This window comes from Nesoenas mayeri (assembly GCF_963082525.1).
Source record: "Nesoenas mayeri genome assembly, chromosome: 14".
Classification (NCBI taxonomy): Eukaryota; Metazoa; Chordata; class Aves; order Columbiformes; family Columbidae; genus Nesoenas; species Nesoenas mayeri.
In genome coordinates, this window is record NC_137556.1 from 19,185,247 (window position 1) to 19,327,492 (window position 142,246).

The 142,246-nt window shown below is 46.2% G+C and overlaps 2 protein-coding genes across 5 annotated transcripts; both read left to right on the forward strand.

The window, feature by feature from the left end:
* The first annotated feature begins 2,841 nt into the window (after nucleotides 1–2,841).
* Nucleotides 2,842–29,806, forward strand: ETF1 (eukaryotic translation termination factor 1). The gene is made up of 11 exons (XM_080353106.1): nucleotides 2,842–2,913; nucleotides 3,004–3,151; nucleotides 18,993–19,168; nucleotides 19,956–20,095; nucleotides 23,152–23,290; nucleotides 24,195–24,385; nucleotides 24,915–25,044; nucleotides 25,805–25,960; nucleotides 26,835–26,899; nucleotides 27,836–27,983; nucleotides 29,357–29,806. The coding sequence occupies exons 2-11, from the start codon at nucleotides 3,066–3,068 to the stop codon at nucleotides 29,437–29,439; spliced, it is 1,314 nt and encodes a 437-aa protein (XP_080209232.1). The 5' UTR covers nucleotides 2,842–2,913; nucleotides 3,004–3,065; the 3' UTR covers nucleotides 29,440–29,806.
* A 10,070-nt stretch (nucleotides 29,807–39,876) lies between these two features.
* Nucleotides 39,877–109,743, forward strand: FBXW11 (F-box and WD repeat domain containing 11). Of its 4 annotated transcripts, XM_080352978.1 has the most exons (14): nucleotides 39,877–39,953; nucleotides 48,260–48,339; nucleotides 78,497–78,559; nucleotides 79,602–79,827; nucleotides 87,452–87,638; nucleotides 89,127–89,217; nucleotides 98,915–99,052; nucleotides 99,304–99,422; nucleotides 100,061–100,310; nucleotides 101,315–101,433; nucleotides 102,406–102,516; nucleotides 103,487–103,565; nucleotides 104,592–104,780; nucleotides 107,358–109,743. In XM_080352978.1, exons 3-13 carry the CDS (start codon nucleotides 78,509–78,511, stop codon nucleotides 104,751–104,753), a joined length of 1,533 nt encoding a protein of 510 aa, XP_080209104.1. In that variant the 5' UTR covers nucleotides 39,877–39,953; nucleotides 48,260–48,339; nucleotides 78,497–78,508; the 3' UTR covers nucleotides 104,754–104,780; nucleotides 107,358–109,743. The 4 variants fall into 4 exon arrangements, with proteins under 4 accessions (XP_080209104.1, XP_080209106.1, XP_080209103.1 ...); XM_080352977.1 differs by lacking the exon at nucleotides 48,260–48,339 and having other exon boundaries at nucleotides 39,883–39,953; XM_080352979.1 differs by lacking the exons at nucleotides 39,877–39,953; nucleotides 48,260–48,339 and adding an exon at nucleotides 40,027–40,079.
* Nucleotides 109,744–142,246: the final 32,503 nt, after the last annotated feature.

Sequence of the window (142,246 nt, forward strand, 5' to 3'; positions counted from 1 at the left end):
ACAGCCCCCAGGCTCCTGAATCATTGATCGGGGCTGGCCTTTATTTCTTGAATGAATTATTTTCCCTGTCGCTGTTTAAAGCCATCTTTCATATATGTTCTTTATTTTTTAATGCGCTGTTCTTAGCTCCTCCTTTATAAGCTAAATTATTAAACCGGGGAGGGAGAAGTGAAATCAGGTGATGTGTGTCACACTGAGAACAGTTTTGTGCTGGGAAAAACTGCCAGGAAGGTGGGAGGTACAGAAACTGGGCTGTTAACTCATGTCCTGAGGAGTTTAACTGCTGCGGTCCCGCTGTGGGGAAGGTGTCGTCAGTGTGGGGTGAAAGGGGGTTTGGGCTTTGCTGCCTGCTGTCATTTTCCATGTGGACTGATACTCGGGAGCCTGTAGCCCCAGAAGTGCTGCAGCTCTGAAATAACTGGTAGTTTAGAAAAATTATGCACGTGTTCTTTGAGGAGAAAAGGCGATGGAGCGATGTTTGTGCTTCCACCCGTGTGCATCCTCTGCGGGTGGGAGCAGCTCTGCACAAGGCACCCCAGGGCTTTGCAGGTCCGACTGCCCTAAAATAACAGCAAAACCAACAAATTGCAGCGGCACAGCTCCTGCCTGACTCGAACAGCGGAGGGACGGCTGAGATTTCAGTGGAGTGCAGGGTATCTGCACGTGGCTGCGGTGGAGCTGCGAGGCTCTCTGGGCTCGGGACAGCCGCAGGGTGCTGATTTTGGGGTGCACACCCAGTGAGGACGGGGACCCACTGGTTGCCTGTATGGGTGGGAGATGCTCGGAAAATAAGAGGGAGTGTCTCCCCATTCTCCACAAGACAGCAGCTGCCAGTGTGCTGTGAAGGCATGAGTGTCACAGCAAAGCGGGTGCGTCGGGCTGCGATTCGGTAACCAGGTGCTTTTTGGCATAGAATTGCTGGATTGAAGAGTGGGATCACCAGGGAAGCGTGGGGCAAGGTGTTGTCCGCCTGTCCATCTGCCTGTTGTATCAGGCACCGAAACCTCCATCTCAGCAGATCATCTCCTAAAGCCAGGCATAATCCTCCTGTTTTGAGGAGGATTATAAAAGGGCTGTGTGGGACAGGATACACATGGGAAAAAGTATCTGTAAGGGTTGAAATTGATACTTGCTCAGTCCCAGAAGAGAAACAGGACTCTACATCCAATCAGGTAGTTCTGAAATTCACAGCATCTCCCTGCTGTGACCCTGTGGATAGCAAAACCCAGCTCCAGCTGAGTCCCAGCCCAGTCTCTGCTCAGGTGCCGGTGCTGCCCAGCTCTGCCCACGGCAGCTCCCGCAGGGCTCCGGTGCTGCCTTACCCGGGGGCAGAGGATCCTGCAGTGGGCCCGGGCTATGGCAGCGCTGCGGTCCTGGGAGCAAGACACGCCACAGCATGGGGGCCAGGCTGTCCTAGGTGGGACAGGGAGGTGACCAGGCTGATGGTGTGTTCCAGGGTGACAAGTTGAGGATGGAGAGACACCACAGCCACGAACCCCCCAGCATCCAGCTGTTGGTGGCTTTTTGGGAGCTCCAGGACAGTGGCACCTCCAGTGGAGCAGCAGGGAGCAGCCTCTCTTCTACTGCTGAATAGAACAATTAGTTGACTTCAGGATCATTTTGTCATGGCGTTTCCAGCCGGTCCCAGTGCGGGTTATCTTCCCCACGCAGGACAGGGCTGCAGGGGCACAGCTGCCACCTCCACCTCCGCCCGGCTCTCTGGGCAGTTTCCTCGGCGTCTCCCAAATCTCAGGCCGGTCTTACTGCCCTTCTCTGGCCATTCACTATTTCTCTGCCACCTTCGCAGCAGCAGCCTGAGCTCACGGCCAGACCTTGGTGGGCATCGCGTGTTGCTTCTGCCCTCTGCCACCCCGTCACCGATAGGGATGGAGAAAGGTGACGTTTCCACGGAAAGGAGAAATGTGACTGCCCTGTGGCTCCATAAAATACCACACCAACAAACGTGGCGGATGAACCATCCCTGGAGACACCCCAGGCCAGGCTGGACGGGGCTCTGAGCACCCTGAGCTGGTGCAGATGTCCCTGCCATGGCAGGGGGGCACTGGGGAGCTTTGAACCCAACCCAAACTGTTCTGTGATTCCATGATGAAGGCCCCAGGACAGCCTGGCCCCCATGCTGTGGCGTGTCTTGCTCCCAGGACCGCAGCGCTGCCATGGCCCGGGCCCACTGCGGGATCCTCTGCCCCCGGTAAGGCAGCACCGGAGCCCTGCGGGAGCTGCCGTGGGCAGAGCTGGGCAGCACCGGCACCTGAAGTCCCCATCTCCTGGGCTTCCTCTGGGCTGTGACAGCCCAGGAGGACCAGGTGTTTCTGAACATGGGCTGTGGGCTCCGGCCGTGTCCCCGGGCAGGGACGCGAACCCCCATCTGCGGGGGACACGGCCCCCAAAACAGCAACATCGGGCGTTGCTTTGGGCCGGGGGGGGGAACACGAGTGGGCCGCCGGGTGGCCGGGGGCACAGGGGTGACAGACGGCAGCCGCAGGGCCCGGGCCGGGGAGCCGCACACGGGCCGCGCCCCCAGCCACGCCGCTCCCGCCGCGGGCCCTTTAAGGCCGCCCGGGCTCGGCCGCGCCGCTCTCGCGAGAGCCGCCGTTGCGCCGCGCCCCGCCCCGCCGGTAGGGCTGCGGACTACACGCCCCACAGTGCCCCGCGCGGGGAAGCGACCAATCGCGGCGCGGGTGTGGGGCGGGGCGCGGGGGCCGCCGGCCTATGGCGTGGCGCCCCGCTCCCGCGCGGGTGGGGTGGAGCCCCGCCTCGGGCTCCCGGAAGTGATGTCACAGGCCCCATGTGAGCCGATTGCAACACATGCAGCGCGGAGAGGGGGAGCGCGAGCAGCCGGTGTCCGACGTCAGCGCCGCCGCGAGCCGCGCGCCGGGGGGAGCCGCGCCTGAGGTGAGACCGGCCGGGCCGGGCCGCGTGGAGCCGCGTGTGGCGGGTCTAACCGGGTCTAACCGCTGTGTCTGTGCCGCCCGCCCGCCGCAGGCCGCCGCAGCCGCCGCCGCCGCAGCAGGAGGAGGAGGAGGAGGAGGAGGAGGAGGGAGAAGATGGCGGACGATCCCAGCGCTGCCGACCGCAACGTGGAGATCTGGAAGATCAAGAAGCTCATCAAGAGCCTGGAGGCGGCCCGCGGGTGAGCGCCGGGGCCTCGGCGGCGGGCGGGGGGCGGCGGCGGGGGCGGCCGGGCCGGGAGCGCCCGAGGGGTCCCGGCCGGGCCGGGAGCGGAGCGGGGAGCGGAGCGAGGGGCTGCGGAGCGGCCGGCCCGGCCCTGGGCCCGCCGGTGTCCGGCCGAGGCGCAGCCCCGGCCCCGCGGCCCCTTCCCGCTGCGCTTTTGTCTCGCCGCGTGGTGAAGCGGCCGGGCCCCCGCGGCCGCTCCGGGGCTCGCGGAGAAAGGCGGGTTCGGGACCCGGCTCGTTGGGCCGAGTGGCCTCGGGGCCGCCGCGGCGGAGGGGAAGCGCAGCCGGGAACGGGCAGCGCTGCCGCCGGGCTCCCGCCGCCCCGGCCCGTCCGCTGCTCCCCCGGAGCGGCTCAGTCCCTGCGGGGGCGGCACAGGTGTCCTGTCCCGGGCGGAGCGGAGGGGACGCGGTCCCCACTCCCTGTGCAGCTCCACGTCGCGTCCGGCCTGGCCGGGTCCCCGTGCCCGTGCCAGCTGGCACTGAAGCGGCGGATTCCAGCTGCACCAGCGGCTCCTCTGGCCCCTCCCGAGGCACCGCGGACTCGGGCAGGGAGCAGGGTGAGCACGGGGAGCAGGGGCCAAGGCACTGGTTACTTTATTACTTTTCTTATTGATACTTACTTGATCTCTCTCACCCTTTCACCTTCCAGTGAAAGCGCTTGGCTCCATTTCCCCAAAAACCAGCTGTGCTGAAGTTGGGATAGTGTTAAATTTAAAGTCTTTATTCCCCCCTATGTCATCCTTGCACTCTGATTTCTTTTCTACTACCAGAAGTAAAATTGCTGGGTGTTGTTACAGCCCACCCCATGGCAGAGGTGACGTGGTGCCCGTTTCTGCGGGTAGCTCAGCAGTGGCACGTTGTGTGGGTCAGAAAACCACTTGGTCTTGAGTTATTGTAAGAGCTATAGGTACCAGAGCAAAGAAAGCGTGTCTTGGTATTTGCATTGTAATGCAATAAAATAAAAATGAAAGGGGACTCCTTAGCCACCCTCATGCCTCCAGTTTCCACAGGCTCCTCTGAATGGGTGTCCCCCTGGCTGGGGCACTGGTGGCACCGTCCTGTGACCACCCCGAAGGTACCTTTGGACAGCTTGTGTCAGCTGAGGTGCTGTTTTGTCTTTCCCTTAGTGCTGGTGTTTGTTCTTGTGTGTCAAGTAGGTCGGGGAATCACTAAGCTGAAAACTAACCCAGGCAGGAGGAAAGGGGGGGAGGATGCAAGTCACAGGTCTCCCTATATTTTTTTAGTCAGATTTATAGTGTATCTGTGTAAAGGATGGGGGTGTGGGCAAAGGGAGTGGGAGGGCAGGGCTTTCCTTCCCCGTCAGAGTGGACTTTGCCCACACTGGTCACTCAGCTGTGCCTTTGTGTGGTGTTGACAGCAGGCAGGGATCGTGGGGAGGGCCCAGCAAGCAGGGAAGCGTGTAAACGACTTCTGCCATGCAGCTGAAAGGGCTTGGGGAGCTACAGGCATCCGCTGCAACTTGTGAAAGCAGCTATCGCTCCCTGTAACAGCACTGAGGAAGGCTGGGAGGTGTTTTGGAAGTGCACCATTACCATCTTGGCTGTCCCTGATTCAAAATGTGGTACATAAGCATGTCTACCTTTAGCGGCAGCTCTCGTGCTGTTTGGAATAGATGAATGTTGGGCAGAAACTGGTTTTGTTTGAAACTGGTATTGGAGAGCTCCTGGGAGAGGTGAGGCCAAAGGGCTAGTGTGGGAGTTGAACAGTTTCTTGGGGCCACAGCCCAGGTGTCTTCCCTCTCCGCAATTACTAATCCCTGGCACATCTCTTCTTCATCGTAAAGATACCACAAGCAGTACAAAATGCATGTAGGAGGTTTAGATGATCCCTGTGCATCCAGCATATCTCTTAGATGTCATGATACTGCTGTTCCTTACTTTAACATCTGTGCTAGCTGCTAACCTGCCACCTGACGAAGGCCGCTGATGCCAGCAATTCTTCCCTAAGCAAGGTTATGCAGGTTATCTGTAAATGCGTGTTGTGCTTTTACCGAGTCTAGCTAAAATTATCCTGGTCTGTTTGGGTCTAGTAAGGGGAAGAGATGCTGCAAGTTTTGCCAGCAGAAGCGTTGGGCTCCCTGGCACAAGAGGTGTGAGGCAGCGGAACAGGCTTTTCCGGCCTTCAGGAGCGTCGCTTCCTCTTCCTGCCAAGTAGGAGGACCTGTTCTGGGGTGGATTAGGGGGCAAAGCTTTCAAATGTGGCTGGCCAGGGACTCCTCGGTGTCTCCACCTTCCCTTACTCATGTCCTCCTAATAGTGACCCAGCAGCCGTGTCCCAATTTCATGTGCTGGTTGTTCCTGCGGTGGATCAAAGGGATGGGAAATGGAGGAAGCTGGAGCTTGATGTTCAATTCACACGTGGCAGCTGGGGCACCTCTCTTGTTATCCGGCTATTTTGGTAAAATTTCAGTGAAGTCTGCAGAATTTTATCAAAATGTTAAGTGAGTATGAGAGCAGAATAAATGCTTTTAAGGTGTGTGAGACAGATGAGGTAAGTGGCAGTATTTGGTCAGAAAACCGAGGGGGAAGATGAGAGCTTCAGCTTTACCAGCAGCTGATCAGCCAGAGCAGGGGTGTCAAACTCATGGTCACAGGGGGCCACATCAGTCTCGCATTTGAGTTCAAAGGGCCGAATGTCATTTTAGGAATGTATAAATGTAGGAGCTGTTAGATTTATACAGTCCTAAAATGACATTTGGCCCTTTGAAGGTAACGGCGAGCCTGATGTGGCCCCTGGTGATGATGAGTTTGACACCCCTGAGCTAGAAGCCGGTGTGAGGGTACAACCGCTTCTCGAACTTTAAGGAAACGTCATAGTAAGAATATGCTGTGTTGTTTTTCCAGTCCTGCTTAGGAAAGCCGGCTTTCTCACAGGTGTCTGGATAGCAAGAACCTGGAATATCAAAGCAATGACAAACCATTTTCAAAACCATCAAACGCACCGCAAACCCCTTTCTCTGCTGGCAGGGAGTAGAAGGAGCTTTTCTCTGTATCTTGCTTCCTAAACCAGAAGTGTCTGTTATCTCCTCCTAGTTCTTCCAAAGCTGAGTTGCAAACTGTCTGATATTGGACAAAGTTAATGAGTTGATCTTCCTGATTTGATGTGAAGGGGAGGGGGAGTAGCTAGTATCTGTGGAGTATGTACAAGTAATAGCAAATGGGGTCTGAGTTCTGCACTACAAGCAATTAACCTTTCTAGCCAAAAGAAGATGAGGGTAAAAAGCTGGTGATGAGCAAGTTAAGCCCTTGTGAGAAATCCCACCTTGTCAGTCATCTCTGGTAGTTTGGAGTGCTCAGACTTTTCATCGAGCATCTCTGCTTCTCCCCTACAGGGGGATTCTGCTTTCAGTCCACAGTTTTTGACAAAATCAGATTTGGTGACAGACTTTGCCCCCCAGAAGCTGCAGCTGTCTTTGCACATGGATGTTGCAGCAGCTCAAGCAGAAGCTGTATTTACCTCTATGTTTTTCTCTTATCCTCTCTCTCAGGGCTGTTCTGCTGTTGCTTCATGCAGTTTTCCAGTGTCAGTGTTCAACTGACAATCGCTCTTTGTTCCTTTGGTCTTTGCAGTTCTGAATAGCTAGCAGGGCTATGGTCACTGTTTTTTCTGCTAATCTAAGCTGTAAATACTTGGCAAAATCAAGTATCAGCAACAACCACCAGTCTCCTTGTGGGCTTAGACCTGAGATGTCACATCTGAATCATGTTTGGAAAACTTGTCAGAGTTTGAAACCTGGGCTTTCATCCTGCGAATGGCTCTGCTCAGGAATGATTTACTAACACCTCTGCTGAGCAGCTGGATTTTCTGACCCCGAGTGAGAGCGCAGCAGGTGCTGCTGCAGGGTGTGGTGCTGCATTATGTATCAGGAACCTGCTCCCTTGAGACATCTCTCCTGCCTTGAACTTGCTGTCTTCAGAGCAGTAGCCTGTATGGGTTATTTTACTGAAAGAGGCGGCAAAGAGAATGTCTTTGAAGGCTGTGTCTGCAGGCATAACTAAGATTGACAAACAGTGTGTCAGAGAAAATTTTTCCAAATTAAGTATTTTAGAAGTAGGGGGGAAACAAGGCATGTGCAATCTTCTGAGCAAATACAGAAACTACATCTGCTTGTAATGGGAAGAAATGTATCAAGGCAGGAGAATGGAGAAATGGCAAGAGAAGGGGAAGTCTTGATGTCTCCAGAGCCATGGGAAAGCCAAGCAATGTGGCTTCCTGCTAGGGTTTGGATTCTGCCAGGATTAAGGGAGTGGAGCATCTCCCGTGTGAGGAAAGGCTGAGGGAGCTGAGTCTCTTTAGCTTGGAGAAGAGGAGACTGAGGGGTGACCCCATTAATGTTTACAGATATATAAAGGGGGAGTGTCAGGAGGATGGAGCCAGGCTCTTCTGGTGACATCCAGTGACAGGACAAGGGGCAATGGGTACAAACTGGAACACAGGAGGTTCCACTTAAATGTGAGAAGAAACTTGTTTGGGGTGAGGGTGGCAGAGCCTGGCCCAGGCTGCCCAGGGGGTTGTGGAGTCTCCTTCTGTGCAGACATTCCAACCCGCCTGGACACCTTCCTGTGTAACCTCATCTGGGTGTTCCTGCTCCCTGGGGAGATTGCGCTGGATGAGCTTTCCAGGGCCCTTCCAACCCCTGGCATTCTGGATTCTGTGAGGATGAGACTTCAATCTGCTATATGGGGGAAATCAAATGTGAGGCACATCAAAAGTCACTGGGAAGGACAGAGGCCTGAAACTCTGTGGGAATTCCTGCAAAGTGAAACACATACTAGTTCTGCTTAAGTATGGAGAAGCTGACCTGTTGCTTAGACATAAATAATTTACCCAGCTTGTGTTGCAGAAAGCATTGTTTGCAGCTGGGTTCTCCTGCAGTTCATCTGGAGGCTTCCTGGTCCTGATGGAAGGGCACAACTTTGGAATTAGCCTCAGGCTGTTCCTGCTTCCCAGCCTTATGCTACAGGGACTGAAGCTGATTGTGAGAAGGTGGGTTGGCTGTGCATCTCCACACCTTGTTCTGGGCTGTTCTGGGATGAAGCTGCTTTGATGACCAGGCAAGCTGGCGAGGCTGAGACCTGTTTGGACAACCTGGTGGTTCTAGAGAACAAGGTAGTCTTGACCTGCTCTGCTGTTAGTGTCGTGGGCCTTTCCAAAAGTGACCTGGAAGACACCTTCTCATGAGTTAACGCTGCAGCAGCGCTTGCTGCTGGGATGCATTTAAGGAGTAACGGGGCTTAGTCACAAAGAGAAGTCCTGTGTGGGTTTGCCTTGTTCCTCAGTTCTTTGGAGCAGAGTGCTGGGGTTATATTGTGCTGCACCGGTGAGGTGTATCTCCCTTCTGAATTAGTGCAAATCCTCAGTCGTTCCTGGGAGCACCTGCAGCACTCGGCTGTACATGACTTGTTCTGCTGGTAGCAGGTGCTGTGCAGCTTCTTGGAACTGTGCTGTAATAACTGTTGAATGTGTTAGAATAGTTGATTCTCAACTCCGGTGTGAATTCCTCTACTGCACCACATACACATAAAGATACTGCATACCATGTATAGTGTGTAACCATACCGTCAGGTCTAGGCAAGTACCAGTATAACTGTGTCATCTCTAAGTGATGTCATATGCCAGGAGGAGGGTTTGCTGTGGTCTGTCATCGCTGCGACTGGCTTCTGGCAACGCTGCTAGACATATGTGGGTTTAGGGGCTCCCTCCCTGCTCCTGGGCAGGCAGATCTCTTTCTCTGCCTTCTTTATTGGGATCTGCTTGTTGTGTCTATGCCTTGGGTCCAGGGAACAGTTTAACTGTTGATACAGCATCTGTTTCTGCAGAGCTGAAGCTTTCACCTTAGGATGTGGAGTGTGATGGAGACCGTGAACTGGGCTGGGATGAGCTGGTCAGTCTGGGAAGGGCAGTGGTGTTACAAGGTACTGCTTGGCTTTCCAACTTGTGCTGTGTTAATTAGGTTTCAGGGCTGATATGTCATGCTAGCACCAGTCTTGGGATAGTCTTGAGGAAGTCTCCACAGCAAGCTGATGTCTCCAGTGGACCTGCCTTTGCTAAAAGCCTTTTGCTCCTGCTGGAGCCTGGGCTGGACCATCCTTGGTGTAAATGGCTGTCTTGTGCTCTGTGGGGAGCATGAGAGGCGTGAGTGGGGCAAGGATGGGAAGAGTAGCATCTGTGGGATGGCACCTGGAATTTATCTTTACTGACAATGACTTTTCTCCTTTGGCTTTATGATACATCATTGAAGGGTGGAGTGCTTCCTCAAAGTAATGCTTTCTCAGCCTGCTTGTCTTAAAGGTAGTTTCTAAAGGAGTCATGTTTCTGTTGTGGAGGTAAAGGGTATGATATTAATACTGCCTTTTGCTTCTAGTAGTATGAGGAGAAGGAGATGTTTGCAGAGAGGCTGGAATAGAAATAGTCCAGAGCAGAAGTGATACCTGAGGGCTTGGTGGCAGATAATCATGTAGGATGTGTTGCAGCTCCTCACGCTGTTCCTCTGTTCTGTTGGAGTCTGTTCCAGCTGCCGGGCTGCACAAGCTGAGTGTGGATTTCCCGTGAGCAGGGCTGTTCAGAGCTCTCAGGACTAAGGCAGTGTCTCTTCAGAGCTTGCGTGTCGGTGGTGTTGAGGGCGGCTGCACTCTGTGCTGGGCAGAAGGCAACTAGAACCAGGGAGAAGGTCCAGAGGGTTGGTGACTCTCTGCTGGTTGCCTGTGTCTAATTGTTGTAAAACATTTCCTGGGCTTTCTCATCTGCCTGCTCTACCTGTTCCTTTTGAATTATAGCAACAATTAGGAAGCACTGTTTTGAGAGCACACGGTAGCGAGCAGCAGAAATGACCTGATCTGGTTACGTGTCAGACGAGAACTCCAGTACGTGTTTTATAGCCTTTGGTAGTTCAGCAGCCTGATACCCTCTTTTACAACAGTGTGAATCATTAGTGAACAGTGTGATTCATGCACAAGATCATCATTCACATAGAGCTAATGAATGAGACCCTGACTGCCGAAGACAAATGACATGGCAGAAGATGGGAATGAGCACCTGAAAAGAGAACAGGCTTTTTTGGCTTTTTGGCAACTGCATTTTTTTTTTCCTCCCCTGTTAACTCTCTATTCCCATGTAGTTCTGAGGCATTAACATCTTAACAAGCAAATCTGGATTTGTTGCTTTAGTCCCTCGGTGTACATCTTGTACCCAACTGGCCCATTAGCATAATGCAACAAGTCTTGTAAACTTGGAGCATTAATAATTGGAGAGGGAGGAGGGAGAGCAGGGGAGCTGTGGCAAAACTGAGCCTCCCAGTGAGTCACAAATGTCTGAAGTGCAGAAATGTCTGTTCCATTTACCAGTAATTGGACATCCGGGCTTTCTGCATGAGATCAGATGCAGCCAATAAGGCCTATTCAAAACATGACTATGCAATTATGTTTTGTCATGTGTTGCCTTTGATCCAAGGATTTCAGCGTGGCATTGATTCACCTTCCCTGTGGGGTGGGCAGGATCCACTTGTGCTGCTTCCATCCATACAGGATGAAGTTGGGATCTGCTTCCGGAGCTGCAGAACCCATTTGGGATCTGGGCGCTGGCGGTTGCCTGAGCAGCAGCTGCAGTGTCAGAGCGGCTCCCGTTGGGAACAAGAGGAAGGTTGGAGCATGGACCTGCCAACGTTGACCCCTGGGCAGGTAGTGCATGGTGAACCAGCAGGTAGGGGCTCGCTGTTACCTGTGCATCCTTTGGACATGTGATACCTAGCCAAATTCCCCACGATGTGGAGAAGTAGACGTCTGTGACCTGATTCTTCTTTCTCCTCCTTGCCATCCCTGGGGAGCGGTGCCTGCAGAGCTCAGGAGGCAGGTCCTGGCTGTGGGCCAGTGCTGCTGGGGGGACGTGCTACCTTGCCTGACCCCTGGGGACATGCGAGCCGGCTGCTGCCTCCCTACTGCCCGAGCAGGGGCTGCGCTGGGCGCGCCTCTCCTTGCCAGGGTGGGTTCTGCCTTGGCACTTTGCTCCCAAACTTGCTTGGCATCTGGGGGCTTTTCCTCTTCAGGAAGGTCAGTGGGTTAGGGTGAGAGGAATGAATACCTTTTCAGGGCAGACTTAATGTCCACGTTCGAGTTGTTTCTGGTTACAGGGAGTGCTTTTAGTAGATCATCTTCCTGTAATGCTGGCAGATGAGAGAGAAGATTCCTGTGTGGGGCTCAGAACTACAGCACTGGAGCCTGGCTCTGTGTGAGCCGTGGTGGCAATAGCTGCATGGCCTCATGCTGTGCAGCTAAGTGATTTTCTTTTGTCCTGGGTAGAGGTGGCATTCAAAGACCGATGGAGGAATTAGCTATCTCAGGGGAGTGGAACTCACTTTCTCCAATTAGTGCTTATGCTGAAAAGTACTCTTGAGGAAAGAATGACTTGGTCTTGTGGCTCTGCAGTCCCCTTCACATCCAGCCTGGCCCCATCTTGCACTTTGTCTGTGCTGATGAGGTGGCGCTGGATCCAGAGAGGTCACCTCTGCCTTACTTTTGCTTGGGAACTGCTCTCCTCCACATCTTCATGCCCTTCTCTGGATGACTAGCAAGCCCTTGAGGAACAACTTGTGTTGATATCACCTCTTACTAGATCATCTAGAGTTCTGGTGTATGCTGTGGTTAAATGCAGAACACCTCTGAGGTGGCAGTTGTGAGGCTCTTGCTGAAGAGATGCTGTAAAAAGTACTGCCAACAGCATGGCTTTCAGCTCAGCTTCACATTAAACTTCAAAGGAGCTGATGGTAGTCCCATTGTCAGCTGATGGGTGCTGTGTGCTCTGTCTGGATATCTGCTGCACTCATCTCCTGCATGAGCTGTGCTCTGAGCCAAGCACCTGAACAGAGAGTGGGATTTCATCTGTTTCTGATGGAAACATCACAAAAAGCTGTTGCTTCTAGAGCAGCAACTGGATTGAGGCATGCTGGCTGTGTTTGTTGCAAAGCATTCAACTCGTGTTCTCTTTGGGTAAGATGACGTTGCTTCTGTAGCACTGGAGGGATCCTAGACTCTTAAGATTGCTCTTTCCTAGCAGACTGACAGGATTTCCAGGAAAAATTATGTAGCTTTTGCATCTGTTGTCGTCTCTCTAGATTTGCCGTCTCAAGTGGACTTGAGCCACTTCCTATGATGAAGGCTTTGTCTTATTAAAAGACATTAAGTCTTTAAAGGGCACAGCTATGAGCTGTTTATGTGCTTCAGAGACATAATTCTTAAGTTGTAAGAGCATATGCGTAGAACTTCCCTATGGCAAGGTCAGCGCCACCGCGTACAGGGCTTATATGAGCAAGGAGTGTCTAATGACCGATGTTTCATAAAAGAATCCAAACCAGCAATTTTGCACTTGTCTATACTAGAGGACACTTTTTATGGCATTTCATTCAACATCTCTGCTCAGATACAGGACCAAAAGACCCTCAAGTACTCCTTACTTACATCACTGCTTGTGTGGACTGTGCTTTCAATTCAGGCCTTCGCTCAAGTATCTTGAGCCCAGAGCGCTCTGTAGGTGTTTGTTCAGAAGTGCTCTTGTCTTGGACCTGTGGTGTGTACCTGGCAAAGTTCTGCCTTGGATTACTTGGATATTGCTGGCATTGTACCTGGCTGTGGAGGTGTCAGTGATGGAGCTGGTCTAGCCATAGTATAACTGGAGCGGCTTTGGCTGTCCGGGCACCTTGTGCTCCTCGGTGCATGCGATGCCTGCCTAGTAATCCACGGTACTCTTAAATGGAGACCAACAGATGTTACCTGGGGCAGGTAGAGTGGCTTGAAGCATCGTGTGGCAACGGTTATTTCATAGAAAGCTTCCCAGCTGTGGTGTGTGGTTAAGATCAGATGATCTGAGAGCTGTTTGCTCCAGTCTCTGGCAGTCGCACAGAAGCCTCGTGCTGCCCTTGGTTCCTGGGGAAAGCAAGCTGCTCACACAGCAAGTGCCCTGTGAAAATCAGCTCATTTTGAGTCACAAGGACTGACCTTCTTTGCCTCTGTATCTGCACGTTACACAGCGTGCTATTAGTGTAAAATGTTTCATTGTGGAACAATTACAGCCCAGCTGCCGTTTGTTAGGTCTCCTCTGATACCACAGGATGGGCCAGTAGCTGGTATTAATATAGCACATCTGTTAAATGAATGTTCTCCCTTGCCAGTGCATATCTCAGATTCCAGGAGACAGGTTGAGTGCCTGTTCCTCCTCAGACTCTGGTTGGGACGGCTCGTCTGCCACATCGAGGGACGGCTACAGTTGGTGGTTGCTGCGTTTGGTACTGTGGCCATGCAGATAGCTGTTTTACTGACAGAACGCTATGTATAGTGGTGGGAATCTTTTAGAAAACCACTAGACCAGTTTCTAGTTTCAGCTGGAAGTTGAAGGTCTAAGGATCTGCTCAGCTGTTCCTTCTAACAGGTGGAAGACTAGAAACTGAATCCATATAGGTGAAGATGGTCACCCAGCTGTAATGAAACCCATCCATGGGGTACACTCAGCAGCTTCTTCCGAACACGATGCACTGCTTGCTTTGTGTGCTTGCCTTCTCTTGTGGTGGCTTCTGCTGAATCATGAGTTGCCTACACGGTGGGCACCGCTCCTGGTACCAAACACGGTGTGGGACTCGGGATGCAGCCGGTGTGAGTGTCTGCTGTGGGATCCCTGATGGGTCTCGGTCTGTGGTACCATGGCTGGCAGGTGACACCTCTCAGGCAGTGCTGGCAAAAGGAGCTGTGTTGAGGCCGTAGTACCTGCTCGCAGGAATATTGGTGAAACTTTTCCCCGCAGCTTTTTGGGGCGAGGTTAGCGATGATTCAGCGCTGCACATGCTGCCGCTTGCTGTGACAACTTGTTAACATTTGCTCCTGTGTCTGTCTGTGACTGGGAAAGCTCTTTACTTTGTGGTACGCTTGTCAGACATTCAAACTGTAGTAACATTGAAGTTTTAGTAGCAGAACAGGCTGTCCTGTCCACAAACCTCAATTTCCTAATGAACTTGCTGTCTCGAAAGAGCAAATCATGGTTGTTTTTCCTTCCCCCTTTCCCACAAACAGCTCTCTGCCAGGTTGTAGGCGCGAAGTTGGAGCGCACCCACAGTGATTCAGAACGAAAGTCGTAATCCTGGTCATCTTCTGTCCTGCAGATACCTAATGCTGGTGCCTTCCAGGCCACACTAAATTGGAGCTAATTGCCAATTACTGGCAGGGCTGGCACAGTGTGAGCAGTAACCATAGTAGTCAGACAGTGAAGTGCTTTGGCCTTTCCAGAGGTTGGCACTTAATTGCTCCCTTCTTTCTTTGTAGTTGTGGACAGGTGCCCTCAAAGTTTTTAATGGTTCTCTCCTCTCCAGTTCCTTGTGCGGTGGCACATGTTGTGCTGTCTTGTGGTCTGGGATGCCGGGTTCTTACAAATCAAACCTCCCAGAGCGTTTTGGTTCTTGATGTGTGTACTTGCATCACAGTGGCAGCTCTTTGGCTGCTGTGCAGACACTCCTGAGCCCAGAATAGGGACAGCAACTGTCTCTAGCTGCTTAAAACTCCCTGGCTCAGTTCAGTCTGAAAGCATTAGCTTCCAGCTAATCTAGTATAATTTGTCTCGAGTGCACTAAAAGCAGGAGGGGGAAACTCTTAGCAATGCTGCATCTTGAAACTGGGATCCTGCTGAGCAGAATATAATCTGGAGTGTTCCAGGTCCATCTTCGTGCAGGAGCGCTGGGGATGGTGCAGGCAAGAACCAGCTCGTTGCCTGTTTGATCCCGAGCTGCCAGGGTGAGCAGTGCCTGGATTGATTACTTAATTGTTCACTGTAACAGTTCTCTAATGGAGTTCTGTCTGGCAGTGTGCTCTCTGGGCTGGAGGATTTGGGGTTGGCAACGGCCTGCCAGGCAGCTAATGTCCCATGTGCTTCACACATGGCAGAGCCTGTAGGGTTTACATAGAATAGAATAGTTTCAGTTGGAAGAGACCCTCAGGATCATTGAGTCCAGCCATAACCTAACTCTGGCACTAACCCATGTCCCTGAGAACCTCGTCTAAACGCCTTTTAAACCCCTCCAGGGATGGTGACTCCAGCACTGCCCTGGGCAGCCTGTTCCAATGCCCCACAGCCCTTTGGGGAAGAAATTGTTCCCACATCCAACCTCAACCTCCCCTGGCGCAACTTGAGGCCGTTTCCTCTCCTCCTGGCGCTTGTTCCTGGGGAGCAGAGCCTGACACCCCCTGGCTCCAAACTCCTTTCAGGCAGTTCAGAGATCAGAAGGTCTCCCCTCAGCTCCTGTTCTCCAGCTGAACCCCCAGGTCCCTCAGCCGCTCCATCACACTTGTGCTCCAGCCCCTCGCCAGCTCCGTTCCCTCCTCTGCGCACTCTTTAGTATTTCAATGTTCTTATGATGAGGGGCCCAAAACTGACTCCAGGATTCAAGGTTTGGCGTCACCAGTGCTAAGCACAGTGGCACAATCACTTCTCTAGTCCTGTTGGCCACACCATTCCTGACACAAGCCAGGATGCTGGTGGCCGTTTTGGCCACATGGGCACATGCTGGCTCATGTTCAGCTGCACCAACACCCCCGGATCCTTTTCCAGCCGCTCTTCCCCAGTTCATGGGGTTGTTGTGACCCAAGTGCAGGACCCGGCACTTGGCCTTGTTGAGCCTCAGACAATTGGCCTCAGCCCCTCAGCCCATCCATCCAGCTGGTCCAGATCCCTCTGTACGGCCTTCCCACCCTCCAGCAGATCAACACTCCACCCAACTGGGTGTCATCTGCAGGCTTACTAAGGGTGCGCTCGATCGCCTCATCTAGATCATTGATGAAGAGATTAAACAGAACTGGCCCCCAGTACTGAGCCCCGGGGACACCACTGGTGATGGGCTGCCAACTGGGTTTGTCTCCATTCACCACAACTCTTTGGGCCCTGCCATCCAGCCAGTTCTTTACCCATCGCAGATACACCGTCCAGACCATGAGCTGCAGCTTCTCCGGGAGATGCTGCGGCATACGGTGTCAAAGGGAGGTTGTACCAGCAGATTTCCCAGGTGTCATTACCAAAGTAAAAGTGCTCTAGAACCCAGCACACAGCTCATCTAGCAGCTGCGCGGGAGAAAGAGCCATGGGATTTTGCAGAAATACCTGTCATGTTCAGGCACAGCAACTGCAGAGACGGGTAGGAAACCTGGAGACTGTATTGCTATGCAGAGTAACTTATTTTTTTTTTTTTCTAAGTGTGTTTGAACTGCAGTTTTCTTGGAAACTCTTTACTCCATTTTGCCTCCTTGAGGTGAATTTAATGTACAGGTACAAGCTTGCTTTGAGAGGTGAAAACTGCCCTTCTGTGGTAGGATCTCAGTGGTGCGTGTGGGTCTGTGCCCACCCCGGTCACCTGTGTGCAGATGTGCTGCTGCTCCCGTGCAAGCTGCTCACCCGCAGTTTTACTGGGTTCTGTAGGAACTGGTTAGTGCCTGGAATAGCTTTGGCTGAGTAAATAGTGGCATGAGCACCTCAAACCTGAGAAATGCACTTGATGTTGGTAATAGAAGGTACTTTTGGATATAAATCCAGGCTGGAATTTGCTGAAGGGTTGAACCAAGTAGAGTGCTGTGTTAAACTAGTTTGAGACTTAAATGAGGGAGAATGCATCACCTAAGAGACCCTTTCCATTTATTTGTTTGCAGTTATAAGTCACGAGGGCTTATGAAGTCAGGTATATTACCTGAGGTTAGGGTGCTTTGGGAAGGATGTGGACACATGTGACTCTGTCTCATAGATAAGACATGGTGTGTAATATAAATAATCACGGGTCACGGTGGCCCCTTCCAGGTGCAGGTCTGGTGTGACCCAGCCGCTCAGGGCACGCAGGTTCTGCTAGTGCAGCAAGGCCAAGGGCTGGGGTCTGGGGGCCAGTTTGCACTTGAAAACTGATGGTGGCTTCACAAGTGCTTTTCACTGAAGAATCAGTCTTGGGAGGGTGCACCCAGTCTTCCTCTTTGCTATTCTCACCTGCTACCCCACATCTGTCCTCAAAACAGGAGAAGTTGAAGTCTCGTTGTAGCAGGAGAGCCAGGAAGTGTCCAAGGGGCGGAACTCCCACCTCGCACCCCCGCATCGGGATGCCCTTAGTTTGTTCAGCAAGTCAGGTGTGATTTGCAGAGCTTTCTGATCTCTGGGAAGGCTGAGAATCTCTTCTTTCGGAGGAAGAAACAAACCACGTGAGCTTGCCTCGAGAGCGCTGCTTTCAGAAAAGTGGGAAGAGTTGCTGTCATGCTGATCAGCCTGTTCCTCAAAGGATCCTGCTGGGAACGGTGGGCTGTTAGATCTCCCCCAGGGCTCGTGCCGTTCGCCGGGGTAGCCGACTGCTTTAATTGAGTGGTATATGGAGTATTCTTGGCTGGCATGACCTGCGAGTCTGATCGCTGTCAGCATGGCTCAGGGCTCCTGCGAGTAATGCCTGCAAATGTCTCTTTGTGACTTTCTTGATTAGTGTGTAGGGGGATCTTGGATATTAAACCCAATTAGTTGTCTTCAAGGTCAGGGACTTGTTTGACCCACCGCCACCCGTTTCAACTTGGCCTGAATTGAAGATCTTTGCAAGAGCGCTGTACAGCTTCTGTAAAGAGGCTAATGAAGTGATGCTTTTTAAAGCACTTCCCTGCTGGCTCTGTAGCCTAAACACTTCAGGCAGGACACTAGAGCATGACAATCTGAAACAGCAGCAGGCAGGTACTGCCTGAGTCTTCTCCTACTGTAAGAAGTGTAAAAGAGCAAAATCCACCCCTTTTTTTTTTTTATGGCTGAAAACCACTTTCTTGGTTCTGTGACTCATAACCCTGAGTAGAGCTTCTTTCACAGAGCTGAGCTGGTTTGTCCTTGCAAGGACTAGAGGACATGATGAGGCATTTGATTTTTATGCCCATACTCTGATGTGAAGTATGAGGTCTCGGTTCAATTTGAAATGCTGCAGAAGCAGTACTTGAAGTCTGGGATGCTTCAATGGCAAATAGGAGGTACCTGCTGGAAAGCAGATGGAAACTTCCCTGATTTTCATTTTGGCTTTGGGTGGATTTGAACCATGAGGCTGCTCTGTAGGATCCACCCCAAAGCTGTAGGAAAAATGAATATCAGACTTACTTTTTTTCATTGAATTTAAGCCAGTTCTGTGATTTGCGGGGTCTTATCTCCTGTTCCATGCCTGGGGCTGGCACTTCTGAGCTAGCAGTCCTGGACTTAAGCCTGCTTTATTTAAAGCAACTGCTGGAGCTGGTGAGCTTCTCTATAAAACAAAGTACTGGCGAGAGGGTAGAAAAGACCAACTACTACAAAAGGATCCTTCCAGTTCCGTTTTCTGTCTTAATCTGAGGAGAACCAAGTGTTAAAACAGCACTTGGGCTGCGTAGTGCTCAGCTGCCTGGGAACAAATGGAACGGGTTTACAAATGTCCTTGAAGTATGTGACCGCATTGTTTTAAAAGATTTCTGCTGGGAACTCCATACATGCCTTTAGCTTGCAGCTCTTAGCCTGTGTGTGTCTTCTTTTTTCCAGACGAGTATCCCAGGTTAAACAAGCAGCTTTTGGAATACCTTAACACTTTGTTACGGAGTCAAATATTCTGAAGAGACCATTTTGTTACCTTTTTTCTCAACTATTGTCCAGCAGAAGGGGAATAACAGTGGAGTATCTTTGGGGGGAGGGAGGAGACACAGCGGTGCATGTGGAATACGGTATGAATACACTTGTTGCTTTGGCTGGTGGCTGCTCACAACCCCTTTTTCTTTTTTTCCTTTCTCAGCAATGGTACCAGCATGATATCGTTGATCATTCCCCCCAAAGACCAGATTTCACGAGTGGCAAAAATGTTAGCAGATGAGTTTGGCACCGCCTCCAACATTAAGTCTCGAGTGAATCGCCTTTCAGTACTGGGAGCCATTACATCTGTACAGCAAAGACTGAAACTCTATAACAAAGGTAACTTGTAGCTTGTATGGATGCTGGCAAACTTCCCTTACTTGGAAGCAGCCTTAAGTTCCTGCATTATGCAGTTTTCTGCTAATCAAATCTGTTGGCCTGTACTGCTGTTTTGCACTGATGTTCCAGGTATGTTGCCCGTGGATGAACGACTTCAGGGTCAGAGTTTGGGACTAGAATAGTGGGATGATCCTTGTCTTTAATAAATGGGCTCATGGTCCTGTCCTTAGCAGTGCGGGCTATTCTAGACCAGGCCAGCCTGAAGAGCTGTTCCACAAGAGTTCATTTGCATTAAACTAGTGGGTTTCCATCAAGCAGAAACTTCTGTATGCCTTATGCATGCCACTGTGCAGCTACCGTCATTTCCGGAGGAAACAGACCCATACCATCTAAAATGATACTACAAATTAGTCTTTACATTGGCAAGTGGCTGTTGAAGAACCAGGAAAACTATGGGGATGTTCAGCCTTTTTCTGGATTCTATGAGCTTACAGGCTCATGGGTTTAACAGACAGGTACATGTCCTCGCAGCTTTTTTAAAGTATTTCCATCAGTGTTACCTTTAGCTTCCTGCTCTAGGCTGTTCAGTATCAATTCACCACATTTGTGTGTTTTCCATTGTGGAGATCTGGGAGGGAATGAGGTGGGGGAAATGGAAAGTGAAAAAAACCACTTGGGAACTTCATTTTCATCTCTGCCTTAAGTCTCATGGCCTTGTTGTTGGTTTTTGATGGGTACAGTTTGCAATATTTGTTAGTGATCTCAAATCGCATTGTGTCCTTTACAGTACCTCCAAATGGTCTGGTTGTTTACTGTGGAACAATTGTGACAGAAGAAGGAAAAGAGAAGAAAGTCAACATTGACTTTGAACCTTTCAAACCAATCAATACGTCGTTGTATTTGTGTGACAACAAATTCCACACAGAGGTGAGAAATCCCCTATTGCCTGCTGGTCCAACTCAGATTGCTTTGCTAGGCTCGCTGAAACAATCCTTGATGTACTTGAGTCCACAGCCTAGAACAGCAGCTTCAATGAAGACATCCTGCTGGTGAAGCTGCTGGTGGCTGGCTGGTATTCAGAAATGTGTGATATTTGGGAAAGGACCAGAGATACAGTCCAGCTCCTGCTCCAGCTGAGTTTATGGCCCAGCTAGCAGCTGTTGAGTTTGCGTATCCCACAGGCATGAGCTTTTTGCTGTAACTGGAGGCAGGTGTGTTTTTTTCTTAACCTTAGAGGCTCATAGATCTTATTCCAAGCCAGGCCTTCAAGTAATGCCAGGATAATATTAGTGCTGCCAGTCTTGATATCGGATGCATTAACAGAGAGCCTTGATGGAGAGCTGGCATGTGTCTAATCTGTCTGGAGTAAAGTAGAATTATTTTTATCCCACATCTACTTATCTTAGTTAAATGAATGGTTTGAGGCATATTTAAATTAATGTGGATTACACTAGTCCTGACTGCATGAAGTCAGTTTATTGCCTCTGTTTTGGTTCTGTTGGCAGTTGCAGAAGTTCCAATGGTTGCAGCAGATGACTGACTGCCTTTCACATCCGTGATGTCCAACATGATAAATGTGTGGACTGAGACTAAATTGCCTGTCACCAAACCCCTATGATGTGGGCTTGACAGGCCCTTCAGTGATGTAGTTCTGCTTGTTTCCTTGGGTTTTGGAGAGCACAATTGGGTTTCAAAGGGTATGAGTACAGAAGGGAAAGGTGTGCTTGTTGCACAGGTGAGGTACACCCCTATTATTGTCTCCCCACCAAGAATGAAATCCCAGTACATCTTTGACCTACCAGGAATAGCAAAACTGCACACAGGTACAGCTCTTGAGTTCTGCTGAGCCTGCACATCCACAGGCAACTGAAAGCAAGAGGTAAATACGAGAATTCAGGAGAGAGACAGAGGTGCAAAGCCAGGGGAGATATGTGTCCCTGCCGTTGTTGGCAGCGAGTTGCCTTTTGCGCTATTAGGAAAGGGATTAATTTGGTCTTGGCTGCAGGTGCCGCTTCAGGGCACTGATCCAATGCACAAGGAGTAGCTGCTGCCCGGTGGGCTGTCCCGGGAGGCAGCTGTAAATACACCCCTGCTGGTGCGTAGCGCTGCTCAGCGAGAGAACAGCAGTAACTGGAGAGGAATTTGTGCTAATTGCAACTACTGCCCATGCGATTGCTGCCAGCACCTTCCTCCACGGGCTGTTTGCTCTCCTGTGTCTTTTGAGTATGTGATTATTTGACTTGGTATTATCTACACTGCAGAATCAAATCCAGCTGTAAAAGCCGGCTATATGCTGTCCTGAGCTGTGAGGTGATGTTAGCTCTGAAGCCCTGGTCTGTCTCATTTGGTTGTAGCGCTGTGTTTAACCCAGTGATTGCCCCGAACACGCAGCTACAACTCAACAGATGGAGCACCTGGCTCGCTACATCAGGAAATGTCCTGTGGAAGTGAGGACACGTCAAGGAATAGAAAAGGGATCTGATCTTCAGCTTTAGGCTGAAGCTGCAAAGAGGAGACTCAGCCCAGGCTGAAGGAACAGAATAAAAGCAATAGTCCCTTTTATGTGCTTGGTAGGACAAAGAGTGGAATTACTGACGTAGAATAATGAAGGAGAATCATTGGATACTTTGTGAAAATAAGAGGGAATCAACAACATCACAGGTGTAGTCATCTGCTGCCTGGCAAGGGTGTCTGATAAGATTTCTCCTAGATATTTTATTGCCTATGTGAAACTGAAGTGACTTCCCAAGAGAGAAATGAACCCTGATGTGTCTGAAGGGTAGGATTTACAATGACTGATTCTGATACCTTGGCTGGAGCATTCATTCCAGTCACACGATTTGCTTGGCTCTGTCCCAGTTACGTAGATTGCAATGTCATATGCCACTTCCTCCTCTCATTCATCCCACCGCTGAGGAATTAATACAGAATATTTATTTTGGCCAGTAGATTCCATTAAACCTTAGTGTCTGTTTCTTTTAAGTTTGAATGCTGTAGACTTGGTTGTGTGGATTTTGGACAAAGATGACTGATGGTTTTTATTCTTTCCATTCAGTCCAATAATCAAGCTGGCAGGCGTGCAGGCTGTTAAAGGTCCTGTGCTGTAAACCAACACCATCGCTCTTTCAGTATTAAAATAGTGGCTTAAAACAATCTGGAATTTGACAAGTTCTTCATCCCACACCACCAGAACCAGGGCTGGATGGGAGATGGCACAAAAGTAACTCAAAAATCTCAACACCAAGCAGTGCTTTAGTTGTTAGTCAACTTATATGAGGATGCGTTTAGCTGCTTTCTTTAAAGGGAAGAAAATTGAAGGATAACTTCATTTTCCTGAAGATGTTATGGCTGTCTTCTCTATGGCAGATTATGCACAAGACAATTATTGCTGCTGTTACTTAATCCTGCTTTGTAAGGCTGAGTTTGTCATAGCCACTGTGGATTTCGTCATCCTACCTCTAGGACTTTTTGAAGAGAGCAGGCGCAGTAAAACCAGTATTTGTGGTAGCTGGCAAGTAGAAAACTGGTCTGTATTGGTTCTCTGTAGTATAAAACTGCCTGATTGTGAACCGAGTTCTGCTCTCCTGGCTGGAATACCGGGAAAATTACTCCTCCAGTTTTGCCAGCCAGAGGTGATGCAGCCTCACAGAGGTGTGATCTGTTTCACTTAATACTTTCCAGAGCTGGTCTTTAGGGTTTTGCTCTTACACCTGCCTGGGACGTCATCTGATGATCTGTGGAAATAGTTATCAAGCTTAAACATCAGTTTTCCTTCTGCTCTTGGTGGCGTTGTGTGAGACAGTAAGCAGGGGTCATCACAATTCCGGAATCTGCTGCTCTTCCTCTAGTTTATTTGTGAAAAAGCAGCAATGACCACCTATGGAACTGAGATTTATTGAGCTGTATTGTTTCTGGTAGCCTTTCTGGACTAGAATCCTTAATAAACTGGTGCTTGCTGCTGACACCACGGTTTTCTGTTCCAGGCTCTCACAGCACTGCTTTCCGACGACAGCAAGTTTGGCTTTATCGTAATAGATGGTAGCGGTGCACTCTTTGGAACCCTTCAAGGAAACACGAGAGAAGTCCTGCACAAATTCACTGTGGATCTTCCAAAGAAGCATGGTAACGCACTGGGCTCTCTCTAGGCTGTTTGCAGCAGAATATCGCAGGGTGGGATGTGAGGGCAGAAGCAGGGAACGTGGCCTGTAGGTGTTTAGCTCTACTCAGTTCTTTGCTCCCTTGAAATCTGACAGCAAAGCCTCTAGTCTGAGCCTTCTGTCAAAATTAATGAATCACTCTAATCCGCTGTTGATCTTCTTAAAGTGACGCTTTTCATTTCGTGGTGGATTTGACCCTTTACTTGGTTTTGGGACAGTCATAACTAAATATTACTAGCACAAGTAGTAACACCACTTGGTAGTGTCTTCAAAGTTTGCATCTGATAGTGCTGCATGCAAACCACAGTGAGAAGCAGGAAGCACAGAAGCCTAATAGAACAAGCAAAATTATAGTTCCATTATACAATGCTGTACTGTAGTGAGCTACTGATGAATTGAGCAAATTATCTGTTAGCTACTCCTGGTTTACTGCCCTTCTCTGGAGATTAGGGTGGGACAAAATGAAATAGAAACAAGTTTCTGCAGCAGAGGCTGCTGGGAGGCATCTCATCAGGAGAAGAGTATGTGAGGTAGTGTAACGAAGGAAAAGCTTTTAATGAAGGCATAGGACACAGCAAATGTGCACAGGTGTTCAGAATTTCTATAGAGAGCTGAGAATCTATATGAAAAGAAAATAAACCAATCCAAACATATTTCCCTCTGTGGGATATGTGGAGAAAAATCTCTTGCTGTGAATGAAGCCTCTTTATTTGCTGGCTGTTTCAATGAGTGCCCCTGGCTCTGCTGGTGGCAAATTGCAGCTGCCCTTGGCTTCAGCGATCCAGGGCCCAGTTGGGACAGTGTACTAATAACCTGCCTGAAATGAAATGGCTTCCAAATTGCTACCTCGCATCTGTTCTCTCCTAAAGGTAGAGGAGGCCAGTCTGCCTTACGTTTTGCTCGTTTGAGAATGGAGAAACGACACAACTACGTAAGGAAGGTAGCAGAGACGGCTGTGCAACTGTTCATTTCTGGTGACAAGGTGAACGTGGCTGGTCTCGTTTTAGCTGGATCAGCTGACTTCAAAACTGAATTAAGTCAATCTGACATGTTTGATCAGGTGAGTGGCCTTTTCTGAGCAAAGCCCAAACGTTTAAGCCGGCAGTAGTGACATGGTGATATTCGTAGTAGTTCTGGTATATGATGCATCTCGGGAGGAATGTAACTTTAGTGTCTTAAGTGAATTGATCAAAACTAAGCTCATACACCCTAGAGAGATCTCCCTTTCTTAATACTTCCTACAATTAGGTAAGATCTCCTTTTCCTAATAACAGTGCTAGTGAGAAATCTGTCCTCCTGGGCTTGGAACTGGCATTCACATTCTTTGTGTTTCCCAAATCTAAAGTAGAAGCTTTATTGGAATTAAACTCCACTAAACCTAATCCTGTGTCCCTCTTGCCTGAAAACTGTGCTTCAAATTGAGCACTCAGAGGTGCCTCTGACTCAGAACCTCTGCTTGCAAGTGAAGCAAAAATAGATTAATGCTGTGACTCTTACTAAATACTGAATTCTTGTGGCATTAGGAAGTTGTCTTGTGGCAGTTGTGTGTAATAGACTCTTTCTCGTGTCCTCCTTTTTTTCTCTTTTAGCGGTTGCAATCCAAAGTGCTCAAACTAGTTGACATTTCATATGGAGGAGAAAATGGATTCAATCAAGCAATTGAGTTGTCAACTGAGGTTCTCTCCAATGTGAAATTCATTCAAGAGAAGAAACTAATAGGTATGTGGCTACATGCTCGGCCTTCTGAGCCAAATGTGCTTGACTGAATATGCAGGTTTTGCTTCAGACCTCCTGGTGATGCCTTGTGTGCTGCCTCAGGCCCACTGGGTGTCCTGAGCTGGGCACAGCACCACTCGTAGTGACTCTTTCTGCTACCTGGACACCCTGTCAAATGCTGCAGGATTTAATGAGACTTCAAGACATGAGGGGGTTTTTATGTGTGTGGTTTTTCTTTTTACGCACTGAACTTGTCAGATCTTCTCTTTGTTTTCAGAGATTGCCTTATTTTCGGGCCTTCTGGTGACATTTGGGTGGGAGGGGAAAAAAATCTCATTGTTTGCGTCTTCAGAAGGATGAGAGTTACGGTTTATTTAGGCTTAAGATGGCAGTAGAAATGATCCTTGGACTCTCAGCAGACACATTGCTAATTTGAAACCCCAAGAGCACAATAGTGGCAGTAGCTATTTTGCACAGAAGAGTGGAGTTCAGTAGTGCCCGCTGGTGGATTAGTCCAGCTAATTGTTCAATAGCGAAGGTAAGCCTTTCAAGGGAGTGAGATTCCTGACAGGACAGTGTTTGATGGAGTTGACTTTCTGCTGCTGAATATCCTAAGCTTTGACGTGTTATCACATCCCTTGCTTCCTTCAGCAGCACTGCAGTCGTGTTTTCCAGTTTCTTGCATTCAAATCAGACTTGTTTAAAAATCCATGTGGCGTGATCAGTGTTTGTGACAATCTCGCTCTTTGTATCCTTGCTGCAGGACGATACTTCGATGAAATCAGTCAGGACACGGGGAAGTACTGTTTTGGCGTTGAAGATACACTAAAAGCTTTGGAAATGGGAGCAGTAGAGATACTGATAGTCTATGAAAATCTGGATATAATGAGATACGTTCTGCACTGCCAAGGCACAGAGGGTAGGTAGCGCTCCTGTGAGATCGAAAGGTCCGTGAGGGTTTGACATGAGTCATCACACTTGGGTAGATGATGCTGGAGGAACACCAGAGGTAGAACCACAGATGGTTTCTGTTGAAGGGCCTTCCCAGCTCCCCCAGTGCCCCCCCTGCCATGGCAGGGACATCTTCACCAGCTCAGGTTGCTCAGAGCCCCGTCCAGCCTGGCCTGAGGTGTCTCCAGGGATGGTTCATCCACCACCTCTCTGGCCAACCTGGGCCAGGCTCTCACCACCCTCAGGGGCAACAATTTCTTCCTCATGTCCAGCCTGAATCTCCCTCCTTTAGTTTAAAACCTTCACCCCTTGTCCTGTCATAACACACCCTTCTAAAAAGTCTGTCTCCATCCTTCTTACAGGCTCCTTTTAAGTACTCATGTAAATCTTTAAGGGCTTGATCAAGGGAATGACTTATAAGCAGCTGCTCTGGGGGAAAAAATCTGAGACTAGCAAGCTTCTCCTGGCGAGAAAGGATCGCAGTGCTGGGCCGGCAGTTTGCACTGGCATGAATCCTCCATCCCGTGGGTTAAGGATAAATGTGGTACTAATGCACTACAGAGCGGAGACTGGCCTGACCCTGTGGCCAGAAACACAATTCTTACTGACTACAAACCAACCGTGTGCCCGCAGCAGGACCTCTGCCCGCTTTGGTGTTGGCACTACAGTTATTCTCCGCTGGTTGTGCCCTGTTGAGTTTCCCACAGAGCTTCAGCTAGAAAGAGCGGCAGCGTCAGTGTCCAGACCCTCCGTGGTGCCGTCGCTGGCTGCTGTCTGTCTCGCTGTCTTTAACCTGGAGTCTTACCTGACCTGATGTGTTGTTTTTTCCTCTCCATTCTCAGAGGAGAAGATCCTGTATTTGACACCAGAGCAAGAGAAGGATAAATCCCACTTCACAGACAAAGAGGTATTTCAGCTTTGGGGCTTCTAGATTTATTCTGAGCGTACTGGTGCAGCACTCTGGATATCTGAGCTTAGTTTGTTTTGAGCACGGTGACCTTCCTGGCACTCAGATGAGACTTCAGACTGTGGTTCTTCCTGTTCACCTTCAGTGTAGCTCCTGGATTCTAGACTTGCCTTTCTTCAATCCTTCCTGCTGCCAGTTCCCAGGCTTTGTGTAAATGCGTTGTTGACAGGCAATACGGGGTGTTCGACCACACCAAACCATCCACTAGAAGAGTTTGGCAGCCACCATGCCGGTGAAGGTCCCAAACCGTTATTCCTGGCTTATTTATTGTGCACTGATTTGATCGGAACAGAACAACTAGAAATGATGGCATGGATTTAAGTGCAAGGCAGTGTTTGCTTCTACATGTCCTTGAAATGTGGATCTGTCATTTGCTAACTGGGAGTTTCTTACCTGTACAGGTCAGAAAACCCTGACGGGGCTATGTTATATTACTTCGCAGAGTAAACTGGGCAAACGAGTCAGTCCCTCACAAAAAGAGCGGTTGTCTGTCCTGTATTAGGTTGCCAAGGGTGGCCGTTCCCAGCTGCTTTCCCTCCTGGTGGGGTAATTGCTGATTCCTTGGGTGCGTGGAAGTTTTACGGTGTTATCTGCAGTGATGTAGGGTTTCTATGCCGATAATCACTCAACCTTCTACTTACAAAACTATGCTTTTTGCCTCTGTATTTACCTAGATGAGTATTTCATAGAGTAAACAGTGCCTGGTTAAATAAGTGGCGCTGGACTTTGCGGGGTATAAAGCAAATACAAAGAAATTGTGAAAACTGCGAGTGTTGCATGAGGTGACAGTTGTGCAGAAGAATAAACAAGGCGTTTTCTCTCCCACTTCTCCACTAACTTCTCTTTTCTTTATTTTTCCCTCAAATGTCCACGTAGACTGGCCAGGAACACGAGCTGATAGAAAGCATGCCCCTTCTGGAGTGGTTTGCGAACAACTACAAGAAATTTGGAGCAACGTTGGAAATTGTTACAGACAAATCACAGGAAGGATCTCAATTTGTGAAAGGATTTGGAGGAATTGGAGGTAAACTGCAAGGGAAAAATGCGTTTTGTCTTTTTTTAATGTTTGATTTGATAATCTGGGGCCAATACAAGGGGAAAGCTTAACAGGTTAACCTTACTCCTACCAGTTTAAGAAACTCATGTTCATCAGGGATCTGCAGGCGAGTTTGCTCCACATTCAGCAAGATGCTGTGCGAGTGGGGCAGCTGTCACTGTGGGCTGTGTTCCTCAGATCCCTGCGTCCTTCAGTGTGCTCGGACTGTCCTCCTTTCCAGCTCCTGGGTATCGGAAGGGCCGTGAACAGCTGCTCTGTGTCTCTGCACCGTTGCTGTTTGCGGCAGAGCGCGCCCTGCTGTGTACCAGAGCGGGAGGACAAACACCAGCCCTATTTCTGAAGCAGCTGGATGTCTGTTATTCATCTCTCACAACTTCCCTGTGCTTTGCTCCCTGGTCTTCCACTTCTTTTCCAAATAAAAATATTTTTAGGCCAAGTCAATGGAGAAACGAAGCTTCTGACATCCTTCTCTTGAGCTTGCTGGCCAGTTTTAGCTGTCTGGTGGGGGTGCAGATAGCACGTGTGCTTCAGGCTGATAAAATCATGAGTAGGGTAGAGCAAAACTGCCTGCTGTGCACCTTGTTCTCCCCAGACCCGGATCCCAGGACAAGGCTGTTGCTTATTTTCTGATTAGCCAGCTGTTACCACTTACCTGTGCTTAGGTTGATGGATGTAAAATACAGGTGAGTGTCTTGTAAAGAGGGATTTTTAGGGGCCAGAGAACACCAGGCAGAAGGAAACAAACTTGAATTGTTTGGCTGCATAAAGAGCAACAGGTTTCCGAGTTCTCAGGGTTTGTAATTCCAGGAGTCCCTCCTGCCCTGGTGGATCCAGACTCTTTGCATGGTGGGTTTCACTAGGGGCTTGAAGGGAGAATGCCCTTCGCCTCAGTACATGTTTCCAGGCATAAAGGCTTCCTAGAAACCCAGGTGGGAAGGACAGCAGCCACTAAATCCTGCTTTTACCCCATTGTAAAAGTCACCTCAGTGCCAGCCGCCTTCTGAATTTAATGGCTAGGCCCTCAGCTGGGCAGTTGTACTGGGACAAGTGGTCTGGTACTGGTATTCTCTTGGAGCGTGAGTCCCCTAGAACAGGCTCAGCTTTTCCGGGAGAAAGCTGGTCTGTACCGGATCGGTAGGTGTTTCTTCCTTCAGGCAATAAATGGAACACGGATGTGGCATTTTAGCTCATCTGCTGTCAGTCATCGGTTTGAGCCTAATTTGCAACACAAGTGCCAAGCCAGCTTCTGAAAATTAAATTTACGTGCAGACAGGGCTCAGCAAACTGCTTAAAATGCTCTTTAAAATCCTGAAGGAGCTAAAACGTGTTGTTTTTCGCAGGTATCTTGCGGTACCGAGTGGACTTCCAGGGAATGGAATACCAAGGAGGAGACGATGAATTTTTTGACCTCGATGACTACTAGGTAGTCGACCTGGGTCCGGCAAAACGTGCCTCGCCCCTCCAGCATCCAACCCAAGGAGCAAACTCATAGTGGAAAACACAACAGATCCCTGCCTTAGAATTGGAACATTTCCAGAACTTGATCCACAAGCATTGGATTGAAAAAAGCAAAACCCTACACTTTGGTTTGTCATAGTGTCAGTACAGCAGCAAACTACTAAGTTCCTGTATGCCACTTTGGACTAATTTAAAAAGAATCCCAGTTTTTACTTTTACTCAATGGTGAAATTGGTTGCTCTTGTATTTTATGAAAATGATTTTTTTAACCTTCATGATACATTAACTGCTGTAAACCTCTTCCTTCAAAAATTAATAGAAGTAAGATCCTACTGGCTCGTTTCTTTATACTTGATTGGAGAAATCAGTTGCTGCACTTTGCAGCACCGTGACCCATTTACATGGCATTCTCAGCTTAGACTGCAGAAGAAGCAATGGAATGAGATTGGAGCCATTCATTTTCTTGAAAGGAATGAGAAGGCACTTACCTGGAGTGCTGGCTTATAACGTGTGGCTTGCAAATTGAGAGGGTTTGGGGAGGCTTACCAGCCAAACGTGCTTTAATCTATTTGCAGAAGCACCGCTCGTGCAAACTAGGAAATGCACTTCATTGATTGCAATGAAAATGCTGCTGAACTGGGCTTAATTTGGATTGGAGCAGTGCAGCCTTCAGGATATTTTTTTTTTCCAGTCTTGACAAAAATAAACATGATTTAAGTGAAGTAAGGTACACTTTGCTTGGTTTTGTTCCTCAGTAAGCTTTTCTTTTTTTGCTTTAGGACTGCATGAGGTTTCCTTGATTATGTGAATTTGAACCCACAGTTCTTTAATGGAAGCGGGCATTTTACAGGGATAATTAGTCAGCGGAGCCTTTGACTGAAACCTTAGTGCTGGAGCATTTGGAGTAGTTGATAGGAAGCTGTTGAACGTTCGCACAGCCCCTGGTTCGCCCGTGTCCCAGCACTAGGCCAGTCTCTCCTGGAAATCTGATGCTGAGCTCCAACGCGCCCTTCACGGGTTAACACCTCAGCGTTCGAGACAAGCTTTTTGTCCCACCTGCTATATAGAATGCACTTCAACCGGCTAGGAGCGAAGGGTTTTTGAGTGTCGCGCAGGCAGAGGGTGCAGTGACGGCTGGCACGCGGTAACGCACCAGTCTCGCTGGTTTTGGGGCTCTGGGCGCTGCCGCGGTCGCTCCGGCGCGTTCCGCAGCATCTGTTCCACGCTGCCCACCTGCCTATTGTCCCCATAATCCCATCTCATTGAACAGAGTGGGGAGAGCTTGTCTTCAACCTTCTGCCACGTTGTGGGTTTTTTCTGAGGTCCAAAATTCCTTGTGAGCAATAGAATCCTGGCGGAGCACCCGGCGATGCCTTTGGAATCTCACGGGAGGTGTCGCTGGGTCTGCCGCACATTTGCACGAACCCATGGGGAGCACATTAGCGGTATGTTCTGGATTTTGCCATTGTAAATGGGTCTGACGTGACATGATAAGACCAGAAAAATTGGATGTAAATTTACTTTTTTTTTTTTTTGAATATACTGCTTGTCGTTTCACATACATTAGGGTATGCAGCTCCTTTTTGTAGTTTTTATTTTTACTATTTAAGTTTGGAAATGATGCCAAATTTTTGTATTTCTTTAATCAATGTGTTCTCTTCAGTGATATATATTGCATTATATATTGATGTGTATATCAATATATACTGATATGTATTACACTTACACATACAAACACATTAAACGGGGGTGAAAATTCCTAGCCTTCGCATACTATATAGCCTCTGCAGAGAGATCCCAAGCAGTGATATCTTGGTGTTGTGATGTACAGAAATGGAGAAGAGTATTAAACCATATTTAAGAATATAGTATGGACTCCTGATTTGTTTTCTTCAGTCCAGGAAGCACCCGCTTTGCTCTCAGCTTCAGGTCAGCACCTGAGCTTTGAGGTGAATGTTTCATAGTTGGGCTTTGTGAACGTCTTATTTCTTCATCGTACTGAGTTGTTCTTTTAAGCTGCAGCAGAAATCTCACTTCAGGAGGGGGGAAAAACCCACCACTGACCCGAGTTCCAAGCAAGTTGCGCTGGGAGTGTTACCTGAGGTTCTCTTGGGAAGAACTGAGGCAGCTGAAAAACGCCCTGCAGGTACACTAATAATAATAACAACAATAGTACTGCACTCATGGAACACCTGGGTGTGTTTTTTCTTTCTAAGAAGCCTTTGCTCACCTGCGTTGGTGTGGGACAAATCTGCATCAGAAGTATTGATAATACTTGAATTATTAATAATACTTGTATTAACAGTACTTGCTGTGTGAGGCGGTGCCTCTGGTCCCTCCTGTGTTCGAGCTGCACGCACCAGTGACTTCCCCAGAGAACCCAGCTGGGAGGGCCACGGGTGCAAGACGTGATGAGCACGGGGAATTTCATGGGATGTTTTAATCACCTGCCAGCTGCAGCAGAGCATCCACCGGCGCACAGCAGCATCGGGGCTGTGGAGCTGTTTGCCTGTTGCAGGCTCAGAAAAACCTCAGATTTTGTACTCACTGCCTTACTCTCTTTGATTCGCAGTTGTATTGGACAGGAGAGCACCACTCACGGTCCTCGGGTCTCCGGATAATGGAGCTTTCAAATATGAGATGTTTCTGCTGGGACAGAAATAAAAATGATGCACAAAACCACTTTGCTGCATGTTTCTCATGCTATGACCTTGCTGCAGAAAACCCGTCCCCAGTCAGCTCGTGGTGCAGATAACAGCACCAAGCTGAGATCAGCACAATATATTAACAAAAAATAATCCCATCAGTTGGTACGTGTGCCAGGAGCAGCTCTTGCTCACAGAAACCCACCCATGTACTCTCAGCAGCTGCCCGAACCAGGCACCTAGATGTACAGAATTAAAACCCATTTCCCAGTTGCCCCTTTCCTGGCAGCAACAGCAAACCTGGTTTCTGCGTTTCAGTTTTGCGTTCCAAGGGACAGCGAGAGCAGCGAAGCACGAGGGAGGGCCGAGAACTGTCCTGCTCGGTGTCGCAAATGCTGCGCACCAGACGCGCCGGGCAGCTGCTGCTTCCTCCCATCCTCACCACCGCGGCTGCTTCCCCTTTGCGTTTTGGTGAGAAAACCCTCGTGTGTTTGGGGGGATTGTCTCATCCATGAAGATGCTGATTTACAGTCTTCTTTTTTGCCTCAGGTGTTGCAGAGCCCGCGGGGACGGGTCGAGTGGGCCCTTGCAGCCCCAATCCGGAGACCTGACCACACGATCGACGCGACACGGAGCTCGGGAGGGAGCTCGGTGGGGCCGCGTCCGCGCGCCGTCAGACACGAGCCGTTGGTAACTGGAGCCGGGCAGGACGGCTCGCCACGCGCCTGCTCCACCGCGGGCTCTTCAATAACCATCTCCCCAGAAGGGATCCCATCTTCGTTAGCCGGAATCACGAGGATGAACACGGGGTCATTTCCAGTCTGTCACGTGGAGCTGCTCCTGTGCACCGCTGAGGTTTAAAGTGCTTCCTGGGGGTCCCGTCCCTGCGCTGTTTCACCCTTGAACTTGGCGGCGGTGGGATGTAGCGGATCATCAGCTGCCGCTTGCTGTCTCAATGCATGTCTTTTCTTGTGCCAAAGGGCTGGAGCTCTTCTAAATGCTTCAACTGCGTGTGTCTTCCGCCCTCGATAATACCCACTGAGTTTTTATTTTATGTGCAGTAGGTCCATATGGCTCTTACTGCATTCCCTGGTTCGCTTTAAATTTGGTGCTATGTGCTCAGATATTCCGATAATGGTCTTTTGAGACGCTACTTTTTGTATAGCTGTAATTAAAGACAGAATTTGCCCTTTCTAACATGTTATTTCAGGAGCTGGAGCCCGGCCTGCGCAGGCTACAAATGCCATTGTCCTGGGACGCCCAGAGGCAGCTCTGGAATTTCACTCGGTTATTTTTAGCCGGTGGTGAAAAAATTGCTCTTTCAACGCTTTTAAGCCTTTGTCGATGCTTAAATAAATCAAAGGGTGAATCCTGCCTTCTCCCTAACAAGCGGGACGAGAAGGTGACCTTAAGCTGCTAGTGAAGCGGTGATGTGTGGGTGGGGAAGGGGCTGTGAGGGGCTGGGCCATGGCTGGTGATGCTGGGGCGGCTCTGGGCTCCTTGCTTTTCCCCCTGCATCCCTTTCAGGGTGGGTCTCCCCAGTTCTCTCTGCCTCCCCAGGTCTCCCCCTCTGCTGCAGCAGCTCCAGCTGTGCGGGTCTGCTCTCCACAGAGCCCGGGGGGTGCCCACCGTGGATGTGGCAACTCACAGAACCACAGAGTGTCAGGGGTTGAAGGGCCCTGGAAAGCTCATCCAGTGCAATCCCCCCATGGAGCAGGAACACCCAGATGAGGTTACACAGGAAGGTGTCCAGGCGGGTTGGAATGTCTGCACAGAAGGAGACTCCACAACCCCCTGGGCAGCCTGGGCCAGGCTCTGCCACCCTCACCCCAAACAAGTTTCTTCTCATATTCAAGTGGAACCTCCTGTGTTCCAGTTTGCACCCATTGCCCCTTGTCCTGTCCCTGGTTGTCACCAGAAGAGCCTGGCTCCATCCTCCTGACACTGCCCCTTTCCATATTGATCCCCAGGAATGAGTTCCCCCTCAGTGTCCTCTTGTCCAGCTCCAGAGCCCCAGCTCCCTCAGCCTTTCCTCACACGGGAGATGCTCCACTCCCTGCAGCATCTTGGTGGCTGCGCTGGACTCTCTGCAGCAGTTCCCTGTCCTGCTGGAACTGAGGGGCCACAGCTGGACACAAGATTCCAGGTGTGGTCTCCCCAGGGCAGAGCAGAGGGGAACTCTCCAAAAGCCAGACCAGGAGCTCCTGAGGATGATGCTGTGTGTCCGTATGGGTGGGCAAACATCAAGCTGTCATGTGTTGGCCTGTTCCCTTCAACCGCAACCACCCCCACAGCTGAGAGGCAACACCACCCTCTGACCCACAGCTTCTGTTTAATGCCAGGGCAGTAGTTCCTCCTGCATAGCACGTGGCTCCCAAATTGCTCCTCTCGGCTGGGATCTGGGAGGTGCTCAGGGAAACCAGATCTGTTGAGAGGCCTGGAAACATGCATGATTACCTTAGACAAAAAGCATTTTACTAAACAAATGTCATCCTACAGGTCACCAACTGAACGCTGCCGCCAGGGCGGAGGGGAGTGATGCTGCACTTGGACCATTTGGCCAGGATAGACCCAAACCCACCTACGCCAGCCCCATGCAGCCATTCCCCTGAGCACATCTGGATATTGGAATGTAGTATGAGCTTTGAAATGCTGCTCCTGAAATTTGGAGCCCCTGCAAACCGGCTGCCCAGGGGTCCATGCTCTGCAGCTCTTCCCACTGCCATTGTCACCCTTTGCTCTGCAGGACATCGCATCCCTGCAGTTTGGTGGACACCCATGGATTGAAACCACTTGGATCAGAGAACAAGAAGGGAAAATTTACTTAGAGATCATCTCTGTTTAAAGAAGGGGGTTTTATGTCTAAATATTGTTTTGCAAGGTTCGCTCAGTGCTTTACTTACACAGCGGTCTTTTGGAGTTGTCTGCAGGGCCCACCACAGGGCAGGCGATGGGGACGGGCAGAGGGACCATCTCCTGTTCCTGGAGACAGTTTTCGGTAAGAAGCAGCTCCATTTCTCCACACCCCACGAGGATGGCCCAAGGGAGCTCCCACTGAGTCAGCGCCTGCGGAACGGGGCAGGTAACCATGCAGACGGGGCAAGTAACCATGTGGAATGGGGCAGGTAACCATGCGGAACGGGGAGGTAACCAGGCAACGGGGTGGATTTTGCACTTTGCATCTGAGATAACGCGCCGGGACCTTCCCGTGTCGGGTGGAGCCGGCGGTGCCAGAAGCTGAGGTTGCCACCTTCGCTCAGTGCCAAGAACCTGTTTCTGCAGGGCGGGGAGGGCAGGACGGTGCTTTAAACCCAATTCACGGTGGCGGGCGGCTGTGGCCACCTTGCCCACCTCTGTGATGGGGTTTCTGCCATCACCGCCTGGGTTTTGTCATATCGACATGTCCTGTCCCTTCCCTGCCACTCTGCCTTCCCCCACACGGACTTCCAGATTCCACTTAACCTTATTTTATTATGCCGGGATGGATTTTGGTTGCATCTGCGGCTGAATGAACTGGAACTGTCCCCTGTGAGCATCCCGGAGGTGACCAGGTCTGGTGGTTCCCGAGCGCAGAGCGGGGGATGGGGCCTGTCCCGCGGACCTGCTTCTGCCCCGGCAGGGGCTCGGGGGATGCTGCAGGACTTGGGGTGCGGGATCCATCCTGGAGAATCCCTCTGAATCTGCTCACGTTTTTCAGCTCTTTAGAGAAAATAAACCATCAAACCTAGTGTCACCCCCGTTTGGCTGCGAAGTGTTTGTTTGAAGGAAGAATAATCTCCTTCAGACCCTAGTGCAGTCATCCCTGCACTAACAAGAATGTTTATTTATATCTTAATCCTGCCAGCTGGAAGTTCAATAATTATTCTTCCACTAGGAGCATTTGAAATGTATCTGCTCTTTTCTCACGCTATAACTCCTTACTGGCTGTTGAGTAACCTCTGATCCCCATCCAAACAGCCAAATAAACCATCGTAAGAGCCTAAGACGAAGGTTTTAGTGAGTAGATGTTGTTAGGCTGGGGCTTTGGAGAAGGCATCCCAAGTTTGGGAACTGAATACGCAGGGAGCTGGGGGAGTCTGAGCCGGCAGCTCCACAGCAAACCCAGAGACTGGCTCGTTGTGCCACCGCCTGGCTCTTCTTCTTTCCTAGAAACAGCTTTATTCACAGAATCCCAGAACGTCAGGGGTTGAAAGGGCCCTGGAAAGCTCATCCAGTGCAATCCCCCCATGGAGCAGGAACACCCAGATGAGGTTACACAGGAAGGTGTCCAGGCGGGTTGGAATGTCTGCACAGAAGGAGACTCCACAACCCCCTGGGCAGCCTGGGCCAGGCTCTGCCACCCTCACCCCAAACAAGTTTCTTCTCATATTTCAGTGGAACCTCTTGTGTTCCAGTTTGCACCTACTGCCCCTTGTCCTGTCACTGGTTGTCACCAGAAGAGCCTGGCTCCATCCTCCTGACACTGCCCCTTTCCATATTGATCCCCAGGAATGAGTCCCCCCTCAGTGTCCTCTTGTCCAGCTCCAGAGCCCCAGCTCCCTCAGCCTTTCCTCACACGGGAGATGCTCCACTCCCTGCAGCATCTTGGTGGCTGCGCTGGACTCTCTCCAGCAGTTCCCTGTCCTGCTGGAACTGAGGGGCCACAGCTGGACACAAGATTCCAGGTGTGGTCTCCCCAGGGCAGAACAGAGGGGCAGGAGAACCTCTCTGACCTACTGACCACCCCCTTCTAACCCACCCCAGGTACCATTGGCTTCCTGGCCACAAGGGCCCAGTGCTGGCTCATGGTCACCCTGCTGTCCCCAGGACCCCCAGGTCCCTTTCCCCAGGTCCCTTTTGTGCAATTCAAAGCAGGTGACAGGAAGTCCTGTCCCACCTGGCAGCTCACGCTGCAGTGTCAAAGTTTCACCTGCTTCTGTGACGTCCGTCATTGCGATGCTTTAACCATTCACGCCGAGAATAAGACCACAGATTTACTCTTTCTTCAAATAAACAGAGGAATTGTTGCCCTTTTTTCTCTTTTGCATTTATATTTTTCTCTTTTCCTTTGTCCTGGGCACCTCTTTCTATAGTCAGAAAGCTCACCTGCCGGTACCACTGTGCTCTGGAAAGCACCATGTAAACTGTGTTCTGGGTCGTGATGTGAGTCTGGGAAGGATGCGGCCCCGCTGTTGGCCTGGCTGCCCAGCTCTGGCAGAAAAAGCCCCCAGATGTTTTTTCACGTGGAAATAGAGCATCTGGTGTGTGAATTTGGGTCTGTAGTCTTGGTTAGAGGGACTTTGAGGCAGTGGCGTTTGGTGTTCGTTTTGTCCAGAAGAATCTACATGGGGCAGCTTTGGGGGCACAGCCAAGTTTCACCCCCAGACCCTGCGTAGCAGCAGTTGTTTGATGAGGAGAGACTCGCTGCTCTTGGCTCACCTTTCTAAATTCTATCAAAATAATTTAAACCTCATGGTAAGTTTTTTTTTTTAGCATTTTAAATGAAAAACCTACATTTCTGCTGACCTGTCCTGTAAAGAAGGTATGTTGTCAATAAGAAAGGATTCTGCACCATCTCCATTTGCTCATATTCTGTTTCTCAACTGTTTGGCAGAGGTTTTAACAGGTAACGGAAAAAAGTGCTTAGGCTGAAGCTGCCGAGTCCATTTGATCAGGAGCGCGTCGCTGTTGCTGCTGCGCTGTTACACCAGGTTGCTGCCCACGACGTTTTTGCTTCCAGTTCCCGATGCCCACGAGGCGCTTGGTCCCTGCTGTGTCACCAGGTCCCAGCCCGTGTGTCCTTGGTCACCCAGAGCAGCTGAGCTCACGGCGCTGCTGATCTGTGACCCCACCTGGCGCTGGCTCCAGTGGCCTTTCCGTGCTTAATAGGGGCCACTAAGAAAGATGGGGACAGACTTTTATCAGGGCCTTTTGTGGTAGGACAAGGGGTGATGGTTTTAAACTAAAGGAGGGAGATTCAGGCCAAACGTGAGGAAGAAACTGTTGCTCCTGAGGGTGGTGAGAGCCTGGCCCAGGTACCCAGAGAGGTGGTGGATGAACCATCCCTGGAGACATCCCAGGCCAGGCTGGACGGGGCTCTGAGCACCCTGAGCTGGTGAAGATGTCCCTGCTCATGGCAGGGGGGGCACTGGGGGAGCTGGGAAGGTCCCTTCCAACACAAACTATTTTGATTTCCTCTGGCGAGGCCCATCTGTTTGTTTTCCAAGTGCTGTCAGTCGGCATTTGGTAAATAATCCCGTTTCAGCACATCCGCGATGGGTCGGATCTCCCCAGCAGCTGGAGTAGCAAAGCGATGGAGAAACAGGTTCTCTGCTTAAAGCACAGACATGATCCCCTGAGCGAGCGAGGCCGGTCCTGAGGCACATGACTGGGCAGAGTGGGATTTATTAAACAGAACTATTAAATAAACAGTACAACATGTGATTCCGCATCTCATAATGCTTTCCTCATTAAGCACAGTTTACAACAAGTGGTATTTTTCAAGGGGTCCGTTTTCATTCCTAGGAGAAAACTTGCACCACTTAAGTCTCATTGTTCTTAAAATCTAATGAGTTTCTGTGTAATCACTGTTCTATGAGGGAAAAGGTAAAACCAAAACCCCATTTGTGCTTCGGTAAACAAGTAGAGCTGCAGCCTGCAGTCCCCACATGCCGCCGGTCCCGGCAGTGCCGCAGTGCCGGGGCTCACTCCGGGACAGCTCTTGTTTCCCAGGGTACTGGCAGGTGCTTCAGCTTCTCTTGAGTCTTAAACCATCCGGGAGAAACCGGGTCAGAGGTGCTGTGACCTGGCAGCAAATGGCGACCAGCGCAAAGTGGTGTTCTTCATGAAAACGCTGCTCTTCACGAGCCCTGACAGAATCGCTGCTGTGACAGTGACAACGGTCCCAGGGTGTCCCTGACTTTGTAACTCATTTTGGGTGGTTCTCCTTCCTCCCCAAAGGTTTCTGAAGAGAACACCGGTGTCCCCAGGTGCGGCACAGTCAGGGGACAATTTTCTGCGCGGATGAGCTCAAAGGATTTCGGAGCCGCTTCCCGGCAGGTGCCGCGGGCGGCCCCGGGACAGGCTGGTTCGCGCTCCCCTCCTTGCGCTGGGCGCTAAAGCAGGAACACGCCATTAAAGCAGCTCCTGGTTCGGCATCAGCGCGGCAAACCGGCTCAGGTAAAACGAACGTACCGCTCGCCGAGCTGCCGAACGCCCCAGCCCGCGGGGCCGGGCGGGTCCCAGCGGCGCCTCCCGCTCCCGCCCCGCTGCTTCCCCCCCACAACCCGGGGGCCGAGCGGCCGCTCCGCGCAGTGTGTTCGGTTCTGCAGCCCGCGGATCGGCCCGGGACCGCGGCGAGGGAGCCCGTCCCGCGGCGCCGCTCCCGCCAGCGACGGGCACCCGGAGACACCGGGCCCCGCTGCGGCTGCTGCTGCTGAGGCCGGAGCCGCAGCGCCCTACGGGCACCGCCGGGCTGCGCGGGACCCGCTGTCCCCGCCGCTGGGCCCGGTGCAGACGGCAGTGCCGCCCCGCCGCGGCGGCACGTGACCCCGCGGGGCACACCGGGAGCGGCCCGCAGCCAATGGCGACGCGGGGCCGCGGGGGCCGCCGGGAGTTGTAGTCCGTGACCGGCGGCCGCCGCGGCGGAAGGTGCCTCTCCGCTCCTCTTCCGGGCGCTTTGACGCTGCGGAGGACGCAACGTGCGTGCGTCGGCGCATGCGTGCGTGAGTGCGGCGCGGGGGGCGGGCGCGCGGCGGGGCCTGGCGGGCGCGGGGCGCGGGGGCGGGCGGGGCGCGGAGCGGCCGCCGCGATGGAGCCGGACTCGGTGATCGAGGACAAGACCATCGAGCTGATGGTGAGTTCCCCCCGCCGCCCGCGCTGCCCCTCCCCGCCGCCCCCCCTCCGCCTCCCTCCGCTCGCCGCCAGGCCCCGCCGCCGCGCCCGGGCCTCCGGGGTCCGGCCCCGCCGTCCCACCGCGAAGGTGACTCCGGTTGGGCCGCTCGCGGCCCTTGCCCAGGCCCGGCGGGGCCCCCGGCCCGGCCCGCTGCGCTCCGCTGCTCCCCCGCGGCTGCCGGTCGGTACTCCCGGCGCAGGCCGGGGCGCGGGGAGCGCCTCAATTTAATTTAAAAAAATCACATAAAATGAACGGAACCTCCCCGGAAGGCAGAGCCGGCCCGGCGGGCGCGGAAGAACGGCCCCGGTGCGCAGGTGATGCGGACACGCTGCAAAAACCGAAACCGAAGTGGCCCCGGGACGCACCGGCCGTGCGGGGCTCGGGCCCCCGGGCTGCGGCGCCGCGTTCCCGGCGGGGCCTCCCCGGAGCCCCCGCGCCCGGCCCGGCCGCGCTCGCGAGGGGCTGGCGGGGCCCGGGGGGCGGGTTTAAACGGCCAGCGGGAGGATTCGGGGCCCTGCGGCCGCCGGGTCCCGCGGGTCGGTGCGGGGGCCGCGTCCCGTCAGCCCGGGCAGCGGCGCTCCGGCTAACACGGGGTTCTTAACTAGGCCTAATTGGGGTATTTGTTATAGCCCCTAATTAACACGTACGCCGCTAAATTCTGGTTAGTGGAGAGGCGGCCGGATGGAAGTGAAAGTTGTTGGTTTTTGTTAATACAAGCAAATGTTGGGTATCAGTAGGCAAATATTAGGGAGCCCCAATTTTACAGCCTTTAAGGGTGAACAAAATGGTTAGGAGTGCAGGTAGAGTGATAATAACTAAATATCTTATGATTTATTTGTCATAAGCGTAATTTGCTTTCATATACCAAATTTCCTGTGATCCTGCAGCACTGGGTGGTCAAATGCACACAGTTGTTTGTAAGGCACTCTGAAGGTGAGCTGGGTTCAGTGGAGACATTAAATGGCTTTTTTTAGCCGGTAAAGTTATTGATAAATGACCTGGTATGGAAAAATATGACCTTTTTTTGAGTGCTGTCTGCTCTCAAGAAGAAGAAATTAAAAAAAAAAAAAAAAACCACGAAAAAGTGATGGGGAGAACCCAGAAACCCATTGTGATGCTTTCTGTATTTGCTTCTGACTGTATTTGCTTCTGATTGCTGAGGCCAGGAGCTCCAAAGCTGTTCTTAGCAAACCTCCTTTTCCCAAGCCCTATCGATTCCGTGATCTTGCAGTTCTGCCATCAGAAGCGTTTCCGCGTTAGGGGACTGCGGCACGGAGGAGAGAGGCTGGGGCCGGCGATGTGGGGGCTCCTCACAGCACCAGTGCCTTCCATAAGCAATGACAGCCACATTTCCCACGTGTAAAGTGAGTTTTAGTGGCTTTTTGCCCTCCCTGGGCTGGAGGGTTACTAATGCTCCTCAGCCTGGGGTTACGGGAGGTGCTTCAATAGTGTTTGAGGCTGGAAGGTACATTTGCCCCACTCAACTTTCTTGCTTGTCTCTTGGTAAATGCTCTCCCGTTTTAGAAGTCTCTTTTGTTTGGGGCTAAGTTGCTGGCAGGCAGAAGAGAATGTCACTTTTGCTGATGACTGTTGTACCTTCTGTTTACAGTGGGACCTGGGAAATGTGCTAATTGATGCAAATATCGATGTGGTTATTAAGATTTCTATTACGTAGTAGGAGGTTTAAGAAACACATTTCTCTCTTTCACAAGAAATGAATAAACATAAACATTTAATAAGATGAATGATTAATTCAGTAGTTTCCAATAGAAGATGGTACTCTGTAAAATGTAGTCAACGGTTGAATTTAATTTCAACCTTAGTGAAAATTTGCATAGGAGCACTTGTGTTTGAGTGTAAATGTTTCACAAAAATCATTGAAAGTCCTTCCCAAATGAAGATGTGGCTTGCAGGTGTTGCCTTCTTGTGTGTTGTAGAAGATAAGATTCTGTGGAAGATTTGTTTAAATACAGGAAGCAGAAGCTGTAATGACAGAGATTCAGTCTTATTTACAAACTCTTGCATCAGTTGTTGATGGCTGGTGACAAACATCCCCAAAACAGGGGTCATCTCAGCCTTAGTGGGATGCTTTTCTTCTTTAGAATGTTACTGTTTACTAAAAGCAGGATGGTTTATACAAAAGATGGGTTTTGGTGCACTTTGGGTTCTCCATCCCTTCCCTCCACTGCCAAGGATGAATATGTAGTAAATACAGGAGTGAGTATATGGTGCAAAAGTTCTGAGGAGCAGATACAATATAATTCTGAGTGGCTGATAAACAAGAGATAATGTGGCAACATGTTAATTGCACAGAAGTTTCAGAACATGATGTTCTAGCCCTCAACTGTGCCTTCACTGGATACATCATTTGCATTTATTTAAAGAAAAATCAGTCACGGAAATAATACCAGTCTATTTTTAAAGCTGGAATCTAATAGAAATACGATTTCAGAGTGACAACTTCCATTTGCCCTATGAAGTTGTAGCGAGTGTGCTGGAGTCACTGTATTGTTTAGGACAGCTGAAGGTTTTTCCCGTCTCGTTCTAGTTTTGTAAGTCATGTCACCGGGCCGTTGTGACGGTGCTGAGTGATGCATTCAGTGCTGCCGATTCACGGCTCTCCCGTGGCGGGTGCCCACAGCTGCAGCTCCAGGTTCAGGCTCTGACGGGGTTGGGTTTAGTTCAGATCCCTCTGTTCTTAGGCTGTCTCAGTTCAACGCTTTGTGTGAGTGGGCAAACACTTAGAAAATGAGGAGTAGGGAGGTAATCCGGAACAGATGGAGGGCCAGCCAAAGCCATTGAAAGGGCTCTTTTTCCCCCTGGTTTTGATTTTCTCTGTGAAATTAGATAACTATAACCTTTTTGCTCTTTGAAAGAATCGAACGGTTTTCTTAAGGTGAAGTACCATCAGCAATGCTTTATGGAACAGGGTTTTTTTACCTACAGATTCCGAGTTGTGTATAAAGTAATCTGTATTGTTCAGTTGTATCAAAGCTGTTATACGCATTTGGTCTTAAATACCTGCTAAAAGCCTCGTGTTTTTCATTTTTTTCAGAAAGCTTCATTGAACCATAGTTTTGTTTTACCAGCAGACTTTCAAAGTAGGGTGTAATTAGCTTCTTTGTATTAAAGTGGTTGTAAAAGAATACGTAAGTATGGCAAATCCTTTTGTTTTTAATACAAGTTAGAAAGTTATGCATTTACGGGCTGAACTGTGTGCAGAATGAGATGTGGATAGTATTTAAAAAAAAGCTGTTGCTCTCAAGCTCCTCTACCCACCAGACACCAATGGGACGTGGTTACTGAAGCGGGAATCCAGCTGCGTGTAAATTCTCTCAGTTGCTGAGCTTATGATCATCGTTCTTCTCCCGATGCCCGTGGTGCGCATGCTGTTCTCCAAACGCAGATCCCGCTGCTGCCGAGCTGGCAGTTTAAATTCAATATAATGCTGCTCCGCGGCACTAGCATGAAAGGGTTGTGGAAAGACCATGCCTAGGAATAAAACTGTTATTATTTGTATCTTAAAAGTTATATATATGGAAAATATTCTTCCTAGTACACTACTTTTACTGTTTAGAATGTGTCTCTCAAAAGTGTCCAGTGTTTAAGTGCCTCCGTAAATAATCAATTAAAAACTACAACTGAATATCTTACCAAAAGTCTTTCAGTTTCTCCTGCTGGAACTTTGATGTGAGCGCAAGGTCTTCGAGTTCCAGAGGTACTGGTGTGGCCGTGCGGTATTTCCCTGCGGGTGGCAGCTCCTGTTCTCCCTGCCAGCGGTCCTGGGATTACTGACACTGCGCCCCAAACTAGTTACAGCTTTACAGTGGAAAATAAACCTTAGCATTCTGTTTGGAAGCTAAACTACAGCTGCTGTATGTATCTCAGTGGGGCTGTAACGTTCTGGCTTTTTTCTTTCCTGGCTCCATCGTTGCAAGCCAAGCAGGCGGTTACATTTTTGTGCGTGTTTTTCCATGTGTTCTTAGAGGAATCCTTCAAAGGGTTTGGTTTTGTAGCAACAGAGATACAGACGGACTAGGCATCCATCATCTTTGCATCTGGAACAAAGGAGGTGCTGTTCTAGCTCAGATGTGACTGGTCCTTAATCACAGGCTGGAAGTAGATGGAGAGTTAGTAAGATGTTTGTAAGCCTGTCTGTAAACTAGTTGTGCTTTCTTTAGTACGATTACAATCTATTTGCTTTGCAGTTATCTTTTTTTAATCTCCAGTAGCTACATTAGAGTTGAGAGCTGTGTGTCAGACATGTAAGAGCGTGGTGGATGGAGTGCTGGGTGGCTTTGTACCCAGGGAAAAAGGGAAAGGGCAGAGCAGCTGGGAAGGTGCAGCAGAGCCTGCGGGCAGGGGATGTCCAAGCCACCGTCACACTGCAGAGAGCTCCTGGAAGAGGAAGGGCACAAATATAAAGAGAATAGATTGCTGTGACTTTGGCAGCGGTGCAGTAAATGGGAAGGAAGAGCTTAAGAAAATGAATTAGAGCCAGGCAGCTGAGTTCAGAGCCAGCAGAGTGATGATGAAATGAGGGAAGTGGACAAAGAAGGGCTGAAAAGCTGGATCTTCTGGGAAGGGTTGGGTGAAACAATAGCCCGAGCAGGGAAATGGAGCGGCGAAGGGAAGGAGGAGAATACAAAGATGCGGAACAGAGGTTACAAAGAAAAAAGTTACCTGAAGTTTGTGGTGGTTACGGGAGCAGACAGGGGTTTACACAGGTGATGGAAAACTGTAGATGCTCCATTTGTAGGGCAAATTCTGAAATCAAGTTGCGTTTAGTTCTTAATAGCGGAAGCTTACAGCTGCTTGGGGAGACTAAATGTTAGTGTTTCATCACAGGCGTTTTAAGTCTCATTTGAGATTTAGAAACATTTTTTTTGCCTCACAATGCAGTTCAATTTTCTAACACTACTAAATTTCCCAACCTTTGCAACAACGCTGAGCAAATGAGACCCAGCAGAGAGCGCTCCCTTGCAGCCCGAAACACGTGTGCGGGTTCCTGCTTGCGGCAGCACCGCCGGCCAGTCCTGAGGGCGACGAGTCGCCTGCGAGCTCAGGTTTGAGGCCAGGAGGTCCCGGATCGTGGTCAGGTGTGGCTGTGGAAGGAGATCCCGTGTCCAGGGCACGCTGGGCTGCGCACCAGCTGCTCTCGCTGAAGTGCTATTGGGTTGCTCCTTTCAAAGCTGTAAAGCACATATGTGCCGTTCCTGCATTTTGGACCACGCTGACTGTATCCTTTAGGCAGAGTTGTTGAATGCTGCTAAAAATTTGTGTCACCCACAAGCTTTGCAGCAGCATCTCTGCAAAACAAACCACCGTGTTGCAAGTTTAACCCTTAGAGAGACTTGGGAGCATTCCCCGAAGGATGGATGTGCCTTTTAATTTCACATGTGTTTTCTAAAACACTTTCATTACTTGTTTAATTGACTTGATGTGTGTCTTTCGATGTGTTACGTTTTATTGCTGCGGAGTTCAGAGATCACATTGCTTTGGCATTTCCAGAGTCGCGTTCCTACGCTGCCGTGAGTGCCTGTGCAGCAGCGGGCGAGGGGAGATGCTGATGGGTTTCAGATGAAATGAATGTTGCAGCAAATGTGCCAACGCGGGAAGGATGATGTCTGGGAGAGAATAAGAGCCCATGGTTATACAAGGGCTGCTCTGCGACAAGTAATACTTTGTTGGAACGGAGAAAATAAAATCAAGGGAAATGAGAATATTTACTGAGTTGTTTAATGCTGATTAATAACAATACTTATGTTCCAGCTTTTTTCTCTGGCGATGTCTTCTTTATACTAATGCCACTGTCTATGTTGTTATATAATCTGATTTCTCCATTTGATTTTCATGCTGTTGGTAGTACTTAATTATTCACAGAAAATTCACTTCTCTTCTGGAAAATCCCTTCCTTTCCCACTTCATGGATGTATCCATGAGCTCAGTGGTGTGACATCTGACAGCCTGCTCTGTTTTCCTGTCCCATTTCCACACATTTCCCAATGCGAGTAGTGCACGACCAAGACCAGATAATGCAAAAATAATGCAATGCCATTTCTGTTTTAACAACAAAAAAGCGCTGACTCTTTTTGGAAACTTAATTTGCTTCTTGCGCAGGCTGAATTAACAATGGGAATGTTTGAAGGCATGTTGTTTCTTCATTGCTTTGTTAATTCAGGTTCTCTCAGGAGTTGCATCCCTGTACTTCTGCCCCAGGAATTGAACGTTTTTATTGAGGATTGGAGAGCTCAGCTTCCCTTGCCCATTTTTTGTGTGAATACAGGCAGAAATTTGTAAGTTGTGCGTAAGTACGCGCTTGATAGGAATAGGGACTCATGTGCTTTCTGGCTAAACTGGTAAAAAAGGCTTTTGGGGTCAACTTTTCATTGTGGCAAAGCTACAAAATATTCTGCTCATTGACCTAGAGGAGAAACACAACTATGTATTCAGTGTTACAAGTTGTGGGGCTGCATTCTGAGTTTCATGCTGTCGATGAGTTCTTGGATATGAAGTTTTGATACCAAAGAAGCTGGGGTAAGTCGCACTGTTCGCCTTTTTGTGAGGCACGTTTGTGTTTCAGGATGGCTTGCACAACGGTGCTGTATTCAGATCTCCCATCCTTTAAAGATTTCAGTCCAAAATACATACAGCTCTTGGAAGATCTCTGCTAACAGTCTGTCTGCACAACTTCAGTGACAATTACAGCTTGCATTTGATAGACAATCTTTTAGGCAATTCTATTCAGACAGTGAAGGACTAACCAGGGAAACTTGATATTCAGGCTGTCTCCATCACGCCAGGACTTCTGCAGACAAAAATCAGACGGGTTCTGTAACACCGGCAAATACTTCTAAGGAAAGCCTCTCCCTCCAACACCCCGCTGGCTCTGTTGGAACTTAGCAAATCAGAACATTTATGTAATGTTGATAGCTGGCTTCTTCCTGAGCTATATTGTACTCTTGAAATTCTGAGTCATATGCCTTGACATCTTAGCACTTTACTTGGCAGCCTTAAAAATCCCAGATTGGACATGGTATCGGGCTTGCAGTGCTGCTCTGTCCTTGAAATGTTGCCCTATAGCCGACTCTTGCGTTACCAGGAAAGCAGAACGTCGCCCCACCATGAAGATGCTCCTTTCTCCGGGCACTCAGGGACACGACTGTACTCATGGAGATGGTTCCATGGCAGAGCTGTGAGCAGCAGCAGCTTCTCCCACCCTTCCCCAGGCTGCTGCTGTTTGGGGCTGTGGGGCCCATTGTGGAGGCTGGAGAAGGTTTGGTGGGCTCTGCTGGGGGCTGGGCACAGGGAAGGGTGACACCGCGGGGCCTGTTCTTCTGGTGTCGTTGCAGCCTTACCATCTGAAAAACGGCGCTGTTGCTCCTTGCTGCTGTTAGGGAAAATTATTTTGCAGGCCGTATCTCAGACTGGTTGAAGATCTGACTGGAAGGTGCCCAGGCTGGTCTGTCTAGGACATATTTTCTGTTACACACATAGCAGGGACTTTCTGCAGACTCCACCTTCTCTTAGGTGTTACTGTTAAAGCTGCTTTCAATTAGTCATTTATATTCTAGGTGTACTGGATAAAGGCCTCTTATCATCTTGCTCAGTAAGAGGTGACTGTTTCTTGCCTCAGAAGCAGCATTAGCATGCCTTACTCCCTTCTAGTTCTAGATTGCTTTCCAGAGACACAGTAATACTGCAAATCTACTGAAATCCAGTGTTGTCGTTCAGATCGTAAGTATCTTGAAGACCCCGTCTTTGTGCTGCAGATACAAAAGGCAATTCAGAACATTTGGAGTCTGGAAACAGGGACATAATCCTTGCAATAAAATGCTTTCGAGCATGTAATGGCAGATTAGGAGAACTATATTGGTCTGTTTAGAAAACCTGCGTGTTACTGTTCTGGCAGTTCATGGCTTGTGAGGCATAAGCTGGTGGCCGAAGCTGTAGCATTTGCTTCATTATTTGCACTGTAGTTGCTTCTCATCTTCCTTCATCTTTGCAGAGCAAGCTGCAGCCCCAAAACACTTGGTGTGCATTGGGTGATTCAGGGCAGGGGAAAGAGCAATTTCTTGTCCATAAATCTGTTTCTTTGTCTTAGATCCACCAATCCGATGACCCCACTAACGTAGCCGTTCCCGGCCTGGTAAGGTGCCTTGGCTGCCTTGTCTCTCTAACAGCATTAGGAGTACGTAATTGGGATTTCGTTCAAGAAAGAAGTAGGTACCCCAAGCTGAAGATGATTGGCTGCTCTCTTTTAACAGAAAAGTCTGAGAAGGAAAACCCATTCGAATCCCCTTTCATTCTGGATTGGTGGATCTGAAGCCCAGAAACAAAGTTTCAGGTAAGAAGTCACCCTGTACTATATCTTGCTGCTTCTGCTTAGATGAGTTTGTCCGCAAAGTCAGTATCTTGCTTTGTCTGCTTAATGTCCCCGAAGCATTAGAACACAGCGAGAGACCTGCTGAGCTTAGGGTAAGAAGGGGCATATTCAGTAAATGCACATGCAGTTTATTAGGAAATTGCAGATCTACTGTGAAAAACGGACCTGGGAACGTAAGGTAGACTTGCTTTCTGCAGAGCTGGGAAGCAGGTATGAGGGCATCAAGCAAACAGTTTCCAAATCCTGCTTCTGGAAGGAGAAAGCAGGTTTACCAGTAATTTGGAACTTCTCGGTCAAGTTCAGGAAAGTGGCAGCTGTCTGCTCTGAGTCTCATCAGAAATTTAGAGAACTTGTCTAGTTGTTTGTAGTATAAATTTCACTAGCTTCATCCTGCTGAAATGCTTTGTGAAATCCTGTCGTGGGCAGCACTTCGAGTCAGCCTTTTAAATCCTTCCTGAGATTTAACGTAAATCTCTGGTTCTGGTTGTTCTCAAAGCTGAGCCGGCTGCAAAGCACGGGTTTTAAGAGGAGCTTCAAAGTTGTAGCAGGTTTTCAGAGGAGAGGAGTCTGGTTGTATTTTGAGTCACATTCATCTGAGATTTTGGAATGACTGTGAAAGGCTACACAACGTGTTATCTTAAAGACAGGTGCATTAGGAAGGAAAGCCGGGACTATGGCTGATAGGGAAATAAAGTTATGTGAGTTAAATATCTGGTGTGGACAGGTGACCTGCACCTCTCCCAGTGTCCAGCTTTGTTGTAACTTAGTGCTTTAATGAACTTGGCAACTTATTTCTAAAGTTAGTACAAAGCAGTATGCCTCAATTCCTCCTGACATTAATAGCAATAACACTGAGCCGCTTGAGTGTTCCCTTTTGTAGATAGCTACTAAAGCCAATATTAAGGCCTCAATATTTAATCTACTGTAGAAGAAACTCTTGTAGGTGCTGTTGGTCTCATGTTTTAGCTCTGTGTTTTGCTGATGTGGTATTTTGTGCAAAAATTATACTTTAATTTAATGGATGAATGCAGATGTAATGAATTATTTGTGCACAGGGTACTGTTGTTTCCTGGTTTGATTTTTTGAGTACTTGAATTTTATTTGCTTAGGGTGGAAGTGTCTTGGCCATGCTTTATAGTATAATTCTTTAAAAAAGGCTGAGGGCAAACCGAAGGGAAATACTCATTAATCTTAGTCTTACTGGTTTCTTGCAGTCTCATCTAATATCAGATTAAATCTGTCCCGCTTGCTTTGGAGTTAACACTGCAAAGTAACGTCTTCCCATGGAATATTTGCTGTTCAGGGTGTGCCTGTTTCTAAAATGAGAGACTAGGGAGGCAGAAGCAAACTTGGTGTCTTTGATGATGAAAACTGAAAAGAGGAAATAATTTAAAATACACCGAGGGGAGGGGGAAGAGGAAGCATGAGTGTGTACTGCTGCTGATTGAGATCCCTGATGTTATGATATTTAATATCACTTGACTTTTAAAAACGTGAAACAGTCCTATCAAAGTCAGTAGTAAAGCTGAGTTGAACTTGAGTGCAAGTTTATATGGGTCAGAGCTTTAGTTCTTGCCCAGGTTTTGAATTTCAAAAAGTACAATGTAAGTCAGCTATGAAAGGCCATGTAAATATTCCTCTGCAGTGAAGCGAGCATTTTATTACGCACCGAGCCCAGACTTCATGTGCATTTGTCCCTGTCAAGTTCAACTGCACACTGCCTTGTCTAGATTAGATTTTTAGATGGGCTTAATATTATTTTTTAGATTGTTAGGCCTCGTCCTTAAAAACTTAGTGCAGAAAGAGTGTAAGACAACTTTAACATCCTAGACAAGTTTCAGCCACGTTTTTCTAAGCATTTAACTTATTCACTCAAAATTTCTACTGTTTGAATGTCCAGTGTTAGGTCCCTTGTCTGAGTTTCTCTCTTTGCCCCAGTTCTGGTTTATTCTGAGCGGGTGTGCTGCAGTCTGTAGGTGTCTGGAACGCCTCTGGTCCTGCTATGTAACAGCACAGAGAAACCATTTTTCTTTTGAAAAACGTAGGATATTTTAATGCAGAAAGGGATATCACACTTCTGGAGTTTTGAAACTGTGGACATTGGGATGTATGTACATGAAGAAATCAAGCGCTAAGCTAAATCCTGTGTATTTTGGAAAATTTACATTATTTCATTAACCATTCAGAGTGACTTACATAAATGTCTCAGGATTTTCTTTCTATTTTTCTGTGTCTTACTGAAAACGAGATACTGCATCTCATGAGTCTTATCCTGATGAATTAATTATAATGGAGTAATGTTGTTGTTATATTCAAAGAAAGCATCTAATCTTTTCTCCACTGAACCCATATTCCTTTTGTAGCATTCGTTTTGTCGTAGCAAGCGCGTACTTTGATCTCCAGGAGCAGAGTGGGACCGCCTTGTCGATCACCCTTCTGTGAATTCAGTGTCCTATCTAGAAGAACGCTGTGGTAATGAGGAGAATTTCTCTGATAAACTGTTTTCCCTTTCTCTTGCTTTAAATGCCCTGATTCCTCACTTAGTGTTTTTCCCCAAATGCAAGGAGCTCACGTGCAGAACTCAAATGGCCTTTGGAAGGTTGGCAGCATTGAGTGATTTTTATTTTGAATGGCAATCATTTAGCTAAACAGATTTTTCTGACGGGAAATTGCTTACCTATTTTCTTAGAATGATTCAATAACAATAAAGGAATAATCAAAAACATTTCACAAGTTAAAATGAATTTGGATACCTTTTTTTGAGAAATTCACTTTTGCATTTGTAGTTTGTCGAAGGACAAATATGCAAGAGTAAATTATACCCAAGGCAAGTTTCTTGACCTGAGAAAGCAGCTGTTTCTAAATCGAAGCAGAACACTTGAATGCTTATGTAGAACTCCATGGATTTTGGAGATACGTTGTACAAGTGGTACTCAAACTGCCTTCCAAAGCAGGCACTCGGACTGGCCGTGAGGTTGCATTTCGACCATGGGAAAGGTAGTGGTGTGATGGCACCGATTGCAGCAAACTGCGTGGAGCATGTGAACACATGGCACCTCTCAAGGGACAGCGTGGGTTTGAGATGAAAAGAGGAGGAGCACAAAGTACTACTGTTGGTCTCACGTAAATTGTGACTTTGTTTTCGAACGCCTCAGCAAAGACACTCAACGTGGTGCCAAAACGTGCGGTGTAGTGAATGCGTTACGGTACCAAGTCAGGCTGTCACTTGTGGAACACGTGGATTTGTATTACCTGCATGCCCCACGCTTCATTTCCAATTAAATATTCACATTGAAGAGTGTAATTTGCCTTTTTCACTTTTCCATCTCTTGCAAATACCCAGCCTCCTTGTCTTGATAGCTAGTTGGTCCAGCACTGCTCTGCTTGTCACTAGTTTGAATGAGTCACTTCAGGTCAAACATCAGGTAAGGTCGGGATGATGCCCCTGCGAGCAAAAGGTTTGAGCCGTTGGCACCCCTTCCCTGCCGAGTGTAAAATAATACTGAAGGCCTTTGAACACTGTTACTGTTTTCTGTTTCTTTCTGTCGCATTGTGTTTAATGCTGTTTCTTGAGAAATTTAAGATCTGAGGTAGATGTTAAATTTGAGTTGGGAGCATCAGTTGTTGTACTGTCCTTAGGTCTAAGCTCGCTTTTCAAAATACCCCTTTTTGCAGCATTAAATCTGAGCTATGGGGGGATGAGCCTGTCGCTCCCACCATAGAAAGGGATTTTACTGACTGCAGTTAGTTTCCCCAGGAATTTACCAGTATTGAGTGCTAATGGAAACAAAGTATCAGTTCTGTTGACCCAGGCCTGAATCACAGCAAACTAAACTAGGTGTTAGATTACCAATGTTGAATAGTGTTCAAGTTTCTTACAGCTAAAAACACAAAGAGAATTCCGAATGAAGGTTGAAGTTTTTTGGCCGTGCCTTGTGCGCCAAACTGTATCTCTGGACCCACCTTCCCCAGGAGCTGGTTCTTTGGTGTAAGAAAGTTGGCAAAAGCATTTCAGACTTCAGCATTTGGAAACCTGAATGATTCGTTAGGTTCTAACATTCAATTTTGTTTTGTAATAAACTGCATAAGAAAAAAATTGCGGGAGGAGTTAATGAATATAATTAGTGGAATGCTCCTTAATGAAATGGAGTAAATTAGCTCCTTCATTTGTTTTACCGTATTTTTCTTTGAAATTCCAAACTGCTTCCCCTCACCAGTCTTTTCATGGGCTGTGTTTAGAAAGTGATTTTCAAAAGCAAGGATATTTTTGCCTTAAGAACAGAGTTTCCCAAACTGTAAACACACCAATAAATTTTGATCCCTTAAATTAATCTTATATGAAAAAAACACTGCGGTAAAAAATTCCAAGTTTTATTAGTACTTTCTAAAACCTCCAGCAGTGAGGTTTGGTTATAGAAATGCTGTCATTGCAATTAGGACAGTGCAATATTTCCATATGGCAAAGGTATGTTAGTTCCATCAGGAACACGGGGGATAATCCCTATTTATTTCTTGAGCAATTTAGTGGGCTTTGTAGGTTTTTTGTTTGACGTGTTGTTTTGGGTTTGTTTGAAGGAGTAAGAAAGTGTGATTTCTGTTTGGATGTAACTCTTCATTTCAAATGCACTGAAATGAAAGGTTTCTGGACATTTTCTAGTGCTTTAACAAAACAGCACCTATAAGAAGTACAAGGTGAATACTAATTTTTGGATTGTTCAGGTGCTGAGGGTTTTTTTAATTAACAATATGCTGCCTCTATCCCAAAAGTTATCAGGTACATTGTAAGAACGCCCCTGCTTGCTTTAACATAAGAAGTTCTTAGCACCTGAGCTTTGTAGACACTGAAGCATATTTCTGTTGTACTGATCCTGCTGACAATTTCTAGTTTTGAACGCAAATGCCAGCATATGCATAGTTTTCTTCAATTTGAGATTTAAGATTGAAACCGGAACGTTGCAAGTGATTCCTGAGGGTGGGGCAGCAAAGCAGCAAAGCCCTAAGCTGGAGTTCCTGTTACACAAAAATTAAATCTTGAATCCACTATTATGCTTTTCTTTCTGACAGTTCCTATGTGAGCAGGGTTAAGAAATAACAAGGCAGTGAAGCACACAAATATTTGCACATTCCTGATGAAGTAGAATGCAGTATTTAATTTGTAATATTGTGCGATATCTTTGCTACAGCTAAGTGATTTTTTTAAGTATTTTTGTTCAGGGTTTTGTAATACTGTGGAAAGTTTTTTATATGGCTTAAACTGGGCATGGAAATGACCTCTGTGTCTAATGTATTTTGAATTGAATTAAGAAGTAGTCATCAAGTTACCCGTATTTCTCTTAAGTTTTAATATTCGGCTTAGTTGGCTAGAGTAATTCCTAAAATAAAACACACTCTAACAACCTAAACCAGTGATTTTTTTGCTTGTAATTTGTGGACTCAATCTACACATTACACACAGTTTTGTAGATCTTACCTGAAAATCTTGGAGAAATCAGTTGTGTTTCTCGATCAATGGCTTTTACTAAGCGATGTGAGCAGAACTGAAATTTGTACTGGGCCTGTATGTTTAAAAATGCAAACATTTGTTTGGGCTTTAATAAATAGCTGCAGCAATGCACTGAATGTTGATGGTTTGGTGTTGCAGCAACACCAGATATTGTGCCAAATGGGATTAAATAGTGTACCAGATTAGAAAGGAAGTTTCTTGAATGATATATGCTTGTTTTGAAGGAAGGCTGTAAACTGTCTATATAAGGTCTGGATTTTCTATATCCTCATCAGTGGGTTTGAACAGTATATCCCATCTTTCTTTAAAAATATATATTTTGTTTTTTTGATGTCTTATTGAAATTAAGGAAGTTTCCCCAATGTCACTGGTTGACAATTCTGGGAACTAAATTTCAAGTATTTGTATGAGGGCATGTCAAAGTAAATTATTGCAATGTAATTAAAGACACACTGGATTAATTACTTGATAGCTAAATCAAAAATCACATTTCTCTAAACTTTAAATAAGAAATGTTTAACAGAAAACCAATTTATTTTGATATTGAAAGAATAACACAATGTAGCATGAATGTGTTGATTTTCACCTCTCTACGTGAGGTAAATGTGCCCCTGGCTGGGCCTGCGACCTTCCCGCCCAGGACAGGACACAGAATCCCCTGTGGTTTGGTGCTGGTTCGTTTCTGATTTTGTTCTAATTTCTCTCCTCAGCACAGAAATGAAAATATTAGGCTTTCTTTTCTTTAATTTTTAAGATCTAAAATGAAAAGAATAAAGTTTTTAACCTCTTAGGTTGCTCTGGGCTTCCTCCCCTCATTGCTGGCCCAGTCACCGCTTTCTCTGAGTCTTCACCTCCACTTTCAACTTTAAGCTTCATGGGATTTTTTCTTTTAAAGATTCAGTGTTTGTTAGAACTAAACAGGCAGCCTGTGTGAAAACTATTGAAAGCGCAGTCTGTGCCAAGTCCCCGAGCTGGGTTTGTGCGCTGCTCGATAGTAAGGAATGGAGTCCTTCCCCAACTTTATCTGATGCTTGTGGAGCGTGTGTGCTGTTCTGTCCTTAAAAGGAACTGTGAAATAATATCATGGAGCTAGAAAAGGTTTGGGGAGTCTGTCTGCATCAAATTTCTTCAGGAAAGGAACAAAAAAGATTCCTTAATAGTTCCTGACTGCTCGTGTCAGCGATGTGGAGCCTGCTGGTCAAGCTGGGTTCTTTCTGGCTTGGCTGGTGGTACAATTAATAAATGTAGTTAGGGTATAATTTAGCTTCAGCTGATCGTACAGAGATTTTTCCCCAGTAACCCATTTAATCGGATACCACATGTCTGGACTAAGCAGAACTTGGTCTTGCAATTCGAACTGAGCAAGGCATTGTTCCTCCCTAAAAAAATACATTGTTTTGGTTGTGTCAGTGTCTCAGTATACAGACTGTAATTTGAGAAGTTAATGTCGACTTGGCTGTCAAAATAAATCAGCACAAGCGATTTGAGAAAGTGGAGGCAGTGATGGAAAGCTCCCGCAGTTGTGTTCCCCACCGGTAACTGCAAAGGTGTTAATAAAAATACCCCTCTGGCGCTGATCCCTGGCCGGTGGTTTCGGGGTGAGGCCCCATCCCCCGGGCAGAACCTCTGCAGGGCATCGCTGAGCGACGCACCCACCCCAGCAACTACTGGTAGTAAGATAAAGTGTTCACCTGAGCCCTGAAGCCAAGCAGCTGCAGACGAGGAAAATCAGTTCGTTATAGGACAGAGGGACGGCTTATTTTCTGAAAAGGATCTTCAGTCGTTATTTTACCCTTGGCCACTAACCTTGTGCTTAATGTAGTGATAACATAGATCCGTACCCACGTTAACGTACTAATGAGTTGCCTGCCTTGAGTGATTTGTTGTGGCATCTAACTGCTTCTTCTCTTCCTTCCTTTTTGTCACCCTGCAGTGTTCTGTGCCCAGGTCTTTGTGGCTAGGCTGCTCCAACCTGGTAGAGAGCATGTGCGCACTGAGATGCCTGCAGAGCATGCCCAGTGTCAGATGTCTCCAGGTGCCTTTCTTCTTTCTTGTTGTAAATGTTATGCTGTTGAACATTGTGTTAAAACTCTCCGGACTCTGTTTAATCCAACTGTTAAGTCTGCTAAATGTTTGTTGTGCATCCTTTTGCTGAAATCTTCTACTGAGCTGCATTGTCGAGTGCAGCCGAGGGGTTCTGTACAGCAGGCTCTTGTGGGCGGGGGGGGTCCGCTTTTGTGTTTTATTGCCTGTTTACTGACCTTGTGATATAAGTAGCATAGTTGTGCATGTTGCCTGCTACGTTTTGCTTTCTCATTTAATTTACAAAAAAATAACATAATGAGCTTTGCCATTTCTCTTAACTTGCAATGAACTGACTAGCCTGTTAATAATTGTGTGATTTCATTTAGAAAGGATGAGCTTTTTATTTCCTACTAAGCGTGATCTTGGTTATAGCCTTACATTACAGTCCTTGCGCATGTTTGAATGGAGAACAGTGAGCATGGAGTCCTGGAGCTCTTTGGGTTACTCTGTTAACATAGCTGTGCAGACCAGGGGCTGGGGTCACTGCACAGGAGGCCACTGAGTCTCAGGTTCTCTGTTGTTTTTCTTCTAGTAACTGTTGAAGCTGAATCTGCGTAATTTATAGATGGGGGAATTGCTGCTGTTTCTTCACTGGTTTGGGAGGGATTGAAAATGATAAAAGGGGAGATTTTGATACCAGTTAACAATCTTGAACTCCCAGGATACTGACCTTGGAAAGAAAACGCAGAACACATAGTAACTGTGTGGCACTTGCTGAAGTGTTTCTGAATGTAACCTTCATACCAGAACATACCTTATTTAATATTAGCATCTCTTATAACATAATAGCATCACTCATTGGTTCAGTCTTTCACGTGTACAAATCAAATACTTAAATGGCTTTTGCGAATGAAAACTTGAACAAATTGAGTTTTGTTTGAGTTCAGGCACTAGGTAACGTGAATGTCTTGCCTTAGAGAGTCGAACCTCTCCTCTTGCCTGCAAAGTGTGGCCACGGGAGTTACAGCTAATTTCAGTTTTAGAACTAAAATCCCTTCAAAATACAGACATGCGGGGGTGATGGTTTCAAGGTTTGTTGCTGAACCCTCGGGCTGGAATCCGCAGCCGCTTGGCTGTTGTTGTGGCTGCAGACCTGGCGTTGCGATCCTGCGCTTTCACGCAGCTTGAGAAGTATTTCGGGGTAGGAGCAGCTTTGCTGTTAGTAACTGGTGTTTAAATGGTTGGTGTAGAGCTTGGTTCATGGGCTACAAGGCGTGGGGAGGGTTGGCTGCTCGATACACCGGCAACAAATTGCAAAAAGACTCATCAGGCCGGGGGACCTTTCCCAACTTCAGGTCCCCGCTGCGTGTCCACAGATCCCGGGAACTGCAAGGGCTGCTTGATGATCACTCTGAGAACTTTAGAACTGCCCCAGGTTTCTTAGAAAGCAGCTCTTTGGAAATTTCTCTTCAGTTAGCACATGGTGGCAAATGAACTGGGGTATCTGTTTGGTTTGCTCAACTGAACTGTTTATTAAAACAATATTACAAATAGAAAAGAATCTATATATTCAGTTGAAATAATAGTAAATCTATTTATTATGAAAACTGTTCTCTCTGTGTTACAGTACGTATCGATAGGTACATAGTAGTTAACTATAAGTTGAACAGGCTGGGCGGTAGCTTAATTGATGCAGAATACATTGTGCTACAAACTTCTGTTGATGGTATTGATTACAGGATAAAATACAAAGCAGTTCTTGAATGCACTACTTGATGCATGAGATTTTTGGAAACCTGTTATCACCCAGATGTGGTGACATATCTAATTAAAAGCCATAGCTAATCGCAGAATCACAGAATGGACTGGGTTGGAAAAGACCTCAATGATCATCAAGTCCAACCCTTGGTCCAACTCCAGTCCATTGACTAGATCATGGCACTAAGTGCCATGTCCAATCTCAGTTAATTAATTAATGCAGCTGTTATGTCAGGATGTGTCACTTTGAAAACTCTCTCAAACCTGTGTTGTTTTCAGGAGTTGTTACAGATCTGTTAGATTTAATGAGAACCACATTTGAAGAACCAGTTAATTTGTGTGGGCTTTTTGCTCTGTTTGCCTATAGGAATTTAGCAATCCCAGAACATTTTAAACTGCATGATAGTCACAGCTGGCAGGACTAACGACTGTCAGTCATAAAGCACATCACTGCAAGGACAACCACGCTGATTAAGGTGGTGGGATTTTTGTTTTCTTAACTCTGATTTTTGTAGAACTGCAAGCAGGAGTTACATTTTTTGAATCTCTCAGAGGTATCTGTGGGAGATTATTATATTTTTTTAAGAAAAAGCTTCTCCTTTTGGGCCTGTGACTCAGTGATGCCCAAAGGGAACTTAGAAGTGAAAGTGGCACCAGCTGCTTGTCCCCTTTTAAAAATTGTTTATACCGTGACTTGCCCTTTGTTGTTTCCTGAGCTATAAGCCCACGTGTACAGATGGGCAGGGCATATATACCAGGAGATCTTTGTTCTGTAGCGCACATTCCATTAGCATAATGATGATGATTAGGAAGTTTAAGAAGGGAAATACAGAAGCCCTTCAGTGATTTACAGAAATTATCTGGGAGTTTTATCTGTTATCTGTGTTGTACAGATAATTAGTGAATGGACCAGGAAGATGTGAAACAAAAAACAACCCCAGTCTTAAATCAAGAGCTTTGTAGAGTTTCTTTAGAAAGCTCTTATTCAGTCTTAGTGCTTTTTCAGCCATTTAGGCTGCAAGAGTAGCCTACCACCAGTCTAAAAGAAGCAAGCAGAGGTTAGGTTTAGCCTTCCCATGACGTTGTTAGCAATGATAAAGCATAACTAGGCTCTTCTGAAGTGAAGCTGGAGCACAAAGCAAATCCCCCTGATGCCGGGGGAGCGTCCAGTCCTGCGCCCCGCACCGGGTGCTGTGTTCCCTGCGTTTCCTCACGCGGTGCAATACCCTCCTGGTTCCTGTAGCTTACTGGAGAGAGGTTGGATTTGTGTGTTCTGTGAGCTGTTAGTGAATGGAGAAGGGAGATAGATGATTTATTAGAAAAATATCTGTTCAGGTTTGTAGCCCTTGAAGTTTGTTCTCATCTATTCTGATTTTCAGCGTAATTAATATTATTTGGAAAGAAAGTCCTTGACACTTATTACTTGGTATTATTGTATTGAAAAGCATATATTAAATACTAGTTTGTAATACTTGAAGCTGGTTTAGATTCTGAGGCTTTATTTTTAACTACTTAATTATTCTTAATGTTTTTGTACCAAGGAGCTTACCATTATGAGCGCACTTGGATTCAAATAGCTACTGTTTTCATCTTCTTTGACATGGATTTGACTGCAAGAGCAAAAGTTAGTCTCTTAATTAGGTGTTGAGGGAAACTGGCTCTACTACCAGTTGTGTAATGGAACCATATTGATCCATCACCTTCCGCAGCTTCATCCTCGTGAAGCGCTGCTGTGGTTTGGAGCGTGTTTTGTCCCACTGAATTGGGCAGTAGCTCCAGCGGGGCCGTCGCGCACAGAGGAGTGTCCGGGCTCTTGGTTCTGTCTGGAGGCGTCTCCCAGCGAACTGAACACTCATCATTGGGGAACGGAAGATAAGCACTCAAACAGCGCTTGGAGTTATTGCGTAATGTCGGCTGTGATGAAATAAGGCTTGGGGAGTAAATTATTAGATGGATGGAATTAAATTGACCTGGTAAACAAATACTACATGACCAACTTGTTTACTTGTATTCAGTTACACTTTTCCGTGACTTTTTTTTAGAAGGATCATTGTATCTCTCTTTGAAAGCTATGCTTAGTTTTTTCTTGCTTATTTAGACCCCCTCCCCATACCATGTTCGATTTTTTTTTTTTTTTTTTTTCCTATACCTTTCCACTTATTGTCCTTAATATTTTCAGGTTACTTTTATGTAGTGTCCTGCTCTTCCCTTGATGTTCACACATGGGGATGCAGCTTGGAAGCTCTAACAGAGCACTCAGTTGCTACCGGAACAATAAACTCGCTTCCAGTGTGAGGAGTTTAGATTGAATATTAGGAAAAAATTCTTCACGGAGAGGGTTTTTGGGCAGTGGAACAGGCTGTGGTGGAGTCACCGTCCCTGGAGGGGGTTAAAAATCATATAGACGAGATTCTCAGGGATGCGGTTTAGTGCTGGAGTTGTGTTATGGTGGGGCTCCATGATCCTGAGGGCCTCTTCCAATAGAAATGATTCTGTGATTCTGGGTCACCTTGTTCCTCCTGAGGCCAGATCTGACAGCTCCTGAAGTGCCTGTGTGGGACCTGAAGTCCCCCAGCTCCTCGAGCCGGTTCTGCGGTGTCCGTCCCCGTCGCTGCTGCACGGCAGGACCAGCTCTGCCCAGGTTCTGTTCTTGCACGTGTCCCACTGATGGACGAGCAGCAGGAAGGTGCCATTGGCTTAGTTCTTGCCAGTCTCATTCCTGCTTATATATTAAGACAGGAGTGTATTTTATATTCCCTAACTGGAACCTGTCTTCACAAAAGCATGATCTTAAAAGCCTTTTGAATGGACCGATTGATAATTTATTACTGTTCAGAAGAACTTGCTGTTTGTCAGTGGCAAGTGGAGTTCTGGAGCGTTAGGGTTTTAGTATTTTTTCCTTACAACAGCATTCCCTGCACGGGAAATGGTTTGTTAGCAAGAAGGGATCTCAGTGTCAGCACAGCTGAGCTGGGACAGAAGGACATTCAGCTTGCTATTTATTGTTAGGATACATTTTAGGCTTAACTTGCTTAAGCTTCTATTTGTTACTCTTTACTAATTTTGAGCTTCTGTTGGTTGATGTTTCTATTCAGATATCAGAAGAAAGTACAACAACAGAAAGTATAGTTGGAAAAAATTGTATTTGAAAACAAAGAATTGTGATTTATTGACACGGAAACTTCATCATCCTTTTTTCACGGTACAAACTCAGACACGGACACGATGCAGCGTACTTAAAATGACAATGAATGCAGTCAATGCATTCTGCTAAAACCTTTTCCTGCGGTGCATGAAATCGCAAATCAGAAAGTGATGAATAGTCTGCCGCTGTGTAGTCTGCATCCTTCGGAAAACGTTATTCTGTGCAGCTGTTAGAATGAGTTGTCACAGCCAGACAACTGCTTTGCTTCTTCTGCTAGGTTTGCAGTCATTTACAAATACTTCTTTGACATGTTTTCTGGTATTTTGCCTCAAAACAGTGCAAGTGTTACCATTTCTTTTTGGAAACAGTCCAACAGGTCCATTAGAAAGAAGTGCATATTTGATTCCTTTTCTTTAAAGAAACAGAATGTCTCTCCAATATCTGTGCTTGTCCCTCTATTTTAAATAGACTTCTTTCTGAGACAGAAAGCTTTAAAACTAAGCGTGGTATTACAGAAGCAGTTAAGATGTCCGTGCACTAGGCCTGGGGCCATTTTGTTCAGTGACATGGCCTGAATTCCCCAGTTTGCAGGGTAAAAATCTCCCGCTTCTGTGTTAATCAGCAGCAGTGCTTCCCAGTATTGTTCATTCTTCTGGCCTAAGCTGGAGTCTCCTCTCAAAATTAATAGCAGTTTGGGTTTTGTTTTCAGCAGTTTCTCATAGTGTCTTTTTTTTTTTTCAGTTCTCGGTATGTTTGTGTTGCAGACTCTGAGGGCCGATGCGAGGATGCCATGAGGATGGAGCCAGGCTCTTCTTGGTGGCAAACAATGATAGGACAAGGGGTAATGGGATCAAGCTGGAACACAAGAGGTTCCACTTAAATTTGAGAAAAAACTTCTCAGTAAGGGTGACAGAGCCTGGCCCAGCCTGCCCAGGGAGGTTGTGGAGTCTCCTTCTCTGGAGACATTCAAAACCCGCCTGGACATGTTCCTGTGCGACCTCATCTGGGTGTTCCTGCTCCAGCAGGGGGATTGGACTAGATGATCTTTTGAGGTCCCTTCCAATCCCAAATATACTGTGATACTGTGACAGCTCAGTTTGGTATTAGTTGCATATATTGCTATATTCCCAGCATTTTGCAAAGGGTAACATTGCGTTTTACCCCTCCTTTTTAAGTTTCTTCTTGTGCTCCAGTCCCAGCACCTTGTTTGTCTCCAGCAGAGCACAGCCCAGTGTCCCAGTGCATTTCTGGTCCTGGAGTGCCCCGGGCTGGGGCTGCGGGTCCCCCGGTGCCTGCTGCTTGGTGCTGAGCTCCCCGATGTGGCAGCCCTGCCTCCGTGCTTGGCCTGTACCCAGACTGGATAACGAAATGTAAAGTGCAGGGATTGTTGTTTTCCTAAGCGTGATTTATTGTCTGAGGGAAAGTGGCATGATAAGCACTTTTTTCAGTCATCCTTTGTGTATCTGAGTGCTTTCAGTTTTATGACTTTAATTATTAACTAAGCCTGTTCTTACTTATGGGCAGGAACAGAGACCTTCTCTTTATTGGGTCAATTCATACTGTTTATTTTTAAGTAGGAGAGAGTGGTTGCTTACCGATTACTTTAAACTTTGCCAGTGAGATAGTACTGAGCTGCAAACCAGAGCTCTTCTCTGCAATTTCCTTCGCTGAGGAGCAGAACTGCATTCCCTGATGTAGGAAACAATTATTTTGAAAATATAATAGGCCCAGGCAGGATCTCTCAGCAAAGCATATTTTAATAATGATTTTTGCAAGACTAGGTGTTCTACCTAAAGGTCAGCACACATAATAGGGCAAAAAGCCCCTGCTCCTATCTCCCTAAAATCCCGGCCGCAGTTTCCCTCCCCGCTTCCCCATTGGTTGGTACTGCAGGGTTTACAGACCACCCGACGCATACAATGCCCTTCCCCTTATCAATCTATTTAAGATATGGATTCCTGGCACTTTGGCTACACTTCCCCCTAAATTAACTTGTAAATACAGGCATCAGTATGTATACAGGTATCAGTATATATTCCGGGAAGAGACTGTGTTTTACATTAAGGATCCACAGTCCGATGTCTCGCTTCCTTCCCCCTGCTGGGCTCAGGCACCAGCTCCTCAGTGATGTAAAAACAACCGTTCTTCGTTAAACGTTCCTCACACCTGACGTCAGGAGACTGTCAAATGAAGTCAGTCTCTGTGAGTTGTGGTTCCTGTCCGTCAGTCCCTTCTGGATGGCGCTGACCCTCTTAATAAATACAAGTGCTTTCTTTTGTTTTTACCTTTGTTTTCAGCAGTTTTTAGAGAGCACTAAGCTGCATACATTTCATCCCCAAGCTGCAAACTTGCTCCAGCAGTGGCGTGACCCCTTTTAGGAACCTGCTTCTCTTTCCAAGCAGCTTCTCAAGTGATTTCACCTGCAGCTGTTAGTCAGTGGGCAATTCTTTCACATTTTCTTCTTTAGAAGTTGACAGTATTAAAAAGTTGCAAATTCACTTAATAATCTTTATGATAGAGGTTGGGAGGAAGTGGTGATGTGACTCCCTCTTTCACTAAACTGCTGTCAGCTGCAGAAGGGACTTCCAAATGTAGGAAAAGTAACATGAGCTTAGAGATCCGCTCCTTGTTCCTCTGGGTCACTTGCTTGCCTGCCTTTTACTCGTGTTTCTCTCTTGTACAATTTAGAGATCACAATCTGTCATCTCTGACTGGGAAGGATATGTCCCTGAGGAGTCAAGTACATTTTTTGGTGATGGATTCATCTATCAACACAAGATGCTAGTCCTTGCCTCAGTAAATCCAGAGCTGTTCTTTGTAGCTGCTACAGATAAGCATCATTTCAAATATAAATTTATGTCCCTCAAAAAAGTTAATGCATTAATACCACGCTTAATGTATGTCACAAGTGGTGGGCAGGAGGTGTTGTTCCTGGTGCCTCTTGCAACGCATCCGCAGGTGACTGTGTCTCTGATGGGAGCGGTGTTGTCAGCTACACCTTTGTGTTGGTGCTTTCTCAGCCTCCTTTGAAAAAGAGGGGATTTTTTTGCTGTCTGATCCTGTTTGGGTGCAAAGAAATTTGCGAAGTAATGTGCCCTGCTGTCTGCCTGCCCTCCAGTAGTGCCGCGTTGCGCTGGGACGGAACGGCGGCTTTCTTGGGAGAGGAGAAGGAAAGGCAAGACAGCCTGGGCCAGGTGGAGTTCCTATACTCCTCTTCCTTGCACCTGTTTCCCCAGGAGGAATTTTCAAGGAAAGAGAAAAATCAAATCAAATATTTCCCACTAAGGTTGAAATGCGTGCGTGCAGTGTCCTCACCCAGCACCGGCGGGCTTCTTACCAGCAACGTCTCAGGCAGCAGGATCAGATGCTTTGCTTGTGGGGTATTAAGCAGCAGCCTTGATACTGGTCTTAATAACGATTTTGCCAATATTAATAGTTCCACCCTGAGTCACCATCTGAGTTCCTGGGGTGCTGAGCAGCCTGGGTTTCCCTGGGCCCTCCTGTATTTTCATTGCATGAATTATTCTGTAGGACTTCAAGGCTGTGACATGTGAGTCTTCATGTAAGTGGTTTGATTTGCATGATCCTTTGAAATGGTGATGGAATGCAAATGAATCAGAGGCGTTGTCGGAGTCAAGGGTAGGACAGCTGGCTGCAAACCCGCCGCAGGACTGAGCATGCGCTGCCGACTCGCGTCTGTTGAGTGCGGGAGAAGGGGCACAGCAGCAAAAAAAGGAACTGCAACCGACACCTTTTACTACTTTGCATGATAAGAAGGGAAAGTGTAGAGTCTTACATCTGGGCAGGAACAACCCCAGGTTCCAGTATAAGTTGGGGAATGAACTATTAGAGGGCAGCATAGGGGAAAGGGACCTGGAGTTTCTGGGGACAGCAGGGTGACCATGAGCCAGCACTGGGCCCTTGTGGCCAGGAAGGCCAGTGGTATCTGGGGTGGGTTAGAAGGGGGTGGTCAGTAGGTCAGAGAGGTTCTCCTGCCCCTCTGCTCTGCCCTGGGGAGACCACACCTGGAATCTTGTGTCCAGCTGTGGCCCCTCAGTTCCAGCAGGACAGGGAACTGCTGGAGAGAGTCCAGCGCAGCCACCAAGATGCTGCAGGGAGTGGAGCATCTCCCGTGTGAGGAAAGGCTGAGGGAGCTGGGGCTCTGGAGCTGGACAAGAGGACACTGAGGGGGGACTCATTGCTGGGGATCAATATGGAAAGGGGCAGTGTCAGGAGGATGGAGCCAGGCTCTTCTGGTGACAACCAGTGATAGGACAAGGGGCAATGGGTGCAAACTGGAACACAGGAGGTTCCACTTGAATATGAGAAGAAACTTGTTGGGGGTGAGGGTGGCAGAGCCTGGCCCAGGCTGCCCAGGGGGTTGTGGAGTCTCCTTCTGTGCAGACATTCCAACCCGCCTGGACACCTTCCTGTGTAACCTCATCTGGGTGTTCCTGCTCCATGGGGGGATTGCACTGGATGAGCTTTCCAGGGCCCTTCAACCCCTGACATTCTGGGATTCTGTGATATTTCTATGGCAAAATAGTCCTGTTTGCAAAGCCCCGCCACACAGAGGTGTTGCTTCTTGTGGTGCTTTGGTCAGGTGGATTTTGTGGATACTTCAGAAGTTTGAGTTGACTTTGTTCCCCTTAGAGAAATAATTTAGGTCGTGTTCATCCCAAGTCTTTCGTGTTGTGAGGATCGAGTTCTGGTTGGTGGCATCGCGCTGGTGTTTGCAGCAGCTCTCAGCTCTTCAACTCTTTAATTCTTACTTGTTTTTTGCATTTACCATGTTTGCACACAATTTTTGATGCAGTTATGAAGCCAGACTTTAGGGATGATCCAGTCTACACTTCTAACCTGTTGTGGTTTGTGCCTTTTTAATTTTCCTTCCTCTATTCTAATTATATATTATTTTGAATAAATAAGCGGCTAAATATTCACTATAAGTTGTATGAATGAAACATCTTTTGGCACTTCTGTGGATGCTTCAGCTGTTTTCCCATGAGCGTTGTAACTGATAAATGTTGAATGTCATTGTACTAAATGGATTAGGGCTGTCAAGAGTTTAAATTTGAGAGAAAATAAAAAAAAAGAAAGGAAATTTTAAAAAATTCCTAATGAATGATAGTGGACTTAAAAATTACTAACGAGTGAAAGTTCTCGGAGTTATTCCGTAGCTAGTAATTAAATGCCCTGCTTGAAAAAATCACTTAAACAAGGATCAAGTGAAGATATCTTTGAAGTTGTATATACGATTGCAGAATTTGAACGTACAATTTGCAAATCATGGTACTTTTGTCTGCTCTTGAAGATACTTGAACTAGAGAATTTATTCAAGGCGTATAATAGCGCAGAAATATTTGTTGCGCTGTTACAAGGACCCAAGTGTAATTCTGGACACTTAGCACAGGTTGTTAGAGCAGAAGTCATCTGCAAGTCTCAAGCTTTGATGTACAGACGTGTTTTGGGAAAAATGATAAGAGTTAGGCCAAATGCCTTTGAATTTGTGACCCGAATGTTAGAAATGCAGCATGCCAGGGGTTGGCATCATTCTGCTCTAGAGACTTTTCTGTCATCCTACAGGACGTATGAAGTTCTTTCTGAGCCCTCAGTGCAGCTTGTCGGGGACGTTTACGCCGCTACAAGACGTTTCCTGTAATGTCAAGTAAGCCACTGATGTGATAGAGATTAAAACTAATCTGGCAGAAAGAGGAACCTGAGGCGTTGGTGACTGTTCGTTCTCAAATCCTGTTCTGTAGAGTCTGGTCGTGATGCACTTTTTGTATTAATCAACTGTATCTTGGAGTTCTAGGGGCAGCATTTAGACATCCGTCATATAAATAATGTGAAATCTAGATTACGCTGTTGCACATTGATTGAACACCTGGGTGAGGTCAGCACTGGAATGCAGTGTCCGACTGGCCCCAGGCAAGGCTGGATGGCTATTGGAAAAACTGATTTGGGTGTATTTTACATCTTGCGCTACCAAAGGCTTTTTCTTGAGCCAGAGTTAGTCTGTTTGGAGATAAGGTTTGCTCTGGGTTTTTGGTTTCTTGGATATCAGCAATTACAAAACCACACTGAAATTGTGTATAAGCAAAAGAGCGTGTTCCAGACAATTAAAGAGTGATAGTTACGATGGATTGATACAGCCTCATGAGTTGCCCGATCTGGAATACATTGCCACACGTCTTTGGAGGAAAAACTCGGCTCAGAACAGCATGAGATTCTTTCTTGGAGTAGCTGGCTGGTTTTAGGGTTGTTTTGTTGAATATTTCATTGTGGTGGCTTCTTTTTCTCTATTTCTTTTGTGTGCAAATGCCTTCTGTTTTGCCAAAGACAAATAACTGAGGGTTACTGCAATTTTATTATTTCAGACTCCTCAGTGTGTTTTGAGTAACCTTTTAATAACTTTTACAGAAAAGTTTGTATAGAAGCCTCTTCAAAATGTGATTAAAAGTTTTGCTGATCCTTGGGGAAGAGCAAAAACCAAAGAAAGAGAATAAATTGTGATGTAGTTCTGGTGGCCAGGGAAAGCAAGGGGGGATTGAGGAAGAAGAACCAGAATCTGCTCTTAGAAAAAGGAAAGAAAATGCATGTCCATGGTTTCTCTTGCTACTGTTCTGTTTCATTGTTTTAGTTGAGGGTTAAAGGTTTGCAAATCTTTTTTGGATCTTAGGGCAAGAAGAAGGTAATAAGCAACAGTGCATGTGTTAAGTGGTAGTAGATATGAAAAACAAATTGATTGAGTTTGGAAGAAATGGCTTAATGATGTGGATCTTCACCGGGCTGCAGTGTCTGTGCTTGTGATGCTCGTTAATGTCCCGTACTTCATCCAGCTTCACGTTGAACAATCTGAGAATAACCCTCGGAGTAATTTAACTTTGCACCGAGCAGCCAAGTTGCAATTGTAGTTAATCTTAACATAGCCTAATTTATTTTTGATTAATCCAGTGTCAGCTAATTACCAGCTTAGCCTGAAATTTTCTTCTGGGATGTTACTTATCCTACCTTTAATCTGAAATACTGCAAACGGGCCTATTAATTGTGTAGGAGAGAATGTTCTGCTCTGGAAGGAAGGAAAGTTACTATAATTGTTAGGCAGTATTTTCCTCTGAAGTTTATTTGTGATTTTTTTGTTAATATGGGAAATAAAAACTAAAGAGGCTCTTTACAAAGTATTGAGACAGTTTCTCAGGTAGTATATACTGCTTAAAGTTTCCATTATACCAAAGAAGCTTGACATATCCAATCCTCCTAACTGCCCAGCAAAATCCAGTTATTTCGGGTGGCTTTTGGTATAATTGTAGGTGCAAATGCTCTGATAGGGCGAGTGCCCGTGATGCAGTGGAAGCTCTGAACATTTGCTGCATTTAATGCAGTAGTTTCAGTGAATTCACTGTGCAGGTAACACAATTTGAAGTTCCCCCTGAGTCCTAAATGTGCGGAGGAAACACTATTTTACTTTGCGATGCATTAAGATTAGAAGTGCAAATAGGTTCTACCTAAAGAATTTTATTTGGAAAATTAATTAGATGAACCATTAGCACTATTAGTGCAAAACCAGTAATAGTAAGTGTCGCTGAGAACTTGTGGTAACTTCTCTTAATTAAAAACCCAACCAAACCAAAAAACACCACAACAGTATCTTGTTCCTGGTGTCTCTTTACCTTTCTACAGCCAGTCTGTCATAGCCATATTTCTGATGTATTTTACTGTTAAAATGATGGTTTGCGAGCGGAAGGGATTTCTCTTTTGGGGTGTTCATACTCTAGAGTTGTGAAAGGTAATTAGAGATGTTTTAGTGATCCCAGTGATGAGTCCAATAACTGCTTTAATATCCTATGAAGTGTTGAGATTTTTCCACTATGAGCAAGAATATGACTTGTGAACGTACCGTACACATCCCCAATCTGCCAAGGAAGGCTGAAGGGCCTTATAGAAAGGCATGAACTGAGACCACTGAGGAAAAAGCACCACTAGAGACTGAATTAAACCAGCGCTGGGCTGGCAAAGGGCTGCTTAGACAACCAACCTCGGTAAAGCTCGGGTGAGGCGTCGTGGCGGGACTTGTGCCTGCTCGTCGACAACCTCCCGTTTGTTAATTATTGTTATTATAGCTATTGATTGCATTTTTTTTTAAATCCCAGCTTGAGCAAGGAGACATTGTGGAAAGCAGCGAGGCTCAACACAGCCCCCAGACCTTGCCTGTCTCCATTGAAAACTGCATTTGCCATTTTCTTTTAGTAGGCTGATTCTGCACAAAATTCGTACTTTCTGTTTTGAGGGGCAAGTGTAGAGAAAGTGATGCGATATAGATATACGTGGGGCTTGGCGTATTTATATTCAGCAAAATATTTTGCATGATGTGCAAGTTTTGCAAGTCGTGGTTCGGTGCAGGGATGAGTCAGCTGCTTGTACAATTCCACAATTCAGGGCTTGTTGTCCTTGTAAATACAACATGTGAATCTCGGCTGGATGCAGCGGGTTGTGGTGACTGACCCTGTACTCCAGACACACAGAAATGCTGTTAAATGAGAGTGCGGGTGTGTTTGAAACAATTCCACATGGAACACGTGAGCCGTGATCCCACGGTACCTGTTGAGGTAGACCTGCCTCAAAGAATCACAGAATCCCAGCATGTGAGGGGTTGGAAGGGCCCTGGAAGTATCTGCAAAATCCACCTGTCCAAAGCACCACAAGAAGCAACACCTCTGCGTGGCGGGGCTTTGCAAACAGGACTATTTTGCCATAGAAATATCACAGAATCCCAGAATGTGAGGGGTTGAAGGGCCCTGGAAAGCTCATCCAGTGCAATCCCCCCATGGAGCAGGAACACCCAGATGAGGTTACACAGGAAGGTGTCCAGGCGGGTTGGAATGTCTGCACAGAAGGAGACTCCACAACCCCCTGGGCAGCCCCGGCCAGGCTCTGCCACCCTCACCCCCAACAAGTTTCTTCTCATATTCAAGTGGAACCTCCTGTGTTCCAGTTTGCACCCATTGCCCCTTGTCCTATCACTGGTTGTCACCAGAAGAGCCTGGCTCCATTCTCCTGACACTGCCCCTTTCCATATTGATCCCCAGGAATGAGTCCCCCCTCAGTGTCCTCTTGTCCAGCTCCAGAGCCCCAGCTCCCTCAGCCTTTCTTCACACGGGAGATGCTCCACTCCCTGCAGCATCTTGGTGGCTGCGCTGGACTCTCTCCAGCAGTTCCCTGTCCTGCTGGAACTGAGGGGCCACAGCTGGACGCAAGATTCCAGGTGTGGTCTCCCCAGGGCAGAGCAGAGGGGCAGGAGAACCTCTCTGACCTACTGACCACCCCCTTCTAACCCACCCCAGATACCACTGGCCTTCCTGGCCACAAGGGCCCAGTGCTGGCTCATGGTCACCCTGCTGTCCCCAGGACCCCCAGGTCCCTTTCCCCTGCGCTGCTGTCTAATAGGTCATTCCCCAACTCACACTGGAACCTGGGGTTGTTCCTGCCCAGATTCAAGACTCTACACTTTCCCTTGTTCTATTTCATTACATTTTTCCCTGCCCAGCTCTCCATCCTGTCCAGGTCTCTGATGGCAGCACAGCTTCCAGTGTCACTACTGCTCCCAGCTTGGTGTCACCAGGAAACTTGCTGACAGTCGCTCTATTCCCTCTTCCAAATCTTTGATGAATATATTGATGAAGAAGTAGTAATTTTATTTAAAAAAATGTATTTCTTTAGAGCTTATTTATGAACATAAATATACAAAATAAAGCACCCCAAACCGTGGATGACTTGAACTGGCTGGCGGATCCAAAGCATCCTCCCGGTCTCATTTTAGAAACTACACCTCCTGCTGAAAGCGCTGAATGTCTTGGGATTGCAGTCATTGGATTTTATTTTTCTAGTGATGTCTGTTTGCTGAATGGAAATCCAGGTGTGCTTGAAAATAGCTGGGAACTTGGACAAAAGCAGCACATGTTTTTGCGGTGCAGTCAGAGCCTGTTTGGCAGAGCTGGATCAGGACAGTAATTCTGAACTGCTGGTCGTTTTTGTGTGTGACTTAATTTCAAAAACATGTTGGGTAGTTTAGTCCTCAGTGGACACAGGCCACACTGGACTGACTTCTGAGATTAACTTCACATTAATCCAGACATAATGATTATTGAGAGATATACAGTTACGTGTTTACAGAAGAGCAGCAAATTAGTTTTGTAATGAGGTTAAGGTGAAGACTGATACTTAGAAACAGTTAAAACACTCTACTAATTGCCAACCATCATAGCATTAGTGATTAAACAAGCTACATTGTGTTTAGTAGCTGCTTGTAGTCTTTTAACCTGCAAAAATTAACTGTTCTGGAATGTTTAGGTGAAGAATGAGTTGAGATTTTCTTTCTCTGAGCAGGCGACTATTGGGTTTTGGGGGTTTATTGATAAGTAGGTCCTGGAGAGGGGTCCAGCGGGGTGTGTAGGAGCATCAGCTATCTCTTGGAAACATCCCATCTACAGCTTGTGGTCAAATGGCGATGGTTGTTTTAGTGACTTTAAACACAAACTGGGAACTGCCGGCGCTGAATGCAGCCTCTCTGCCTGCAGACTTTCCTGTGGTTAGTCAGGAGCCAAATAAAAACGACATTTTAGGTATGAGAGTGTATTTTTTTCTAATTTTGCCTTCAGCTGTTGAATCTTGGGAGACTCTTTTTGTGTTTCAAGTGTATTTTTGTTTGAACTTCCAGCAATAACTCCACTAAAATAAAACCTGGCAGCTGGGAGAACAGCTAGCTAGGTAAGAAATGAAGCACATTGAGCTTAATTTGAGCCGATCCCTAGCGATTGCATAAATAGTTTAATTTGAGCTGAAACAAGCAGTTACTGGTACAGGTGTCAAATATAGACATGTCCATGGTCAGCAGAGTTACCGCTGAAGCTGGAATCGTGGAATATCTCGGGTTGGAAGGGACCCAGAAGGTTCAAGTCCAGCTCTGTTCCTTGCAGGACTAATTAAAACTGAGTCAAGTTTAGCTCGATGAGCCTTAGAGCTCTGTTTTCATAGTGCTGTTTAGTGACTGTGGGCAGTGGATCGAGTTTATCTGCCATTTTCAGAAACTCTTTGTTTGGAAAATGATTTGGCTCTGGGCTGCATTTCCTACTTTCCTCAAGTGATTTTATTTAGTAAGGGTAGGACTGATTCACTCACTAAATTACAGAAAGAATATATTTCATCTTTTTACATCATTAATGGAGAAATATTGCAAGGGGCTGTTTTCTATAGGCAACTGGAGTGAGGCTGAGCCGTAGCTGGAGGTGCGTTGCTGCTGTCATCTCTGTGAACCAAACACCCACACTGCCTGGATCGGGATAACTTTACCTGCCTTTTTGTTCCTACTCCTTTGATACGGGAATCTTTGATGTCGTTCCTCCATACAGAGCCTATGGTGGTGCTTCTGACGAATTTGTTTTGAAGTGCTAAATCTTTGCAGTGCTTAGGACAAGCAAACTTTGTCTGTGACTGCCTATTTCTGACCGGGCATTTGGAAGCACTGTAGGATTTTTGCATTTCTTTGCAGCCTGGTGTGTACAGATTTGGAGGGATGTGATAAGGAAGGGATTTGGCCCTTGCTGTGGGAAGATTTGATTCACGTCTTGTGCAGTTTTAGTGGTTCTCCAGCTCCATTGAGTGTTTGTGCTAGCAGTTAAAAGAAGAAAATCCCTCCTGTCCCTGATCAAGTATCAAGATGGTGTTAATGAACACCTGGTTTAGCGAACAGTAACCATGCCCTCCTGAGGAGAGGCCTGCATTCATTTTGAAACGCTTTAAGGCATTTGGGGCTTTCTGGCTGTATTCCGAGCAGGGAGCCATGAGGGACACGTGCTGAAGATGGCTCCGCTGCTGTGGTCCAGCTGTCCCATGGGACGCTGGATTCCTCCTCTGCTCAACGTGTCATTAATACCTTGGGCAGTCCTTGCTGGCAAAGCCGGTTTCGGGAGGCAGTTGGAGCATACAGAGCTCGAGCTATGTTTGACTTCACGATATCCAAGTATGTATTAGTTATTTTGTATTGTTTCCTTCAACTTCTCTAAAGGCAGATGTAGATGTGGTTTGCTAAAGATCAGAGCCTGTTTAGCTGAACTCTTTTGATTAGTTTTGCTTATTTTGTAATTTCAACTGAAATTTCCTGGTATTTTTTCCAGTGAGTGGGAATTTTCTCAGAAATTATGTTTTTAAGCCCCAGCTTGGTGTTTGATGCTGATCAGCAGTACTGGTGTAGTCTCAAGGGCAGTGGGAAATAGAAGTTCCTTTTCTATCACTTCCCCTTCCATTATAGCTGGAAATATAATAATTGAAGATGGTTTTGTTTTTTTGAGATAGCACAGCTCTTGTCTAATTGTGTCCATCCTGTGTGTGCTGCGGGTCCATTCTTGGGTAAGGAATCCCTGCTGAGGGAGCCTGGCGGAGGAGGCGGCCTGCCTGCCTCGCAGGGACTGCGCTGCTCCTGGTGTGGCTTGTCCCAGTTCCCAGGGTTGCTGCTGTCACCTCCGTAATTGCTCCCTCGATACGGGAGCTCAAAGTGGGTTAAAGAACAAAGCCGCGTGCGCTGATCCTCCTCAGCGGCAATTAAGGGACTGCAGGCACTCCCGAGTGCTGAAGCGCTGTGCAGACCCAAGCCTATAGCTAAGAAAAATAGGGTAGAAATCTGGTTAGCCCTACAGATTTGGTAGATTTCTGCTAGAAAAGATGCAGCTTTTTTTATATATCTTGTGAGATGAGCCTTGCGGACTGATTGTTGTTCATCTACTGAAAAACTCTGGTGCTTTTGCACCTGATGTCGTAGGACCATACGCATGTGGAACTATTAGGCTTGAGACTCCAGTTTTAGTTGCTATCATGTAGCTAAAGATCTTAATTGAAACTGTGATTGATGAAATTTTATGATACCTAGAAAGTTTTTGCCTTTGGGGATCATTCGTGGTTGTTTTTATTTTGGAAGATTTAATAATCTCCAAAGGAAATGAGCTTTGTGTAGTGATGCTTGTCAGTACCTCTTTCTGCCCAAGCAACTTTTGAACCTGTTTGCCATGTTCTTCTGCATTTAATAGAAATCCCAAAGACGTGAGGTATTGTGGAGAGAAGGACTAAAGCAAGCTGGAGGTTACTGCAGAACTGGCTGTGGAATATGGGATGCAAATCTTCAGGAAACAAGTTTTTAAATTCTACAGCTTATTAGTGAAAATAAGGACAGGCTTTTCTCAGTGCAACTTTATTCAGTTGGGTTATAACAAGTATAAGGCAAGGGAAACCAGCTCTGCTCAGCCCCATCATTATCACTTTGCTGCCATTCCCAGTAGGGGTGGAAAACGCTTATTCCAGGCTGGCTAATTAAGGAACGACAGCTGCTTGGAAATAGCATTCTACTTTTGCAAGAGCTCTGAGCAACTTAACAAGAATTTCTGGAAAAAAAATGAACTTATCAACAGGATCAGTTCCACTGTGAGAATCTGCCAGGCTGTTGTGGGGGTAAAAATCACACCTGTTCTCCCACAGTCTGCAGGTGCAGGTCAGTCGTGTTGCGGGGAAGTGGATGAGAGATCATTGCATCAAGGCTTGATGCTGTTTGGCAGCTGAGCTGCGGAGAAATGGAGTTAAATCAGTGATAAATCCACTTTAAAGCTACTGTTGAGAGCGGTGGAGGCAGGCGGGATGGGAGCTTTCTGCAGAGGGCGGCTGGGGAAATATTAATAACAAGGTCTGGGCTGAGCAGAGGGAAGAGCTGGACGTGTAGATGTCTATCGTCCTGCTTGCACAAGAGCTGGGGCAAGGGCTGATGACACCAGCTGCGAGGAATTTTGAAACTCTTCTTCTGCTGAGTGCTGTGGGTGTACAGGACAGGTGAGAGTTGTCTGATTGCTTCTTCCAGACGACAGCGCAGGATCCGCCCGGTCATCTTTTAGTCTTCAGTTCGTAGGCGAAGTGATTTAGAGACGCATCGGAGTCTTGAGTTAGGATGTATGTGAGATGTGGAATGACCCCCCAAATTAAGTGTTTAACATAGAAGTAGAGTGAATTTATTAGGAAGATAAAACAAGGGAAACAAGCTATATATTTGGGAGCAGAAAGGGTCAGAATGAAGGATTAAAACTATCAAGCTCTCATATATACTCAGGAAAAACAGAGTGAGTTTAGCATGTGGAAGGAGAGGAAACATAATAAATGCTGTAGTAGGTATGTTAAATTAATGCATATACCCACTTCTGTTAAATACATAAATAGTGTTAAATTTCCAGCCTGAAACTCAGCCCATGTAATCTGCCCTCACGTTCATGGTCCCAGAGACACTTGTCAGCAGTAGAACTGCCTGTGCCAGGTGACTCGCTGCTGGATCCAACACTGTCACCTCCACCACTGCTGGGCTCAGGAGGGACAAACGGAGAGGACCCGGGGACACAGTGGGGATAGCGCATCTCCCCACAGTCCGGTACCCTGTCTGCTTTACCTGGACAGCAACAGGCACACTGCAGAATGGAGGACAAACACCTGCTCTGCAGGCAGTAGCCTTGTGTGGAAGTCTGATCATTTTGGTGTTGTGTCCTCGCATGCTGTGCGTTACAGTGCTGCCCTGCTATAGGTTTATTATCTATTCCTAGAGTGAAAAGATGTAACGTTTAGGAGACAGCTCTTAGCCAACCTCCCCAGCCTGTGTGATCACTGAGATGTTTCCCAGTAAAGGAGCAGAAGAAAGCAATGGCAGAGCCTGACCGCGAGCTGCTGAAGGGAAGTTAGTTTGGGGCTAAATTGATACCATGTGAGTTTTCTGCTGAATATCACAGAATCCCAGAATGTGAGGGGTTGAAGGGCCCTGGTAAGCTCATCCAGTGCAATCCCCCCATGGAGCAGGAACACCCAGATGAGGTTACACAGGAAGGTGTCCAGGCGGGTTGGAATGTCTGCACAGAAGGAGACTCCACAACCTCCCTGGGCAGCCTGGGCCAGGCTCTGCCACCCTCACCCCAACAAGTTTCTTCTCATCTTTCAGTGGAACCTCCTGTGTTCCAGTTTGCACCCATTGCCCCTTGTCCTGTCCCTGGTTGTCACCAGAAGAGCCTGGCTCCATCCTCCTGACACTGCCCCTTTCCATATTGATCCCCAGCAATGAGTCCCCCCTCAGTGTCCTCTTGTCCAGCTCCAGAGCCCCAGCTCCCTCAGCCTTTCCTCACACGGGAGATGCTCCACTCCCTTCAGCATCTTGGTGGCTCTAATATGCTGACCTCACACTGAATGAGAATTTCTGTTCCTTGCTCTAGCACACAGGATCCGTGCATATATTTGTCTTCGAGCTGCAAAAGGGGATGAGATATTCCTTACTCATTTAAGCACATACTAGTTGAAAACACCGTTACTCATTACAGTGATTATATGTTGTTATTTCTACACATTCAAATTTCAGATAAAACAAGAAAACCCCTGTGTAATTCTGTGGAGTTATGTTTGCTGGTGTGGGGCAGTTGGGTACCAGTTTGTGAGGGACCGGAGCATCGGTCACGGATCATTTGCACACGGGTGACAGTGCTGGTTCTGAACAGTGTGTGCTTCTCAACAGCTGCAGTGGCCCTCACCAGACTAGCGTGTGGAAAGCGTGGTTTGCTTTTCCAGCGTTACTGTCCTATGACATCCAGAAACACTAAAATAAACTTACCTGTGGAGGAACACAAAACTGTTACTGCCTTTGTCCATTTTCGGACTCACCACCAGCCACCTCCTGGGCTTGTGTTTGTCATGTGTGTCATAACCAGATAGACTTGAGTTTTTCCATCACCTGGTGGGCATAGGTTTTATAATGTCATCTTTTGTCTGTGTGATCTATGGGTGGTGGTTTGGCTTTTTTTTATACCTAACTGCAGGGAAGAAGAGGGTTCCAGGTAAACTTCAGACAGAGCAGTGTAGGCCGGCAGGGAGGAAGGCTGACCTGTAGGCGTAATATCCTTAATTTTTCGGGTTTTCTGGTTTTAGTGCAGTACATTCCTGATGCAGGAAAGAGGAGAAGATGAAGTGATGAATGCTTTGAGATGGAATTGTGTTTTAAATGGGGGTGGATGTAGCTATTAAGGGGTTAATTCGTAATACGAGATGACAGGAGTAAAGGAATTACGTGACTTATTCCATTGTGTGTTTTACTTGAGTGTCTTGCTCCTCTTTCTGCTGAGGCAGCCGGGGGAGGGGGAGCGGGCTGAAATAGGTACAGATCATATTTTAAGACATTGAGTTTTTTGTGTCAGGCCTGTGCCAGTCAGCACATGTCTCCTGGACACTGTGATGGGCAGGACAGGGGTGCTGGGAGGCCGAGGGAGTGGGAATTGCCATGAGGTCGATACCGGTGAGCAGGGGGCAATCGATGGGAGCCGTGGTCCGGACAGCAAAAGGGAGCAGATAATGAAAACTAGCGTGGTCAGCAGGCCAAGGGCAGTGATCCTTCCCCTGTGCTCTGCACTGGGGAGGCCACACCTGGAGTGTTGTGTTCAGTTCTGGGCCCCTCAGCTCAGGAAAGAGATTGAAGTGCTGGAGGGTCCAGAGAAGAGAAACAAGACTGGGGAAGGGACTTGAACACAGGCCCTATGGGGAGAGGCTGAGGGAGCTGGGCTTGTTTAGTCTGGAGAAGAGGAGGCTTAGAGCTGAGCTCAGCACTCTCTAGAACTACCTGAAGGGCAGTTCTAGCCAGGGGGGGATTGGTCTCTTCTACCAGGCAGTCAGCAATAGGACAAGGGGCCATGGGCTTCAACTCTGCCAGGGGAAATTGAGGCTGGATATCAGAAAGCAATTCTTTGCAGAGAGAGTGTTCAGGCATTGGAATGGCTGCCCAGGGAGGTGCTGGACTCACCGGCCCTGGAGGTTTTTAAACTGAGATTAGACATGGCACTTAGTGCCATGATCTAGTCAATGGACTGGAGTTGGACCAAGGGTTGGACTTGATGATCTCTGAGGGCTTTTCCAACCCAGTCCATTCTGTGATTCTGTGTGTGAAAGCAAAAAGGGAAGAAGTGAGTGAAAGATTTTGGAAAGCCGAGTTAAGCTCTAAAAGCAACATCCACAGCTGAACGCTTATAGAAACTCTTATATCTCTTGTTCTGGAACAACAGGGGAGAAAACAGTGGGGAGGGGCAGTTGTGATGCGGGGAGAACACTGAGATGGAGTCAGGGTGAGGAAGGGTCGTGTCTGCGCAGGGTGACAGGGGACGCAGAGCAGCTCCTTGTGCTAAGCTAGCACTGGAAAAAAGTATACTCTGTTGCATGCAAATGGTGTATAGTGCTATTTTTCTTTCTTTTTTGTTTTTTTCACTAGATGTATGCATCTTAACTTTGACAGAAAGTGCTGGTTGATTACTTTGATGGGTTTAATTACTTTGGCTTGCGTAGGATGCAAGTGAATTTATTTCCCAGTGAGAAGAGCGTTGAAAGGCTGCATGAAAACCTGTCAAAGAAAATTGAAGAGGGGTTGGGGAGTTATCTTTACAGTAAATGGAATTGATAAACATGTCAGTTAAAAGAGGAATTTATTTATAATACCCAGGTTTTGTGGCCAGAAATCTTTGATAATTCCGTTCACTGGGAAAATGAATTTTATCTGTTCACTTGATTTGCTTTTTCGTAATGCTTGTAGAGCGAGGAATTGAAATAGAATCAAAATTGAAGTCATGCCTTTTCTTTTTTCATAGAATACTTCAGTAATGGAGGATCAGAATGAAGATGAGTCTCCAAAGAAAAATACTCTATGGCAGGTAGGACTAACATTTGGGGAGAAGGAGAGCTGCCATGATTTTCTGTGGTCCCAAATCTTGCATCTGCATAATCATCCTTGTACGGAGTTGACTGTATCATCCTAAAATTAGCTCTGCCTTCAAGTGAAGGATGACGCTGACGAATAATACTCAAAGTTACTAGATTCTGTAGTTTGTGCCGACCTTGAAAGGCCAGTTCTGCAGCAAAGGATATTTGGGAGTACAGGTCAACCTTTCTGAGCGTGCGACTCATTTCAGAGGAAAATTCAACACTTTCACATGTCAAGGAGTTGCAACCAATTTGCTTGGGAGAAGTTTGGGAATATTTCTGCAAGCCAGCAGTTGTTCCCCAGCAGCCCCTCGGTGTCCTGAAGGGCTCAGAGCAGCCTGGCGTCCGTCTCTGGTTCTGCTGGCCGATGAGCAGCGAGTCCTGAGGTGTTCTGGAGCGTCCTTGTTTGTAGCTAAAGCTCCCAGATTTTAATTATGGCCCAAACATTGACATGAGCTGTTTGTCAAGAGCAGAACAAAGCCCTTGAGATCGTGTAATTTTCAGTGTTCATTTGTGGGCAAGCGGTTCAAAACTGACGTGAGGGTGTTAATACAAAGATTCAATTAGAGAATGAATACCCGATTTTGGGATATCTCTAAGTGTTTGTTATTCTAACTGTTGGAACCTCTGTGAATGGTTGGTGGAGGCAGAAGGCCCAAACTGCAGTGTGCAGCACAAACCCCTGCTTTAATTTGGAGGAGTTTATTCTCAGAAGAATTAAGTTCCTCGCTGTGCAAATTGTAACAGGTGTAAGGGAACCAAAGTGTTTTGGCATAAGAAGTGACTTACTGTTATGAGCAAGGTCTTTTCATTCATCTTTATTTATGAGATATGAAGTTCACATGGCATAATTCACAGCCTTAATGTATTTTAAAATTTAATGCTGTTGATTATTTCTTTGTGTCTTCTCACATTTTCTTCCTCGAGAGTTCTTATAAAGCTGTTTCTATTCTGGCTTATACTGAAATACTGATATTCCTTTTCTAAACACAGATAAGTAATGGAACTTCATCTGTGATTGTCTCAAGAAAAAGACCATCGGAAGGAAATTACGAAAAAGAAAAAGACTTGTGTATTAAATATTTTGACCAGTGGTCTGAATCAGATCAAGTTGAATTTGTGGAACACCTTATTTCACGAATGTGTCACTATCAGCATGGACATATTAACTCTTACTTGAAGCCCATGTTACAACGGGACTTCATCACTGCGTTACCAGGTAAGTTAATATTTCTTTTACAAGAGGTGTGTTTATAAATATTACTTTTTGGAACATCCTCCAGATGTAGATTGTCTTGTATAAGGTGATGGTTCCGGAAGTCATTCACTTCTGTGATTAATTGAATTGGCCACTGGATGCCAGTGTTGTTCCATGTAAAAGTACTTTGAGTAGCATATCCTGACAAATAGTTTGTGTTTCACTGGAACCGAGTTGTTGTAGAAGTTGTATCTCTGCAAGCTCTGGTCTGAGTTCCTTTTCATATGAACCCGATAGGTGTAGAAAATACTGAAGAGGTGGTTTTGTTTGTCAAGTCTTTTATTACATTTTAGTTTCGTTCTAAGTGTCCTGTGTCCTTAGATGAGTGAATCTCGTGTGTCTGGTCTTGTTACTGACTTGAGCACAAGTTATTGTGGGTTTTCATTGTATAGTCCAGCTGTGATTCCTTCCTTCAGTTGCTCAGAAACCCCTTTTGCTGCTGGTTGATGTAAATCTGTAACACTAGTTCTAATATGAAATCTGTGTAGTACCCCAGACTGGTGAGTGGTATCCCAAGAACGCCAAGACACGGCAGTGACAGAAATCACAAAAGGAATCAGAAACTGGTAATTCTTTTGAGCACAGGGACCACTAAATAAAGTCATTTAAAGGTTGTTTGTACGACAAGCTCTGAAGCTTTTGTAGGCGCTGGTGTGCTTGGATGCTCCTGCCTGTGGGGACCTGGGGCGATGCTCCCGGGACGTGACAGGTTTCTGGGCTCTGCAGTGCTGCTGTTGATACATTTTCACACAACCAGGAGGAATTCAACTTTTGGAGGTGATGGGGAAGTTTTGGCTTATGTGCCAAGCGTGGTTGGAATGAACTTAGTAGTTAAAGGGGAACGAAGAACACGGGATAGGACACAGAAGTGATGTGGAACACACGTGCTCTGTTTTCCTAAAAAACAGGCTAAAAATGTGCCAAAGGGACATGAAAGCGGGTGTCTTTTTCCCCTACGCCTCCGTTTCATGGAGGTTATTTTATAGAACACTTTGGCCACGCACACAAAACCACGCTCCTCGTTTTGCCTGGAGAGCTGGCACCCTTAGCTGGTGGGGATGATTCTTCTTGCTTGTTTTCAACATATTGAATTTTGATTTCTCTAGGGAATATCTGGGATTAACTAAAAAATAAAGCGAACCAGACACTCATGGTCATAACGTGCAAGCATGAGCTTCAATTATTATTTTATTTTACTTGTTTTTATACCTCAGGGCTGATACTACAGTGATACGCAGTTCTTACATACTATATATTTATTCCTAAGGAACTGGATGGCTGTGTAAACTGGCACTTGTTTACACCGCATTTGTTTATATAAATATGTATTTATGTTTACAACTTTTATGGGTTTTGAAGATGTAAGTACTGGGAACTGTTCCCATACTGAGCCTTTCTTAAAGGTAACATGCTAGTTGAAGAACATCTGTATAAATTTACCCAATAACTTAATCCAACTTGGTTGAAATCAGTCCTGTGTTGGACTATAAAAGATAACAGTCAAGTACTACCTTTAAAAAGATAATTTTACTTCTTTCTGATAAGTGAAACTCCTTTGTTTTAAATGGAAATAGGTTTCGCTTCCTTCTGGCCCTGCTGATTTTACACCTGTGAGAACGCAGGAAAAATGGAAGAAGTTTGTGAAATCTGGTTTTCCTTCAGTGGGAAAAAAGTGCTAATTCTGGTGTTTTTTCCTGTACGTGGCGACAGAATGTGGAGTCTGCAGGTCTGTTCTCACAGGCTGGGCTGTGCTTGGGCTCTAATCCTGGGCCTGGGCCTGGCTGAGCCCAGCCCAGCTCTGCCATAGGCTGCCCACACCCACCGGTGTTCCCTTCTGCCAGCATCAAAAATAACCCTCAAAAGTCAGCAGCCCATAATGGACAACGTAATTGCGAGTATAACTTATACCGCCTCCGTGCCTTTGATTCTCTCAATTATCCTTAAGATTTTAATCTTAATATTCCTTGCGTGGTCTCATCCAGCTTGTGCCCCTTCCTTAAATGAATGACAACGCTGACCCTTAAGCATGACTCTGTAACCTTTGATGAGGACAGAATGTCCCTTCTATATCTGTTTTGTGTGTTAGAACAGTCAGAGAACTGTACCCTGCCAGGCTTCTTTGGAGATTTGTTGCCAGAATAATAAAAGCCTGTGCAGTTGCATGATCTAAGTGACTGTTTCGTATCTAATGTTAGTCAGTTTTGTAGCGCTGACATCCCACATTTGGGTATCTAAGTATCTGTGCCTTGGACCTTTTCTACTGTATTAATTAGACTAAATATTTTACTTCTCTTTTAAGGCAAAAAATTGAAATCTGTGAACTTTTGCAAGCAATCAAAGTCTGTGGATTTGGTGGCAAAGCGCTTGTGTGTTTGTGCTCAGTATGTAACTGTCAGGGCTCAGCATATTGATAGAAAACAAGATGGTTGTATTTTAACATCAGGAAACACTTGAGTTTCAGATGTTTTAAAAATCTGATTTTTATCTGTGGCCAGTGTGACACAGAATAGTGAAAATTACACATCTTAATAAATGGTCCTGCCTTGTGATTTGCATCTGGTCCTTAAAACTCCATGAAATATTTGCTTCCTGTTGGACAGTTGTGTGTGTTCAAGGTGCCCAGTCCCGGGCGGGTATGTCCGTTATCGCTGCTGTGGGGATGTGGCAGCTGAGGAGTTATGTTGTTGAACACCTCGGGTTAGCTCAATTAAACATTAATGAGCATTTGGGGCTGGGATTACACCACAAGCAAGAGTCTGGAAAAGCCTTGGGTTAGTGAAGGGGGTGCAAACCAGCTGAGCCCTCGGCACTCAGGGTTTGTCTCTGCGAACACTTGCTCGGATAGTTCCATAAAACATCCTTCTGCAGGTAGACACTAAAGTCTAAATCTTCTCAAGCGTTCCTGCTGAGGGTTTAGGTTGCGGGGTGACAATAAACCCTGGCAGATGTATTGTTAACCCCCTCCCCCCCGCCCGCTTCCCCGTTTTACTCCTCCACTCAGCACAGGCGATCGGGAGGGAAAGAAGGACAGAGAGAAGAGAGTTGGAAAAAGGAAAACTGTTTTACTAATGCTACTAATAAGAATAGAGAAAATAATACAAAATATACAAAACCAATCTTGAAAGTCTCAGCAACTGCAGAGCCGGCACCCAAAGTTCTGGACTGGACTCTGCAGCCAACTGGAGCTGGATTCAGTCTCCCACTAGGCCTCAGTTTGCAGGGACGACTTGCCAGGTCCTCTCCTAATGTCGCCATAAGGAAACGGGGCGAGATCCTCGTGGTCTCCCACTTTTATATGAAGTGTTCACATGAATGGAATGTTATACACAGTTGGTCAGTTTCTTGGTCGCCTGTTTCTCGTGGTCCCTCTCCCGAGATGTGAATCTGTCCTTATCAATAACTTCGCATTCCATTGCTGTGTTTACGAAAACATATATCTGCTTCTCCAGGAAAATGCAGCTAATAAGAAAGCTTTAGCTGACAGGCAAATTCACTAAAAGAGAAACTTGCTTTTTAACAAAACCAGGACAGTTCCTAACCTGGAGAAAACAGAAGCCGCCTTAGGAGGGAAGATTTTTCATGTACTTTGAGTTAATTTGGGGAGTTATTCTCTTTAGGAACAGTTTTCTAGCCCTGTCTCTAAATGCGTGGTGCATACATTAGCGAGATGATTTCTTTTTCCAGTTGTATTTTGAGAAGGACCTGGTCTTACCCTGATACTTCTGAGCTGCATTTCCAGCCTTGATGCATGAGAGGCAGATTCGGATCCGGATTCTCACAGCTGTTTTTAAGAGGGTCGTTATTGCTCTTTCAAACGCAGCTGTGTGAAAGACCAAACAATTACAACATGTCCCTGCTTTGTCATGTGTCATTTTTCTGAAGCAGTTCTGTGCAACTGCATTTAATCTGGAAAACCTTCCATTTGAAAGATAGGATTTCACAAGGGAAAAGAAAACCATGGGCTTCAGTGCTGCGGTAGCCTCGCGCTGCAGGGCGTGAGGATCGGAACCAAGCTCTGCTTGTGCTGTCCACCATCTCCACCAGGACCCACATACTGTCTTTAGGGTCTCAAAATTGTAATTGAAATCAAATTCTCCTGAAACTACCTAAATGGCATGTCCATTCTTACTCGCACAAAGGATTTAAACTCCAACAGCTGCATTTCTGATAGTGGAATGTGCTCTGTGCTGCATATGAAACTCCTCAAGTGTTTGTACCTGATTCAGAAACACTTGCCTGCTATTGAAAACAAAAGTGCAGCAGGAGTCCTGGCTCTGAAGGGCATTTCAAGCTCCACTTCCACGCTGACCCACTCAGTGGCTTCTGAAAGATGATACAGGTTTGCTAGAATAGGGAAAACAACCCAAAGCCCCCATCATCAGAAAACCACAGAACCACACACTTGTTGAGTTCAAAGGATGCTTTGCAGTGTAGCCTTTTTATTAAGTTGGTTACTGGTAATTTTGTAGCTCCTTGGAGTTCTCATCTCTGGGGAGGATAATTATTTAGTGTGTTGCCAGGAGATGGCAGTAACAGATAAACTTTGAAAATGTTATTCCGTGGATGAACATCATTGGAACATCTTCTGTTTGTCTGGCACTTTCTCCCTTGGGAATTGTTCGTTTCACACGTGGCCTGTTTGTGATCTTTACATTTCAAAAATTGCTCAAAACCATGAGCAAGGTGTTAGCAATGTATTCAAATGCCAGCCTGGCTACTTGATACCGTAACCTTTCTTTAAGTACATGGTTGAAATACGTGGTTTGTTTACTGCTATTTGACTAAAGGCATTTAGGTTTCTTTCATCTAAGAACGTTAGTGTATGTGTGTGGTGATTGTTTTATGAAATTATGCCAATTAGGCAAAATTACACTTCTCAATTTTGGAATAAGAACAGCATCTGGTGCATCTGTTCAGCATGGATTCTGCTTTCCCACCTTAACTAGAGATAAATAGTGGCATTTTGAGCAAAATGTGCCTAGGGACAGCCGTGCCTTTGGCCGGACAGTTTATTGGATGAACTTTGCATCGTTCATTTGCTCATTCACCTGCGATCTTTCGGGTGCACGAGTAAAGAATTTTAGACCTTAAAAGTGCAGACACTGAAAGATTCACCTGTCATCAGAGTGTCTCACGCTTCTTTGGAACCCAGACATAGCTGGAGCTTGTTTGCCTTCTAACAAAGAGGCACTAAGGTCACCTGGAAAGGTGGTTTGTGTCCCTGCTCCTCTCTGCCAGCGCTGCTTGAAGGCGCCGTTGTGGGAAGGACAGGACGGCATCCTCAGGCCTCCGTGGAGCTGGAACCTGCGAGTCAGTGCCTTGTCCTTCTGTCACGTTTTTCAGGAACACCGGAGCCATCAGTATCGACATGTCTTTTTAATAATTTCTGGGTCTGCTGGTTTGACCATATCATACTTTTATATTTACTCTTAGTTTTGTTTAAAACTTTGTAGTCATTCATTTTTAGATTTAATTAATAACCTTGAAGCATAGCCTGATGTTGGTTGGACTGAATGATAATTTCGGTCATTTCTTAGCACTACACTCACTTATTGACTGACCAAGTGTCCCAGTGTGAGGTGAATATTAATACCCCTTTAGCCCTGGATGACAGCATCCGTGCTGGGAGGATCCTGAACGCACCGACTGTCGTCCGGAGCGGGAGCAGAGGTTGCTCAGATGGTGTAAAATGGCTATTGAAAGAGAATCGGTGCTGCGCACGTCACACAGGAACCTCGGCGTGCCCTCTGCTGCAGAGTCTGCGGTTCCCATGGTTCGTTGCCGTATCCTCAGCACCATTTGCTTTGGGAACTGCAGCGCTTTGTGTAGAAAATCCCTCCTCTTCCAAATATAATATGCCGTGTGCTGCAAAAATACATAGAGGACAGTGTGTGATTGTAGCGATGCACTAGGCAGCTTGGCCAACTGCCATTCATGGAAATTAAGTTACTCTAGATCTCTGATTTAGTGGAGTTTTTTGGAAAGCAAAATTGCAGGTGCTTTGAAATAAGGACCAGGTTTACCGGTGATTTTGGTGTGACCAGTGATGCTGTAGTTGGAATACGAACACAAAAAGCTTGATTTCTGTTTTAAATTCAGTGCAAGTGTATTACCTAAGCAGGTTTTATGTGTGTACCTTTACTCAACTGCAATCACATTTAAAAAATGTAACACCCTCAGCTGGAGAGAAGATTTAGGTAAAGACCAAAAGCAAATGTGTGCAGCGTTCCATCTGGTTTATGTCTTGAAGATTTATGCTGGCACCTTACTGTATTTGTCCTCTTTGTTGGTGTGCTTATTCTTTCCACCAGCTTCAGCTTGGCTACCCAGTGCTTTTGGAGAATCATTAACTGATAGTTATGAAATAACATATTGCGGCACATTACCTTACATAGATTTTGGTCAATGGGCAGGACCCCAGGGTGGGCAATTTGAACTTCTGCTGGTGTGTTGAGTGCATTTAATACGTAAATCTAACCCTACCGTGATATAAAAGGATCCCGGGGGTTAATAAGCTGCTGCTGGAAGCTGGGATCTTTGTGAGGAAAATCAGTGTTTCCCCAGTCCACTGATAACTATGGCTTGTTGCCCAACATCCCGTATGCTGCAGGTGAAATCAGAGCAGGAGAGGATGTTTCTGGGATGTCTGTGTTGCCAAAGGACTTTCATTTGCAATAATGTCATTTTACTTGCATCCACTGGCTCCAAAATAAATGCTGTATTGAATATTATGGTCTCATTTACTCAAAATTGTTCCGAAAAACTTACTCCTCTTTGATTTTCCTCTAGCTGAAGAGAAGCCTCAAAGCCCCCAGCATCTGGTATAAGTCATTCAGTAATAATTTCTCCAAGTGTGTAGTCTAGCACCAGTAAACCATGAACCGGGATAACTGCCTCTGATGTTAAAGCACCATTTGCAATTAATGAATTGCTGTTGAACTCCCTGATTTGCCCTTCCCACCCCAGGCTGCAGGACACGGCGACACTGCACCTGCACATTATTGAAGGAGATTAAATAGAAAGGATGTCCTTGCATTTGATAAAAGGAAGTTTTTGCAGAACGTTTGCTTGTGCTTCTACTGGTTACGTGTGTGTTTGTTCCTGTGGAGTCTTGTCTTTTTCTGAGTTAAATTATCTATTGTTACATGTAAGGGAACAGTAAAAGAACCAATATTTTAATTCTTTCCTACAGCTGCTTAGTAAAGCGTCTGCTTGAAGATAATCTCGGTTTTGGATCACATAGCCCAGTGCATTACATGCTCAAAAAGTCCAGGATTGTGTGTCCAGGAGAAGCAAAACGCTTTCTGCTGCTTGCACACTGTGCTGAATTTGGGTTTGTGCTCATTCTCACTCTGGAAATGGGAATGTCCAGCAGGCAGACTGTGCTGGGAAGGGAGTAAAGAGAGAGCTTTTGCTGTGCCTGTTTGGATTAATTTGTACCCAGTGCTTCTGTGTGTGATAATTAAGCTATCATGTTGCTTCAGTGCCTTAAAGCTGTGTTGGCTTTCTATGAATGTCTTGCAAAACCTGTTTAGTAGTTTCCTGCGCAGCGATTGACGTTTCGATTGCCTTTATTTCTTTGCAGAGCAAGGCTTAGATCACATAGCAGAAAACATCCTTTCCTATCTGGACGCCAGGTCGCTCTGTGCAGCAGAGCTGGTGTGCAAGGAGTGGCAGAGAGTCATCTCGGAGGGGATGCTCTGGAAAAAGCTGATTGAGAGGATGGTACGCACAGATCCGCTCTGGAAGGGGCTGTCGGAGAGAAGGGGTTGGTAAGTACCTTGCTGAGAAATATATTCACCTTTTACAGTGTTCTCGTTTGCACATTTCCCTAGCGGAGAGCTCGTAGTGGGTGGGTATCGTCACCCTGATCTCTGCTGTGGGCAAAAACTGTCACCTGCCCTTTGGCTTTGTCCCCTGTCCTGCCGTGCGCCACTTACTTTCTTGCAGTAAGTCTGTCTGCGAATCACAGAATGGACTGGGTTGGAAAAGCCCTCAGAGATCATCAAGTCCAACCCTTGGTCCAACTCCAGTCCATTGACTAGATCATGGCACTAAGTGCCATGTCTAATCTCAGTTTAAAAACCTCCAGGGCCGGTGAGTCCAGCACCTCCCTGGGCAGCCATTCCAATGCCTGAACACTCTCTCTGCAAAGAATTGCTTTCCAATATCCAGCCTAAATTTCCCCTGGCAGAGTTGAAGCCCATGGCCCCTTGTCCTATTGCTGATGCCTGGGAGAAGAGACCAATCCCCCCCTGGCTAGAACTGCCCTTCAGGTAGTTCTAGAGAGTGCTGAGCTCAGCTCTGAGCCTCCTCTTCTCCAGACTGAACAAGCCCAGCTCCCTCAGCCTCTCCCCATAGGGCTTGTGTTCAAGTCCCTTCCTTGGTCTTGTTTCTCTTCTCTGGACCCGCTCCAGCACTTCAATCTCTTTCCTGAGCTGAGGGGCCCAGAACTGAACACAACACTCCAGGTGTGGCCTCCCCAATGCAGAGCACAGGGGAAGGATCACTGCCCTTGGCCTGCTGACCACGCTAGTTTTCATGATCCCTTTTGCTGTCTGGACCACAGTTCCCCTCTTTTTGATACAGGGGACCACAGTTCCCCTCTTTTTGATACAGGGGACCACAGTTCCCCTCTTTTTGATACAGGACAGGATACCATTGGTCTTCTTGGAAATATGTAATTTCTGTTTCTCAGGGAGAACTAACAATTAGAATCAACTCACAAAAACTAGCAAAATAATGTTTTGTGGGGCTTTATCTCCAGTTGAACTTCTATTTTGCTTAAAATGTAAAATAGTTGATTGGGCCACAGGCACCTCTCAAAGAGAAACCATTGATGTTTGTGGTCCTGTGTGGTACGTGAAGAAATGTGTGTTCTGCTGTAGAAACCTGCCATTCTGTGCTCTCTAGTGGTGTGCCCAGGGGGATTGGACTAGATGATCTTTTGAGGTCCCTTCCAATCCCAAACATACTGTGAAAATGCAAGAGGACGGCACCCTGCTGACTGAAAGCCTCACGAAGCAGCCAACCCTAATCTGGAAAACCATAAGGAAAAGCCCTGCTATCCTTTTAATCTTGGACATTTTTAAATGAAGCTGTCAGATTGTAAAGTCACAAGGGTCGTAACGGCAATAATAAAAATTCTTACAAGTATTGGATGAGAATATATCATGAGGTTTTGTTCTGTGCAGACTTTGGATTCCTTTAAAGTTTGGATTCTTTGTGGTAAGTTGAAAAATATTTCTGCTTCTTTCTAGGGATCAGTACCTGTTTAAAAACAGACCAACAGACGGCCCCCCAAATTCATTTTACAGGTCCTTATACCCAAAGATAATACAGGATATAGAGGTACGTTTTCTGATATATAATATCCGCTGAGGAATAACGTTGCATGTTGTCAGCATTTTAAAGGTGGTGCATGTTGGAGCAATGAAGCGTATCAGTATATCTGTATCACTACTGCTCTGTGAGCTCTGGGTCTTCAGACAACGCAAAAATATCCTCAGCAACTTCCTGCTGCACGCCATGCGGTAACGTGTGGCTTAACACCCACTTCTTTGCATTCAAAACTATTTCGAACTCTCCTGGGACTCTGGATTTTAATAAAATAGCTGGTTTGGGAAACTTGCTGCTCCAAGACTATTCCACATATGGCTGAATGTTCTAATAAGAAAGTGATCTGAGGGTTAATGCCTGAAACAGCAATCATGTAAAATGTTGCTCATTTGGTAAGTCGTTACTTCCCAAGCACTCACTGTTGCACGTGCAGCTTTCTCCAGGGTGTGGAGTTATTTTTCCCCCTCCAGTGGTTTGATGAGAACAATCAGTCCTACAGTGATACATAAATGCAGGAGGGACCTTGATGCACTGTAGAAACTACTATTCTTTGACATAAAATTTTCCTTATGTAGTTTGAGTTACAAAGTTGGACTTGCTCCCTTGGTTTAAAAGGGTAAATTGGGAGGATCATCTTGGTATTGTGGCTACGAGCAGAAAATGTCTTGATCAGTTTGCTGTGTATCCACCACAAAACTCTTTGGTTGTACTACAGACTGTAGTGGATTTATTTCAACCACGTGATGGATGTGAAATGATTGCTCTGAAATTCATGAGTGGGGGAAACAGGTGTTTTGATGTTTAAGACAGATGTGAACTAATGGAATCATTCTGCTATGGAAAATGTGAGTTTATGTCGCTTGGCACTCAGTAAACAAAACTATTCACAACTCTTAACCTATCTGTAAAATGTATCTGCTGGGAAACAGCCAGTTTTCAGGTATTTTTTTACAACCCTTGGTACACAATTTATAAACATTTACTGATAAAGAACTAAGCATGCAATGTAGCCCAGGCAGAATAAGATCAAACTTGATATTTCCTTGTGAGCTAAATGATACGCATTTTATTATTTGAAGGGAGATGTGTCCTCTCTGTAAGGAACGACAGTGATTTTGCAATGATAGAGGCCCATGGGATTAAGGAGAACTCTTTATGTGATATTTTCTTGCATTCTGCAAGTTTCTGGCACTGTTGAGTAAAGAAAACGGGCAAAAAGCGGTGTGAAAAGCTGACCTGTGAGCTGCGGAACACCGCGGGAGTTCAGCGTTATTGTAACTCGGCTTTTAAAAGTTATTTTTGCTGAAACTCATTTGTTTAGGTGTAAATGGAATATTTGTATAGGAATTCTTAGTGTTAAAGATGGGAGTGTTCCTTAGAGATGTTGTGAGGCTGTTCAGTGTTTGAACTGTCACCATCTGCTATTGAATACTTCTTTGCTGTAGACATGCCGGTACAGTGCACGGGAAGGAAGCTCCTCAAGTGGACAGGTTTTCATAGGATGAAATAAGCAGGAAAAAGCCCAAACCCTTGGGCTTTGCTTGTCGCTAATGCATTAAATGTCAGCATTTTCAGTCTCTCAATACCTGGGAGTGGGGAATAAGTGCACCACCAAAATATATCACAGTGATGAATATGTTTCTTGAAAAACTAAATTTCATTAAGAGAACAGCGAATCTATTAAACCATCCAATTAAGAGGAAAAAATTGCACTTCACTGCCTGAAAAGGGCTCATGTATTCAATACGGATAGAAAGCACATCAGTGCTTGCAAGTCAAGAAAAACAGGTTTATAGTATTCTTTTCAATGCTATATCTTCCTTTCAGAGGTTCAGCTTATAAGTTCTGGTTTCTCGTTCTCTGGTGCTCAGGCAGATGATGTGATAAAGGTGAACGTGCGGAGTCGGGTTATCTGGTGTCAAACACGGCAGTTCAGGGAAAATCTCCTCTAGTTCTCTGCTTTCCACTTCGTGCCTGTGTCTACAGACCTGTGAAAAACCTTTGGTCTTCACTGGTTGTCCATCACTTGGGTAGAATTTAAGGTATCGACAAGTAACCTCAACACTGTCCATGGCCCGTTGGTAAAGCAGGGACGCGGGGAAGAGCCTGACCTGTTAGCTCTGAGGTTTTGCCTCTGAATTCACTTTAGCACAAGTAAGTGTGAGCCTGTTTGCCCAAATTCAGGGGAAGATCCAGTGTTTATGTGTTTCCTTCAAGTTTCCTGACATATTGGTGTTTTCCACGTTTCCAGCCTGGAGAGGGGTTCGTGTTTCTGGTAATGGTTGAGGGCCAAGTCATTCTTCTGCTTCCAAAAGTCAATTATACATTTTCTAGTAAGTCACTCTTTAAAGCGTTTTTCAGAAATTGCTTCCCTAAAGGACTGTCAAAAGAAGCTTTTAACACTGTTTAAAAATGTAGATGGTGAGTAACAATAACAACAAAACGTAGCTATAAATTCTTCTTGACTTTTCCTCCCCTTATTCTGTTTTTAAGCCTAAATCACAGAATCCCAGAATGTCAGGGATTGGAAGGGCCCTGGAAAGCTCATCCAGTGCAATCCCCCCATGGAGCAGGAACACCCAGATGAGGTTACACAGGAAGGTGTCCAGGCGGGTTGGAATGTCTGCACAGAAGGAGACTCCACAACCCCCCTGGGCAGCCTGGGCCAGGCTCTGCCACCCTCACCCCCAACAAGTTTCTTTTCATCTTTCAGTGGAACCTCCTGTGTTCCAGTTTGCACCCATTGCCCCTTGTCCTGTCCCTGGTTGTCACCAGCAGAGCCTGGCTCCATCCTCCTGACACTGCCCCTTTCCATATTGATCCCCAGGAATGAGTCCCCCCTCAGTGTCCTCTTGTCCAGCTCCAGAGCCCCAGCTCCCTCAGCCTTTCCTCACACGGGAGATGCTCCACTCCCTGCAGCATCTTGGTGGCTGCGCTGGACTCCCTCCAGCAGTTCTAAAGTCATGTTCTCCCTCAGTTTCATGCTTTTCCTGGTCCTTCCTTTTTCAAAGCAACATGCAGAAGCTCTTAAATAAGACTTTCATCTCAGCTGTGATGAAGAATTTTGTATCTCTTGAATACCAAAATGTTTTTTCTTCAAATATTTGCCTGGACTTTTAATAAGATCTGTGTGTTTCTGTCAGAGGGTCAGGGTTTAAGGAGCAGTGATGAGCCAAAGGCTACCACATTAGCATTTCTATCATTATATTTTTAGAAAACATTTCTGTTTGTGCCCAAAGAACTTGATTTTTGAATGTGGTAAAATATATTTGATGTAACACAAAAATCTTGTCATTCAGTGGAGTACAAAGATTAACCAAATTCTGCTATAAGAGTTATTAATTACTGTGGCTGGCCCTAAATTGGGTTGCGAGTAGAGATGAGTTTAAAGGAGAATACACTCTGTCCTTTGGATCGACTGTCAGAATTTGAGAAGTAATCCAAAACCTGAATTAACAATTGGAAGGAAAAAGGATAAATAGCAAATTTGAATTGTTTCCCTTGGGTTCTATTTACGTGTTGGGTCAAAAGTCTGTGCAGCCGCAAGGTCTCATTGGCCGCAAGGTGATACGGGCAGGGACTTGGCAGAGTGAGGTTCCCGGGTCTCTCTGAAAATGTATTAGTGCCAATATCTGTTTATTTCATGCCAAACACATTTTAGGAACATAATGCACTTCTGAAATCACTGGATCTGAAAACAAGAGGACATTTAGAGATCTGAGACCAAATTCTTGGAAAGAGGTGGTTACTCTGCACCTCCTCTGTGAAGCCAAATATTTAATTAGGTTCCATTTCACGAGAGGTGCTCCAGTAATTGTACATATCTCCGAGGCAGATGTTGAACTGCCAAGCTCCCTTAGGAGCCTTTTTTTTTTAAGGCAAAAACCTGTTTGGGGCTTATTTTAAAAAACTGGAGCTGGTTTTGCAAGCCCTTGTTCATGGAGCTGGTCTGTGGGCGCAGAGTGTCTCGTGCCTGGGTGCAGCCCCAGGGTGTCGTGGTGCAGGGCAGCTGTTTTAATTGGGATTGTGTTAATTGGCACATTGCTAGGATGGGAAGCTGAATGCTGCTCATTCTAGAGCCCCATGTCCCTGGATTTTTTCCATATTATTTGTGAAGCTTGGCCAACTGTTCTGTTTTCCCCTCAGGATTAGCACAAGTATCTATATCTTCTGATGAGCTGAGAAGACTCAGTTCATCCATGTTCCCATATCTTTAGGCACATGGCAAGTGCCCTCATCTTGTTTCCGGAGAGATTTAGGTCCACCTAATGAAGATGAGAATTACAATGTGATTTTGCTGCAGACTCTAGGAAAATGTGCCAGGCCATCAGATAAGCACTATGCGTTCTTCTGAATTTTGCAAAAGTTCCAATTTTACATCTAGAATTGAAATTTGAAAGGGGGGAAAAAATCAGCTCTCACCTGCAATCACTGCCGGCATTCGGAGAGCTTTGTTTATGAGCGTTGCAGTGTGTGATTGCTGAGGGAATGGGTTCGTTTGGTGCTGTTGTAATGATGATGCTGGAGGAATTCTGTGCGCCTGCGTATGGAGAATCTGGTCAGCAAATTTTTTCAGCCGGTCACTGAAGATGTTGAAGGGAGTGGAGCATCTCCTGTGTGAGGAAAGGCTGAGGGAGCTGGGGCTCTGGAGCTGGACAAGAGGACACTGAGGGGGGACTCATTCCTGGGGATCAATATGGAAAGGGGCAGTGTCAGGAGGATGGAGCCAGGCTCTGCTGGTGACAACCAGTGACAAGACAAGGGGCAATGGGTGCAAACTGGAACACAGGAGGTTCCACTGAAATATGAGAAGAAACTTGTTTGGGGTGAGGGTGTCAGAGCCTGGCCCAGGCTGCCCAGGGGGTTGTGGAGTCTCCTTCTGTGCAGACATTCCAACCCGCCTGGACACCTTCCTGTGTAACCTCATCTGGGTGTTCCTGCTCCATGGGGGGATTGCACTGGATGAGCTTTCCAGGGCCCTTCCAACCCCTGACATGCTGCAATTCTGTGATTGAAATCTCTGCTCCACAGGCGCTTTGCAAATGACATTTCTGACCCACGAGGCTGGGCAGGGATAGGACGGGGCAGGGACAGGACGGGGCAGGGGCCGCATTCCGTGCTGCGCGGCCCAGGCTGCGGCTCTCATGTCCCGCCGGGCACGTGGCTCCTCGCAGACACCCCTTGCATGGGGCACATCCTTGACTTGGATATTTTTTAATTCACTTTGCCCACATCGCAGCTGCTTTTTTTCACAAACAGGCATAAAAGACCACTGGTTTTCTTCTGCAGGTTTGAAAAAGGGATTAATGGATCCTGTTTGGGTACTTTGAATGCCCCTATGCCCTGACAGGGCCTGATAAGTACCTGTTTAAATGTGACTTTGTATTTTTACGGTGTTATGCATAAACACAGTTATTGTCTCCAGTGGAAACTAAACGATGCAGTAGTGTTGTCAGCAACATTATTCTTCTCCAGGTGTTATGCAGAGCCCAGGTGTCAGTGAAGCACCTCCGGGGACCTCTCTCTGTTTTCATTGCTGTTGCCTTGTAGTTTTAAGATTTCCTCTCCAGATCTGGAAATTACAGCAGTACTTCTCTATTGCTTTGCCCGTTTAAAGTTAGTTTATTTTGATGTTGCATCTGTAACCCAAAAGCTTGAAATTCGGTGGCCTCTGAAGTGTGTTGTACCTGGTTGGTGGAAATGGGAGGAAAAACCAGCCAGACATGGATAGATGTCCCCGTGATCATCACGGCGTGCAGCTGCGGAGGTGGAAAAGGTTTTTATCAGATGCTGCCCTTGAATCTCTTTTGGGATGTGGTGCTTTGTGGCTGTGTTTGCAGACGTGCTTGGCAGAGAAGAGAGCGCTCCCAGGGCGGATGGACGGCTCTGCCCATCCGCATCCTGCTGCCCCCAGTTCTCCTGAGCAGGATGCACAAGGATCCTTCGTCCCCTCCCTGGGAAAGGGGAGCAGCTGTCCCAGTGCAGTCGGTGATGGCCCAGCACAGCCCCAGAACAGCTTTTACACTTGATTTACATGGGAGTCACCCGAGTTTCTCATGTCCTGCCCCTGCGGTGTGTTCCATCTCCTCCAGCAAGTCAGGCATTGCCCTCCTGGGCAGTGAGACTGTCCTAATGCTCAATTACTCTTCTCTAGGTCTGAAACTTCAGTTTATGTTGCTTCTTTTTATCTGATTTACCTAAGCTATCTGGTGTATAACACCATTTTGGCACTTAGAGAAAACACTGTCTGTTCTTTATGCTTAATAAAACGGTCAGTATTATACTGCCAGCTTTCTTCCAAAGGGATTTCCTATATTCCGTATATGCCTCTGGCCTTTAATGCACCTCCTGAAGTCTCCTCTTCCTCTTGAAGCAATGTTGTATTCCATTGTCCAGATTTGTCTTGTTCAGCATCATAAGGTTGCTCTGTTATTTTTAAAAGGGTTCAGCAAAGCTACAGCGCGACTCAGGAGTAGTTTTACTTGGTGGACCTTTAAGCAGCTTCATATGTGTTGAATCAATCTCATGCAGAAAGAGACAACACTTCAGCAATTTATATTGTCCACATTTGGATCTTATCTAAGCAGCTGTAAACATTAGGAACTTAACTTTTAGGTCTCAAATTCTGCCCCAAAAAATCAATATTTAATTGTAATTGTCTCCTGTGCCTGTTCTGTTGGCAATGACACTAAGCATTAACTTCAGGAGAAAAATCCCAATGGACATAACAAATGTGTAGGTCCCTTTTTCTCCTGCCCCGTTCATGCTGCAGGAGGATTGTGTGTTCAGAGGGAACAGAAGCTCCTTGGTTCTGGGGATTAAGAAAAACCCTCCTGCTCTGCAGTAACATTCACAACAATAAAAATGCAGTGTTAAGCCAAGGAACTGAACACAGTGTACAATATCAAATGGGGAAAAATCTTGTTCCTAGTAGATTATCCTTAGCACTTCCAAAGCATAGCAAATGTTCCAAGTGTTAATCCAGATGAATTGCATCTTTTATTTTTGCTGTGCATCTTTGTACCAGTGAGCACATTCTGGCATGGTCAAGGCTTGGCTATACCTCTGCATCTTGGGCTATTATCTGCGTGTACTTTTCTCTCTACATGTCTTTTTTTTTATCCATTTATGCATTTCTTCAGCTGCCAAATGGCTCTCCTGATGTGGCAGGTGTTTTGGCCTCATTCTTGGTCTTTATCCCTTATATGGCCAGACCGTGTTGGTTGTGCAGCCCATGTCAGCTATTGCTCTTGTGAGCTTTTAGTAAAGTGCCAGAAATGGTGTTTCTGTGTGTGTGAACTGAGGAGACATAGTTCTGCAACATCGTGCTTTTCATTGTGAAACCCAAGTTTACAGGCAGTCATCTTGGAGACTTTGAGGGGATCTGTAGAAAATAGAGTAGTGGGTGTTGCATATATTGGTATTAGGTTTCGTACTATAAATGTGCAGATAAACCATGGGTGTCATCATCATTGACTCCCTGGTGCTTGTCACAGCCCATAAACCCCCTTGTACGCACATGCCCACCTACTCAGCACGTACAGTTTATTAAGATATCTCCTGGAAAGAGGTTGCAGATGAAGACCTTTGTGAGCTGCACTATTCGGTAACCACCAGACATTTCCTACAGCCAGAAGCTTTAATGCGGTTGCCAGTATCGTATCAAACATGTTCCTTCTCCGAGGGTCCTCCAGTTTGCCCACCCACTCAGCTGTATTCAGTCACCTAAAATAATGTTATTTCTCTGTATGTCCACATCTGTTTTCACTCTCTTGCCAATTGAACTGCTGCTGTATATTCTCTGTGTATCGTGGCTACTTTCCCAGCATATTGAAAATTTACGCAGCGTAAGGGGATTTTACAAGTTCTTGAAAAACATGAAGTATTTTCCCACAGTAGCCGCGCCGTATAACGTCTGAGTGAAATGACATCTATTCTCAGAATTCAAGTGTGCACCTGCATATGACTTACTGCTTTATTGTGCCTTCACACAGATACAAATAACACTCGAGTTTCTTTTATTTAAAGCCAATATTTCCTCCTGGCGAGCTTATTAAGTAGCTTCCTATAATGACCTACGAGTTAAGCCAGCTTGTGTCCTGTGTGTCTGGTGAGCAAACTTTTACTGACTCTTTCTCTGGGAAACTACTACAAGCAACGTTTCTGATTTGTGGTGTTCTTAGTGCCTTCTCTAGCTATCGGTGGTCACTGTCACTAACTCCAATCTGTGATGCTTTATCTCCTGTGTCTTCAGCGTCAGTATTGCATTTTTCAATATCTTCCCTTCAGATCTACAATTGTATTGGTTCATGCTATTAACATCTACAGTCCTCTCCAGTTTTTGAGAGTCACACCTGTAGCAGCAAAGGAATTATTGAGTTGCGGTTCTGCCCTCCTAGCGCAGATGATAAATGTTGAGCTCAGGTTTAAGCAGCGTCTGTCCTTCCTCTCACGCCTCCGTCCCGTGCTGAGCACAGCGAGCAGCCGCTGCCTTCAGGGCAGGAGTCCAAGGCTGAGCTTAAGCGTCAGATTTGAACATTTTAAGCCCAGTTCCCAGCCTGACGATCAGCAGCACACTAGCTGGCCAGAAAAGGGGATCCCAAACTGGCGGATGATTTGCTATCTTAATTTCATTAACTTCCCCACCAAACTGGAAGAAAACAAGAGGGGATGAGGAACTTGTCCACATGTTCCTCTAGGAGCATCACTTAGTACTTAGGATTTAGAGAAATTCCTGTGGCGTATCAGGTTTGTATTACGACTGAGTATAATCCTGTCCAAATTGCATAATGGGAGACAATTGAAGGAGCAAATGTGTGGAGGACAAAGCAATAGGTTAGTTTTCCCTCGGAGCAGACATTTTCTTGGAATTGGAGTGTCACAGCTGCACCGCACTTTTGTCTTTAATAAGCATTTCAGTAGTTTTCCAGGCTTGGGAGGGCCGCAGAGGTGCCTGCTATTGCTTTGAAAGTTATCAGTGTGCTTTTCCAATCAAACTGACCGTTGATCAGCTCCTTCCCAGGCTTCCATGCAGCATTTGGGGCGGGAACCCAGGGAAATAGGTAAATAAATGCTGTGTTTGGGTGCCTGTGCTGGAAGACGGGAACATCCCAGGCTGTGTAGGTACTGCAGGTGCTGCTCTGTGCCTGCATCCTCTCCTGGTTGTTGTTACGAGTCATAAAGCTGATTAAAACAAGGACATCATTCTACTTCTGCTGTGAAATATTTTGTGGTTTTTTTAAGGTGTGTCAGGGCTCTTAAAATGTCTCTCACAATAAAGATGTTGAGATTTTAAGGGGTTAAGAAAGGAAAGGCCCCAGCACTCCCGCAGGCTCCGCATTGGGCTCAGCAGGGATGTGACGTTATTAGTTACACGAGCTCCTGCTTTAATCTGTGCTGCTTATGTCAAATGGTCCTGGAATCATGGGGGATAACTGAATTGTTACGAAATTTCTCTCTCTAATGGCTCGTTTGGAAATTCTCATTAAGGTTAGTTGACTGTGATTTTCACCACTAAACACAGCGTTTGTCATGAATAAAAAAAAACAACCTCCCAATTCCAATTCATTGCTTTGTGCATTTTTATTAGGGCGGGGAGAAAATATATGATCAAGTTTGACATACTTTGAGGATGACGTGTGTAGCAGTGGAAGGATTGCTGTGTGTGCTGGAGCAGTCATGCCTGACTCCCCATTGTTTCCCCTCTCAGACTATAGAATCCAACTGGCGATGCGGACGACACAACTTGCAAAGGATCCAGTGCCGCTCCGAAAACAGCAAAGGTGTCTACTGTTTACAGTACGATGATGAAAAGATTATCAGTGGCCTACGAGATAACTCCATCAAGGTAAATGCTTTTGTTCTGCCTTTCCCATAAAGGTAGGTGGACGATTCTGCCTTGGAACAGCAGCTGCTTGTGTCTTTTTGTGATGGTTGGTTATTTCACTGTTCTGTCAAAGCTAAAAGGGAGGACAGGCAAATTACTTGTGTATTCCAACTGCTAGCGCCGTTTTTCTTCCTTCCTTCTCTGTTGTCACAATGTTCAAGTCTTGGATATAAATGGATGGTAAGCCATTTCTACTTCTTGTTTTTAAACAGATTTGGGACAAGACAAGCTTGGAATGTTTGAAGGTATTAACAGGACATACTGGCTCGGTTCTTTGTCTGCAGTACGACGAGAGAGTCATAGTAACTGGATCTTCAGATTCTACAGTGAGGCAAGTGTTAAGTTTTTGCACAAATATTATATGAGTATTAGGGCTGGGAATACTTAGAGTAATATCCAAATATCAGAAAACATGCCGAATATTAATGTCATACTATTATTTACAGTTGGCAAAGCATCACATTCAGTAGTTCTTTTTTTGCCAAATTTCCATCTCATTTATTATTATCCATCTTATTTATTATTATATGACCTGTATGATTCAAGATATATACTGAAGCTGTAGAATGGCTGGTGGCTCACTATACAACCTTATTTAGGGTTTCTTATACCACCTTCTGAGACCTCTTAATTATGACTCTTAATGAAGGGGTACTTGGTATATATGAAGCACTTGTCCGACTGCAGTTTTGACGATACTGAGTTTAAATTCTTGTATGAATTCAACGGTCAGTAGATGTCCAATACAGAGACGCTCAGGCCTGGTTCAGTGGAAGGGCCTTGTCTCCATGGTTCACCAATGCAAATCTCTGCAGAAGTTGTAAAAAGTTAAGAACTGGTCAGAACACCCTTCAGGTATTTAGCGATTTTTCACTTCACGTAAGCTAGTAGGTAACCCTCGAGCAGATGTGCATGTTTATGCTCTATACTATCATCCTTCAGTTGGGATAAAATTACTTTCTGTTGCAGAGTTTGGGATGTAAATACAGGTGAAGTTCTGAACACGTTGATTCATCACAACGAGGCAGTGCTTCATTTGAGGTTCAGTAATGGCTTAATGGTGACGTGCTCCAAGGACAGATCGATCGCTGTTTGGGACATGGCGTCGCCCACCGACATCACCCTGCGCCGTGTCTTGGTTGGCCATCGTGCTGCTGTCAACGTGGTCGACTTCGATGACAAGTATATTGTGTCAGCATCAGGTGACAGGACCATTAAAGTAAGTTGGCAAAGCTCCAGTCAAGGTCCACGTGTCTACTCAGCCAGAAAAGCTTCCGAGTGTTACTTGGCTCTGAGTATCCCAAGTGTTCCTAAGCGGTTCTGTGCCTTTTTCTTTATGGTTTGACGAGCTGCTGCCTCTTGCTGGCTGTTCATGGTTTTATGTGCATAACTAGGCTTGGAACATTTCTGTGGCTTCTGTAGTACAACTCCAAAAACGTGAAGCCTGTTTGAGCTCCAGTCTCAAGATCGGTTTGTTTGTTAAATGTGGCGCATTTTGTGACTTTTTCCAAGTGTTATTTTTATATCCGTTGGTGATCCCGTTCCAGACATGAGATTTATCAGCAGTTGCCTTTCCTCACCACGTCTTCCTGGCAGCTCAACCAGACTTTGCCATGTTTGAAGAATTAATGTGTATGAGGACTGTTACATACCAGAAGATTTGAGTTACCCAGAGCGTATTAATATCACAAATGCGTTTGCACCCTTCACTCTCTAGAACCAGAGCTACCTTAGGCTGTGCCAAAAAGCTCTTTGCAGTTTAATGTCCAAATACCTGTCAGAGATCCTGCTGCACTCTGTGTTGGAAGATGAGCCACTGGATACTCTGCATTACAACTTCAATTACAGCTCATTAAAAATGGGCATAGTTGGTTGAGTCATTTAACGTTAAGAAAGAAGCAGCCACCAAACTTTTACAGGCCACATTTTTTCCTTCTCTTCCTAGAAGATTGCTAGCAGTTTCTTTGGTTAAAATATGTGGGGGTTTTGCATATGGGATAACTATTTTATAGACAACCCTGCACCAGCTTTTCTCATTGACTCGATGTACAACAGCAGTTCCCCATGGCCCCAGTCTCCCATTAACATCAGGTACATTTTGCCTGTAAAAATGTGATTTTCATTCCCACTGTCCTGTTTATGAGTTGGTAATGGCTTCTGTTGAAATTCAAACCCCTTGTTTGGGTGTAATTCTCAGAGGAGTGTTCACCTCATGTTTCACAGGTCTGGAGTACAAGTACGTGCGAGTTCGTTCGTACTCTGAATGGGCACAAGCGCGGCATCGCGTGCCTGCAGTACCGGGACCGGCTCGTCGTCAGTGGGTCTTCCGACAATACCATTCGGTGGGTGCCACGGGGCTGCTGGCAGTATGGAACAACGTACATTGGTGAAAATAGGATTTCTTGTCATTTTTAAGGTGGTCCTGCACTGCTGCACACACAAAACACAGAACCATAGAACGGTTTGGGTTGAAGGGACCTTAAAGCTCCCCCAGTGCCCCCCCTGCCACGAGCAGGGACATCTTCACCAGCTCAGGTTGCTCAGAGCCCCGTACAGCCTGGCCTGGGATGTCTCCAGGGATGGGGCATCCACAGCTTCTCCAGCCTATTCCAGTCCCTTGCCACCCTTACAGTGAAGAGTTTCTTCCTTGTATCTAATCTAAATCTCCCCCCTCTTAGTTTAAAGCCATCACCCCTCATCCTATCACTACATCCCCTTGTGAAAAGTCTCTGTCCAGGTTTCTTTAGGTCCCCTCTAGGTACTGAAAGGCCACAATAAGGTCTCCCCAGAGCCCTTGCCAGGATGAGCACCCCAGTTCTCTCAGCCAGAGGCACCTTTGCTATGTCTGGCTTTTGGAGCGGGGGAAAAGTGGGACACTGAGGTTTATGTCACAGGTAAACAAAGCTTCTTATCTGTTTCTGTAGTTTATGACCACACTGTCTCTTTGGAGGCATGAGGAAAATGTTGGTCACTGATTTTCTTAATTACTTTCTTAACCTCTGATCACTGGTTTGTGCAGAATGGGAGAATGTATATTAAAGTTTCCCAAGATAATTTAAAAAGTATCCAACATTTACTTGAATGTAATTTTGAATGATCAGGTGAACTTTGATGTGCTGATGCTGCAACACAAACTTATCTCTGAATTGTGTGCAAGGAGCATCTCATGATCCTACCAGCTGCCTCTTTTTAGTAAATTATGTGCTATCTTCCACAGAAACCCGTTCGGTACCCTGCTTAAATCCCTGCATGTGGGGCCACGGGCCAGTGCTGACCCTGAGGTACTCACAGTGCCTTTCCTCTGCTCTCTGCAGGCTATGGGACATTGAATGTGGTGCCTGTTTAAGAGTACTAGAAGGCCACGAAGAACTGGTTCGATGCATCAGGTTCGACAATAAGAGGATTGTTAGTGGAGCCTATGATGGGTATGTTTTTGAAAGCAATTTAAAAAAAATGTGCTGTGTCTAGCAAGGCATCTTCTACAAACCATTGAGCCTTTGTTCCCTGTGGAAAGGGCTCTCTTCTGATTTGACTAATGGATCAACATTTATCCGAGTGGCTTCTGCTGGAGCATTTCAACACAGCAGGCTGCACTTTTAAGTAGCTAAGAAGCTGTTTTTCTGCTGCTCTTTAGCGCACTCCTGAATTGTGTTATTACTCAAGTTTGATTTTCCATAGAAAGGAAACTTTAGTTTGGCTGAAGTGACAGCCACCCCTAAGTGCATTGCTCTGTTTCTTCCCTCAGGAATTGCTCCTTACCAGGTCCTGTGTGTTTAGAGTAGTTTAGGCTTCCTATTTTTATAAGAGAGCAGCACTGAACATCCTTGTTGCAAGAGTAAATGTATCTCACAGGGCTCTCGGAACCCCTTGGTGACCGTCTCTGGTGGGCAGGAGGCAGGAGCCTGTTGGCACTTACGGCTTACATCCATGTCCAGATCCTCCGGGTCTGTCTCTGCCTGATTTATGCTTCAAGTGAACAGCAGAGTTATGGAAAACAATTCTGGAACTGTGTTTGTCTCTAACCTTTTATTTGGATTTAGAGCCGCCCTGGCCTGATTCCCTGGGCACATTGCAGCTTGTCAGCAGCGCTGGGAGCTCCCGATCCCCCGCGGTCCCAAGGAGCTCGTGCACACACAGTGAACGTGTCTTTCACATCACTGACCCAGCAGGGCCGTCACAACAACGTCCCTATATTTGCTGCTAGAAAGAAATACAAAGCTATTTGTGTTGTACAAGATTTAGCGGAAATATTTTAGTGAAGGTTCAACCATTCTGCTTGATTCTGATAAATGAGCTGTAGGGGGAATCACAGACTTTTCCATCACTTTAGATGTTGCTTCTATGTTTATACTGGAAACAACGCTTTCCTAACCATCTTCTTCTTTTGCATTATAGCAAAATTAAAGTTTGGGACTTGCAAGCTGCTCTTGACCCTCGTGCCCCAGCAAGTACATTATGCTTGCGTACATTAGTGGTATGTAAAATTAATTCATTTGGGGTTATCTGGAATCTTTTATTTGTGAGAGGCATTTTATTACAGTATGGTGGGATAGGTGAAAAACTCAGCATGTTTTATAAAGCCTAAATTGCTGCTTATTCTAAGAATAAGGAAAAATATATTCTTCTATCCTGAATGATTTCTAGTTTAAAATTCTTGTGTATTCTAAAAAAAAACCCCAAACAAACCAGCATGACACTGTATCAAACAATTCTAGTTATTGGTGTGTTTCTCTAATATCATTGTAGTGCTGGCTTTAAATCTCCTCTAATTGAAAAGGAGGAAGGAACCTCGGGAGCCTTTCCCAAAACCTCCCAGCCCTTGGGTTTGGAAGGAAGAGATGTGCCAAGGGAAGGGAGATGGGCTGGAAGGATTGAATCACTTCCGAAGACCATCAGATTTAAGGCTGTTGCTTAAGTTATATTTTTCTTTGTAATGAGGGTTTTAGTTTATGACAGTAGACTTAATTAAAACTAAATTAGGGAAATTAGTTCTTTGTTCTTTCCCCGGATATGTGGATGACATTTTCCTTCGGGAGTCGGTTTGATGAGCTGTAGGAACCCGAAGTTGTCTTTCTGATGGTAACGGGCTCCTTCAGCACGTGCTTGGCCTTCCCAGCCCATAAAGAAGTGCTGACATGGCCAGAAATGCTCCTCATTGTAGTTTCTATTCACAAGTCCTGGCACAGAGACGAGGTTTAACTGTTCTTTGAATGCGGTATATTTAATTTTACTGAAAATAGGCTGCTTTTTCTTTTTGATAGGCTGCTTTTGCCTTTAATAACCTCTATGCCAGTCCCTCCAGGGGAGGCTCAGGCTTTACAGGCGCTGGGTTTGGAAACCACGTGTTTTGCTGAACAATCTTACACACAAATGAGTATTTCTTCAACTCGAGTGTCGTGACAGCAAAGGGTTTCCCGACCAGCGCACCAGCGGTTGTGCTGTGATGGGATGGAGTGTTGTGCTCTCCTTGCCTTGCTCATGGACTCCCTCTTACTTGCAGGAACATTCAGGACGTGTCTTCAGACTCCAGTTTGATGAGTTTCAGATCATTAGTAGTTCCCACGACGATACAATTCTGATTTGGGATTTCTTAAACGTGCCACCCAGTGCCCAGAACGAGACCCGCTCTCCATCTAGAACATACACATACATCTCCAGATAACAGTCTGCACTTTCCTGCCCTCGGAAGGTAAGTCTCCCTTGTTTTATTGGCTGTGTTATAAATATCTGAAATAATCGCTTCGCCTGCAGGTTGGCTCAGTCAAAACAAGCAGCTGATGTTTTCCTTAAGAAAATAAAACCTGTTTATGCCAGTTATGTTTCAGCTTATGAAACTCGTAATGTTTTCTTAGCCCCTTCTATAATCCCTCCTGTTTAGAACCAGGTACATCAGGTGTTTCATGGAAAGTTATCTGTTCACAGCCGTCTTGGAACTGGAGGAGACTTGGTGTATTGCACAGCTGTTCCAGACACGCTGAGAATTCTTGATGCGTCTGCTCGCTCTGTGGAGCTTTGTAACGAGCACTGTGGTGCATCTCCATAAACCGAACGTGCGTGACATCTTTGGGCAAATGCTCGTCAGAAACGAGCGGTTCTCTGATAACCTCAAAGAGCAGGGAAAGTGTTCAGAACTCAAATTCACATCATGTCAGGCAGCGTGACAGCTCAGAGGTGTCAGGAACAGCGCACGTTAACTTTGCACATTTTGTTTCCATTTTTCTGCAACTCAGCTTCGTTTAGTTCTCACAGCACAGTGGGTAAAAGCTCTGCTGTTGGTTGGAACAGTGGATTCTTTGCCTTGTGTCATCTATATTATTGCAAATGATTGCACTTCAGACTCTAAACAGCTGCGGATGCCAGGGCTTGGGCACAGAAATGGCTTCACCGAAGCGGAGTGGTCGCCCCGTTCCCCACTGGCTGTGCTGGTGCTGGCAGCTCCCGAGGCGAGAGGGCTCGCATTGCCCCAACAGGAAGGATTAATTTTATTTAAAGTACATAATTAGTAGTTTGTTTAAACACTGTGGGAAAAGCTTTCCCTGCCTTCATATGAGCACGGATTTCATTACCTGTGTATCGTTGTGAGTTCCTCGGGTTTTCCCACTCCTGGCTAGGAAATACCTTGTGAAGATGCTAGTTCTTCAGAATCCGTGTTCCCCCACCTGGCAGCATTCCTCAGGAAGGTGTTACCTGCCTTTTGTGCCACCTGAGCTCCCAAGCCAAGACAACATCCTCTCTGAATGTGACGCTCGTTATCTTCAGAGGGTCAAAGCACTAACCTACCCATTGCTCGGCTGAGTTTCCCCGTCTTTCCGAACCTTAATTAACATAATTACACCCATGATTATGGAAGAAGCGTTAACGCTACAATGATGAGGTAGTGTGCACAACCAGCAGCTAATGGAAACCTTAAACCCACGTTTTAAGAGCACTGCTGCAAGGGTAGCTCAGTAAAACTCGTGCATGTTGGAGGACAACAGGAACCCGCGGTTTGTGTCCTGAGCTGGAGCTGACGGGTGCGTCCTGAGCCCCGATCCTGCCCTTGGCAGTGGGAGCTGCAGGGCGGGTTGAAGTCAAATGGTTTTCCTTCTCTTTGGAAACTTTTCTTCCTCCTTTCTGAATATTTTTGGTTTTCCTTGCTTTTTCAGGCATTTAGAATAGGCTGTGTGAGAAGACAATAGTTTTGGGAACATCTCCTTCTGTCATACACCAGTGTTTTCTTCTGTTAACTTACAATTTGAGATTGACATTCTTTTGTTTGTTTGGTTTGTTTTTCTAAAAAAAAAGATACATAAGTATATTTTGCAGGCTTCTTTTACTAGTTTTGATTAATGGAAAAGCTATACATAGCATGTCTTAAACGCACAAGAAATTAGGAATTGAATAAAATTGATATCAATTGGCTTGACCAGCAATATGCTGGTGTCTGCTGCCCACACGACCCAGCATCACCAAGATCTGTCAGGGAAACATGAAATGCCTTTGGTGGCATGTTCTGTGCACAGCTTGTGTCTGCCCGGTGCCCTGCACAGAGCGTGAACCAGGCGGGTCTCCGTGGGGCGGGAACCACAGTCCCTTCATCACGATCTCCCATATAGGAGAGATGCTGCAGTATCACTTTGTGACAGGTTGGTCTGACTTGAGAATCCAGAAATATAAACCTACATAAAACCGTGATCAAACAGCTCATATTTCATTATGACACTTAATGAAACCGTTTTCTATACTGTTAAACATTATAGTTCTCTGAATTTCGAAGCAGCCCTGTGCGCTTGTTTACAACGTTCCACCTCTTCAAAGCAGATAATTTCTGACAGTCCTGGCAGTTGGCTGCTGGGGTTTTACTGCTTTCTGTTGAATTCCTGTAGCTTACTGTAACATGATAAAAATTGTTACCGTATGCTAGTCCAATATTCTTATATGATGCGCTAGGCATGGGGCTGGGGGAGGGGAGGTTGGAGGAAAGCACCTAAAGGTGTTTTAACCTTTGTGGGAATTCCCCATCAGAAGAGGGTAGTTCTGTGTAGTCTGTAATGGTTTTGGGAAGTTGCAGGTAAAACCAAAGTTCAGATTTAATGACACTGAGAACTCGCTAGCAGTGAGGTCCTGCGGCTGGAAAAGGTAGACACTTAAAACCACTCGTAGTTCTGCCCTTTCTTTTTCACTCCGGAGTGCTGAGGATGGTGTGGGCCTCACCCCCAGATGTCTCCAGATGTTGCTTTTTGATTTGTATCTTCTGGCCGTTCAGTTTGTGTTTTGTCTTTTCCAGGGTTTCACAGTCTTGAACTACTGGATTTTTGGCTACTACATGCCTGAAGATGTTGATTGACAGCTAAAGTCAGAATTGGTTCTAGATGCTGTGTAGATGCAAAGCAGCACAATTCTATATCTAAATTCCTTAATCTTTCCTGCTCTCAGTTGTCGTCTTTGAATTTACTGCAAATTCACTGACTTGGAGTAGACGAATTTCAGAAGCCCATCCTTCCCTGCAGTGAGAAATCCAAAGCTTCACATGTAAATTGTCCGTAGAAACTGAACTCTGATGGCTTGTTTTTCAGAAATAAATCAGAAGACAAGAAAGGACTTGGCCTAATTTATATTGCTTTGCACTTTTGTCTGACTTCAAAGAAAAAACATTCTCCAATGAAATTTGGGTGCCAAACACATACCCAGAATGTACAGAGCTTTGCTTTCGAAGTCACCGTTGTCCTTTAGACTTTACTCATGACAGACCCAGAGCCTGTTTTGTTTGGTAGGAGTGTACGGTGGACTCGTAGAAATATTTCTGAATTGCTCAGTAATATTTTTGGATTACAGTTTACTTGTTTCCGCACCAATAATTTCTTTTAAATTAAAGATTACCTGTAATTCAGGCTAGGTTATCTAAACTAGTTGTATAGCACCGTCTTTTCCTTTTCCCTGTGCTCTGTACTACAGCCGTCCTGCGCTTCCCCATGTTTGGTATAGTAAAACCTTTCCATGTGTGCTTGCCTCATTCCCGATACTGTACAAGCATGTAGATATAATGTACATAACAGCGTGACCCCGGGTGCCGCAGGTGGGATGTCCTGACACTACACACTAATGCGGAATGTGGTAGCACTTGGCGGCGGGATGTTCAAACTACTGGCACTGCAGGGGTTAATGTGAGTTTCTGAGACAGTTTCTCTGCAAAAGGAGGTTTTCAGTATTCATTAGTTGTTTGGTTTTTTGTTTTCCGTTTTTTCGTTTTGTTTTGTTTTTTAATGGGAACTACATATTTTTAAATGTAATTTCTAAAGTTTTTAAAAATTAAAAAAAAGTGTTTAATTTATGTTCTGTATCTTACATTTTGTGCCGCAGTATTTGCAGCTGTGTCTCCGTTCGGTGCCAGCGGGTCCCGCAGCCCCTGCTGTCCGTCCTTAGCGGTAGTTCGGCTGCTCAGTGGAGAAGACGCCAAGGGCCAAAGTTCAGTTAATTTCTGTGTGATTTGTAACACAGTGGAGTGGAGGTGCCCTCGAGTCCATGCACTGCTTACCATGCTGATTACCTTGCCTAATTACTGTGCTGCTTTTCTTTTCCGCAGCCGTGACCGCCGCGCTGTCCTGCTCACGGCTCCTCTTCGTTAGCATGCTTTATCAGCAACTTGCTGCTTTTTCTTTTGTCATAGTGTCCCCTCTAATTTCTGTGGTCATATAAACGCTACTGCATTTTTCCCATGTCAGAATAAGACGTGGAGAGATGCAACTGTGAGTATTTTGTCTGCGTTAGCCATGTGTGACTACTCCTGTCGGTGGCTTTTCCTTCCTGCTCCGATCAAGCTGGGTGTGAAATGCACCTGTTCTCCCGGGCAGCCGCGTGCTGGCACAGCGATGTCCTGCCGTCCCCTGAGCCCGCGTGCATCGCGTGGCTTCTGTCCTGGCAGCGCTTTCCGGCGTTCGTGTTCTGCGCGTTGGGGCTCCGAGGGGCCGGGTGTCAACAGCTCAGAGCCGGCATCTGCGCGCAGCGAACCCAGCGGGTGAGAGCCAGCGCGGCTGCGGGCTGTCCCCTCTTCCCCTTCATGCTGAGAGAGGTGTCGGGATCAGTGTTTAAATTAAACTCCCATGTACGTGTTACTACAACAACATTTATTTCATTGAGATGACCGAATATGATGAATTACAGAAGGTTAAAACTGCACTCCTAAGCGCCCATATGATCGCTTTTTGGTGAGCTTGACAGTAGTTTGTGAAAGTGTCTTACTTTACCCTTCTCATCTAATAGCTTTAATATTCAACTGTTGAGAAAGAAAAATCTGTCACAGCCCTGAAGAAAAAGGTATTTGTTTCCGAAGAACGGAGTCCTTTTTTAAAATGCATGTGAGATTTAAATTCCTGTTTTTCCTTGGGAGATAATGGTATTTGAACATGCAGTCGGAACTTTTGTGCTTTGTGTACCATAGCAGTGGACTTTTGTGACTGGCACCCAAGGAACTTGGCTCCTGGGATGAATGGTAGTGATTCTGGCTGCACTCTGGACTTTGTTTTGCTGACCATAATTGAGCAACTGTACATTACTGCTATATTAATGTTTCAAAGCACTGGGATAGTCTAATTCTAACTTGTAATTATGTTTGCCAATTATCTGTTTGGAAAGTTGATGTATGAACAGCTTCTTGAAACTGTTAAATTGTACAGATATCGTTCATGATCTAAAGCTTTGTACTGTGGAATGTGCTTAATAAAAAAAACTTTGAACTTAATTTGTTATATAAATGGATGAGTAATGTCACCTGAGCAAAGTCAGTATTGGGTGTTACTACGAGTTCAGGATGCGGTTCCATTCACTCGCTGCTGGGCACAAGTTTGGTGAGTCCAAGGGGTGGCCGTGCTGGCCCAGCTCCTTCCCAGGGCACGGGTGGATCCCGGGGGCTTCGTGCCCCTCTGGGTGTCACAGCTGTGGGAGGCCGTGCTGAGAATGGAGCTGGTCTGGTTCTCCTACCCGGAGGCTCCGTTTGCTGCAGTGCTTCTGTGTCACAACCATCACGAGAGTTTGTTCCTATTTTATCAAGAAAGCAGACGGAGTTTTTTCAATGTTACCCATTTCCTCGGCTACTACAGCAACGCGTTCCTGCCCCGAGCACTGCGCAGAGAAAGGCTCTTGCTATGCCAGGTAATGTATCGAGAGAAACTCAGTTTTAGCTAATTTAGTTTTCACTTTAGGGTTTTTTTTTTAATTTAAAATTAATTTTTAAAATTAATTTTTAAAATTAATTTATTTAAAATAGTATTATTTATGATTATTAAAATTATATTAAATAATTATTAAAATAGTATTTATTTAAATTAAATTTAAATTAAATTTATTTAAATTACATTAATTTTTAATTTTTAAAAAAATTTATATATTTTTTAAAATTTAGTTTTTCTTTAGCTAATGTGCAGACCAGTGGGAGTGACTCAAAGCTCTCATCTTTGCCCTCTATCCCCCGGTCTTCTATCAGCAGTTTTAATTGTGAGTCCAGTTCTCTTGTAAGCAACCAGAGAGGTTGCAGCTGTGCGTTTCACGAGTTGCTCCAGCTCATTTTGGACCTATGGGCCAGGAAGCAGCGGATGGAGCAGCTCCAGCGCTGCCACCTCATCACCGCAGGCCTGGACAGGTACAGGGCTGAAAACATCCCGTTAAATCGTGGGGCCTCGGCCACCTCTAGGGAGCAGTGTAGGGGTAGGGGACCTGGGGGTCCTGGGCACAGCAGGATGACCCTGAGCCAGCACTGGGCCCTTGTGGCCAGGAAGCCAATGGTACCTGGGGTGGGTTAGAAGGGGGTGGTCAGTGGGTCAGAGAGGTTCTCCTGCCCCTCTGCTCTGCCCTGGGGAGACCACACCTGGAATCTTGTGTCCAGCTGTGGCCCCTCAGTTCCAGCAGGACAGGGAACTGCTGCAGAGAGTCCAGCGCAGCCACCAAGATGCTGCAGGGAGTGGAGCATCTCCCGTGTGAGGAAAGGCTGAGGGAGCTGGGGCTCTGGAGCTGGACAAGAGGACACTGAGGGGGGACTCATTCCTGGGGATCAATATGGAAAGGGGGAGTGTCAGGAGGATGGAGCCAGGCTCTTCTGGTGACAACCAGGGACAGGACAAGGGGCAATGGGTGCAAACCGGAATGCAGGAAGTTCCACTTGAATATGAGAAGAAACTTGTTGGGGTGAGGGTGTCAGAGCCTGGCCCAGGCTGCCCAGGGGGTTGTGGAGTCTCCTTCTGTGCAGACATTCCAACCCGCCTGGACACCTTCCTGTGTAACCTCATCTGGGTGTTCCTGCTCCATGGGGGGATTGCACTGGATGAGCTTTCCAGGGCCCTTCAACCCCTGACACTCTGGGATTCTGTGGTCAGCCGGTTTGTGTGCTGGCCATGGGGCTCACCCATCGCCTTCTCTTGACACTGTCATATTTGGTATGGTGTATGTTGGAGGCACTAATCCGAAATGTTTTTAAAGGTGCTATAAACTCCATGGTGAGAATATGAATAAAGTTCTAGCTAAGTATTGGCAAATTCAGTCTTGAAAATGTCTCTCAAATGTGGATTACTTTTCATTCTTCTTGGCCCACGCTGGCACTGGATGATAATTTTGAAAGCAGTGCTGCTCAGATTGTAGCAGTACTTCAGTGAGCAGAAATCAAGTAAAATCTGATGTGTTCTCTGCTAATAGTGTCCCGTAAAAAGTGAAGCCTCGTGAACTCTTTAAAGGGGTCGTGAATGTCCTGCTGAGTATCGTTATCCAAATAAGCCATAAGAGCTCTGTGATATATCTGCGAAAATCTGGAGTATAAACTTTGAGGTCAGACTTTAAAATTCCACCTTACCTGGGTGGCCTTTGGTTTTGGTTGTTTTGGTGGTTTTTTTTCCTTGCAGTTATAAGCTATTTAGCAGCCATCTGTTAATTCCCAGCGGAGAACTTCACAGCGGGGCCGTGGAGGCACCTCTGTCGGGTGCCCCCACCCATCCCGGGTGGTCTGGGGCCCTTCTGCTCCCTTCCCTCTCACGGAAGGTTGGGAGGTCCTGCCCAGCATGGATGTCCCTGTGCTGTGAAACCCCCCGTGGCGGGGAGGGCGGATCAGGGGCCGCCTGGCGCTGGTTTGGGAGAGGCTGAGGAGCACTCTTGGGTTGCAGGTACGAGCTGAACCTGCGGTGGGTTGGGGTTTACTCAGCGCGTTGCCACAGCTCGGGACTTCGCTTTGTGGTGTTACCTGAGGAGCCTTGGGCTGCTGTCGCTCCTATCTGCTGATCGCGTCTGGTAACCGGGCAATGGGAAAGGGTTTGTGCTTGGAAATAAGGTGATGGGGTGTGCGAGGTCCCGCAGTGCCCTGTGCTGGGGAGCAAGGTTTTACCAGCCAGCTGCCCCGGTTTGTGCTACACGCTGGTTTGTTCTGAGCAGCAGAGGTTTTGGTGTCCCTGTCCTTTGAGCTGGTTTCCAGGCGCGGCTGCTTCCTGTCAGCTGCACGGGGTCAGCTGCACGGGGCTGTTAGTCATGTCAGGAACCATATCATCCTGGCCTCTTTCCCCACCTCCATGGCAGGAGCTTTCCCACCAAGAGTTGTCCCTTTTGTCCCCATGGATCAGAGTTTTCCACTGTCTTTCTGAGCTCCTTCACCACCAACACCCACCACGCTGAGCCCCCATCCCCAGCACAGCGCCACCTCCTCCCCGGCTCCCTCTTCCACCTTGAAACAACACAATTCTGGGACCGATCTCTGCTGGGCCCGCTGGGGATGGTGGCACAGCTCTGCCCTGCTCGCCGCTGCCCCACAAGCACCGCTCAGTTGCCGCACGGAGCCGCCACCAGCACCACTCAAAAGCCTCCAGGAGGATCGGAAACGGCAACTTTCCCTTGCAGAGAAGCGCGAGGGGTTTATTTGTGGAGCTTATCCTTGGCACTCACTGGAGGGGCTCCACAAACAGCAGGGGCTGTGCGTGCCAACAGGAGCAGAGGATGGAGGAGGCGAGTGCCTGCTCCAGGGAGACGTTTCCCCTCGGGATGAGGAGAACAAACTGCGATACGTTCCCACAGCATGTTTGCTCAGCCCCGCACGAGGTGCCGGTGTGGGAATGGTTTCCTCGCACCAGGCAGTGTGAGCGGCCCCGTGCCCCACGCTGCAGGAACTGGCCCGGACGCCCTTCTCACCTGGGACGGGTCTGGTGCTGAAGGACAAGCAGCTTTCCTTGTCGCAACGATTGAAAGGATCGCCATTTCACCTTTTCTTTGGCACAAACCAGTGCAAATAAGCTGAGATGCATTTGTATCTCTTGCCTACTTTTTTTCTACCATAAAAAAAAATGTATTTTCTTTTCTTTTTTTTTCTTTGAAGGAGCTCTTTGAAGGTTTTATTTTTATTTCTGAACACATCATGCTCAGAAGAAAGCTCGTGTTTCATTTTTTTTCTGTGCAGGCTGGCGTTCCCATGTTGGAGGAGCAGATGAGCCGGGACTCAGGCTTTGCTGGTGGTGCCGGTTCCCTCCAACCATGGAGTGCCCAGGCTGCTCCCGGGTTCTCTCTCCTGCTGCTGTCAGATTGCCCTAATTTATGTTCAATTAAGTGTATTTTTCCACCTTGAATCCTTGGGTTGGTTTCTTGTTAGAAAAGTGGGCTTCTCTGGAAAGCACACGTTGAGCTGTGGGATGCACAGGGCTCAGCCAAGCACCCCGGCGGTTTTTCTGGGGGTGCTCAGCCCTGGTCTGGTGGTGTCTCCTCAGACAGGAGGTTTAGGGGATGCTCTGGGCAGCAGCACTTGGAAACAGCAAGAGCTTTGTCGGTGTCAGTCGGGGCTGCCCCCAGCTCTTGGGACCAAGGCACAGCTGCTCTCACTTGGGAATCAGAGTGCAGTCTTGTGCCAGTTCATTACATCTTGCAAATGGGAAAGTTTTTGAAGGATGAGTGTGTTCATGATAAGAAATAAAGGCTAGAGTCATGTAGTCCTTTAGGGTTTCATGAGCAATTCAGTGTCTTAGGGTTTCAGGAACCTGTGTACTTCTTTATTTATTGAATGATTGAGCTGGTATTCTCAAGCAGCAAGAATTAAGCTGCTGTGAACGCTTATGCTTTGGATGTTTTGTTGTTGTTTTTCGTTTGGTTGGTTTTTTGATGACAGAGCCGTGTATGTAAGCTGTCCCACACGGCTGTACCTTTCGTGACGCGGTTTCTTTGTGGATGGCTGTGGGGAGCAGCGCAATGTTTGTTGTCCTCCCCGGCTCCCGAGCGAGCGCCCATGGGGACTCAGGCTGGAGATGTGAAGGGGTTTGTCTCTGGGCTGGGAAAGGGCCTATGCACACCCTGCCCATACTGACATCACAGAATCACAGAATCCCGGAATGTGAGGGGTTGGAGGGACCTGGAAAGCTCATGCAGTGCAATCCCCCCATGGAGCAGGAACACCCAGATGAGGTTACACAGGAAGGTGTCCAGGCGGGTTGGAATGTCTGCACAGAAGGAGACTCCACAACCCCCTGGGCAGCCTGGGCCAGGCTCTGCCACCCTCACCCCAACAAGTTTCTTCTCTTCTTTCAGTGGAACCTCCTGTGTTCCAGTTTGCACCCATTGCCCCTTGTCCTGTCCCTGGTTGTCACCAGAAGAGCCTGGCTCCATCCTCCTGACACTCCCCCTTTCCATATTGATCCCCAGGAATGAGTCCCCCCTCAGTGTCCTCTTGTCCAGCTCCAGAGCCCCAGCTCCCTCAGCCTTTCCTCACACGGGAGATGCTCCACTCCCTGCAGCATCTTGGTGGCTGCGCTGGACTCTCTGCAGCAGTTCCCTGTCCTGCTGGAACTGAGGGGCCACAGCTGGACACGAGATTCCAGGTGTGGTCTCCCCAGGGCAGAGCAGAGGGGCAGGAGAACCTCTCTGACCTACTGACCACCCCCTTCTAACCCACCCCAGGTACCACTGGCCTTCCTGGCCACAAGGGCCCAGTGCTGGCTCATGGTCACCCTGCTGTCCCCAGGATGCCCATTTTTAATTTTTAACCACACTTCTGGTACTGAACACCTCTCAGGTGGAGAAGCTGATCTGTTGGCCTGGGCCCCATCTTACCTGTGGAGAGATGCTCCTCCAGCCGATGCCTGACCCTTCTCGTGCAGCGCTTGTTGTTTTCTGCAGGTAAAGAGTAATAGAGACAAAAGGTCACAAAAGAATTCAAAGTGATATCTTCTGTGGTTTTTTATTGTTTTTTAATAGCTTTACTGAAATGAATCTGTTGCTAAGGAAGTTAACTCATGGAAAAGATGTTTCTCTAATACGGTAGGTGGAATTCCCATATATTTTGTTTAAAACGAAAAAAACAGTTGTAGAGAGATTTCAGGCTGTGGCTCAGGTGGAAGGAAATCCTGAGGGCAGTAGGGCTGGTGCCTTCACGTAGCTCCCTGAGCTGCACGTTTGAGTCCTGAGAGAGCTTGATTTTCCCACGGGAGCCACCTACTTCACGTGGAAAGTGACTTACAGGGCCGAGTTCTCAGCGGTTTTCCAAGAGCAGAGTCCAAATTCATGCCCTCGACATCCGTGTTTTTACAGCACCAACCACAATATCCCATTGGATGAAGATCAAGGCCTCAGTCCTTATTTTTCAAGGTGTGTACTGGTCTGGGCTCTGGATTTCTGACAGCCAGAAGCTTCCAGGCTGAATTAAACAACACAGCATTGCCGGCAGTGGGATCATAGAGCGTGTTTGTGGAGGACACAGACGTTCCTCTGCCCGCGAGCAGTGCGGTGTCGCAGGCTCTGTTCCGCCCATCCTGGGAGCCACGGGGAGCCACAGAACCCACTTCTCCTAAAGAAAGAACATGGGTACGATGTGAACAATAAATTCAGGAAAGATTCACTTCACCAGCCCACCCCCCAGTGCTTTTCCTGCAGGTCCCAGGCCAGAGCCGGCCTGCAGGAGCACAGCGCTGCCCCGAGCGTGCCGCTCCGCAGGGAGAACAGCACCGTGTGCCAGACACAAGCTGCATTGCTTAGTGCCCCATTCACACGGGCTGTGAGCATCAGTGCAGTTTAAAACGCGCCCTTGCGGATGCTAAAACTGCCTTTCGCCTGCTCTTCGTGGCTCGATGGCTTTTTGTTGTGATCCTGGCGCAGGCTGCTTGGTGACTCTTCTAAGCTTCAGCTCTTCCCTGGATACTTTAAAAGCATTTTTGCTGTGTTCTGTGGTACTGAAACAGGACTCGGCTCCAATGTTAATCATTTACATACCAGGAAAGAGTGCTGCATGCCTTCTACAGAAATGCTTTTTATTTTCAAGTGAAGATTTTTATTTACAACAAGTTAGAATTTGAGACATCACATGACAAAAATGAGCAGTAATTACCCCTATCTATAGCTGACATCCTCTTTGCACACCTGGTTGGGGCTGAGTCCAGCTACTATAACAGGATGAAGGATTTATTTGAATCTAGATCTCTCTTGATTTGTTTGAACTCACTTTCCCTGCGTGTTTCTGCTATCGTCATTAAATATGTGGTGTGTGCCCACTAAAAACTGTCAGCACTGGCTGAAATAGTTAATTTTTATCCTTAGATAATCCTTAGCATTTAGATTTTTTCAGAAAACATTCTAACCTGTAATTTAACATGGCAAAATCACAACTGAACCAAGGAGAGATTCCATGGCATTTTCAACGTGGTTTATGCATCTCTGCACCACGTAATTGGATGTATCCAATTAGGCATTAGAAATGACCGCCTTCTGTCTCTGATAATGACTTAATGGTGCTCCGCTGCCCGAGCACCATCAGCACTGTGGGGACAGGGTTTAGTTACGGCTGCATCTGGAAAGGTTTGGAGTCCAACCACCCTCTCTCCCGGATCATCTTTCCTCGTGTCTGATTGCGGCTGTGAAGCTGGAGCAGCCCTCGTGGTCGGGTAATCCAGGAATGCAGGTTCTTGTCTGTGGGATTTCTGGTATCAGCACAATGAAGCTTCTCGCCAGCAGATGAACCCGGTTCTGATGAGTTTTGCATGTGTCCGTGTCGCGGGAGAGTCGTTTAGGGTTCTGCTCACTGCAGAACCATGTTTAGATTTCTTAAAGAGAAGTGTGACTTAAAAGAGTTCGGTGGCAGGTTCACTCTATTATTTACTGCATGGGGGAGATGTACCAAGCCAAATGCTGTGACCTTCTCCCCAGGTGCCTGTACCTGTTCACGAAGGGAACATTCATTCCCTCCCTGATAACTGTTCACTGTGTCCTGGGGCTCTGGAGCCAAACTCTCGGCTGAGGCCATACCCTCATGGTGCAAACGTTCAGGGTTCTTCTCTCTTTGATAACTGTTCACTCCTGAGTCTGTATTTTAGAAGTCTGGCAGCAAACTTTCAAGGGAGGCCTGATAACCGTATGCAGAGCAGACTTTCAGGAGACAAATTTCTTAGAAAATAACAAATTTAATGGAGCAGAATAGCAGAAGGGCTGGCTCGAGCTGGGTACCTGCGCAGAGGTCCCACCGAGCATAGAAAACTACAAATTTTTCTGTCTTTACAGACCATTCACGCCATGATTCAGTCCAACAGCAATGTTTCACCTCTAGGTCCTCTTGCTCCTCATTGGATCCTCTCTTTCTGTTTCCGTGTGGGCCTTTGTTTTGTTCAGTTATAGACACTGGTTTTGGTCCATAGCCTTGCAGATACTGTTTTGTCTGAATAAATCCTTCCTTCCCAGCGAAGTGCAAAATATGCCTTATCTTTTAAGTGTTCAATGTAGTTTGCAGTTGCTTTTAGTAACTACGAGCAGAACTTTACAGCTTAAAATTTTAGCAAATTCAGTCTACCAGGTAGACTGAAGCAAAGAGTATATTAAAAATCATACAACCTTGTATCTCTAAATAATTAATTACATTCATTATGCATCTACTTAAGCTAAATGATTAATATTGAACTTGAACTGGGCTCATCCACTGACCTCCGAGTAGTAAAAGCATTGCCATGTAGCTCACTTATTTAGTAGGGAGAGCACAAAGTGGCTCATCCAGGCTGTCATATTTATAGAATGAAGTGGTTGACTCGTAGTCAAACTGCACACAGTGGGAAAGGTCTGCACGGGACTCCCTGTGCCCACATGTTCCTGGTGTTCAGTGGCCATTCTGCTTCCCCGTGGGTCTCCTGGCAGGTGTTCTTGGCCTGGCTGTGGCTCAGGCCCTTCCCTCCTCCAGAGCCTGGACCAAACTGTGCTGGTTTGGCTGGGGGGTCGAGTGCATCGCCACAGCCTGCGCTCCTTGCCCCGTGCATACCCCACCCCACACTGCGGTGGCTCCTTGGAGGTGGCGGGGGAAGAATTGAGTGAGAAAAGGCACTTGGAGAACTCGACACACGTGCCATTGGCTCCAAATCCTCCGAGCTGGTTTGGCAAGCGACAGGCAAAGACATCCCGTCGGCTCCTCCTCAGCGCTTGTAGGCATCCGTTTATCTCGGCACATGCTCCTGGCTGGCTCGTGAGCCCTCGTCACACTTTGCTGCCGATGCCATGAGACTCAGGCTGTGAAAGGAAAAGTCCAAACCACCAGCATTTGGATTCAAACGCAAACATTTCTCTCTTGAATGACATTGCGCTGAACGAGGAAGAGAGATGCGGGGAAGTGGCCAGGGTGGTGTTGCCCCAAACCTCTGCTTCCCCTTGGGTGGGAGACAATATGGTTTTATTGGCTTTGCATGTGGACCCTCAGTTTTGTAGAGAGGTGTAGATGGGCAGGGAGCCCTTGGTGCACACTCTTGCTGTGAGCTGCCAAGGACCTTAGTACTCCCTGATCCCCATCCTGCTGCTTTTCAGTGTGGTACCTTGTCCCTCTTTGCAGCCCCTGTCCATTTAATCCTGGCCTAGGCCCAGCCTGCAGATAAAAGAGGGGTTCAGAGAGGGCATAAGGATGGGAAGAGCAGTACAGCAGCAGCTCTCTGGTCTGCCACAAGTGCTGGTGGCAGGGGAAGTTTGCTTTGCAGAGGTGCAAAGAAGTGATCCGTTGTGCTTAGCAAGGGAAGGCTGGAGAAAGCTACCTTCTCCTGGAATGGCGCCACTGGTGACAGAAGTGACAGCAAAGAAATGAAAATGCTGTTGCTGGGCTCAGCATTAGAGCTTGTGCTCTGGGCTGCGTGGAGCTGAGCCAGCGCTCCTGGCCACCCCCATCTGCTCACATCTGATTTGGGAAATGGAAGTGAGGAGGAGTTGGTAGAGGGATAGCAGCAGAGAGGGAAGGGACCCTTTTGCCCTCGTCTGCCATTTTGGCTCTAGGACCTGGTAGCTGTTGGCTGGGGAGCCCACCCAGGGCTGTGCTCTCTGGTGTACGTCCCATGCGAGGAGGTGACGCTGGCACAGATGAGCTGTCTCCACTGCAAGCCAAGGAGGGAGCTCTCCTGGCTCTCCTGGCTGCTCTCCTCCCTGCCAGGAGGGAGCTCTCCTGGCTGTGCAGACGCTGTGGGCAGCAGCCTATGCCCGAGAGAGCCGTCGGGGATGTGTTCAACAGGGGACTGAGCTGTCACGCCCCACTCTGCTGGGCCACGCTGAACACCAAACCCTCCGCCGGGATCAGCTTCTGCCCGCGCGTGAAGGGAGGGATGCTCCCCCGCACCGCGGAACTGCAAACTGCCGTCAGCACCCTGGGATGGATCCGAGTGGCTGCGAAATGCGAGAGGGCAGCGAGGAGACAACCTTCTGGTCAGCGGTGGCTCCTGTCGCTGGATGTGCATCAGAGCAGAAGCCGAGCCCCTGGGGAGCTGCCTCCGTATCGCCCGTCCAGAGACGCCCTGCGCAGGACAGACGATGCTTTGCTCGCTAATCACATTTCAGGACATATAATCCTTACTTCACACTTTTTCCCAGACAATATCTTTCCATATAATCTTAATGATTCCTGCTGCAATAACAAATAGGCAGCCCTGAGAATAACTTCACACTTAATTGCTCGTGCCAAGAATCTCACCACTTGGCCCTTCTTTGGGTGTTTTCCCTCCAATCCATCTGCACAAACAGAAGTGGGCCAGTTCTGTGCCTCAGGAATGAGGAGATAAAAAGGCAATAATTTATTTTTCCACCAAAGCTAGAAGTATTTTATAGAATTTGCTAAAGTTTTTGTTTCAGGAAATTTCATCATGTCTCCAGGAAAAAAAAAAAAAGCACCTAATTGGCCTCAGATTTTCTACCTCCCTTTTCATTTTTGTAATATGAGGAGGTCTAGGTCATCTCAAGGTCACTGCAGTTAGTGTTGCTTTAGTGCACCTCTGTGGATACCTCATTTCTGCAGCAGTTTTTCCTTTAAAAACAGCCCCAGCCTGCTGCTGTAACAGCCACTTTCTTTGGCAACCATTTGCATTCCTTTAGCATATGGAAATATTTTTGAAAACACATACCAGTGTATGCTGCTTATAGGTGAAACTCCATCAGAAATGGGGCAAATGCCTCTGAGCTATTCGAATGTTGTTGAAGAAAAACAAGAGTAAATCCCTCAGCTTTGAACAGAAAGCTGCCATTTCCCATTATCTAGTTTGGAATCTTAGTTAATGTCAGAATGAAATGCTGGTGGTTATCAAATTCATAAAAATGTTTTGCTTGGGAAAAATCTGATTTTACCACCCTCCCAAGCCTTCCTGCTGTCCTGGTGTGTTGGCTTGCACAGCTCCGGCTGGGGAGCTCGTTCCAGCCTGGGTTTAGCTTGATCTTCTGATCTCAGCAAAGCTGTGCACTACAAATCTTTCACCTTAGAAAAAATGATGTGGTATCTTGAAAACAGAGCAAATGATGAGTTTGTATGTGCTGTAGAAACACAGATTTTTTAAAAAAATGTGTGTACCTGAATGGCCAGATTTTTCTGAGCAGATAAGGCCAAAAAAGAATGGGAGAAAGGAGGTGCCATCACTGTTCATTGCAGCGTGGAGGAAAAGAGCAGTTTACATGGTGGATAAAGTGTGTGGCTGGCTCAGTGCGTTGTGTTAACCCCTGTGCCAGCACTGCCTGCAGCTCTCCTGGATGGGATCAGCTCAGGCTGGACTTACTGGGTGTTTTGATTGTACCTTTATGTCAAAGCCGATGCGCTTTACAAGTACCTCCATGTTATCCACATCTGTTTTTGTCTCTCTGTGCTGCTGGTGTCAAAAAAATGACACCAATTTGCAAATGGAAGGCCCAAAAGCAAGTAAGAATTGGTGGGGAGAGCCTGCAGGCATAATGACGGAGCGGGCGCTGCCGCACAGACGTGCTTCCTGGTCCCACACTCAACACACCTTTTAAGTAATGCTGAGGAAGGACAAACCACCCAGCTCTGGGGGAGAAGAGAGAGATGGAGAGGACCAGGCGGCCGTGGAGCATCTTCTCAAGCATCAAAAGACTGGGTGGAAATGCGGAGCACCTCAAAGAGCAGGGCAGGCAGCTGCAAGTTGATTCACTTCACCATCGCACGCACTTGCCAAATTCATGGGGGCAGCTGTGGGACTAAGATGCTGGGAAATGACCTTCAAAGGTGGGTGATGCTGTGCCAAGGAGTTTAATCACAAGGAGGACTTGGAAAAGGGTTGGTGTGGAAGTGGTTGTGTTCCCACAGGAGGTTTGTTTTATGTTTTAGGCAAGCATGTGGTTAAGCAGAACGCCAGGCTGGATCCTGGTGCTGAGGTATCTGTGTATTTATTTGTTTAAAAAACAATCTGCACTGCAGATTGGATCTCTTGCTGCAGATGCACTGGTCCTCACTTCTTCACAGCTCTGATTTCAGGTCACATTTCTGGAAATGTGACAAAGGCACAGGTTTGGGTGCACATGAGTATGCGTTGTTCACCTTGAAAACAACATTTTCTTTTTACTAGCAGCATCCTTACTGCTCTGTGAAAAAGGTACTGTGTGCCCACTGCCAGTGATGCCTTAGAAGAAAGCTGTACTGGCCTGAAAAGCAAGAGAGGTCAAGCTTTGCTATGCTGAAGATCACACTTCAGCAGACGGAAAGGCCATAAATGCCTGCACTGGTTGCCTTGACAGGGGTTGGAAAGAAAATTGGAATGGAGGGAGCAAAATCATATATTCAGGGCAAGAGCAGCAATGGAAGCAATACCAAAGTTAGCCCTGCATGAGCAGCAAACAAATGGCACTGCTGAAGAGTGAATTAACTTTTCCTTCAAAGCTGGGCTTACTGGGCCGAGTTTGCCGTGAGTCGGGCTGTGGCAGCTGTGGGGTGAGCAGCTGCTGAGCTCGTTTCCCCACCGCAACATGCCCGGTTGTGCCGTCGTGTGCAGGGACGTGCTCACGTGTCTCCTCACAGCACCTTGCACTTTCAAGATACTTTGGAAGATTTCGGTGAGCAGAACGTGGGCTTTCCAGAACAGGGGGAGCAGAGGAAAGCTGCATTGTGGTTTATTTCTGTGAGAGAAATGCTCTTGGTACCATTAGTGGGCAAGAAAACAGACAAGATGCCCTCTTGAGTGTCCTCTTGGTGTATTTGCTGGGGTGCATGCAATTCCAAAACACAGCTATTTGCAGTTTGTGTCCACATATATGAACAGATTTCTTGCTTGTACCGTATTTGTGTTTTCGCTACTGCCCCTTCTGAATATTTACATATCTGACATCTTCTTACTTTGTATGAACCCTGGGGAAAATATTAAGCCTGCAGGTGTTTTGCAGTAGAAATGTTGCATTTTAGGTATGATGGGGCCCTGTTTAACGCAACTGCAGCATGTAAAGCTGTGGACAAACTGCCCTAAATCGCCCAGTTATGTTTGGTTGCAATGGCAAGCAACACCATCAAAAAAGTACAACGAAGACCCATCATCTGTGCTGGTTGTTTGGTATTTTTCCTGCATTTCATTTGGAGTGCATAGTAATTTTCTGTGCCTGAAAGAGGGAAAGACCATATAGATACTGCATGTGGCTAAGAAACCTTAGAGCAGCCTTGTTTCTTAGGGACAATGGGTTAGAACAGAACTTCTGCTTTTTCATATGTTCCTTTTTTGCTTGTTCTGTGGTTGCTGTGAATCTGAAATGTACCTGTGTCAGTAGCAGCAGTAGCAGGAGATAAAGAAAGGAAGTGGTGTGCTGTGAGCAGAACTCGATTGAAATAGAGGTAGCCTGAAACGTCATAATTTTTTCTTTATTCCTAATTCCAGTGCTAGTATAAATTGCCCCAATAGATCACCACATTATTTAGGATCTTAACATTTAACTCTGTTTTTATCCATTGCAGTTCAAAACCTGTCTTCTTCTTCCTCCTTGATTCACAATCGGAGATAATGCATTCGCGTTTCAGTGATGGCAAGTAACTCTTCCTTAACAGCTTTCTACAGGTGGAAGACTTGTACTGAATTTGGCTTTGTTGGGTTATTTCCTCAGTATAAACGCCGCTGTGACAGCGTTTCAGATGCAGCCACAGTGCGGGTGAGGAAGCGCTGGAGCTGAGGCGAAGGTTCTTGCTTAGGGGCCCTTATTCCACAACCATACACAGAGGAGAATTTTGTAGCTGTTATTGCCGGGCTTAAGTTCTCTCTCTCACGACAAGACACGTGGCCTAATATCTGTTGGCAAGCTGGGGATCCAAAATGAAACACCATTCTATATGACCTATTTACAGCTGTATACGTGCTGGTGCTGATCTATCTGTGCGTCAGGCCAGGTGCCACTTGGGGAACACTGGGAGGGGAGCCCAGCTGGAAAACAAGATTCCAGAGCAACACGTTCCCACTGATGATCTTGGATGAGATCTTTCACCCTCAAGGTTTCATTTTTTCTCCTGCATCTGACGAGCACTGTGAGACAACAGCAAACCTGCAGCCAGGTTATGAGCTTCCAGGGGTTAGTTCCAACAGAGCTCAGCACTCATTTAGGGACCCAGTTGGATGGCTGGGTTTTCAAAGGGGCTCTGTACATCTGGTGTCACACGCTTTTGGAAATCGGAGCTGTGTACAGGGCTGAATTTAAGCAAATTGTGCCCCACCTGTGGCTGCTGAGGGGTCTGAATACTGCACGTGTCCTTCCAGGTGGTATGGGACCACTGTACCCAGTGGTTTTCTGGAGAGCGTATTGTAGTTTCTTTGCACCCTCTGCTTCCTTCTTGCCACATTTTGCCATATTAGGCAAATAACAGAACTGGCAAATATGCCAGTAACAAATACTGTATTTTTTTTTCTGTTGATGGGTTTCCTGCAAAGGCCTGTTTCTAAGACTCTGCTTGTCAGAACTGGCTGAACACCCCATACCAAGGTCTGTCAGCTTGCAGAGCATCAGTGAATTATTTGCCGTGACGAGCCTTTGGCTATTTACTGTGAATTATGCAGAGCAAGTGATTAATCATGCAGGGTGGGTGCTTTTGTTTTGTTTTGCTTTTTAACTCCACAGCCGGATAACTGAAACAAGAGGAGTGAAATGAGGAAATTCAAGTTGCCACATCAAGCCTTCCAGCGCGAGAACTAGAGCCAACACACATTCATGTGAGAGCTGGCGAGACTTTTTACTTCTTCCACTACCGCTATGACATTTTGGCAATTCCTGAGCCCATTGCCGAGCTTTAACTTGTCCCATGTGACACAAGCCAAATAGGCTGGGCCATGCTCCCTCTCAGTTACTGCAGTGATACAACAGCCTTCCAGATGATATTCCTCTTTAAGGAAAATCAATACTTTTTTGTGCAAGAACTTAATGGAATGGATACGTGTCCTTTCTGCTCAGCCAGTGCTGCCGTGTAGTGTGAGAAGGGCATCAGCATCCATGTGAACAACAGGGCCGGCAGGGTTCAAGGTAAATGGGGACGCAACTCTAAGGCAAGTTTTATTTTACCTTGTTATCCTGACATAGTTAAAGGTTTTTACAACTGTCAGCTGCGCCAAACCAGTGGTTTTAATTCTCCGTCTTTGAGGAGAGTTCAACACAAATTCAACCCAATTCCCAATAATAAAATCCCCCGTGGGAGCAGGAACATGTTGATTAGGAAGTGTATATGTTGTCATATGGGCTTCCAGCATGGGAATTCTTCTCAGTGGAGCCCCTCTGGCTGTCCAGATCACTGACAGGATGGGGATGCTCTGCTTTGGCTGACTGCGGAGTGAGCAAACTGGCTTGTCAAACTGGACAATCTGGGGACTAGTTTGAACTGAAATGTTACTTGTGCATACAATATGAAAACAACTGACTTAAAGCATGTGGTGCAGTGACCGAGAGCCCACAGCTGGGTAAAACTAGCAGACATACATAGCTGAAGTTGCTCTTGCTCTCTTTGGATTTATATTCCATATATAATCAGTTTTTATTACCTAGCTCCTTCTTAGCAGCATTCCCAAGCCTATTGCTTATAGAAAGTCCATAAGCACCTTCAAAACCAACCTCTTCCAAATGTATATCCTCCAACTTTGCCTGGGGATAAAGATTCCCTGCCTCTTGGAGCAGACATGGGGATTTTTTGTCCTTGTTTTAAACTCACAGGGAAAGATTTTGAAAAATGTCATATGATTTAGTAAATCACAGTGGTTGAAGATTAATTTAGAGTCATTGTTGAACTACTTTGCAACCCAGATATTCAATTTCAAGCAGCTCAATCCGGATCACAAGATAAAAATGTTTAAAATGATTAGTTGTTTTTGAAATATTTTACTTATGATATCTTCTATTACCTCTTTATACTGTCATTAACAGAATAAAAACCACGTTCAACTGCAGCTGTGAGCCTGGGCAGCAGGTACAAACCAGAAGACAGAAAGAGACCGTCAGTGCTTTGATAAGCCTGGAACCCCGAGACAGAGTAAGAAAAGGAGCAGAGACACTGACACATGCAAATTCGTTTAATGGCCCTGGCAGTTCTTCAGGTACATTCACATCAATTTATACCTGGCTCTTCGACCACTTTTAAAATCTAAGTTTGTTTGTTGCACTCTTCCATTGCACAGTTCTGAATTGTGTGAGGTTTTTTTTTAATGCTTCCTTCCTTCTAACGCTTGTAATGCTCTGCTTGGCTTTTGAGTGGTCAGAAAGATTTGGACTACTTGTCTGGGTGGTTTCCTTGATAGGGAGGAAGAATGGAGTCTGTTTCCAAAATCCCTCTTATTCGTAAATTATTTACATCCTTGGACAGGATTTTGATGGCAAAGCTGATGCTAATAGCAGGTGCAGATCTATTTTCAGAGCTCCAGCAAGATCAGCACTGTCTCTCAGCACCTCTAGCCAACAGCGGTCGATTCTCTGTCCAAAGCATCCCATGACACTGCGATTTGGAGTCCTAACTCTTCCCCAGCACAAAACGGGGCCCCACTGCAGAGAACATGAGCTTGGCATGCAGCTTGGAAATCATTTCTCTCCCATATATTCAGCCACCTGGCTCAGCTGTCAGTTGAGTAGTTCATTCTCCTCACTTATTTTTGGGGCCGATCCAACTGAGGTTGTCTTGCTGACAAAGAGAGCGAAGGGGTCTCTCTGTGCCCATCGCACTTGAAAGGAACGGCTGTGTTTTGGCAGACCAGGCACATCTCCTCTCTCCCCAGTGAAGCCACTTGCTTGTAAGGAGCATGAGTGCAGGCACGTTACACAAGTGTCCTGTCCCAGTAACACATCCCCTTGGGAGCTTTCAAATCTGCTTTCAGAATTTTACCTGGAAGTGGAAAGTCATGTAAAACTCCAAAGAAAGGAGAAAGTATCACTATTTCTTGAAGATGAAACCAAACATAATCGCTTATCCATATCTTTTTGGCTAGTCCTGCTCCATCACTTTATCACATTGGCTTATGCATATCTGCTGCTGTTGTTAATGGGATGTTGTCAAGAATACAAGCCTTCCTTTGGGGAAATGGGCTTCCTTTGTTAACTTGTCTTCTCCCTTTTGGCTTGGCTGCGAAGTCATAAAATAAAATCACATGTGCAAAAAAAGCTCTTTAAAATTTCATTTGCTGCACAAAATGAGGAGTTCAGTGATATTCCTACTGAAATAGAAGGGGCAGAGGGCTGTGAAATTTATTGTGACTATTTTAAGCAGCTGGTGAAATGTGAATGTTTACCAGGATGAACCATTTTATAGAGGTTTAGCTTCTTCAGTTTGCCCCCAAAGACAACCAGAAAAAAACCAAAATATTAAATTATTAATATATTCTTAAGGTTAATATAAAGAATAAAACTGGCAAGATGAAATCTGGCCCCTCCAGGGAGTATATCATATCCCCTGTCTGATTCCAGTGATCTGCATGAAGCAAGGGTCCTTATGTTGGGGATTGCACAACTTTTGTGGTGTTACATGCAATTACCTTTTACTGCCTAGACAAACTATCAGAGCATTAACCTGAGGTTTTCCATGTAATGTTCCAGATGCATGTCCCCCCTGAAAAGGCCCCTAATTCAGCTTATTTATAGCTGAATAAAAAACAATGCCTCCAAATAGAAGTCAAAGTTCACAGGGATTGGCTAGTACAGCATTTTAAAGCCTAGTTCTCAGCAGGTTATAGGGCTGGGGAGAGGCCATAATAGGATATTGAAAAGTTTTTCTTTTTCAGGCTTGGCAATACATTCCTTGACATCCTGTTGTAATTTAATGAGCTGGTAGAGATTGCTGTATTGCATTAGCTCCTGACCAGCCCCTGTGCAGCCCGGGTCTGCTGTCCACCTACCTGCAATGTCGGAGTTAAATAGGTAGGTGTTTGACTCATCTGCCTGTGAGGAAGGAGATTGTCGAAGCAACCTACAAACTGCCCATCTGGTGTGGTATTTTAGTGCCACAAGGGACTGTCTCATATCCTTTGAAACACCCGGTCTGAATTTTGAAGTGCAGTGCCAGTCCACACATAGAAACATGGGTGTGGAAGCCAAAACCAAAGGAATGAATATGTGAGCAGGACCTCGCTGTCCAGGTTACATCAGTTGTCCCATCTGTGGACTCATATCAACATGATATTGCCGCCCATGGTGACCTGTAAACAGAGCCACTGCAACATCTCACCTGTATGAACTGGTTTTGCATCTGTTTGGTTAAAAAAGCATGAGCAGTCTACCGTCCATGCCTTCTCTGGGTGTTTTATGTGCTGCTTTCCTCATGCAAAGTAAACAAGTAAATGGATAGGAGGGGAATTTTCTATGTGGTAGTTATATACATAACAAAAATGGACATACAACCTGTCATCTGTTTCTTTTTCCCAATGAACTACAAAATCAACACACACAAATATGTTTATGTGAACAGGCCAGAAAAACAGCTGGTTCATCAAATAAAAAGGGGCATGCTTGGCTCTGCTAGGCCAAGTGTTCTACTGGATCCTATGTATTTATAAAGTGAGAAAAGTAGAGCATATTTGAAAATGCAGGTGTATAAATATTTCTGCCAGACCTGTTGGAGTATTTGAAGTCTCCCCCAAGCTGCTGCTCTGACTCACCACTTTCCGGCGTGTGGGGAATGCTGCCTTGTGGCTGTAGATCCTGGAGACACCACCAGCTGCGACTCGGGGGCCGGGGCTGCGTTGGCCCAAGGGGGTTTTGCCCGAGGAGCATGGGGGGACACCGCCGGTCTGACCTCATCCCGGCTGTAGCAGCATGACGGAGCTGGGGCCGAGCAGCAAGTGAAGGTTGGGGTGGAAGCTTCACCCAGGCTGGGAGCAGGAGGTTGACTCTGTGGAGGTGCTTGAGGCGGCCGTGGAGCTGACCGCTTGTTTTCTTGGCCTGCCATCCGTGGAAGAACGCTGCAACCTAACTGCCAACATGGAAAAACCATCTCAGTTCTCAAGTCTAAACTTCAAAGACAGTCATTATATTTAATGTTACATACCCCCTAATAATCCTGAGGAGGAGGGAGAGTGGAGCAACAGCATTGGCACACTGACACAAACTGCAGACGCAGTGCAAATATTATATTAGATACTTCCCAGCTATGACTTCCTCTGAGGTGCTGTCACTGCTGCGTATGGAAAAGTAAATCCTCTCGTAATAAAACTCGTGAGCACACACGTCCACACGAGCGCCCAGGCACGCACCTGCGGAGCTCTGCCGAGATCTCTGTCCGCTACAGAGCAATCCCATGGTTTATCTAGGCTGCAGCCAGCCAGCATAGCCTGATAAGCTTATACAAAATAAGTTTTCCAATATTTCGTCTCTTTCTCTGTATGTAGATAGAATGTCCACAACTGCATAAAATAATCATTTGTAGCTTTTCATCAGTTAACTTATTAGTTAAACAAGGCTTCTGTGTGGAAAGATTGACAAAGTAATGAAAAACATTTTGAGCCAAAGGGGCAGAAGGAAGTGTAAGACAGAATAAGTAAAATTTGAATAAGTAGAATAAGTGTAAGTAGAATTTGAAATCACAGAAATGTTTAATAGCCTGAAGCTCTAAAGCCAGTTGAGCATTGTCAGACAAGCATCATTGACTTTGTCTTCAAAGAACATCTAGCAGTTGTTGTGCCCAGCTAAATTTTGCAGGGAAACTCAAAGAGGAAGAAAAGGAACCCACAAGTTGGTTGTAATATGAATGCTATTCCACAGTTAAAGAAAAATATTTTAAGCTACAAAGCTGATGATAAACTCTCCTGCCAGCACTATAAGTGTTACATTTCTCCTGAACCCTGGTGTCAGTTTTACTTAGAAGATGAGAGCTTTCCCTGTCTGCCAGTTTGGTGATTGCTCTGCCTCAACCCTGGTACTAAAAGGCCAGTTTGACAGGTTTTTGGTATTCCTGAGTGTAAAATTAAGTCTGTGTGCAAGCACATCTTAGCTGAAGAGATGAGAAGGAGCTTCAGCTTTGGAAAAATAATGTTTAAGACATAATCTTTATGGAAAACTGTGGCACAACTCCTGCTTCTTTCAATAGGAGCTGGGCTCTGCCCACAGCATTTCAGCTAAATGGTCTGTAAATCGCCTTGGACTGAACATTGATTTAGAAATTTGAAAATCTTGTTTCTTTAGTTCGCAGTGAAGGAGCTCCCTAGTGCGAACAATGAAATATTTTAGCCTGGATAAAGGAAACCATAAATTTTACCTTTCTTGTTATAAATGTGAGCTGAAGAAATCACACATGGGCGTTATACCATTAGAATTACCTAACTTAGAGTTTATTTTCATTATTATATTATTAGAATTTTATAATTTTAATGAACTCCATATATGTCTTAGAAGGGCTCACTCACCTTCCACTGGCTCTCAACAATGGTTTAATGCAGCCCCGAGCTGGATGTGTTCCCAGTCGCCTCTCCCTTGCCCATCAGGACGCTGATGAAAGCCACTAGATGTCACTGCTATATTGCACTAATAAAGTTAAAATAATATTTTTCTGGCAATAAATGTCCTGACTCATAAGGAAGTTGGGTTATAAAAGCCGCGGATAGTTTGGATTCCTTCCAGTTAAAAAACAAAACAAAACTTCTTTTTCTTTTTTTTTTTTTTTTTTACTAAAAATATTGGATCCAAGTTCAAAACAGTCATTTAACAAATAACGTTGACTTGTATTTTAAAAGGAAAAATACTTTGAAGTTAATATCAAGAAAAGAAACACAGTCTGTGGCTCTGTGAACTGAGATGATGGGAAAAAATTATATCTGAAGGTCTACAGTGCTAAAGACGAGGCTTGACTAAATGTAGGGCTGGGGACATTCAGGAATACTCATATTCTCTCGCTCAACCAGAAAGCGAGGCAAAAGGCCAGTGAAATAATAGTAATAGCAGCAATAATATTGTATATTTATACGGTGCCTTTCATCTCCCAGGTTTCCAGGCTGCAGTGTCTCGCTGACGGCAGATGCAATAATCACCAGACCCACCCTTGGCGCGGCTGCGGCAGCCGACACACCGCACGGCAGGACCCGCTGCTCCCACGCCAGCCACCAGGAGTGCGTTTCTGAACCAGGTAAAGTGTATTTGAATGGACCAGCTCCATGTTTGTCTCTATTGCTGGTGCTACTTCAAGTTCTCTCATCTGTTTCTGCTGGAGGGGAGGGTGTTTTGGCTTTGTTTGGTTTGGTTTAAGGCTTGGGTTATTGAAAAATTGGCAGGTGAGCTCAACTTTTCAACCCTTCCCGGGAAGAAATTTAACGTGTCTCAAGTAGCCACATGATTATACCTTATCATTACCTAACTGAATCCTTACATTTTTCTTTTGATATTGCTTAGGGAAGAACCGGCCAGATTTGACTTACACTGCCACAGGGAATGAAGGTGGAAGATGCAGATAATGTCCTAAATTCTAACAAGAAAATGCTCAACTTGAGGTAGGCCCTCCTTTCTCTCTCTAGGGAAGCTCTTTTTGAAGATGAAGAATGTGAGGTTCCTTGGAGATGAGATGGAATAGGATGGGGTAGGGTTGGAGGGGAGGAGTATTTTTGCCCTGTGTGAATCCTTTGCCTTTTGTCCATCACTAAGTGATCTGGTCATCCTCATGCATATTTGGTAACCAGCATTTTAGGACGGATGTGAGAGCACATATTAGGAGGGCAGCCAGTTTTGGCAATATAGGATCCTGTCTCCACTCAAGTCCTGATTTTGCTGTCACAGTAGAATTAGCTGAAGTTGCTGGTATTTTACAGAGGAGCATTTTACACTGTGAGGAACCTCAGTGCAGCTGCAGCCCGGAGTGCAGCCCCATGCCTGTGTCCTGGTGGGTCACAGTGCACAAAGTGATGAGCTGTCATGGGCCTTTCACTCCCAGGAACTGTAGCTGCTGTCCCAGAAAGATGGAGAAGAACCATTCTGTACTACTGAGTATGTATGATCATTGAGCAATTAGGTTCCCTTTCAGGACTTGAGGAGTTTTATTCGGTGTCCACTATGTAACACAAGTGGTTCATGGTATAAACGAGTGTAAACCATGCCCTGGCTTTCATCCACATGGGAGGAGCTAATTAACTGACCTGGAACCAGCATCAAAGGTAGGCGAGGTATTTTTTGAAGAGTCTGGAGCTGGACTGGACACAAAGCCTGGGAAAAAGTCCACTACACATTGACCTTGCAGGCAAAGTGCCTCCTGTGTGCCTTATCTTACCCAGTGCTGCCTCTGTTTTAATGTTAGGAGAACTTAGGTGGAAAAATCTCTGGTTTGGAAAGCACTTTGGGACTGATGGTGCTGTGTCACTGCAGGTTTCTATTAAATACCTGGTATCAAGTGAAAAACTCATCCAAAGACACTCACAAGCACACGCTGTAACTAAAACTGGAGGGAAAGCTAATTGGCCTCTCTCTGGATGGGTACTGCTATGAAGGTTGTATATTCTAGGTCTAGGTAAGCTTCCAGACAGAAAAGGAATGAGACAGATAAACACGGCAAAGGCAAGAATAACTCACTTCCCTGGCTTGGGTTACCAACAAAGGAACGAAAGCCTCAGCCTGTTGTATAAATTATGACCTATCAGCTCAACCAGAGTCATAATAAGAAGGGAGGAATCAGATGAGTAAGGCAACAGGGGAAAAGCAAATACTGTGAGTAACGGCAACAAGAGGTTAGTTCCCTAGAAGTTGTCTAACCACATTAGATAGCACAGCTTAGTGACTGAGTCTGGGCCCAGCGTCTAGAGAATAAATCAAGTGGGTTTTTTGTTGTTGATAAAAACATTTTCGCTGCAGCAGATGGATTTAATAGTTCCTGGATCTATACTGTTTGAGACTTGGAGTGGGGATGCTTTTCCAGGATTGCATTAGTGAGGGCTTCGTTTCCAAGGGATGCAAACTCAGAGAATTCTCCAAAGACTTGTTACTATAAACTGCTAAGTGAGGATTTTTGTCTCTCGCTTCTTTGTTTCCTCCCTCTGTTTGTTGACTTCAGTGTTTGCTCTGGGACCAGTTAATTCCCCCCACTCTTACTTCTACTTGCTTCCCTCCCCTTTTACTCCTTCACTGTCACTTCCACACCATCTCTTCATGGGTATTCTTCTGAAAGGTGCCTCCCATAATCAGACTCTTTAAACTAGGTTCTGTATATAAATACATCCAGCTGGTGCATAAATACGTATAGCTGCCAGAAGATCATGTAAGTTTGTAGGTATTAAGTGGTATAAAATGGGACATTGCCATCTTCTTCAGTTGAGCTGTGTGATTTGACCAGGGCTCCTGAATGAAAGGCATGTAATGCATCTGCGCTAACTCATCACCCAAATTCTTTTTCACACATGAATTCTCTTTCTGCCATATCCTACCTTTCAGCTTTGTCAGATGGTACTGGATTTGCAACAAACTCCAGTGGCATAACCTTCCAGTCTTGAAAATACGCTGTAGAGAGCTCTTTCTGTACTGTCAGGCCATCAACTTGGTCTTTTGCAGACCAGCTTACACTGGAAATTCAGACGGTCTAGGTCAAATAAGGTTGTCTGGCAAGTCTGGACGGACATGTATAGTAGACCAGACACTATAGAAACCTAGCAGTATATGCATATTTGAATTCAGATGCCAGATAAAATTTTAAGTCCCAGGAAATCGTGGGGCCTGGGACAAGCCGAGGCTGGCTGTGCATGAGCGGCCCTGCTCTCTCAAAGCAGAGTGCGCTGTTCCCGTCACTACCACCTCTGATCTGGAAAGCAGTTATTTGAAATATAGTAGCAGGAGGACTGGATGGCTGGGAAGAAAAGCCAGCTTCGAATGTGAAGAAAATACCTTTCCCGAACGGTCCATAACTGGCTGTAAATCCCTCAAAACTCATCTCTACATATAAAACACACTGACTCCACGTAAGTCAAGAGGAGAGCGGCCTCTTTATAGACCAAGTACCTCAGCTGAGACAAAGTTTGGATTATGTATTTTGTCACCACAAATACACATACAATTGAGAATCAAGGTTTTCCTACCTTGCTTTGGCTTTCCTTCTATTATATGAAAAGGGTAGTCGGTGCATAATCTTTTGAGTAACATAAAAATTTACCCATTAGTGATTAGTCTTTTTTTTTAACTTCTTAAGAGTAGCTCGATTTAATTTCTTACTCAGCCTATAAATCCTTCCTCTTTGTCCATCTCCAGCCCACTTCCTCCTCCTCAGCACTTCCTGCCAGGTATAAATGCTGCTCACAAGACAGTTTTATTCCACAATGACTAACTTGTCCTGAAATGTGTTATGGTTTAATAACAACAGGAATTAGGTTTGCTGCTACCAAAACCATTTCATTATGACACATCTAAAGACATAAAACCCTCTTGTGCAATAATAAGGGGAAAAAACTATTTCCATCCACTTGTACAAAAGAAGGCTCAAGAGATTAGTACTATAATAAGATGAAAACAAACATGATTCAGTTTAGAAAAATGTAGCTAATACGTCTAAAGGAAACTGCAAGTACTTAATCAGACAGAGAAATTTGGGAAGCAGGATTATTGGACATGACCTGTGAGTTATAGGGAGACAGAAAATCAGATATTAAATAGATAATGACACTTTTTGCTGAGATGGCACTGGCATCAGGGGATTTGTGATATTGCGTTCAGTTGTGTGTGTCCCAGCTGGATGGAAGATATGAGTGATTTCATGGGGATTAAGAAGACATAAAAATAATCAGGTGAGTGAGACAAAAAAATGCAGGGGAAATAATTCAAAAACATGCAAATATTGAGAGTTTGACTAAGTGATGGCACAAGGAAGGGTGAAGGAGTTAAAATATATGAAAGCCCTAACTGGGAAGAGGAAGCACACAATGAAACATGAGATGGGATCTGAAGAGAATTAAAAAAAAAAAAAAAAAAAGAGAAAAGAAAAGAAAATTTTGGGTTGACTGGCAAGAGAAGCCTATGGAACCTCTGAGGATTCATAATGGCTATCCTGTAATTTCATTTTATTTTAAATAAATATATTAAAGTACTAGGAAATGTTAGACTAAACAACTTGAGTAATTTTGGGCACGAATGGGAAGAAGGGATGAAAAAGGAAAAATTCGGTCAATTTTCTACATCTCTCATTTCAGGGCTGATTCAGTCTCATCTCATTAATGTACTTCGGGGTTATCTTGTCTGAACTTCAGTGCATCAAGTGGTTGGGTTGAGTTTAGCAAGGCTAATCTGAGTTGTCTCACGGAAGTGCTGTGAACTTTCCAGTTGGGGCACATAAGGGGTGGTTATCTCTGGAAAACTTCCGATTTACTCAGAAGTTTGAAACAGGGGGTATTGCCTCCTCTCCTCATCAGTTCTTCCAGTCTTAGGCAATTCAGAACTATTCCCTCAAGGCTGCTGCTGGTACTGAGTTATGGTTGTCGGTTTTAGTTAACCCGGGCAAAACTGTAATGGGCAGTTACAAATATGAGCACAGTGTTTCTTCTGTTTTGGCTCTGGTTAGATACCAGAGATGAAAAGACAATCAAAAGTTACATACTATTGATAATAAAAAGTTAATGGAGTCTTTTCAGACCTTACAGTGAAAGGTTCACTTCGGTTCACTTCTTATTCTCTCCAGCCTATTTCTGTAGCTTGAGAAGTTTTCTGGTTTGTTGTGACCTTTGTTTCACCTGAGTAGGAGCCGCAGACAACAACCAAAAGTTTTCAAGAGGCTACAGTGCACGGGAACTGGGCCAGATGACCTGCAGGTCTCCTGTTTGGTGGCTTTTGTACAGGCCGACAGCGAAGCAGACGGGAAGTCGGAGTTCACCGAGAAACAACAGCTCCTCGTCGGTATGTCAAGGCGCAGGATGCCAACCTAAATTCCTCACATATTAGCATTGCAGCCATAGGCAACTGCCAATGGCCCTCCAGCCAAGCCAGGCCAAACAAAAAGTTCCTCTTGAATGTTAAAATTAGAAATAAGATATTGCTCAGTTGGACATCACAATAATAGCAGTTGCTTGGGGTCGTTCTAACAGCCTCAGGAGTAGCTCCCCTCCTTTCCAGAGGCTGCATGTATGTGACCCTGTTCTGCCGTGTTACGACTCTCTCCTGGTGCAGTTACTGTAGTGCTGCACAGTGTGCAGTCTGTCGCTAGGAAACAGCAGTACCATGTTTTCTTGGACTTTGTAAGAAACAAGAGGTAATTTTCTTTTTACTTAAAAGCCATTAACAGTGTTTTGATGACACACTCAACCTTAAGGTAGTTGGGTCTGTTATTAATATCTGTTTGAGGACTGGGATGTAAAGAAAGAGGACAAGGAGCCTGAGGCAAACCAATCAGCCTGGTGTCCTGTGCAGTTGTTTAGCATAACAAACAAATAAACCACTTGGAGAAGAATAAGTCCTGAAGTTTAATATTGTTTGTAGCACAAAATGGCTCCCTGTTCCATAACTCCTATCAGCACAATGAAAAAAGTTCTCTGTGTGGCTGAAAATCACCTCTGTCCTCACGTGCAGGACTTGGAGAAATGTCAGACAGACGGACAGGGTCAAACCCAGAGGGCACCTGGTGCCTTGGTTCGTTTTCTCGCTCAACCTCCGTTTCAGAGTTCTTTGTTTCTCTAGCATTGGTTACCACCTACCTAACATGACAAGTCTTTGATGTAGAAATTGTGAGGCTCTGCAGCTTGAAATAAGCAGCCAGCCTTACAGCTTAGCCTGTAATGACTTTGTGTTGTAGATGGACTTGTCCCAGTGGGAGAACTGTGACATGCACCAAAACCAAATTTGTTCTTCCAGAGTTCAAGTCTTTTAGTTTAGATTAATAAAAAAAGGGCGGTGTATCCGAGCAGAGCTTGATTTCTGGGTCACTGTGGAACAACGAGCAGTTAAAGCCACATTATCATCTGAACCTGGCTTGGCTGGGGCTCTCTGCAGCTGCAGATTTGAGAGCAACGTTAGAACTGGCTCTACTAGATACAACTGCAGTGGGATTTTATGGGGTGGGGAGGGGTGATTGTTAACTTGAATTGCATATTTCTGGGTTATTTTTTCTTTCGTTCCTGGTAATGAAATGTTCTTTTCTTGTTAAAGCGCTGGACTGCTCCAGTCAGCAGCATGGGTGTGTAGCAGTGACTGCGCTGCCTGCCCGCCGTGATAATAGCTCTCTCATGTCACGGCTGGCACGCTGCTCCGCATGCACCACCGGCAATTGTTTGCCACTGGGTGAGACTTCTAGATCAAAGAGGTTTATGAGCAGAACCTCCAATGTGTTTGAGGTTTGCCCATCACTGCGTGATACTTCCCAAGAGCATATTTCCTCATTAAAAAGTAGCCAGACTTGTTCCTGACTGCATTATGGTTAGTTTGGACTCAAGGCTGCCTCCAGAATCAATGGGAGTGTGCTCTTGGAAAGTACTAGACAGAGATGGGGAAACCTCAAACATTTTGGAGGTTCAGTTTGGAAACCTCTTTGGTTTGGAAGTCCACCAAAAGCATGTCATGAGATGGTTAGAAGGCTGGGTGGGGTTTACATCTGAGGATAGAGTGCAAAAGTGAGAATTGTTTAGCTTGGAAGAAAAAAGGGATGGAGAATATGTGAGTGAGGTGTTTAAGAAAGGTAGCATGAAAACTAATCCGCTCCTCACATTAACATTGCTCCTTAATATGAGAGCTAGGGGTCAGCAAAAATGAAACCAGGTAAATGTTTTACCATGGACCGTTTAACTCTAGTATTTATAAGTCCTGATCCCTACAGGCTGCAGACAAGCAACTGGTACAAACAGCAGGATGTAGCAGAACTGGCATTGATTTTGTGACTTTGCTGTGTGCTTCTAAGCAAATTTTCTCTCCTCTATGTGCCTCCCTGTCTCCTCTGTGTGTTTTGCCTGTGAAGGTTAGAAATAGAGTGGAGAACCGCTCTTAATTGTGTGCTTTTAAAACAGTTCTCTCAACAGGGCTTCATCCTGGTGGGGCACTTGTTTCTTCCTCACTATCTGATCTAGCACAGGTTTTTGTGTAGCTTTGACAGAAACAGTTGGAGGAGTCTTTGGATTGTTTGAGATTGGATTGTTTGATGATGTTGGGTGTCTGATGGGATTTTTGAAAGTACCTACATGACAACATTCTGTTAGGAATCCAGTATCCAAGCTTCTTCTCAAAAGTCTAGCAGGTAGGTGTTTTCTTCTTGCACACAAAAAATTCTGCTCATCTTCCACTGTGTCTGCCCATAATACAAGTGTATCAGTGTCACCTCCTCTTAAGGGCACCTTGAGGTGGTAGATACGTCGGTCTCTGAGATGCCCAGATAGAAGAAAGTAAAGCTTAGAAAGACTGGATTCTTGGCAAACTTAGGAAAGAAATCATCCCAGTTCTGGACAGTGGCTCTTCATCCAGACCCTTCAAACTAGTGGTGACATGACAGTTTACTTCAAGAACATTTCTTGATAGAGTACCTTGCTGCTGAGTGCGTCACCTGTCAATTTATCTAAATCCCCCTTCTATTCTCTTCAGAAAGCTCATGATGCACTTAAATAATAGGAAGGGAATGTATGATCAATTCAATGTAAACTTTTAAAATGTGAAACATAGGTGACAGCATATAGTATAAATCCAAAAAGGAGCTGAAAATACAAATCAAACTGAATAGGCTGGGGTTGAGGGGTTAGTCCCTGAAGGAGAAAAGCTGAACCTGAATAAAAGCAACAAACAAAAGGTCTTCTGTCTCCACTCTGGTGGTGGACAAAACAAAGCAGTGTAAGCAGGCAATTTTGTGATACCTATAGCCTGGGACTGTTCATCATGGTCCAGATCTGTACTGACCTCTTCACGGACAGCAGGAGGAGAATTTTGTGCAAGAATCAGATTACCCTAAGGGTAAGAAGTAGGGCTTTATGAGTTTTAAAAGTTTTAAAGTCTCCAAGGGCTGGAATAGCTCTGGACGAGGGTAACGGGTACAGCAACTGATCCCATCCCTGGAACAGGTATGAGCTGTGATTTCTTCTGATAGGGTTAATGTAAAGCCCTGTGATTAATGTAACTCACCACTGGATGTCATTGTTTCTCTATAGGAAAGCATTAGGGTCACTTTTATTTGGCAGTAAATTTGTTTTTTATTGTCTCTTTTTTTTCCCCTCCTCCCCAAATAAAGAGCCTCACATATGGGATATTCAGGTGTTTGGCACCTTTTCCACTTGGCTACAGCAAGCTCAGGGACCAGATTACGCTTCTTATTTTCCTAGGGTGGGGAGGGTTTGCAGCCTTGCAACGAATATGGTCTATCCTCAAACTTGCAGCTCTTAGGCCAGATCGTCAGCCGGTGTAAATTGTACTGCTCTGTTGAGTCAAAAAAGCAATGCCAGTGCAAACAGGCTGAGGATCTAGCCCATTAGGCCTGCTTTTTTTGAGTCTTGCTCAACTACAGCCAATCCTTCCTGCTTCCTCATACACCTCCTTCATGCCTGTGTCCCACCTTTTACTTAGTGTTCTCTTACAGCAGACCTAATCCTTCGTTCTCCTTTCTATATCTGTCCACTGTTCGAAAATTTCATTTAAATGTTAGTGTTGGTCATTTCTCCATGTTCTTTCTACTTTTTTTTTGTATTTTTTGCTTCAAGATGCCCCTTCCAGATGTAAATCTGGAGAGACAGCCTTAGAGAGATGTAAGCAAGTGGAAGAAGGAACCAGTCATATAAACTTAGCCCAGAATCTTGTCCAGTCCACTTAACATCTACCTTGGCTTTTTGGTTGTTCTGAATTTGCTTCTGATCCCTTCTCAGTGTTAATTTTCCACACACTCCTCTCCATTTATTAAAAAAAAAAAATCTCAAAATACATGTTTGGGCTGGTATAACCGTTAACATTAAAAAATAAAACTCTTTAGTGTTAAACAAGCAGCACAGGGTTTTACCTTGTTAGTTCCTGACATGGATGCAGAGGAGGTCTGAGAGGAGGTTAACTTTGAAGTTGTGAATGGTACAGTGTGTCCTGTCACTTGCTGTGGTGGCAGAGGCTCTGTCGTTCTCCAGCACAGGGGCAGGTTTGCTTTCTGGAGGGTAAGGAACCAAATGGCACCGCTGACAGAACATTATGGAATGGGTTCAGTTTTCTTCTGGTGAGCAGTTTCCTTGGCATCCTTCTGCCAAAGTTCAGTATCTACAGGAGGCTCTCAGGCTTGATGTCTTGCACTCTTATCATCTTTCAATCACATTTCCTTACTTAGAATGAAAACTTAATTAAACCACTTAATTATTAATATAGCAACAAACAAGCACAAAACTTTCAGCCTCACACTGACAAAGCAGACTAAATCTTTTTGCTTTCTTTATATCTACCGTATGTCCATCAGCTCAGGTAGAATATTATGTGAACAATGTTGAAGACGACTTTTCTGATCACAAGCGTGAGAGCCTGCAGGAGAATAAGAGCCTGCTCAGTCAAACGAGCTGACATTTGGGTTCTAGTAAATCTGCATGCCCTCCTGGCACACACACAATAGCAGATCCAACGCCACTTTACACAGCGAATGGTCTTTCTCAGAAGAGGTGTTCTCCAAGGTGCAGGGCTGCACGCATTGGAATTGGTGAAGAGTTGGATTGTGTCCTTTCTCCACCAAATCAGGTGGCTGTTCTGCTAGTAAAACTGCTGAACTGGGTCTAGAGAAAGTAATTTGAACATCTTGTTTCACTCAGGGTTCTGGAAAAGATGAAGAAGAGACCATTGCTGCTTGAGAAGAGGGCATAGAAAATAGCAAAACAGTTCTGTGAGATTGTCTTAATCCAATTCATGATGACTTTTTGGTGTAAGTGAAGACAATTTGTAACTAAATGGAGAGATGCTGGAGCTGTTAGTGGCCTACAAGGATGTAGGAGACATGTGATGTAATGAAACCTTGCAGCTTCAGAGCGTAAGGACAGATCTTGCTCTGATGAAATATAATTTAATCCTTAGTTTCCTTGCCAATAAAAAATGTATGTGTGGAGATGATTTGGCATCTCCCATAGAAAGTTTTTTGGGATTAGATAAACTGAAATCTTATTGGGTTTTAATGTCAAAGTGTGTTATAATCTCAAATGTGGCTGTAATAACACCATCTTCTTACAATTAATACATTTTATATCCATTTTATAATTTTCATCTTTTATATGGTTTCCTGGCAATGAGATGGGTAGTGAACGAGGCCCAGGGGCTGTTCGGTATGTCTGATGGAGCAGTATTAATAACTTCCGAATCCTTGATGGCTAAAGGGCTAAAGTCTGTACCTCAGAGTGAGCTGGTGTAACGAAGAAGCATTGTGAGCAGGTGATGCTCTTGATGTGATGTGTTACAGAGAGGCATCTGTATCGGGCCTCTGAAGAACCATCATGGGCAGAATCTCTGGGTCGCCTGACTTCGAATGCAGGAGGTTTGGGTTTATTCCTTATTTATTAACACACCACAGGAAATACTTGGAATGGCCTTGCAGATCTGAAATCACTGGTGAAACATGTTCTAAAAGAGATATGAGAGGGGCTGGATAAGATAATTTACAGTTAAAAAAAATCTAAATTATTTCAGCAATATGAAGCCATCTAAATAAGGTTGTTCATCAAGGAAGTAATTTAACTGAAAGTAGGACCTGCATGATAAAGGTTTCTCCTGGTCTCCGACATGTTGTGATTTTCAATTCTGATGCCAAAATCAGTTATTTTACATTGAGAAAGTTCATTTTCTTATTTATTTTGCCAGCTGTTATCTTTTCTCATCTGCCTTTATTCTTGGGTTATTATGTTAGCATTTTTTGATGTAATGTCTTCAGGTTTTTGCTCATTATGCTGTTTAGGGACCATAACTGAATAAATAATTGTTAAGAGTGCTGAAGAAGGAAGACAGAAGATATGAAAAATACAACAGGATATAATCTGGTCTTCATCATGGCAGACAATGTGCATCTCGGCTCTACTACTGCTTAGGTTACAATACCCAGAGAAATTTGTATAAATACTTGTACAAATGTATTTATTTATACAAATATCTCAGTTGAAAACAATAAGACAGCTTGTGTGGCTATTGTTCAAAGTAATTACTTTTTATTTCCTGGAGTTTCTGGTTTGTCAACAAACAAAACCACCATCAATAAAAGTTGTTGTCCCTGTCCCAAATTGCTTTAAGTGTCAGAGTCCTCGAGGAAGCAGTTTTTGAGAACACTAAAATAAAAAGAATGAAACTTTGATTTATTTGGTCTGAACATTGTCATTCTTTGTTTTGAGATGAGTTCAAGGTTTTATATCTATAATGATTCTTCCCCTGTTCCAGACCACATTGGCATTGCAAATGGTGTGGAGTTAGCATTACTGCTCAACAACTGATCTATTGTGAAACTCTTGCAGCACGTAACATGCAGCTACCACTACCACGGGTAACAGGTATGCTGCTGAGGGGTTTTAGCAAAACAGAAACATTTTAGATATTTAACTCCAGTGAAATAAATAAGGTTTAGGCTTCTTTGCAAATCTTAGCTGTTGTGCCTGTAAACTCAATTTGATGACT

What these genes read in the sequence shown, in the direction of transcription:
- ETF1 (XM_080353106.1), top strand. Translation starts at nt 3,066, where the DNA reads ATGGCGGACGATCCCAGCGCTGCCGACCGCAACGTGGAGATCTGGAAG. An exon ending in ACTGAAACTCTATAACAAAG is followed by an intron (nt 19,169 to 19,955) that starts GTAACTTGTAGC and finishes TGTCCTTTACAG; the next exon opens with TACCTCCAAATGGTCTGGTT. An exon ending in AGGATTTGGAGGAATTGGAG is followed by an intron (nt 27,984 to 29,356) that starts GTAAACTGCAAG and finishes TGTTTTTCGCAG; the next exon opens with GTATCTTGCGGTACCGAGTG.
- FBXW11 (XM_080352977.1), top strand. Translation starts at nt 39,909, where the DNA reads ATGGAGCCGGACTCGGTGATCGAGGACAAGACCATCGAGCTGATG. An exon ending in AGATAATACAGGATATAGAG is followed by an intron (nt 89,218 to 98,914) that starts GTACGTTTTCTG and finishes TTCCCCTCTCAG; the next exon opens with ACTATAGAATCCAACTGGCG. An exon ending in GTTAGTGGAGCCTATGATGG is followed by an intron (nt 102,517 to 103,486) that starts GTATGTTTTTGA and finishes TTTGCATTATAG; the next exon opens with CAAAATTAAAGTTTGGGACT.